At 37.9% G+C, this 144,179-nt stretch overlaps 5 protein-coding genes and 1 long non-coding RNA gene across 10 annotated transcripts; 3 read left to right on the forward strand and 3 right to left on the reverse strand.

Moving 5' to 3' along the window:
* The first annotated feature begins 16,388 nt into the window (after window positions 1-16,388).
* On the forward strand, window positions 16,389-25,815 carry LOC110920788 (probable LRR receptor-like serine/threonine-protein kinase At1g56130). 2 transcript variants are annotated; one of them, XM_022164987.2, is made up of 6 exons: window positions 16,389-16,534; window positions 17,449-17,526; window positions 23,139-24,017; window positions 24,099-24,329; window positions 24,891-25,343; window positions 25,416-25,815. In XM_022164987.2, the coding sequence occupies exons 2-6, from the start codon at window positions 17,503-17,505 to the stop codon at window positions 25,665-25,667; spliced, it is 1,839 nt and encodes a 612-aa protein (XP_022020679.1). In that variant the 5' UTR covers window positions 16,389-16,534; window positions 17,449-17,502; the 3' UTR covers window positions 25,668-25,815. The 2 variants fall into 2 exon arrangements, with proteins under 2 accessions (XP_022020679.1, XP_022020678.1); XM_022164986.2 differs by lacking the exons at window positions 16,389-16,534; window positions 17,449-17,526 and adding an exon at window positions 22,290-22,701 and having other exon boundaries at window positions 23,061-24,017.
* Window positions 25,816-31,014: 5,199 nt separating this feature from the next.
* Window positions 31,015-31,912, reverse strand: LOC110925150. Its single transcript, XM_022169121.1, has 2 exons — window positions 31,586-31,912; window positions 31,015-31,062 (listed from the first exon to the last, which is right to left on the reverse strand). Exons 1-2 carry the CDS (start codon window positions 31,910-31,912, stop codon window positions 31,015-31,017), a joined length of 375 nt encoding a protein of 124 aa, XP_022024813.1.
* Window positions 31,913-37,978: 6,066 nt separating this feature from the next.
* Window positions 37,979-47,155, forward strand: LOC110921329 (DExH-box ATP-dependent RNA helicase DExH16, mitochondrial). 4 transcript variants are annotated; one of them, XM_022165626.2, is made up of 16 exons: window positions 37,983-38,239; window positions 39,336-39,426; window positions 39,524-39,645; window positions 39,739-39,929; window positions 39,998-40,138; window positions 40,227-40,349; window positions 40,529-40,606; window positions 42,037-42,205; window positions 42,286-42,398; window positions 42,926-43,006; window positions 45,179-45,244; window positions 45,403-45,467; window positions 45,603-45,648; window positions 45,988-46,104; window positions 46,579-46,670; window positions 46,754-47,155. In XM_022165626.2, the coding sequence occupies exons 1-16, from the start codon at window positions 38,182-38,184 to the stop codon at window positions 46,830-46,832; spliced, it is 1,632 nt and encodes a 543-aa protein (XP_022021318.1). In that variant the 5' UTR covers window positions 37,983-38,181; the 3' UTR covers window positions 46,833-47,155. The 4 variants fall into 4 exon arrangements, with proteins under 4 accessions (XP_022021320.1, XP_035843078.1, XP_022021318.1 ...); XM_022165627.2 differs by lacking the exon at window positions 37,983-38,239 and adding an exon at window positions 38,713-38,852; XM_022165628.2 differs by lacking the exons at window positions 46,579-46,670; window positions 46,754-47,155 and adding an exon at window positions 46,247-46,545 and having other exon boundaries at window positions 37,979-38,239.
* On the reverse strand, window positions 43,734-44,806 carry LOC110921330. Its single transcript, XR_002582353.2, has 2 exons — window positions 44,768-44,806; window positions 43,734-43,898 (listed from the first exon to the last, which is right to left on the reverse strand). It is a non-coding gene; the product is annotated as an uncharacterized LOC110921330 (long non-coding RNA).
* Window positions 47,156-70,233: 23,078 nt separating the features above from the next.
* On the forward strand, window positions 70,234-70,818 carry LOC110925149 (CENP-B homolog protein 2-like). The gene has a single exon (XM_022169120.1). It carries the CDS (start codon window positions 70,234-70,236, stop codon window positions 70,816-70,818), a length of 585 nt encoding a protein of 194 aa, XP_022024812.1.
* Window positions 70,819-71,545: 727 nt separating this feature from the next.
* LOC110925713 (glucan endo-1,3-beta-glucosidase 11) lies at window positions 71,546-74,199 on the reverse strand. Its single transcript, XM_022169581.2, has 4 exons — window positions 73,952-74,199; window positions 73,384-73,662; window positions 72,453-73,213; window positions 71,546-71,973 (listed from the first exon to the last, which is right to left on the reverse strand). The coding sequence occupies exons 1-4, from the start codon at window positions 74,016-74,018 to the stop codon at window positions 71,902-71,904; spliced, it is 1,179 nt and encodes a 392-aa protein (XP_022025273.1). The 5' UTR covers window positions 74,019-74,199; the 3' UTR covers window positions 71,546-71,901.
* Between the last annotated feature and the right edge of the window lie 69,980 nt (window positions 74,200-144,179).

The following is a 144,179-nucleotide window of genomic DNA, read 5'->3' on the forward strand; positions in this document are numbered from 1 at the left end:
CTAGCGGACGAAACGGATTATATCCATTATGATGATATCGAGATGGATAATAGCCGGAATTATGCTAAGAGATTGGTGGAGATTTTAGGTCGAAAGGTCAAACTCTTGCGAAACAAACAAACCGATCAAGTCAAGGCCAAGTGGGAGCATAGGAAAGGTTTGGACACAAAGTGGGAATCCGAATAGGAGATGCGACGTCTCTACCCCACTTTATTTGGTACGTAATTCGGTTTCGGTGACGAAACCCTTTTAAGGGGGGTGGACTTGTAACACCCCGGAAATATAAAAACTTTATATTAGAATTATAAGGTTTAAATAAACAAGAATTTATTTAACTAGGAAATTATAACATAGTTAGCTACAAGTCTAGAAATAACTTGAAATGGGGTTAAAATAACCAAACTATGTGTTAGACAAAAGTGGAGGGGCCTAAGTTGTTAAAATGGAAACTAATATTAATAAAATAAAATAAATAAAAACACAAACACTCTTGTCTGAGTGTTGTGAAGATCGACCAGAGACATGAACGACCCAAGCTCCTCCTCAAAACCCTAGTTTAGCATAAAATTGATCAATTGAATGCCAAGTTCTATCCCAAATCAAAATCCGAATATAGATTAGTGATCCTCATCACAAGAGGGTTACAAGGTATGTAAAATTTGGTGTTAATTCTCTGTTTGAAATTTCTCATGAAATTGGAAAATCTGAATTTTATGGTTGCATGTTTGTTTTATGATGAACTAGGAACAATATGGAGTCTAGGGACAAACCCTAGACAAATACAAGTTGAAATCATGTGAAATTTTAGTAAAATCCATGAACACCATTGTAGGTGATAAGTGGGTTTTGTAGAACTTGATAAACACTAGGAAATTGGGTGTTGTTCTAGTGTAATTTGACAACGCTAAAGTGACATCAGGATTTTAGAAGTTAACAATTGTGTAAAAAGGGTTGATTGATGTGAAATTTGGGTTAGATGATAAGCTAGGGATTTGCTATATAATCATGTAAAATTCTGCCCTTAAAGTGTTTGTTGAAATGCCTCAAAGAAGGCTCAAAATTGAAATTTAAAGTTAGACGCATGATTGTGATGATTTGACAAAATTATGCGATATATGGTTGAAAAGGAGTTCTAAACAAGTCATGATTGAACTCTATAGGAAAAGATACCGGAGCGTCGAGTGGACAAGCCGGTGGCGATTCGCGTTGAAGGGCGTGCACTAAAGGTACGTAACCACGGTTTTGTTACGTTATAATTGTTATGTATTTTTACTAATAGACTTGAATTTAGAATAGAGTGTGAAATTGGATGTCTAGTTGAAGTGACGAAGATCACTAGATAAGTAAATGGGTTAAATGTTAATTAGAACAAATTTGGTATGTTGTAAAATGGTGGTTCCCATTAAATAACCAAACGGGTCAAGTAATGGTCGAATCTTGTAGTGTTGAAGTGATTGAAACATCACTCATTTAAATTGAGTTATAAAGGCGTAATCCATGGAATGAACGTGATACGCTAAGATTGACAAGCCCGGAAATGGGTGATTATGGTTAGAAACCAATGTCGATGAATTACGCAAGTACGTGACTTTAGTCCCGTTACATTATGCATAATTGTTTGGCATTAGTGTACAAATGGTGTCTTAGTGTAATATACACGTTTGATGTGTCATTGAAGTGACGAAGCTCACTCTACAATCAAACGGGTCAAAATAATGGTTGGAATTAGTTTGGCTTGTCAGTGAAGTGATGGTTATCACTCGACAACCAAACGGGACAAAACTATGCTTCTAAATGATCATGCGTGAAGAGACTCGAAAGTCTCATATTGCGTTAGTATTGGATAGCAACACGTTAATGAACAGGTTATGCTAATTTAAGCTTACGAATCCGAGATATCGGGTCGAACAATAGAAATCATCGGAAACTTTTGCTTGAAGTGGCAAACTTGAATTTTGAGAAATACAAGCATGAAATTCCAATGTAAGTGTAAAGCCATGGAATGGTGCGGATACGCCAAGAATATCAAGCCCGGGAATTTGGGTAATTATGACTAGTAAGTTTTAGAACAAAAAAATGGTATTATGCACGTTTAGCTAATGGGTTGAATTATTGAAACAAGGATTTTATAAACCGTTTGTTCATAATTCGGGATCGTAGTGTGAAATTTACATGGCTGGATCCGTAATTTTATTACGGACTCATAGGAAAAAGAATCGACTAAAACGGACAAACGAGTAAAAAGTTATGCTAGTTTAAAGTTAGAATTTTGACAAATCCGGATCTGGGCAGAAATGCAGGTTGCAAACCTGCACTTGCTGGAAAATCGGTTCCCCCGCGCCATGCGACAGGATCACCTTGATCCGCCGCGACAAGCGGAAGCTGCCGTGGCACACGACAGAATAAGCAGATCATGCCGCGACACGCGGCAGGACGAATTTTGAGATTTTGTTTTGTTTTTCATGTTTTGATGCTAGAACTTGTTTATACGCACTATATTAACGTCAAAACTAATACTTTAAGTGGTTTTGACCATTAGGCGACATTGGGGACTTTCCGCATAGCAATCAAGCACTTTTGAAGAACCGAACACGCACTTTTGAAGCTTCCGCATTAACTTATCTTGATAGACAATGTTGTGATATAAACAATTAACTAATTATGTTGGAATGTTCAAACTAGTTAGTAGTTAACTAATATGTGATCACTTTCAAACTTCCATTTTTGTACATTAAAAAAAAGTGAAGCACCCTTGCTACAAAAATATGCATCTTTTATTAAATTTAAATGGTAATTAGAAGGGTGTTACAGCACACAATGGACATACATAGCAAAAACATAATGAAGTCACGTACTAATAATGTACTATTGAACATAGCAAGTATATGATGTGAAAACAAGAAAGCACGAAAGTAACAAATAGGCACATGTGTTTCCCCAAAATGTTTGAAAAACAGTAAAAGAGGGGTCTATGTACTCACTTGAGGGTGCTTAGAAGTCTTGAACAACAACCAAGCAAAGCTAGAGGGATCACGGAATCAAACAGCACCCTATATAGATAACTACATAAATAACCGGACCTAAATCGGGAGATCGGATAGTATGAGGTTTCGTAAACCAAATGAGTATTGGAACTCATATGATATGGTTTAACAAAGCCTATATACTAAAATGAAACCTAACCTAAGTGCTTACGATCCATTACAACCCGTTTAGGTAGCTTATGCTACTTTAACGCGTCGTTCGCGTAAAACGCGTTCGGAATGCCTAACTAGCCCTATGACAAGGAAGATATGCCTTAACATGTTTAATATTGTTACCAAATCAGTTTATATGTCAGAAGTTATGTTACATAGGCTTAAAATGAATTTTGGCGACAAAAGGGTATTTTGGTAATTTTCTTAAGGCATAGGAACTACTTATCATACAACTACTTAAACGACGTGACCATAAGGTATAACCTCGGAAGGTTATTCCCTATACAACTATGGTCACCTAATGTGTTTGGTTGGATCCTAATGATCGACCAAATGGGTAGGGTTCGAAAGTATAAGCGATTGATTAGATCGCTTACCTTTACGACCCTAAACAAGCACAAATCTAAAAGTGACGAGCTAAACATGCTAGAACATGTTTAGTTAAGTTAGAAAACAGGTTTGGTATTAAAACAAACGGTTTTGATACCCTAGAGTAGTTTGGTTACAAAATACGTGAGAAAACGCATTTTGGCCGAAACTACGACTCGTAACTGAGCCTAGATAACGTGGTAATCAGTAGGTATAGTTACTAGGGACTATAACCATCGTGATTACGCTCACATTATGAAGTTCAACCGAACTTCGCGTTGACCATTGACTGGTCAAAGCAAAAAGTCAAACGCAGTTTGACTTTAACGCTAAAACGAAAGAAAAGCATGAAAGAATACTTACAGAAGGTCCCCGCAAGATTGATTTCCAAGTATTTCTCAGGTATAAAGTGATAACCACTCCAACTTAGAGAAAATCTCAGAAATCAAGTGGGTTGGAAGTGAATTCATGGAGGGTATTTATAGATTTCGTAGAACCGTTAGGATCGTTTCTTGAAATCCGAGCTTCGATCTCAACCCTCCATGTGTGCCCATTGTTTTATAAACCTAGGGGCATCCAAAACCAGCCCACAAGATGCAAGAAACCATGGGTAAAGGTGGGTAACAGCTGGAAATGGCTGGGAAGCACATTCTGCTTATCTGGGGGTGCTTTAAGGACTGTATGAGGTCCCTTACGGTCCGTAAGGACCCTGCAGACCAGCAAAGTTTCAGTTTTGGCAGTTTTGGTCCCTGTGCGCGTATGGTCGTGTTTTGGCACTTCTAACACCCGTAAAACCCATTTTAAGCTCTACAAGGATGTTAAAGTATAGGTAACATGAAACATGCTCAAAAATATGCCGGATGTCGGTTCGTTTGGCCGTACGATTGCGTTGTTCGGTTAATTACGACGGAAGTCGTAATGGATGCAAAAGCGGTCCCAATTGCGCGACGAATGGATTTTTGACAAGTCAATCACTAAAACATAATATTTTAATGATTAAATAAATTTTTGGACGTCCGGATGTATTCAGAACGTAAGTTATGCGCGAAAATGCAAACTTATGCACTTTTGACGCTTTTAGTCCCTGAATGAGCATAAAGTTTATTTTAGCACAACGAACCCCTCAAAGCCTATTTATAAGCTATGCAAAGGATATTTAGGGTGTGTTTAACTTATGATCATGTTCCGGAATGTTCGTTAAAGTTCAAATTGGCATACTTTCGCAGTTTGTCAATTTTAGTCCCTGTAAGTGAATTAACTTGATTTCGGCATACAAAACCATCCAAAACTTATTTCTAATTTATGTGGAGATTATTTAAGGTATGTTAAGCCTATGTCACTATTCCGGAGTGTTTGTTGCATTAAACTGGTTATATTTACGCATCAGTGCGCGTATAACCTTCAAGAAAGCGATTTAGCGCCCGAAATCGAACAAGAATTGATATGTGCAAATGATACACATATTTTTACAAATCCCAAGTATGAAATACAATATTTCATTGGTTTGGTATTTGTTTGATGGTTGAATGTGACACGGATGTCACAATAATACCGTAACCCAAGCCCGTATAGGGAAAATAAGTTAAAAGTATTTACCTGAGCAAGTATAAATCACAAACAGCAAGTGCAAGTAGCTTTTACCGGGCTCCTAATCTGGAACGAAGGTTTTTAATAATCTATTAGATTCCTAACGGGTCTGTTAAGCCTAGACTTAGACCGGTTAGTTTTAAAAAGAAGATACGGTTCAAAACGCAAGATTAAGCGAAGACCGGATTAGAATGTGGTTTAGACCCGACAAGCTGGTATACTTGTTTAATATGGTTAAACTAAACACATTTTGTATTTTAAGATAAAAATGATAAGGTTTGGCCCGTTTCGGCTAGTTTATGCAAACTAGTTACATAAACCGTACCGAACGTGAAAAGTGCGTTACGGTAACCAAATGAATCATGAACAGGTTTCCTAATTTAATATGCCTTAAATATGTTGTGATATCAGTACCTAATCTGGAACTAAGGCTTTTAATAATCTATTAGATTCCTAACGGGTCTTAATCAAGCCTAGACTTAGACCGGTTAGTTTTAAAAAGAAGATACGGTTCAAAACGCAAGATTAAGCGAAGACCGGATTAGAATGTGGTTTAGACCCGACAAGCTGGTATACTTGTTTAATACGGTTAAACTAAACACATTTTGTATTTTAAGATAAAAATGATAAGGTTTGGCCCGTTTCGGCTAGTTTATGCAAACTAGTTACATAAACCGTACCGAACGCGAAAAGTGCGTAACGGGTAACCAAATGAATCATGAACAGGTTTCCTAATTTAATATGCCATAAATATGTTGTGATATCAGTAGGATACCTTCCATTATGCCCAAAATGAATTTAAACTCAAATTATGCCCCGTAGGGGTATTTTGGTCATTTTAAAGCTTTAAAAGAGTTTAAATATAAATCTGAGTTCCAGGTCTGATATAATCACTAAAAATACTTACTTTAATAAGTTATATCAGTATGGTACTGCATATATGTGAAATTTATTAATTATAACCAAACTATGCACCGAAGGGGCATTTTGGTAATTTCACATAAGCTTTAAAGGGTCAAAATTAGAATTCTGAGTTTAAAACTTTTGCCTACTGTTTAATTATGAAAATTTACTTAAAACATCAGTAGGTATCAACCCTTATATGTTAAAAATAGTTTTAACTTATACTATGCGCTAAAAACGCGTAAAAAGGCGATTTTAAGCGATTTTCGGGTTTTATAAGAAAAGCTGATATTTTTATCATTCCAGAAAGCTTAAAACGTTTTATTTATCATATAAAATCAGTATCAAAAGGTTTGGTGTTAAAATGTTATGTAAAACTCATTTTATGCATGAAAAAGGTAAAACCGACAATTACCGAATTAAAGCTATAACCCTATGTTATGCTCAGCCTAAAAATAAATAAAAATCTTCAAAAATCCCAAAATATTATTTTATATCAGTAGGTAAAAAGTTTGGTATCAAAAATTGTGTTTAGATAGGCTATACGCTAATTATGCCGTTAAATTAATAAAAAGCTTTTCATTTACGCTAATGAGCATAACTCCTAATCTAGACCTCAAACTGATGTAAAAATTTAGGGACATGTTTATATTTCAGTAATAAAGGTTTCCATTCTTTCACATTTTCAAAAATATCATTTTAAGGTCAAAAGGGCATAACGGTCAACATTTAGGCATATAACGGAAACATGCATATGAATCAGATAACTAATGAACCAAGTTGTATAATCACGGAGGGTTATACTAACATGTAACCTGGTCCTAATAAAGCTCTAAGGCATTTCTAAACTATGCTTTAATGGGACAGAACTGAAAGTCAAAGCAAAAGTCCACTTATGCGACTTTCGGTTCCGAACCGAGCTTAAACTGAAAATTGTCGGGTTGAACATGTTTAGACATGTTCTTACATTAATTACCAAGTTATATTAATGATAAAACAGATTGCATGGCTTCCACATTGTTAATTATGTGTTTATTTGAAAATTAGCTTTCTGTTGACTTTTTATAATTAACTTTGACCTGACAATTGACCTACTTAGAGTGGGAATCAGAGAGTACCCTTTTAAGGGTTTATTATCCATATAATTACCAACTCAAAGCTACTCTTAATTCGAGAATTGACTGGACCATTAGTGATTAATCACTAAGTCAAACCTTAATTACGACGGTTTGACTTTTTGGTCTATAAGCTAATTAAAAGGACAAATCAGGGATTAAAACTCTTACTTAAGGTCCTTGCTATCTTTTCTACACTTCTCAATCTTCTCCAAAGGCCAGCTACCTCCAGAAATGAGTGCTTGAGTTGTTGCAAGTGAATGAGCACTTGAACAATTGAACTTATGGCCTTTATATAGGATTTCTAGAGCTCCAAGATCATTCCATATGTACCTAGGAGATGATTTAGATGATCCCAGGTGTCCCTAGGCCAATATAAACCATCAAACAAGCCCCTAGAATCGAAAACCAGGCTTTAAAGTCGGTTAAACCTGCATTAACAGGCAGCTGTCAAGAAAATGGAAGCTGGGCGTTTTTACGTGGCCCGCGTAAGACTTAAGGAAGTCTTACGCTGCCGGTATGAATGTTGGCTCCGGTCACAAGTTCCAAACTTTGCACTTTTGGCCCCTGGTCCAAACTTGATTTTTAGCTTGTTTTATTGCACTTTTAACCCTACAAATTAGCTTATAAGGACTCCAAGTCATAAACCAACTTTGTTACATCCTCGGTTATTCATACGATCACCGAAAAGTCTTAAATCTCAACGTTGACGCTTTTAACCCCTTGTATACGAATGTTATCATAACTTTCTCATACGATAATGAAACCTTGTGAAATTTTTATCACTTATTCTAGCGAGTATAATTAATCGTTACAAAGCTGCGGGTTTGCTAAAAGGTCACTCAGAGGTATAAATTAAACATGTTGACACATTTAACCCCTGTAGTTTGTAATCTCTCACTTTCTTCCACAATCGGCTTCGTATGATTCATAATTCATTCGTTTAAGGGTATAAACATCGTGTAGGGTTATTGAAAAGTGTATTTATCAAATGTTGACACTTGGAATCCTTTTACACATGTAGATTCTTTGTTTTTCAACTTTAGTCCCTCTAAATAAATTATTTACACGTTTAAAGTCCATGACACGTGTCGATATTATATTGGGCATGAATTTACGAGGTGTTACAATTTGAAACAATTATGTATGTTGAATATTATTTCATTTTTGTTTAATTATAATGTCATGACGTAAACATCTCTTGTGTGTTTAATGACTTGTCATGATTACTCTGATTTCACCTCCTGACATGGGGCCGATGTGACTGTCAACTGTCAATTCGATTGATGATTCTGATCCTTACATAAATATTATCAATGGAAACACCTGTTGACCATTTTGTAACTTCAGGTGTAACTTCCACCGTCGTCGTCGTGTGTCAGAGGTACTAGATGCCTGTGAGGCCTCCGAGGCCTTACTAAACCTTCATAGGATGCCTGAGAGCACGAGAACTCCCTCTTCCGGCCAATGTCTGTTGACCGAGACTGGTAGAGGTAAACCCTGGCTGAATCATGGTGGATTGCTCCCCGTTATGCCTGGATTGTTCCCTCCGTTTCCCAAAGGTCCACGAGGGAAACGTTGTGTGATGATGAGGAAAGCTGCCGGAGATCCTGAGGCTCATCATTGTGGTTTTTCCTATGTCTATTACTGGAGGGGTTCCTCTCTAGTGACAAAAGCATCGTTGGATGAGGAAGAAACTATGGCACATCCTGTTACTTTAGAGGATGGCATGGTTGTGTCTCCAGACCTAGTTGTATTAGACACTGGCATACTCCATACCCCTACAGAGGTGATGGAGATGCTATCGAGTGTCGATTAGCAAGTCTATGGAAGAGTTTGCGTTTGTTATTCCCTACTATATGTGGGTATGTACAAGTACTTTGTTTGTTTTGCAGACTATGATGAGAACGTATAAGTTCCATGTTAGTCTAATAGAAGATAGTTAATGTACCTATTACCAAGGCACCCATCTATTAGCACTGTAAAAAAAATTTTGGTCAGGAACGAGATGTTTATGTAAGTCGTTTGTTTTGACGTTGGTGTGTTGTATACTCCTTGTGACTTAATGTATTAAGTAAAAGGTTTAAATGTATTGTGCATGAATGTTTGTTACGATAACTTTAATCGAAGGATCGAACTTTTATTTCAAATAGAATAGAAGTGTCTGACAAAAATTGATCAAAAGATCGAAATTATGGATGAAATAAGGACATATTGTAAAAACGAGAAAAATTGAAATAATCTTTTCTGTCATGCCTAGTGAGTATCACATATAGCATTTCTTGAGCTGGGTAACGTTCCAGGACCGCAGGATTGATGTACCATCTAGGTGTTCCAATGTATACGCCCCTTTCCCTAGAACTTCCTTGATTCTGCAAGGCCCTTCCCAGGTGGGACCCATTTTTTCGGTATTCTCCGTCCTACTAGCTTCATTGTCCCTTAAAACGTAGTCACCCACCCGGAAGATGACAATGGTTGCCCTCTTGTTATAATAACTGGCCATTGCTTGTGTGTATCGTGCCTCGCTGATAGCCACTGCTTCACACCGTTCATCCAAGAGATCACGGTTTTCCCGGAGGCGTTGATCATTGCCATCTTGTGTTGTCAAGCGCCTTAAAGACGGGAGTCCGACCTCCGCTGAAATCATTGCTTCTATGCCATATGTTTGCTTGTGTGTATCGCGCCTCGCTGATAACCACTGCTTCACACTAATCATCCAAGAGATCACGGTTTTCCTGGAGGCGTTGATCATTGCCATCTTGTGTTGTCAAGCGCCTTAAAGACGGGAGTCCGACCTCCGCTGAAATCATTACTTCTATGCCATATGTTAGGCTGAACGGTGTCTCTTTGTTGCTGATTTCGACGATGTTCAATGAGCCCATAAGATTGTTGATAACTCGTCCACCAAGCATCCACCTTCCCGATCAACGCGTTTTTTGATTCCATCAAGAAAACTCCTATTAGCCCTCTCCACCTGACCATTGCCCTCGGGGTGGGCCACTGAGGTGAAAATTTGCGGTATGTCCAGGTCTTTGCACCATTCCTGGATTGTCTTATCCACGAACCGAGTTCCTTTATCACTGACCAAGTACAATGATTAGCCGAAACGAAAAACTATGTGTTCCCATAGAAACTTCTCTACGTTATCCGCCCCAATCTTTGTCAATGGTTTAGCATCAATCCACTTAGTGAAGTAATCTATTATAACGATGAGGAATTTGACTTTACCCGGGGCTGGGGGGAAAGCACCCACGATGACAACGGCCCATTTTTGGAAAGGCCATATACCGTTGTTACTGATATCATGTTATTCTTGGGGCGCAAGGTCTGTGGCGCGTAGCATTGGCAGCTCATGCATTTTCGTAGCTCCTTACCGCGTCTTCATGCATACCGGGCCAATAGTACTCAGCATTTGTTATCTTGGCCACTACCGAACGTGGCCCAGCGTGGATGCCACAGACTCCTACGTGTATTTCTTTAATAAAATATTCCGCCTCCGCTAGAGAAACACAACGTAAAAGCGGACCCATGTGTGATTTTTAATACAATATTCCTCCCTGCATTTCGTATTGTAGAGCTTTGGCCTGTATCTTCCTTGATGCACCTTTTGAAGCTGGCAATTCCCTTTTTGTCAGGTACTTTACAAGGGGTGTCATTCAGCATTCTTCTGCAATACTCGTAGCTGAAACCTCCCCTTTCGTTGTTGATGGGGTGTGCAACATCTCTATTCTTACCTCGTGCTCTATTCCTGATGTTGCTAGTTTACTAATCGCGTCAGCGATCTGGTTTTTTCCCCTATGAACATGTGTCAAGCTCACGTTATCAAATAAGGCGATAAGACCTTTTGATTTTGTTAGATATTAAGCCATTGTTTTGTCGCGCGCTTCGTAGGTCTCATTGATTTGGTTGTTTACCAACAGCGAATCCATGTATGCGTCAACCCGAGTAGCTCCCATGGCATGCGCCATTCGTAACCCCGCCAACAGCGCTTCATATTTTGACTCATTGTTTGAGCACTCAAATTCGAACTTTAAGGCATACATCAGCTTAACCCCTTCTGGGATTATGAGCATTAGGCCAGCCCCGCACCTATACTGCTGGAGGAACCATCTGTATACAACTTCCAAATTTCGTTGGTGGTACTTGTTTCTGGTTTCTAAGAATATGTTTCCAAATCTGCTCTCCCTCTGGGATTTCAGCAATGAAATCTTCCACCACCTGCCCTTTTACCATTGTTCTTTTATGGTACTCAATATCCAATGCACCTAATTCGATTGCCCATTTCGCGAGTCGGCCTGAGATTTCCGGTTTGTTCAAAACTTGTTGTAGGGAATAATTTGTCAAAACCTGAACTTTATCCCCGTGGAACTATCTTCAAAGTTGCTGAGAAGCGTGGACTAGTGCTAACACCAACTTTTCCAGTGTGGGAAACAGGGTTTCCAGATCCGCTAGTACTCTGCTGACGTAGTAAATCGGTGTTTGCACTCCACCACGTTCTACCATGAAAACCGCACTAACCGCGTGAAAAGTCGCGGATAGATACATCTTCAATGTTTCCTTTGGCTTCGGGGTTGTTAAGGTCGGCAAATATGCAAAAAAGCCTTTCGTCTCTTGCAATGCCTCTTATGCTTCCGTCGTCCACCGGAAGTTGTTTTTGTTTAGGCAAACCTTCAACATCTTTATAAAAGGTAGCGATCGTTCGGCGTGTTTGGCTAAAACCCTGTTAATGGGTAGCAACCTATTGTTCAAAGTTTGGGCTTCTTTTAGCGTGCGCGGTGAAGGCATGTTGGTGATGGCCATGACTTTCTCAGGATTTGCCTTAAAACCATCGTGTGTGACGATGATTCCTAGGAATTTGCACCCCTCAACCCCGAACGAGTACTTTTTAAAGTTCAATTTAATGTTATATTCCCTTAGCATTCGGAATGTTTCTTTGATATTTTGCAACATGATTTTTTCTTCCATACTTCTGATTACTAGATCGTTGACGTATACCTCTAAGTTACGCCCAATTTGATTTGAAAATGCCTTATCCATTAATCTCTGGTACGTTGCCCCTGTGTTCCGCAATCCGAAAGGCACCTTTGTGTAACAAAAGATGCCAATGTCTGTATAGAATGCCATTTTTTCTTCATCCTCTTCCGCCATCTGGATCTGATTGTATCCTTTGTTGGCGTCGAGCACGTACTTGAAGCAGAAAGGAACCAAGGAGTCGACTTTGAAGTCAATTTCAAGAAGTGGATACGCGTCTTTAGGGCATGCTTTGTTCAAATCTTTGTAATCCACGCACATCCTCTATGTGTCGTCCGTCTCTTTCACCATGACCGAGTTGGCTACCCAGGTATGATAATTTGTCTCCTTAAGGATTCCCACCTCTTTCAACTTTTGCACATCCATTACTATCGCCTCTTTCCTTTCTGGAGCCATGCTACGCCTTCTCTGGGCTATTGGTTTGATTCCGGGCAACGTAGACAGTCGATGTTCTGCCCTGTCACGAGGTATGCCCATCATGTCACCATGATCAAAGACGAAAACATCCATGTTGTTACGTAGTAACATTTTGAGCCTTTCCTTTACTTCTGGGGAAAGAGTGTCACCGATCATGACTATCTGGTCCGGGTGTTCAGTGCTCAGGACCCATCTCGCAGGTCCGATTACACCCGTTGGTCCGTGTCGGTATCTCTTCGCGTTTATTACTTCGCCAATGTGATCACGGTGCACTGTTTCCACCCCTCTCGGAGTTGGAAATTTCATGAACCCTCACGCCGTAGAGACAATTGCGTCCAATTTACCCACTGTATAACGCCCAATAATAATATTGTAGTGGGACCCAACCCTAACTACCAAGAATGGGATAACTAAAGTCCTCTCACACGGCGCTTCTCCAAAAGTTACCGGGAAAGTAATTTGCTCGATTGGGTTAACCTTTTCCCCAGTAAAACCCTTAATGGGGGCGTGGACTGGCTTGAGGAGGGCTCGATCTTCCCCGTGCATCCGGTTATAACAATGTTCGTAAATGATGTCTTTTGAGCTTCTTGTGTCTACCAGGATTCTTCTCATAATATAGTCACCTACCGCTGTACTGATTATGAGGGGATCCGTGCTAAGATGGGTATCCCACTGTCAAGAACCCGCGTTCATGTCGACCGACATCCACGGTTCAAAGATCTCAAATCCCCGCTTGGTTCCTCTCACGTCTTCGACATAAACCCTATTCATCTCGCGCTGTTTTTTACCCGCTTTACCATACTCATCCTTCACCGATGGAGGGCGTTTTACTCAGCACGGGAAAATCTGACTTGGCTCCACTTGAACAGTACTCACTCTTTGATGACGTGCTTCGTGGTCTGTCGTATCTCCCTTGGGATTCAGTGTGACTTCCCCTTGAAAACCTTTCGCTCTGACTTTTGATCTTACCCCCGCGGCAGTGGGTTTCTTCCGATACTCGATATGACTCTTTTTTCTGGTTTTCCGCATGGCTGGCTATGATAGATTTCTCTTGGCGTACTTAGACCTTGGCGATTCTCATAATTTCTTCATTGGTATCAGGAACCCAGATCCTGTCATGCAACTTTCTGAGGAGTTCATCATCATTCACAAGTTGTAAAAGGCGACATACGCCAAATCTTGGGTTAGGCCAGGAATCACGATGCTTTCTTTGTTGAGTCTCGTCAAGAAATTCCCTACTGTTTTGTTGTCTCGTCGGCGTATGTGCAACACTTCATTCCAATCCTTGGCGAGTCTCCGCTGCTAGCTTAACTGTTGTGAAAACCTTGTCACTAGTTCCACGAAGCTACCGATTCCTCCAACTTGGAGACTGTCCCACCATACACGAGTCGCCCCTACCAAAGTTTAAACAAACATCTTGCACCATAGGGGCATTGGCCACAACGCTACTTCCCCCGTGCTCCTAAACAGATTAATATGATCATCGGGATCACTAGTTCCATCATACTATTCAACAGTGGGCGGCATCTTCGGTTTTTCTTTAATATGAGCTTCCGTTATACGTCTAGAAAACTTTGATCTGAATGTGACCTCGGCCGACTTATATGGCCTGGTCAACTCATCTTCTTCATATATTGGGATTACCACAAGCGAGCCCTAGGTGATTGGGGGAGTTACTGTCTGGGTTACAAATGATGGACATGTCTGACCGTCGTTAAGCTGTTGTCCAGTATTAGTAGTATTTCCGCAAGGTGCGGACACCATAATAGTTTGGCTGGGCATAGCGTATGGATTGTGACCCCATGCCAAAACGGAGACTGTGGATACTAAAAATCCCACTAGGCCATCTGGCTCCCTTCATGTGGGTTCCCATACATCTGGGGAGGCGCATACCCGTATGGCGGATAGTAAGATAGAATATAAGCTTGGTTCCCGAAGGTAATTAGAGTGTTCAACACGGCCCTCAGCATTACCACCGGTTGATGAGGCAGCATGGACATTGCCGTGGTAAGCGCCGTTGAGTACAATGGAAGGAACTGGAAGTTGTCTGCCTGTGAGAAATACTGAGTCGCTACTCCAACTGTGGTCGTGTAAACGGGTTAGGCTGGCTGATAGTAGTAACTTCTTGAGCCTGAAGCTGGCGTAAACACCGGTGAACTGGTGCTTAGAGATGTCCCCTGGGTTGAGGCAAGTGGGATAGTTGTTGTTGTCACCGACACAATGAGAGGTTGTGTTGTACTCGTGCTAGGGAAAGAATATCCCGTTCCGGGGGTTGCAGTGCCGGCACGTCCGCTCTTGTACCCTGGAGGCAACTCGGCCTCAAACTCAAGTGCCAGAGACCTAGTTATTGTCGGAGCCGAAACTGTCATTGTAATACTAGCTGACGTTGTACTTCCTTCACCAATGGAAGTTGAAACGGTACTAGCTATTGTAGTACATACGTTAGAAGCACTCGTCGTGGTAACTGATTCCAAGTATTTTAGGTCCCATGGATGGCGCCAATATAGAAACGTCACCTGAGATATGTCTCTCGACTGGTTAATCCGATAAAGAGTAGTCCGATCTCCAATCTACAAAACAGAACACCGTTAGGACTCATTGCAGAAATGGGGTTATTCCTGTAACCACCCTCCAGCGTGAGAATAAGAATTCGTTTGTGGGAGTGAAAGAGAATGTAATGAGAGAGAATTGTGTCCCTTACCTTCACGATGTTATCTCCTATTTATACTTATGGGTGAATTAGGGTTTCCCTTTAAGTCGGGAAGTCGGTTTAACGACATCTCCTAACTTGTCGGAGATTCTTCCACACTTATATTTGCATGGGGATATCTTCCATATTTATTAATATAGTGATTGCTATCCGACGCGGAATGACCGGGCCGGGTCATTCCTCCACACCGGCGTCAATGTGAACCGCTGCGATGGGATACCTTTTTGTTTCGATTTACGTCATACGACAGCGGGGAATTGACGTCGTCTGATGTTTAAATTACCGTCGCCGCTTGGAACGAACACTTTGACAACCTGGTTCGAACCCGAGTTGTCGTTGCTATCTTCGGTCACGAATACCTCTCGTAAAAACCGAACCTGCTATATGAAACTGATTCGAACAGGAACCCGACTGGTACTGTTCAGCCGCTGCGCTAAGTTCGATCTCGACCTTCCTAATCACCGACCCGTTATTCCTTAGCCACTGATCAAGAACCCGAGCACCCGTTTGATATCGACGATTGAACTTGGCTCTGATACCAATTCAAGTCCCAGTCGATAATCAAACCAAGAACACGAATGAGTGGAATAACTCTCCAAGAACTTTTATTATAACCAAGAAAATACAACTCAAAAAACCTTGATTAGAATAACTCATAAACCAAAACTCGTTTTAACTCTTCTCTTGTCTCTTAAAAATCTCTAACCCTAGATGGTTTATATAGGCTAACTCTAACTTGATGATCTGGACATTATCAAATATCATTATAACATAATTAGAAAACTTAACCAATTTAACCTACTTGTTAAATTTGGTCCTTTAAGTTCACCGACTTATGATTTGAAGTCCGTAAATTACCAACAATTTAGTAAAATCTAAAAACCGTTGCTTTATGTGCACTTGCTGATGTAATTAGTCTCCCTCTCCCTATCACCGTCGCATGAATTCAAATTTGTACAATTAACTTTTATATATTTTATTGATAAGTTAAGTGCAACTTGTAAAATTTATATTATAATCAGTTAAGTGCAACTTGTTTTACTTAAAGCTATGTTTACATGTTGGGTGGTCCGTGTTTAAAAACCTATAGTTTCATGTACATATTCCCTCGTGAAAATCAATCTTCAAGAGGTTACTGCTGATCGATCTATAGTTTCTACAGTCTCAGTTTCGATCTAGAAAAGCGTCTAAAGCAAGCAAACGAGGTTTGAATGTTTCCTACCATGTTCTTTTATATAAACATAAATCTTGTTGTTGTAAGAAATTATTTGTGGGAAATTCGAATCTGACAAGCAAATGAGGTTTGGTCATTGGTGTCTAGCCTTTTTATTTCTCTTAAATATTTATACTAATTGGAAATTCGAATATGAAATCCTTTATCACAATACAAGGTAATAATAGCTTTGAATCCACATCCAAAATTGTTCCAACCATATTCTGAACTCAAACAACTCGTTCCAAAAGTCTTCTATGAATAAAGTTTATTTTATGGATAAATCCTATATAATTTGCTTTACTTTATGGTCGGTGGAGGTTGATTGAAGAGAGAAAGAGAGGGGTGAGGGGATAGTTGAGAGAAAGAAGATGACTAGCGCATTTTTGTGAATCGTATTTTTTTTTTTACTTTTTTAAAATTAAAAGAGTAAAATTACTGATTTACCCTCATGTGTAAGTCACATGATTAAACTTAACTGAAAATTTTAACCTGATTAGTGATAAAAAACGAAAGGTGTAATGGGTTTTGTGAATTATTCTTACACCTCAATGAAGGAATTATTTAATAAAGCCAAGCAACCTAGAGTTTTATATTTGTATTTTTGTGAATTAATTTATTAATTAATATATCCTCAAATAATTTTATTCTAGATAAGTTATTTTAGTCTGTCCATGTGGGTATATCTCATGGGAACATTGAATTATTTAATAAAGCCAAGCAACCTAGAGTTGTATATTTGTATTTTGTGAATTAAATTATTAATTTATATCCTCAAATAATTTTATTCTAGATAATTTATTTTAGTCAGTCCATATGGATATCTCTCATGGGAACATTGAAATTGGACAATAAAATTCCAGTTGATTCATTTGTTTGAACTTCGAACTTATTTAATGATTGCAGTGAATTAGCTAGCCCTAGTTGGATTTTCATTTTAGCTACAATAATATTGTCACCATGGAAAGAGTACAACACTTAAAAATTCCTCTCCAATTCGTTCCAAAAGTCTTCTATGAATATAAAGTTAATTTTATGGATAAATCCTATATAATTTGCTTGACTTTATGGTCAGATAAAGGGATTGCTTTATTAGATTAAGAGTTGTGAATTTTTATATCCTAATGTTTGATCAATTCCTTTAGTAAAACGTAATAGAAACTAGAAGATAGAACGTGAGTACTTGTTAATCCTAAGATCAAAGAGATAGAGGTAGACATGTCTTGATTCTAATTGAGTTTCCGTTTAGTGTGTACAGTTATGATGACTAAGGCTGTCCGGAGTGGCAGCGGTAAACTGGTTCGGCACCGAGCGGCAACCACTGCCAACTCCTTTGCCACTTGAGTTTTACCGAAAATGGGGAAGAGATCGGTGAGGGAACACCGATGCGGGGAGAGGGAGGGTATGAGAGAGAGAGAGAGGGTAGTGTGGGGTGGGGTTCATTCCAATCTCAACCAATTACATATTTTTTTTAATCGTTTACCACTTCACCAAATGTCTAACCATTGCCAACACTTTTGAGCATAGCTTACCACTTTGACATGACACACTCTCATTGGTTGATTTTTTAGTTTGCCACTCTCAAGTGTCTAACCACTCCTTATACCCTAAGGCTAGAGGGTATGGTGATGGTCCTCCAAGGTAGGATAATCCGTTACGTAGGCGCCACGTCATAGTCCTCCCAAGGATGGTCCATCCCACAAAACTAGAGAGTATGGAGGATGATCCTAGTCATAGTCCTCCCCACCACTTTTATGTTTTTTTTTAATCTTCTACTTTTTTTTAGCATTTAACAAATAAACTAACAAAATAATTTCATTAATATTAAAAAACATTACATAAACTTAAAAAAACATAAACTTAAAAAAAATAAACTTAAAAAAAACATAAACTTAAAAAAATAAACTTAAAAAAAACATAAACTTTAAAAAAAATAAACATAAAAAAAACATAAACTTAAAAAAAATCCTAATATATTAAAATAAGCTACTAGTCTTCATCTTCCATGTCGTGGTCGGGTTCGTTTTGAGCGTTGTTCCAAATGTACTCCACCAAGTCCGCTTGTAGGTTATGATGTGCGTACTCGTTACGTAGAGCGAACATGTTCAAATCATGTTGTTCCCCACTAACTGGAACATAATTTCTAGTAGACGCGTTTTCGCCATACTCGCATATCGCTCTACTTTCGTCTTCAATGATCATGTTATGAAAGATGATACAAGCATACATAATGTGTCGTAACCTCTTTGGTGTAGCCGAACGTGCTGGATGTTCAATGATTTGCCTTTTTTTTTTTTGTAGAACACCAAAAGCCCGTTCAATATCTTTTCTCGCACCCTCTTGATACTTCGCAATTTAATTTTCTTTTTTCGTCTGTCGGGTGCGGAATAGTTTTAACGATTGTCGAGTACGTTGGGTATATTCCATCGGCTAGGTAGTAACCTCGCCTGTATTCCACCCCCGAAACCGTAAAACTTGTGTCTGGACCTGTACCCGCTACTACATCCTCAAATATCTGTGACTGATATATGATGTTAAGGTCATTGAGCCAACCAGGTAGACCAAAAAAAGCATGCCAGATCCAGATATCCTGTGACGCAACAACCTCTAGAATAATAGTCAGATGTCCATGATCTCCCCTAGTATACTGACCTTGCCAGGAAACTGGGCAGTTCTGCCACGACCAGTGCATGTAATCAATGCTCCCGAGCATTCCTGGGAAACCATGTCTCTGTTCGTGTACTAGATATAAGTTTTGAACGTCGTTTGCGTTCGGTTTCCGCAGGTATCGCTTGCTATACAATTTGACAACCCATTCGCAAAACTTGTGCAAACATAGACGTGCGGTTCTTTCAGACATCCTTATATACTTGTCTAATGCATCGGGTGCGTAACCGTATGCCAGTTGGTGAATGGTCGACGTACGTTTTTGTAAATTACTGAAACCCTGTTGCCCCATAGCGTCGTTTCGCAGTGTAAAAAACGGATCAGACTGGGCAATGTCGCCTGCGATACGTAAAAAAGTGGACAACTCATGCGGAACCGACGTCGAAAAATCTCGGCTGGGTACACGGGTTCGTCGGCAAAATAATCGGCTACTAGTTTATCGTGGGCGGTTATAAATTTAAAACGAAACTTAAATGAAATTAATTATAAAATACATTTACAAATTTATATAAACATAAGGAAAATATAGTAAAGTACTTTATTGGTCTCGATTTAATATTGCTCGTCTAGTTAGCCGTTGGAACGACGCTTCATCACCTGCCATGAAGACCTGAGCCGCATTCATAATCATCTTGTGCATAATAGCATCCTCTTCCGAAGATGATGAATACCACATAGACGAAGAAGTCGACGATGAGGACGGGACGGGGGGCCAGGCATGGTGTGCCGGTGTTGCCGAACCAAGACGGGGTGGGGGACGGTCCCCATACCCCTTAGCCTAAGGTGATCTTGATAATCACGTTTTTAAAGAGACAAGGAGGGGACAAAATTGATGATGATGTTGTGGTTATGATCGTGTAACCTTTAACATCTCTATTAATCTCTCTTTCTTTACACACTAATTAAGAGGAAACCATATGTTTATTTTGTAAAGGTAAGTATGTCTATTGCGCAAATAATTACCAACTATAATATATGAATAATAACAATATCAATGATCATTTGTTAGACAAATGATAATCAAGACCATATAATATATTTATATTTAAATATATTATTACACCTCAATGAAGGAATTTTATATAATAACAATTCATGAATTGTATTAAGAACAGGAAAATACAATCCTTTGAAGCATATATGATTGTACAGTTTCTTAGAGCCATAACATTTTAAAAAGCTGTGTGATTTCTTTTTTTAATTACAAGTTAAAAGTGTTGCGGATAGCTTCACAGTCAATTAGTACTAGTTTTTTTTACGTTGTGCGTTACGGTGAAACCGAACAAATGATAATGTAAAACGTATATAACGAGTTAACACTAACCCGCGCGTTGCGGCGGGATATTTCCAAAATAGACAATGAACATTGGTGTAAGATTTTTTTTTTAAATTATCTCAGTTCCAAACATGTATACAGTCCGTGAGTCACAATGCTATTTTTTTTCAAAAATGCACGATATATTGGATTTATAAATTTATTCCTTATTGTCATATGAAAAGGGATAATTCAATTAGAAAATTGCGTTATGTTGAGAATAATGTGCAAAGATTTTGTTTTTAAAAGTATCTCAATTCCAAACATGTATATATTGATTTGATAATCCTTTTAATCCTATATATTTTTGGTTTAATAATCCTTTAATCCTTGGGGGTATGTGGTTCAATATAAAAAGGATAATTTAATTCAAAAACTTTATATTGAAAATAATTTGTAGAGTAAAACTAAAAAGAATAATTTAATACAAAAACTTTATGTTGAAAATTTTGTGTTCTTTATGCCACTTGACATCAACGATCAAGATTCAAGACAATAAAACATTATTCTAATTTTAATATAAAAAAAACTTAAAGAAAATTACAATTTACAAATAACAACAAAATATGGTATGAATTCTTATATACAAAAACATAAAAAAATCACAATTTACAAATAACAACAAAATATGGTATGGATTCCTAAGAATGAATGAAGTCATGTTCAACTATAAATAATGTAAAAAAAACACAGTGCAAATTATGTTATATATTCTTGAGGATGTAGGAGCGCATGTTCAAGAAGCTCCGTCGATGTCATGGCGATTGCAAAGGAAATAAAAAAAAATCATACACACAAAATAGATTGAATCGAAGGAACATAAATTGAATTATTACCTATGATGCGGTTGTGGGGTTGTTCTTGATTTAAGGAGAGAATTTGAGGGCTGTGAAAGAGATTTGGTGATGTGAAAAAATTGGGGGTATGAAAGAATTGCCAAAACGGAGGCGTTAGGAACAGTCTGCAAGAAATTGATTTGCTTGGTTATGTTAATATCATTTTAGGAAATAATATCATAAAATTTTCTTTTTGTTTAATGCAACGTAAGATTTCCAAGTTACAAAACAACTTTATTATATCGAATCGGCTTTAAAGTTCGTGTAATACATAATTTGAAAAGCTAGTATAATGTATAATTTAAAAGTAGTTTAAATGATTGCGGTTTTTTAAGGGGTATAATATATTTAGAAGGTGTGACTTTATATAAGGGGTGTGACTTTATATAAGTACTATGAAGGGTTGTGACCTTTTGTAAAATGTGTGATATATTCAATAATAGTTTGAAGGGTTATGACTTTTTGAAGGGGATATTTAAAAGTAGAATGGTAACCCTTCATCCAAACAATTGTGTCTTTATCCAAATCATTATGTCTTAAGGGTGTGAGTAAAATAAACTAAAGGGTATGACTTTTAAACAAATAGGACATACCCTAAGTTGCTAATTGTATAAGGGTATAATTTGAATATAAAACATATTGTTTAGAAAGACAAACCACTAGAACGGTTTAGTTTATCATCCTGCAGTTTTATGATACAAAATATATACTTATTTTGAGTAAAACTTCGATTTTAACAAAACTTATACTGGAATGTCAAGGGAAAAAATCAAACACAATTACGTACTTAAGATTTTAGAAAAAAGTTATAAATGTAATCTATTAAAAAAGTATCAAATTAATTGATAAATTAATATAGGTTCTAAATGAAAAAAAAATATTAAAAAAAATATAAAGAAAATATATGATTTAAAAAAGAAAAAAAACAAAAATATGTTATCAAAAACCTCCATGGGATCACTGCAAGTACCAAACCAAGACACTCCCAGTCTCCCACCGTCACCCAACCTGAAACCATTCAACCAAACCACATTATTTGAAATCATAATCATAATCAAATAATCAATTCAAAACGTAATCCCAAACACCCTTTAAACTGCCTCCCCTGATTCATCATCATATAAGTTAAAAGGACCAATTTACAAAATGAGGCAAAGATAAAGCCCTCACTTCACTTCACTTCACTTCATATAAGTTAATCGAATAACACCCCCATCCTCCATCTCCATCCCGCTCTCTGTTCATCTCTTTGTTTCAATTCATATTAATAGCGATGGCTGGCAGATTCTCTCACAACTCACAGATCAACTGCCGTACGATCTTTGTGGTTCCAATCCACAGGTTATAGTTCAATTCATACATTAAATTAATCACTTTTCATCTGGATTTTGTTTCAGTATTATGATTTTATAGCTGATTTGGTTACATCTTGTTTGAATCATGTTATAATTCAATTTATCAGAACCAGTAGTTGTTGTTTTCGTTTGGATTTATGATTTTACGTTGTTTTTTGCTCACATATGCGATTTTTGTTTTAGGTTTATAGTTTATACAGCCGATTAGATTAGGTTATATTTTGTTTGAATCGAATAGTGATTGTTTTGGATTTGATGGTTGGTTGGAGAGAGAGCATTGAAATTGCACAATAAAATTCCAGTTGATTCATTTGTTTGAATTTCGAACTTAATTAATGATTGCAGTGAATTAGCTAGCCCTAGTTGGATTTTCATTTTAGCTACAATAATATTGTCACCATGGAAAGAGTACAACACTTAAAAATTCCTCTCGAAGAGATCAAATCGGGAACCAACAACTTTAGTGATCAAAATCTTATTGCAAGAGGCGGGTTTGGAAATGTATATATAGGCAAACTCACCATATCTGGGCACCAAACTACCGTCGCTGTTAAGAGGCTTGACCGTACACATGGACAAGGGGTTCATGAGTTCTTGATGGAAATTCAAATGCTTACGTGTTATAAGCATGAAAACCTCATTACTCTTGTTGGTTTTTGTGAAGAAAGTGGAGAATGTATTCTTGTTTATGAGCATGCAAAACATGGAAGTCTAGACAAATATCTAAGCGACGATAAGCTCTCGTGGGTGCAACGTCTCAAAATAAGCATTGGCGCAGCTCGTGGTTTCAATTACCTTCATAATGATGTGGGACCCCAACACAGGGTCTTGCATCGGGACATAAAGAGCTCAAACATTCTACTAAACGAGAATTGGGAAGCAAAAGTATCTGATTTTGGATTGTCAAAAATTGGCCCTTCTAATGTTGAGTTCACATTTCTCGTGACTCGTGCTTGTGGTACTTTCGGCTATATTGATCCTGAGTATAGGAAAACCGGCATTCTTACCAAAGAATCAGACGTGTATTCGTTTGGGGTGGTCCTATTTGAAATATTGTGTGGAAGGCTTGCACTTGTTAATAAATATCAAGATGAACGTCGGTTTCTAGATTCACTTGCACCACGAGCTTGTGAACAACATAGTTTAGATGAGATAACCCTTCCTAGTATCCGGCATGATATGAAGGAATCTTCCTTTAACATTTACTCTATGGTAGCATATCAATGTTTGAAAGAAAACCGTGTTGAACGGCCAACGATGGCATGGATAGTTGAGAAACTCGAAGAGGCATTAAAGCTTCAAGTAAGTTTCATGACAAAAATTACCACCATTACATAATTTATATTCTTTTTCAAGCTTTCCTTTTATAACCTTTTTTTGAAGGTTGATAGCAAAGTTGCAGGATTCATTCGGGTAGGACCTTGGGGAAAACAAAGTGGAGATCCTATGAATAGCTGGTCTTTTGAACTTGGGCCAGGTCTTAGGATGCAAAAGATAGTTATTGATTATGGTAATGATGTGATACACTCTCTCATGTTCATTGCTGAATGTCAGGGTGTTTTGCACACGTCTAAGAAGCTTGGTGGTTTGGCTGGGGGACAAACAGTTTCCGAGGTGAGCATATAGAAATATCTTATCAATGTATGTATAGAAAAATTTTAACATAATCTTTCATGTTACAATATATATGGGAAAGTTCTTGTACAAATAATCTTAACATACTAAACATACAAATTGAAGGAAAACTCAAAAAGACAAGGTAGCATTTTTGTAATTATCAATAACTATCAAAGTTACTCTACAAATATACCTAAAAAATCTAACCCCCCCCCCCCCCCCCCCCCCAAGCTAAAATACTAAAAACTAAACCCCCAAAAAACCTAAAAAAAAAAACACACACACAAAATTATTTTATTTTATTTTTTTAACATTTTTTATTAAAAAAATCGCTACTTTTAGTAGCTTTTTTTTTGCTAACAAAATGTAGCGATTTTTTTATAAAAAAAATTGTGTTTTTTAGGTATTTTTGGTTAAGTTCACATTTGTATAGTAACTTTGATAGTTGGTGGTAATTACAAAAATGCCAGCTTGTCTTTTTGAGTTTTCCTTCAATTTGTATGTTTAGTATGTTAAGATTATTTGTATTTGATCTTTTGCCACAATATATATATTCAGGTCAAGTTTGATTTTGACGAGGAAATTATTGGTATGAATGGAAGCATTGGTGCTCAAGATAGTGACACAATAATTTCGTCACTTTCTTTTATAACGAACAAGAGAACCCATGGTCCTTTTGGTCGACCATCCAACTCCGTTTTCTCAATACCGTTGGAGAAAGGGTCATTAGTTGGATTCTACGGTTTTGCTGGTAATTATATTGATGGGATCGGTGTCTATGTGAAAGCCTATGATGAAATCACGAGGGTGGGAACATGGGGAGGGCGTTATGTTGAACCGCGGCCACCGAATACTTGGCACTTCCAACTACAGAGAAATCATCATTTGAAAAATATAACCATTGAACATGGCGATCTCATCTATTCTCTAATGTTCACCACACAATATAGAGGGTTAACGCACACTTCTGCAAAAGCCGGTGGTTGGAATGGCGGGGAAAAACTTTCTAAGGTATAGATATCCTAAAACAATTTAAAACCTACAAATTGGGATTGGTTAAATATAATCTTAATAATTGCTCAGGTAACACTCGACTGGAATGAAGAAATTATTGCTATTAGTGGAACAGTTGCAAAGTCAAGGGGAAAATATGCGGGTTACACGATCATTTCATCAATATCATTTGTGACGATCAAAGAAACCTATGGTCCATTTGGTACCATAAGAGGGACGCCTTTTACGGTACCATGGGAAGTTGGTTCATTTGCTGGTTTTTACGGCCTGTGTGGGTATTATATTGATGGGATTGGCGTCTATTTGAAGCCTAAAAACTAGAATACGGAAAAACAACTTTTTTCATATTCATTTTCGGATAATTGCTTTGTTGGTGGATCGTCTAAAAAAATTCATGTAACCATTGAACATGGTGATCTCATGTTTTGCTGGTAATTATATTGATGGGATCGGTGTCTGTGTAATCCTATGATGAATCATGAGGGTGGGAATATGTTGAACTGTGGCTGTTAAAAAAAAATTATATTGAACCGCTGTGGGCCAAGAAAAAAATAAGTTGAACCGCGGCCACGAATACTTGGCACTTCCAACTCGAGAGAAATCATGATTTGAAGAATATACCATTGATTCATTGAACATGGCGATCCCTTGTTGTTTAGCTCTTTTTATGCACTTAACCGTTATCAATGTGGTAGTATTTCAATAGCTGACTCCAATTCAGATCACCATATCATTTTTTGTGCTTATAATTGTGATATGGCCAATGAGGTAGCAAAGTTTTTAAGAGCATCTAAGGTAATAAAGTCATGGATTCAAGTCCCACAATAAGTAGAAAAGAAATTTATCGTTAAAAAAATTGTGATATAAAGACACTTGGGCTGGGTGGTATGGGGCGTTAATGCCATGCCGCCTCAGTCATTTTTCATCAATAGCCCCCCCCCCCCCACCCACCCACCCGTCCTGCGAACTATTTAAGGGCGCTATTAATTAGTCGCAAGTGCAATAGCGAGCAACCACGGATAGAAAGTGGTGGGCCATGTGAATTTAACCGTTGTCAAACAATAACTTAAAAAACTTAACACTTTTAAGTCCATGTCTATATAAACACACACACACTTATTCTATTTCACTCTCAACCTCTTTATACTCTCAAAAGATCTCTTTATTTTCAATGGCACGTCGTTGAAAATAGACTGCGGATATCGCGTTAGTCACGAATTGGGTCCACATTCTACGAATGTGTGGGTGATAATTTCCATGGAACAGATCAAATTTTAGGAAGGTTTATGCACCTACGCATAAAATGTACACATTTTGAGAGGTGCCATGTCACTGCGTTGAACCGTGAGAAGGGTGTAACCGAGGATGAAGCGCTTGTCGTGGCACGTACTAAGTTCGAAACACCGTACGTAAGGCCATCTGATTATGTTGCGGCTTGGAGGATTTTGCAAAACCGACTTGGATAACTTTGTTGTACCTTTAGTTTAGTAATTAAAATATTTATTTAGGTTTGCTTTAATTAAATGTTATCAGTTTATTTATATCTTATGTTTTTTTTAATTTATTTAATGTTATTTTTTATTTAAAATTTAAATGTTTTGTTTTTTTAAACAACAACGAAACCTTTATTTATCCACCAAATGCTATGTAGTCAAAGATTACATCTCAAGAAACCAAGATAAAATTCATTACATCTAGAATGTCGTCTGGGATTGTGGGGATGACCGGGCTCAGGGCCCTGATGGGTTCAATTTCAGATTTATCAAGTACTTCTGGGATGTTCTGCGCGTGGATATATTTAACCTGGTGCAACACTTTCATGAAACCGGTGTTATCAATCATGGATGTTCATCTTCCTTCATTACGTTAATCCCAAAGACAACCAACGCTTCAACCTTAAATGAGTTTCGTCCAATAAACCTCATTGGTAGCATCAGAAATCGACTTAAATTGGTAATACTTTCGATTATTTCTGAAGAGCAATGTACTTTCTTAACTAGCCGCAACATCCTCGACGGACCGATGATCATCAATGAAGTATTATCTTGGGTTAAGCAAGCGAAGACAAAAGCAATGCTACTAAAGGTCGATTTTCATAAAGCTTTTGATTCCATTTCTTGGCCCTTTATCGACTCGGTTTTGGAACAAATGTTATTCCTGACCAAATGATACGAAGAGGGTGTTTGGGATTCCTTATAAGAGTCCTTTTTGACTTGTCTAAAAATTTAGAAATTGTGAATTATTAAGTTCTTCCCGCAGGCCGGAGGGTGTGAGGGCGCCACCCCCGCCAACTCATCATCTATAGCGCCCCAGGGCGCTATGCCTCCACACCCTTGGATTTAAAGGGGTCGTTATAGGAGGGGCTCCATCATGGTAATGAGGGAGAATGGCTTTATCAGGTGGGGCCCACTTGATTTAAACCAATGAAGATTTTTTTTTGTTTAATAGGGGGTTCCATCCACACGATGCAAATTAAACAGGGTTTCATGGCTGAAGTGGATCCTAGGTGACGCTGACATGGCCTGATAAAGCCCATAGAGGACTCCAACCACACCCTCCAACCTCACAACAAAGCAATCCCAAACAAATTATAACTTTTTTTTTACTTTTCAATAAGTTAATCTATTATATATAATAAATGAAAGTTATTTGGGCCACGTGTCACTTAATTAGGGCATCCTCAGTTCTCTTTTCTCGCCCAACAGTACCACTGCCCTTTTCCTTATATAATCTCTCTTCTCACTTCTCTTATTTCTTTACAAATGCCCAGGGTTCCTTCTCTCTCTATATTCCGGCGATTCAAATTCAAATTTCACAAATCCTGCAAACCTTAATCTTCTTGCAGACCCCACCATAAAATCTTCTTTTGTTCATCGATTACTTCATCAAAAGGTTTGTTCTACTTTATTAGTTGAAATACTTTCATCATTTCCTCTTATTTACAATAATCCTAATTTCTAATCGTAATCTAATCATATGGTTCCAGGGTTATTGTCATCGATTGTCATTAAAGTTTAAATCAGCTTCGCTGCGTATAGATTCCTGCCATAAGCTAGTATGTTTGAATATGTTCAGAAATAAGCGTTTTTTTCTTAATGGTGATGATATGACTATAACATCTGTTGATTATTGATGTTTGAGTATGTTCAGCGATTATTCTTTCTGAAATTAGGGTTTCATTTCCAGTTCTCGAGGTATTATCTGTTTGTAACAGCAGTGGTTCAGCATCTACAGTGTATTCAACATCAGTTGTTTGCTATTATTGTTTGATGTTGTTTGCCATTATTGTTTGATGGTGTTTGATGTTGTTTTCTATTATATTGATCATCACATTATTGGTGAGTACTCGGGAATATTGGATGGTTTTATTAGTTTTATTTTTGGTATTTTTTGATGCAGTTGAAGGGATCATTTGAGAGGTGGCACTTTGGACTGTTATAACAGCTGATCATGCTAAGGACTGTTATAACTAACCACTGCTCCTTATATAATCATCGTTCCAGTATCATTGTTCCAACATCGTTGTTTCAATGAAGCTTCCCATCACACATCAATCTTTCAATATCGATGTTGCAATATAATTGTTGCAACATCGTTAAAGATTGTATGTGCTACCTTCTTTGATGGGAGAGTTGTGGTTTCCCTTGATAATGGTATTTGTTTTTGTTTTTTATTTTTACTGAAGTTTTGTTATATGAGTTGTGACTAAATTATCATTGTGAATGATCTGCTGCAGATGATGATGATGATGATGATGATGATGATGATGATTGTTCTACTGTTGTGAATGAAGTGGCACTTTGGACATCTGTTGTCTTTTAACTTCAAACTTCTTAGATAATAGTTGTTTGAAGAACAACATATGTCCAAAGTGCCGATTCTTTGGAAGCAGCCAGGAAGAATTATATGAGAATACCTTTAATTTATCAAACCTGTAGAATGAGATGCTCCACTGTTAGGTTAGCAGCTTTTTATGAACAAAGTTAACTATCAAGTATATGAGGACAGGGCTACTCTTCCACAGCTGTTTTTAAGTTAAACATCTGTTAAGTGTTAAACAGATGTTTGGCCTTTAACATCTGTTTATGGGCAAACATCTGTTTATGGCCAAACTCTGTTTATGAGCAATCATCTGTTTATGCTCAGACCTTTGTTTATGTTAACAGTGTTTATATGTAACAGTGTTTTTCACATTAGAGTTTTATAGTCTGTTTGGTTGATAAATGTTATCACCTCAGTGTTTTATATGTTACAATTTAGTCACAACAATATTTATATGTAACAGTGTATATCCCAACAGTGTTTATATGTAACAGTATTTATCAAATCCCTACATTGATTTGATCTGCAATATAAACTGAACAGTTGTTTCATTTTTATACTAATAAATAAAATTAAAGTATACTTGGATGATTATTAAGCTCCTGATTTTGATTGTTTGGGTATAGTATTCTTGAATTTGGGCTTTTTTTGCAAACCGATGTTTATGTGCAAAGATTTGTTTATGCTCGAAGATTTGTTTAAGGCCAAAAATCTGTTTATGGCTAAATTTCTGTTTATTGGCAATCATCTGTTTAAGTTCAAACTTTTGTCTAAGTCGATACAACTGATATATAAGGTGAAACATCTGTTTTAGCCCCAACATCTGTTTAAAAGCCTGTTACAACCGCTGTGTTGGTTGAAACAGTTGATTGTTAATGGTCACTTTTTATTCTTGACATCCATTGATATTGACCATCAACGGTATTCCTAAAACAGCCACTGCTCACATTTTTATAATTGATGCCTTGATGGTGTTAATTAGTGATATATTAAATTATCAAATAAAAACTAGAATTAAAATGAAATTACCATTTTATGTAATCGTTATATTGCAATGAGATAAGAGTTCCTCCAATATTGTTTTCCTAATGAAATTTAATGTTAAATTAAAAAATAAAAAAAATACTTGATGACTATTTATTGCAAATCAAATCACTAATTAATGGTAATTTCTTGATATTTGGACTTTTAAAATATGCAAAATATGAATTTCAAACTGACGGTTATTATCTCTTAATTAAAGTTAAAATAAAAATTAGAAATGTCATCATCACAATTGCTTTCAAATCAGATCACTGATAATATCAGTAATTTTGAAATTTTGAAATTAAAATTATGCAAGATGGTAATGTAGAATTGACGTTCTCTTTTTTTTTTTCCTACTTTGCATATCGTTACTAATATTTATTTACTTTGATAAGGAGGGATATAAAGATATACACTACTTACCTTTCAGTTCCCAATAAACATCAGTTCCCAATAAACATCATCACAATTTCTTTCAAATCAAATCATTAGTTATTAATAATATCAATAATTTTGAAATTCAAAATTCAAACCATATATAATTTTATCATATAAATAAGATATAATTATTTGGTTTCACATTCAAATCTCGCTCGCTCATATATGTGAGTGTATTTTTATCTCTCAACAGTCTTTATATGTAACAGTATTTATCAAATCCCTTCGTGTTGACCACTGACTTACCAAATGTCAGTGTTTAAAAAACTGTTCGGTATCCACTGGTAGGATAAAATAGCCACTGCTCACTTTTTTAGTGTTGACATCCATTGATATTGACCATCAACGTTTTCCTAGAATTAAAATGAAATTACCATTTTACCTAATTGTTATATTGCAATGTGATAAGAGTTCCTCCAATATTGTTTTCCTGATGAAATTTAATGTTAAATTAAAAAATAAAAAAAAAATACTTGATGACTATTTGTTGCAAATCAAATCACTAATTAATGGTAATTTCTTGAGCTTTGGACTTTTAAACTATGCAAAATATGAATTTCAAACTGACGGTTATTATCTCTTAATTAAAGTTAAAATAAAAATTAGAAATGTCATCATCACAGTTGCTTTCAAATCAGATCACTGATAATATCAGTAATTTTTAAATTTTGAAATTAAAATTATGCAAGATGGTAATTTAGAAATGACGTTCTCTTTTTTCTTTTTTTCCTACTTTCCATATCATTACTAATTATTAATATTTTTTTTTTTTTTGAACATTCAACTTCATTAAAAAGGACAACCAGTCCGCAAAACACGGACGGAAGCCAAGCCAATTACAACATGTACATCGGGTTTACATACCAATCACTCCATTCCAAACTATTACAGCCAAACCTATTTTTGTACCAAAAAAACGTTCTCGACTTTATTTGATGGATTATGTCCATTACCTTTACCTCCCTTTGGTTGAAACTCTTCTCGTTACGGGCTAACCAAATACACCACAGTGCTACAATGACAATTCCTTGGACTATTCTTTTACCTTGCTTACCTCCAGCGGCGTCTTTGAATAAGCATAATAAATCCCGAACGTCAAAAGCGAAGATCGGCGGGAGCCGACACCACGTCCCAATCCTATGCCAAACTTCCATAGCAAACTTACATTCTGTGAATAAGTGCAAAGTTGAATCCAATCCGTCTTCACAGAGATCGCACCATGCGTCCCCGACATCTATATCTCTTTTTTGCAATTCCAACTTGGTAGGTAACCGATGCATTTCCGCTCTCCAAGCATGAATATTTATTTACTTTAATAAGGAGGGATATAAAGATATACACTACTTACCTTTCAGTTCCCAATAAACATCATCACAATTGCTTTCAAATCAAATCATTAATTATTAATAATAGCAGTAATTTTGAAATTCAAAATTCAAACCATATATACTTTATCCTATAAATAAGATATAATTATCTGCTTTCACATTCAAATCTCGCTCGCTCATATATGTGAGTGTATTTTTCTCTCTCAACAGTCTTTATATGTAACAGTATTTATCAAATCCCTTCGTGTTGACCACTTACTTACCAAATGTCAGTGTTTAAAAAACTGCTCGGTATCCACTGATAGGATAAAATAGCCACTGGTCACTTTTTTAGTGTTGACATTCATTGATATTGACCATCAACGGTTTTCCTAGAATTAAAATGAAATTACCATTTTACCTAATTGTTATATTGCAATGTGATAAGAGTTCCTCCAGCATTATTTTCGTCATGAAATTTAATGTTAAATAAAAAATAAAAATAAAACTTTTTGACTATATGAATGCAAATCTAATCAATAATTAATGGTCATTTCTTGAGCTTTGGACTTTTAAAATATGCAAAATATGAATTTCAAACTGACGGTTATTATATCTTAGTTAAAGTTAAAGTAAAAATTAGAAAAGTCATCATGACAATTTCTTTCAAATCAGATCACTGATAACATCAGTAATTTTGAAAATTTTAAATAAAAACTATGTAATATGGTAATTTAAAATTGACGTTCTCTTTTTTTTTTCCTACTTTGCATATCAGTTCCCAAAAAACATCATCACAATTGCTTTCAAATCAAATCAGTAATTACTAATTAATATCAGTAATTTTTAAATTCAAATTTCAAACCATATATATTTTTATCCTATAAATAAGATACAATTATCTGATTTCACGTTCAAATCTCGCTCACTCATATATGTGAGCGTATCTTTCTCTCTCAAATGCATCTTTCTTGTGATTTAGCAGCTAATTTCCCATTACACTTCTTTGTTCGAATGTTTGTTAATAATGTTTACATGTTATGGTTCCTGTATCATTGTTCCAACATCGTTGTTTCAATGTAAATTCGCATCCCACATCAACCTTTCGATATCGATGCTGCAGTATCATTGTTGCAACATCATGAAAAGTTGCATGTGTTACCTTTTTTGATGGCAGAGATGCAACTTTAAAGTTACATGTGCCATTTTTTTTTTTGTTTCCGTTAAATCCAAAGTCACATTTTCTTGCGCCAGGAAGATTTTCTTTCTTTTAAAGAAAGTATAGATTTGTCCAATATCATGAAAACTCAGATGTGCAATACAAATGAAAAAGAAACGTTTGCATTTTATGTTGGTTTCTTATTCTTAGTTGTGTTGTCAGTAATATGGAGTGGGGTGATAGACAGGGGCGGATCTACGTGAGGGTCAGGAGTAGCCCGGGATACCCCTCAACTTTTTTTGGCGAAGTGTAATCTTCTTTTAAATCCTTGTTTTTAGTATCGTGGATACCCTTGAGCAAATATAAGGATACCCCTGAGTGTAGGTGAAGATGAGATGAATGAAAACTTCTGGTTGATGGGAACGAAAATTTCCGGCCAAAAAGAACATGCAACGACTGAACAGCTTATATGGTGGAGAAGATGGAGTTATTAATTAAGAATAAACATTGGAATCTTAAATGAAAAAGTAAAAGCAGAGTCAGAAGTTATATCAATAGTCAAACTTCAATAAATATTTATTCATTTACTATATTTCATTTGTTTTATTATTATATAAACATTATCTGTTGGTTTTAATATATTATGATTTATTTATTTATTATTTTATTATATCAGACCTACTTTATTATTAATGACCTTCGGTTCTTTTTTAGTAGGAAGATATTTTTCTTACAAACTTAATATTATTTATATTATTCTAAATAACGGAATTTTTAGTTTATTGTAGTTTAAGAAAAAAGTTTTAAGAACATAAAAAAATAGAGTTTATACTCAAATAAACAAACAATCTAATGTCAATTGAATTGGTGTTTACAAAGAAGCCAATTAACACTACAAGAAATACAGCTTTAGCGGTGACGTAAGTCGTCTAAAAAATCGTCGCTATAGGCATTAGCAGAGACATGTTTGCCGGTAATGAGACCATCGCTAATAAACATAATGTCGCCGTTAATACCCATGTCGCTGCTATTGGTTATGCCGCTGAGTTTGCTTGAACGTTTGCCGGAAATTGATTTCCAGATTTTACTTTATTTAATAACGCCGCTATCGTTTTCTTAGTATTGTATGATTGCGTGGGAAAAAAAATTGGGATACCCCTGATTTAGTGGGCTAGTTCCGCCACTGGTGATAGACACGTGCAGTTTATGGTGATGCTGAAGGACATACATCAAGAGGTTCAGCAATCGATGTAGTGGAAACTAAAGTTTATTAATTCTTGCTGTATTCTTAGATTTGAACTTTAATATTGTTCATTATGTCATGTAATTATTGGACTTTTAATTTTAAGGTCCTGAATAAATTTAATTTTATGAATCTTTGTTGTGTTCTATTTTTATTTATTATTTATTGTTTCAGTAATATTTAAATTATGTTGATGTTGATTTGTTTCTGAAGATTTGTTTGGTAAGTCAACAGAGGATTAATAGTGTCAAGGATTTGTTTAATGGCCAAACTCTCAAAGGGTTATGGTGTGGTTATAACAGCTGATCATGCTAAGGACTGTTATAATTAACTCCTGCTCCATATAAAGACTGATGGACTTATTGTCTCATGAGGCCTATGCACTGTTGAAGGCAAAGTCCTGTTAAAGACTAGCACTGTTGGTGTAGTTATAACAGCTTCTACAGCGGATTCAACTTTAGTATTTATGTATCAGTACTTCTTATGTAACGGTGCTTAGTGTAGCAGTGGTTATCTATACTTTATTTCTCGAGACAAACCTATACAAACTCAAAGATGAACCACTGCCCAACAACAAAAGTGGTTCATCATCAACAGTAGATATTCTATCTTTGTTTTTGTTAACAGTATTTATATGTCCAAACTGTAGATATTATATCTCTGTTTATGTTAACAGTATTTATTTTCAAACATCTGTTTATGTTCAAACAGATGTTTGAGGTCAAATATTTATTTAATTTCAAACATTTGTTTATGTCCAGATTAGATGTTTAACAATGTTTAATTTAAAACATTGTTTTAATGATAAAATTTAAAGTTAAATTACAAAATTAAAAAAATCCTTGATGACTATTTGTTGCAAATTAAATCAATAATTAATGCTATTAGAAAACTCATCATGACAATAGCTTTCAAATCAGATCAGCAAACTACTGCCCATAACCAAGAAAGTATAACTTAGCAGATATTTCCTTTGGCAAACATATAGCATAGCAGTGGTTTTGAAATTGCCGGTAAATTCAAATTCAAAATGCCTTGGGATATATACTTTGCAATTAATGCACGTTATGCAATCACTTCCGTCTTATGCTAAAGGCGTGTTATAGGTAAATGAATAGCTTAATTGTAATTATAATAACGTGTTTAATTTTATATTTTTCCCTTGTAAATGCATTAAAAGCATAATGAGCGTCGCTTGATATTCTTTCGTCTAACGATGTATTTAGTCATAGCCTTCTTCATTGGGTATATAAAATTCATTTGGCAGAGGTTTTGATCATTACCATTTCATCTATCTACTAAATCATATTCAAAAATTTTGTTGACGAGATTTTCACAAGGCTCTCTGCAGGATGGAAAAATTTGGGTTTCAAGTGATTGTTGACGAGGTTTTCTCAAAGCTCTCTGCAGAAGATATTTGCCGTTTCAAATCTCTTTCCAAGAATTTTTATACGGAATTGTCAAGTCATGCATTTCAGATGATGCATGCTCTCCGAAGTGGAGATTCAGTAGAAAAGAAACTATTATCCTTTAAAGACACGTCAATTGTCATTGACGACGTAGTTGGTGGTAAGTTGGATGTTGTTAATAGTAAAACCTTAAGTTTTCCTAACAATGTCCACTCTAGCTTCTTACGTATTCTATCTTCATTTAATGGGTTGTTGTTAGTTTCCAATGAAGGAATTTGCTGTCAGTTGATTCTTTGGAATCCTACTATTAGGCAGTATAAGGTTTTGTGTGATGACTACTTTAATTACAATCATCATCGAAACTCTGATACCGGTGGAATTTATTTTGATCAGTTCAATGATCTCAAAGTGCTCAACATCAGATGTTACCGTAATGTAACTGCTGCTCGTGTTTACTCACGACGTCGTGAGTCATGGACAACAATAAATTCCGGTATTGTAAACAATTATAGTTCAAGTCGTTATTCATGGTCTACAGGAGTTTATGCTGATAAAACCATATATTTTATGGTTTCAAATTATTGGTATCCACTAGGTGAGAGGAACATCGTTTGTTTTGATGTTGTTAGTGAGACTTTCAGAATGCTTCACTTTCCTGAGAGTATTGTAGTCAATCCTTGCCAAGGGCATTTTTTGACCATTGCAAAGAGGTTGCATTTGATTATTATTGGAAAGTCTGCTGAGCTAACTGCTGATTTGCTCAGATATGAAGAAGAAGGCTGGAAGAAGATGTTTGTTTTCAATAATCCTCGTGTAGTTGATTATGTTGATGCACGCTTAAGTACTAATATAATTGAAGACAACAAGTGGCTGATAACAAGCATCTGGGGGGATATGATTGAAGTTGATCTGACCAATGAACTTCTGAAATACGTCCAACATGTTGACAACTACAATGGTCCGAAAGGAGCTTTACTTATCGAAACTACTGTTTCACCAATAGATTAGGAATTAGGATCCTGTATTTTATTGAATGCTATTATCTGTTTTGACAATTGTATTTTTTTATATAATTAGTTGTGTTAAATTATTAATAATGTTTCTTATTAAAATTAAGTAAATGAATATTGATGTTTGAGAGTGTAAATACTTGTAATATTGGCAAAGCTCTGTTTAAATGATCAAAGCTCTGTTATTGAGAACAGATGTTTCAAAATTAAACAGTGGTTGATACATCTGTTGAATTGGGTCAACTGATGGATGAACTTTGTATGCTGTTTAACACTTGTACTTTTTATAAATATTTAGGTTTGATAGTGTAAAACCTTGTATTATTGGCAAATGTATGTTTAAATAATCAAAGCTCTGTTATTGGGAACAGATGTTTGAAAATAAAACAGTGGTTGATAAATCTGTTGACTTTGGTCAACAGATTGATGTCCACAGATGTTTGGAACTACTGTTCAGAAAACTGTTGTTGAAACCGCTGTTTGGTTAAAATGGTGGTTTAAAACCACTGTTGCGTTAAAACTGTGGTTTTAAACCGGTGTTTGGTTAAAACGCTGATTTGAAGACAGTGTTTTTAAATATCTTTCCATGTTAGGTTCAACAGTGTTTTGAAGAGGAAAACTGTGTGAGAAGACAGTAGATCTTAACAAGTTAAACATCTGTTAAGGCTTAACAAGTTAACTTTCCATGTTAGGTTAAACAGATGTTTTGCCTTAAACAGATGTTCTCCTTCTATATCAGATATTTGGACTTAAACAGATGTTTGGCCATAAACAGATGTTTGGCCTTAAACCAAACATCTGTTTAAGCTAAACATTTGTTTGACTATTTGTGAATATCTTATTGACTTTTGGTCAACATCTGTTTCAAATTTGGTGAACATCTTATTTTGTAAAAGAGGTAAAAAAACAAAGATTTTTTTCAAAATCCCAAATCACCCTATCATGTAAGTGCATTGAAGTAAAAGTGGAAATGATATTATTCATATGGTCCTGTTGTGCTTTTGTTTGTCCTCTAATATGAGTTCATGATCGAATCCGGTGATTTGAAGACATTGTTGTTTAATCGAATTAGATGGTTGATGTAATGTGGTCGTATTACAACCAAATAGTAATTAATTAATCTAAATAACTTTTCTGAGCCCGGGAACCAATCCCGGGTAAAAACCTAGTAAATTATAAAAGTAGATGAAAATAAGAATCCCAAACACCCACGAATCAAATTCTTGTAGCCCCTACTACTTTCGATAAAAGATCAATTTACCCCCCAAATTTAGGTATCGTCAAACTTTGGTTAATTTTGCGGTATTGGATCGTAGAGGCGCTACGTTGGCCCATGTTCTTGGTCAAACCGCCATTGCAATTCACAGGGGGTGTCTTCCCGTACAACACCCACCGGAAAACACACCATCAATTGAATAAAAATGGCCTCTTTTCTTCTTCTTCGCCGGTCAACCGTTTCTCATACCTTTTTCTCCAATGGTACCTTTCAAACCCTTATATATCTTTTCTTTTCAGGTTTCATTTCTTTATTGTTAAAGAAATCTTTAAAAACTGCTTCAAGTTTTTTCTTGTTTGGGGGGGGGGGTTAGAAATTTCTGTTACCCAGCAAAAAAGTAGTATAGTTTGGTATAAGATACTATACTGGTACTAAGTTTATCCTGTTTATGTGTTTTATGCTTGAATTAGCTTAGAATGTATTAGATATTGGTGTATCCTTGCTTGTTTTGATGTTTGTTGCTCGTTACGGATAAAAAATAAACCTTTTTACAAGAAATGATTGATGTAAAGAAAGTGAATGGTTACTTAAATTTGTGTTTAAACTAAGATACATATTATGATCATATGTGGAGGTTGAGTCATGCCAATCTTGATTTGTGAATTACAAAAAAAAAGCTATATAATTGTTGTCGCAAAGTTAGCGCCGATATTGAAGTTAGAAAGTAGTTTTTTTCTTTTTTGAACGGCAAAGAAACTCACGTGTAAAGCCACGCTGCTCGGGGCTATGTCCAAGGTCGACTCCTCGAAGCCGTGAGACCGTACCCCCTGATGCGCGGGAACCGGATGGAATCCGTAAACCCTCGCCCCTCGTCAGGTTCGAACCCCGGATTAAAAAGTTTACATAAAATTTGAAGTTAGAAAGTAGTCATTAGGACATGTGAAGCAGTAGTGTACGTCTTTCTTGGATTAGAGGTAGTGCCATTCGGCGGGTTTTACATATTTGGTTGTGTGTCGTTTGGCTCTTTCTTTTGTGATAACCAATGCCGATATAAGTGTATCAATAATACATGATATTGTTGGGATATAGAAAACAGGGTCAAGTAATGCCATGTACCTTGGTAGCTAACTCATGGCCCTAATAAGTAATGTGAACTTGTATTGTAGGGTGGAATATATAAAATTTTTATTTTCGCGTACCAATGTTATCATGTAACATTCTAACTGCTCACGCATAACAACAATGCTGTGGATCCATTGATATATCAATTGTCAGTTATCACATATACTTTACATGATCCTGAAATTTCATCTTCTTTCACTTGAGTTATCAAACGTTTTCTTTTTTCTATTTGGACAGCTAATTTTGCAGCATCAATTTGTATATACACTACCTCAAGGCAGTTTAGCAGTTCCACCGGTACAGTGAAGATTGATTTTACGGACCTCACGTAAGAACATCTTATGCCCGTTTTTATTGCCAAAATTAAATGTATTCTTACTATCTTTCTTGGAGGTAATTCATGCAACTTAATTCTTTCGTTACAGTCGTCCTCATACATGGTATCCAGCCGCCCGACGGAAGAAGCGAAATGTATTTCTTCATGTGGGCCCAACAAACAGTGGGAAGACATATAGTGCACTGAAGCGATTGGAACAAAGTTCATCGGGTATCAATATCACTTATCCATACTAGTTTAAGATTTTCGGTTTTCACACACGAATGACGATTCTAGCTAAATATTTTGTATATGTTTAATTAGGTGTCTATTGTGGTCCGTTGAGACTGTTAGCATGGGAAGTAGCAAAACGGCTAAATAAAGCGAACGTTCCTTGTGATTTAATTACCGGACAAGAAAAAGAGATTGTTGACGGTGCAAGGCATAAAGCCGTCACAGTCGAGATGGCTGATGTCAGCCATGATTACGACTGTGCAGTTATTGATGAAATTCAGGTCTGTTTAACCGTTTTAGTTACTAATAGGATTACGGAATAATTTTTTCTGTATTTTTATATATGCAGATGATAGGTTGCAGGTCTCGTGGATTTTCATTTACACGTGCCCTTTTAGGTATTCCAGCTGACGAGCTTCACCTCTGTGGAGATGCTGCTGCTGTCCCATTAATTCAGGAAATTTTAAGTGTGACTGGTGATAATATAGAGGTAGCGACTAGCGAGATTGATGTTTGTGGATCATATGATATTTTGTTATTTTTTTGTTAGCACTGATATGATCCATATTATTGTGTAGGTACAATACTATGACCGACTTTCGCCGTTAGTACCATCGAAAATCCCTCTTAGATCTTTTTCAGATATTAGAACGGGTGATTGTATTGTGACTTTTTCACGCCGTAATATATACAAACTAAAGGTGAGATCGGATTCTTAGCGTATTTCGTTTCCATTTTTCGAATTTTTGTACATGTTAGTTTTTATGTTAAGTTTAAGTATTAGCTGTAAGCCAGTAATAGGTGTTCTATTGCACAGAGTTGCACACGTATGTATACATACGCATATGTATGTATAAACCTGTTTCTTTTGTAATATTAGAAACGAATTGAAGATGACGGGAGACATCTGTGTTCTGTGGTTTATGGTTCATTGCCTCCAGAGACACGAACAAGGCAGGTATTTACATCTTTCTGTTCACAGTTGTTATTTTGCTTGTACGTGTTAAGAGTCTTTTTTTTTCTTTTTTTTAATTATACTTCTGATGTTGTGATTTTTTTTTTAAATTTGTTCTAACATTTCCATTTCACATGAGACCTTAATTTATCTACCTAATTTGTTCCAACATGTTTGGTGATTTTTCGTTATTAACTAATTGGATGTTTGCTTACCATATAGATATCAAGAAATGTTTTTTTTGGGGAGTGGACTAATTTATCTGTCAAATTTGTGCTAACATTATTTTCCCACACGAATTATATAAATTAAAATCAAATCATTATGACTTCTAATGCTCTTATGCTCAAAATTTGTAGCATATAAATGGCTAGCATGTCAATTGAAACAAACATTTAAATTCTAGGACAAACATGCACGTTGAAGAAGTGTTAGTTGTAACACTTGATGATTAATTTGGTGTTTAAAATGTTTTTTTTTTTACTTTATTTTTAGGGTGGTAATCTGATAATCTGTTTATTTGGTTCTTATATTTCATTTGGTATTGTGGAATGATATAATCTAAAAGGTGCATATTATAAATGTATGATAGGCTGGTAACAAATCATAGTATCATATTCGTGCCTCTTGTGTGTTTTACTTGTGGGCACATTTCTATTTAGGATTTATATGTTTATGTTTATGTTTATACAACTTAAAATCAACATGATGCTTACTGGAGTTACTTAAGAATGGGTGTCACCTTGATGATTGCACTATACATTCTCTTCTATATCAAAACTTGATCGCCTCAACTTACTTACAACACTTTTATTTTAATTGTCTTATGTTTGGTTTATTGTTTAAGCAAATCAAATCATCTGTGTATAGTATTTTAGAAGCCTGAACGGTTTAGGTTTGTTTGTTTAGTTTCTGTATAACTGTTGAGGATTCTTTTATTTAGTTGTTACCATGTATAAATGTGTGTATTATTATTATTATTATTATTATTATTATTATTATTATTATTTTATCAACGATTTTATAATGAATGGGTTGTCAGTTATCACATTGGTAATACTAATAATAGAAAATAAATAGAAGTGGCAATTTTAAATAAAAAAAATTAGTTGAAAAAGAGAACGGGTCAAATGCATCGAAAATCCCCCAACTTTTTAGGCATTTAGTTTATTATTGTGAACAGCTAGTGTTTTTTTTCGACACATCACTTACTTAACAAATGGACAAAAGTGTTAAGGGTCAACCTGACCCGCTCTAGTAAATTACTTGTTACTCATTCACCTCAAGAAAGCAACTACATGTTCTTAATCTGTATATATTTCGTATACGTTTTGTTGACAAATCTCATATCATGATTTATTAGCTTCTTGGTCCCCTATGTCAATTTGGTGGCATTATATGTTCTGAACCAATACAATTTGTTAAAACCGCAGGCAACGATGTTCAACGATGAAAGTAGCGAGTTTGACGTTCTTGTAGCAAGTGATGCTATTGGCATGGGCCTCAATCTCAACATTTCTAGAATTATATTTTCAGAAATGGAGAAATTCGATGGACTAGAAATGCGACCACTTTCTGTACCCGAAATAAAACAAATCGCTGGTAATTGTCACTTTTATAACACAACTTATATTCTATTTCTAACAATGCACTTTCAAGCATTACACATACATATATTGTAGGTAGAGCTGGCAGGTACGGATCTAAATTTCCAGTTGGTGAAGTGACTTGCTTGGATAAAAAAGATCTACCCTTAATTCACTCCTCACTAAATTGCCCGTCTCCGATTCTAGAGGTAATCTGGTATAAATTTCTATTGAGTAAAATGCCCTTTTTGTCCCTGAGGTTTGGTCAGTTTTGCGGCTTTCGTCCAATGGTTTGTTTTTTCGCATCTGGATCGTAAAGGTTTGAAATCTTGCCATTTTCATCTGGCTCGTTAACGATTCATTTTTCCCTCCGTTAAGTCAGGGTGTTTCGGTTTCTTTTGTTAACTTAAAGGGCAATTCGGTTTTTTTCAAGGGTATTCGGTCTTTTTACACAAAGTGAAAAAAACCGAATTGCCCTTTAAGTTAACAAAAAAGGCAGAAATACCCCTGTCTTAACGGAGAAAATGGATGGAGTTAATGAGCCGGATGAAAATGGCAAGATTTCAAACTTTTTGGATCCAAATGCGGCAAAACAAACCTTTGGACGGAAGTGGCAAAACTGGCCAAACCTCAGGGACGAAAATGGCATTTTACTCTAAATTTTATTAATTTCCATTTGATATGAGTGGTTTGGTTATTTTATAGCTATTTTAAAATATTTTGTTTTATGATGCAGAGTGCTGGATTATTTCCCACCTTCGACCTCCTATACATGTACTCTCGTTCACATGTAAATGTTGGTCTGTGCCAAATTCTGGTTCGTTATTGTCTACTTATTGTTTTATCCAAGAGTTCATTTTTTATAATGTCCCTCTCTAGTGCGTACAGCTAGACCTGGCAAACGGGTCGGGTCATGGGTCAAAACGGGTTCGGGTCAAAACAGGTCAATTATAAAAAAGGGTTGTTTTGGTTCGGGTCGAAACGGGTTCGGGTCGGAACGGGTCCGAGTCGGAACGGGTTTCAGGTCGGGTCGGGACAGGTTTTTTTTTTTAACACAAAATTAGATACACTAAATGATATAAAAGCCATCACGTCAGGTAGCAAGAAACCTCTTAATCCATATCAATACATCAGTTCACTAAAGTACTTTAAATGATGTAAAGATTTGTTAAATTTGGGTACTATTTCTTTCGATTAACATTTGGCAGCTATCAAACAGAAAGCATAGATTTATAATTACAAAAAATGGTGTATCAGTTTAACAAACATGTGCATCATAACAAAAAGTTACTGTATCATTGTTTTTGACTAGCCAACTCTATGACACAACGGATCGAATCAAAAAGATGCCAACATCAGGAAGGATTTCTTCAGTAACGTCCAACAATTCTTCCACTTCCACTTGTTCGGCTTCTTCAACATCACTTGCTTCTCTATCTCTCAGCATTTGTTCTTCGTGATCTCTCTTCCACTTATTTACCCACCTTTCCCATTCTTCCTTCAACCACTTCCTTTTTTCGTACTCCTCCTGCTCGCTTAAACACGACAGCTAAAATATGTTCTTCAACAGCTCATCGTCATCATATCTTTGTTTTATTTCTCAAATTGTTACTATCCCTCCATATTTCTCAGCAAAACATTTTGACAGCTAAAATATGTTCTTCGCCTAGCTTGCGTCCATTAGTATTTTCCTTAGCAAGCTCAGCTTCCTATATTAACAATCGTCATCAAAAGACAACAGGAGTTTTTGATAAAAACATGTAAATCCAAACAGTACTAGTATGCTATGCTTTCTTTTACATATAACATTTACTTATACAATACAGAAGCCTGATATACAATAATTTCTAACATGCAACCTCAAACGAGATAAAAGCTCAACTTGAGCTCGCTTTAATATCGCTTGAACGAGCCAAAGGTCGGCTAGAGTTCGGCTCACCAATGTTATCATCATTATTAATATATTATATAAAAAACAAAGAAATTTTTGTTTGGGTTTAGGGTTCCAAGCTCGAGCTCGGGCTCGATAACTAAACGAGCTCTAATTCAGGCTCGAGCTCGGGCTCGTTAAAGCTCGGCTCGTTCGAGCTTTTAACCGAGCCGATAACGAGTAACTCTTGAGCCTCTGGGCTTGTTTACACCCCTAGCAAGAATATAGAAAGAAAAATGGACCTGAGGAGTGTTGTACTCGATAAAGCAATAACCTCGAGTTTTCCTGGTGTCTTTCTCTATAGGCATCCAAAGGCCATTCTCCTTGATTACACCGAATCAGCTGAAACACCCAATAGTGAAATCAGCAAAATACCCAAATCAACAAAACTAGACAATGGTAAGAACAGAGGAAACCCTAGGCAACAAAACTTCATATTTCTTATTATATCACAACTGCCTCAAATCAACAAACTTTCGTTAGCAATTTACAGTAAAATAACGCACCATTCTAATTCAATTCCATACATTTTATGCTGATATAAACGAGTTATTAAACCCTAAGGCGCTCGAACAACAGGAATTACTTAAGTAAGATTAAATTCAGATGAACAAACAATCAATAGAAAGAGAAGGATAGAGAAATTACGGAGGTTTCTTGTTGAATTCGTCACCGTCTCCACCGTCGGAGAACGGTCGCTGAACTATTGTCGGTTGTTTGATGGATCACTGGAGAAAAGCTTGCAGAGTCTTTGATTCTCTGAAAGTGAGAATGGAGAAGAAACCCTAGATTCTAACCCGTTCCTTTTTCTTCTAAACTTGATAACCCGTTCAACCCGTCCCTTTTTCCTTCTAAACCCAAATTGACCCGTTAACTTATTTCCCCAGTTTAGAATGACCCAATTGGACCCGCGAATTATTACAAGGAAACCCAATTTAACCCATAATAATTAAATTAGGGTCCAAAACGACCCATGTTTATGCATTTGGGTCAGAATTGCCCCCCTCTAGCGTACACTGTTAGATTTGTTAATTATGGTATTCAATTCTCTTTTTCCAGGAAGAATTTGTGGAGAATGCAAAGTTATCGGAAAACTATTTTATTACTAATTGTGAAGAAATGTTGGTATGTTTTTCTTTTCAAACCTTTGAGATTCATATAATTGCTTACATAAATAAAGGATGCTTTAATAATGAACCAAACTATTTAAATGCTGGTTGTTTATATACAAGTTATTAGTTACATAATTATTTTGTTATATGTTTCTTTTCAAATTACAACAGAAAGTTGCTGCAGTACTTGATGAGTTGCCAATTTCTCTGCATGATAAGTATCTTTTTTGTCTTAGGTACGTCTCTTTTTTTTTTTCTGGGTTTAATGTGTTTTTTACTTTATTGTATTAATATGCTATTAAATATCAGTTTATTATCGTTCTTTTATCAACTCTTAATATGAATATATCATTGACAATTCGTTTTTGCAGTCCAGCTGACATGAATGATGAAATATTATCTCAGGGACTCACTCAGGTAAAATCTGCTACGATATGTTGTAGAGGTGGCAAAAGGGTCAAGTGGGTTAAGCTAAACGGGTCAAATTAAAGTCAACCGAATATTCAAATGTATACAAACTGCCTAATAAATGGTTGGATTACTTGTAATCATATATAGCACATAATTTACTTATAAAATTCAAAAAAGAGTAAAAATGTGTTATGGGTTTACTTTGGCGGACAATTTAAAATTGCATGTTTGACCTGATCCTGTTTTGACCCGTTACCCAACACTCCCTTTTTGCCACCTTCAATATCTGGTTTCCTCGTGATGAAATTGTTTCGGATGATAACAAATTATTTTTTTGTTAATTAGTTTGCCTGTCAATATGCAAAGAATCGGATTGTTCGACTTAAAGAAATATTTACTCCAGGCACACTTAAGGTGCCAAAGACCCAAGCTGAACTCAAGGAACTTGAATCAATTCATAAGGTAAGATTTCTTGTGATATAAATATATAAAATGTGCATCACTTGGAATTTTTTTTGTTGTATAAGTATATATTTTTTCTCGACATAATTTTTCAAGAGTTTTCTAATTCACACCCTTATTATAATTTTCCCATCATTTGTAGTTGCAACTTAAAAACCTCCTCCTATGGGTGTGAATTTATGACACGACAGGAACCTAAAACGAAATTCGCGGGTTTGGATGTATACTAAATGGGTTCGAGTTGGTTTCTGGTCGAACCTGCGGACACACTTAGCTAAGCAGGTCATTTCGGATCAACAAGACCCATTTAACATCCCTAGTTGACATGACGCATTACTTCGAAAAAATCAATCATTTTGTAATCAAATGCTTTTTATTTAAAAAAAGAAATCTATTTGACTTCAGACTCAGTAGTCAACTGCACAAAGGTTCAAATTTCTTATTAGTCTTATATTTGAACATGTTAATATCAAGGTTCTGGAGTTATACGTGTGGTTAAGTTTCCGGCTTGATGATTCCTTCCCTGATCGAGACCTTGCGGCATCACAAAAATCAATTTGTGGCATGTAAGTGATGTTAAGATCAAGCCCCCTATTTTATGCCATTTATCAAACAATTATTTTTTATTTTTATATATGTCCTATTTCAGGCTGATTGAAGATTTCTTGGAAAGACTAGGGTTTCAGAAACCAATACCGATACCGAAGAGATTAAAACAGATTCGATAGTCTCCGATTACATTACACCTATAATCACTAATCTCGCGTAAAAAAGACTCACTTTTGTTTCATTTTATTACATCAAAGAGAACAGATTATGTTGTGGTTACCGAACACAACCACTTTCGTGTATTATGCCGAAGTGTATAAACTATATATTGTACATGCTCATTTACTTAACACACTCCCTGCGGTTTGAGCTGTAGGTTCTTGAATGCTTAGATTGGACCGTAACTCGAAAATAACCCTTGGTGTATGTATTTGTTGAGGGAACATGCAACACATTAACCTATTTAATTTAATTCATAACAAAGTGTAAATCTATTTTATCATGTTTGGTTATTTGGTGTTGTAGCTGGGTAGAAATGTAGAGTTGTGGTGCAAAACATTTATATTATCAGTTGGCTTAGGTTGTAAAAGAATTTGTGTTGAAAACTTAAACAATAAGTTTTAGCCTACAAATGATTATTAATTATGTTGTGAAAGCTAATTGGTGCAAATTGTGATTCTTGTCTTAATTACTCAAATTGTACAAATTATACAAGTATTTGCAAAACTGCAAAATGCCTCTAATTTGTGTCAAATTGGCTACATATTGAATTAGGTTAATTGTTTGTAGGCCTGGTAATCATATACTAGCTACATGATTGGCTAATGAATAGACCAAATTATGATGATGAGCGATAGTTTTAGACTACATGGAGTCATGGGCAAGGCAAGGGGCAAAGCCCTGCCACATAGGTGTCATGTAGACCTTTAGGGCTTTGCCCTCCGCATCACAAAACAGAAGGGGCAATGCCGAGGCAAGGAGGGGACGAGGCGGTGTGGTGGGCGTGGAGGGGCTTGCCCTCCTCTCTCCTCCCCTCTGCACGCCACCATTCCATGTGTTCTTGTATAGTAATTTTTTTTTTTTGTTTCACAGCTAGTATGATAAGGACCAAGGGCATTTTTTTATTATAATAACGTTAAGCTGTGAAACATGTTGCTAGATGAGAAGCACGTGATTTATGACTACTATCCACAGAGGGTAGAACAAAACAACATAAGCCACATGATGGTTATTTATTTGGGATCAAATCCTTAGCCTAGAGGTGAGCATCTCTTAAAGTATAGACAATTGACAAGTAAGGATCTTGGATCTAAGTAATTGTTTAAGTATTTCGTGTGTTAAATTGTACTTTTACTTATTTGTTTATTAAGTACACTATTTAGCTTTCTACAATGGTGGAAATCTCATGTAATAAACATGTACAAACTTGTGATAAGTTCAAAATTCTCTCTTATTTTTTATGACTAGAACGTCGTGAATCCGGGACCTTAAAGCATTTTGTTCACGACAAATGATGATTTACTTTATACATAAGATGCTATGGACCATAGGTCTGTGATACGTATTCTGACAACTCTTTTAATTCAATAGCTCTATGAAATAAGTTATTGGAACGAGGAGCCACAATGGCAAATCTTGCACTGTATTAACAAATCTATAAAAAAAAGGGTAAATGCACGGTACCCCTGACCGCGGGAGGGATCCCCCTCCCCAGTTTGCTACCCGACCAAGCGCCCTGGCGGTGAATTCCCCAGTCTGCTCAGGGTAAGAATCGAACTTGCGACCTCCCCCTTGCAGGTTTTTAAGATGGGTGTCGGTGGCCACTGGGCTGACACCCAGTGGTTTATTAACAAATCTATATGTTCATGTTAAAACATAAAGATTATATCTTGAATCATATCCAAAGAAAATAGTGATTTCTCTTGAATAATCTTGAATATTGAATCTTTGTAGTTTAGTGACTTTTTTTTTTCTTTTCTAATAAGGGTCCTCCCCTTCTTTACAATTAAATCCCATCGACAAAGGCATGTGTATCTTTATGACATCTATCTTAAGGCCCCCCCTCATATATATCCTTGTTGCAAAAGAGAATTTAAAATCTGGGTTGAACATGTAATCAAGAAAGCTATATCTATCTTTAATGTTTCATGTATGCTTTCAAAACGACATCATTTTAGTTACTTTTTAAGTGCTTAATGTTATACCACTTCCGTTGTGTCCCTACTCTTAGAACAAGTGTATCATAGTCCATATAATCCAACCTTTTTCGTATCTTCGACTCTATTATTGGGACATATCATCTGGCCAAGGCAATCAAGAAGACTTTCTATACAAGACATCATGATTCACTATTAGGTACCACTCAATCGGGATCAAACCAAGGGTCCCTATTCACATCACAAGTGGGCTACATCATATGGTGTTAATGGTCACACCCTTAGAAAATAATTGATTTGATCTCACTTATGGTATAAGACGAGTCAAACAACTTTCTATCAATAATTGGAACCTTCAAGCGAGTTTTAAAGAGGAAATATAAAGTTATACAAGGATTTAGCAGCTATAGCGCGCTTAATTACTCCCCTTTTAATCCCTCTATTTTTTATGGTACTTTATGCTTTAAAATGTTACGCTTTAACACTTAACATCGATTAAAGTCGAGGACTGCTAAATAAGCTCTAATGAATAACACAAAAAAAAAAAAAAAATCCTATTAAACAATGGTGGATAACTTTTGGGCCGTTTTGTTGCTTTATTTGAACATGCTTTGACGTAAATAGACCCAATTAAGACCCCATCACCATGTGCACACATGCACTTCCACATACTATTAACTAATTCTTGTATTACTTAAATGTTACTTTCAAAAAGACTTTTGATTCTCAAACTTTCTTCGACATGAACAAATAATGTCTTATTGAAACTAAAAGAAAAGATTTATTGCATAATAAAAGTATTTTATATGAGCAAATGAATCTTTAAAGTTTATGCTATTTATTGATTAAGTGTCCTCAAATCTGTGCATATATATTATATACTTGTTTGACCTAACGAATGCATTTTAAGTAATAACTCAATCACAACGTTTGAAAACTTAACTGTTACGTATGTGCAGGTACTTGCGTATTTCTATCTAGAACTAAACGTTAAAAATGAAAAAAAAAAAAAAAAACAATAAAAGGTAAGAAAGTTATGAAATCTCTCATTCGAGGTGACCACCATTGCTCAATTAAGTGAAGGTAACTACTTTAAAAAGTGTAACTTCAAAGTTTTATACTTTGGATAGTGACTAACAATATAATACATAGGAGTTAAAAAGAGAATATTTAAGTGGTTCTTCTAGTTCTTTATTTTTAATGGATTTTGTGTTGAATGACCACATACACATATGGTGACATTTATTACAGAACCACTTTTAATTAAAGAACTGCGTGACTCACCTAAGTAGCAGTAGATAATCACATGCACTGGAACATAGTAGGATTTTCACTAGCAGACAGATTGGTTGGTGATCAATTGGTAAAGGGTAGTATTGGTTGGTAACACATCGATGAATGTTCGTGGTTAAAACCAGACGTGCGTAAGGATTTTACCAACGAACCATCGAGAATTATTAATAATTTATTGATAGATTGGCATTTCACCGTCAGAACACTGCATATATTACACTATTAGGCCACCATGACAATAAACTGACAGATTAACGATAGTTGTAGATTACCGATGAATCATTCACCGACAAAGCATCAAGATTCAAGAGTATTTAAAAAAACGTTTTCTACTTTTTTTTTTGGATTTTTGATCTATTTGACGGAGACATATCCATTGTTAGTGATGTTTTCATCAGTGTAAGTCATTTTTTAGTAGTGAGATTGAAAGGCTACAAAAAAACAACTTATATATCACAGTTATAATAATATTCGTAATTATTTATACGATTCTTATAGTTGTTATCCACTTGAAATCAATTATGTACGTAGTTAACATCTATCCCATTATATATTTATGACAATCCAAAGCCACAAGTGTGGAGTACTCTTTGAGGTGGTCCTAGATTGACATATACAAACCATCCCTTATCCCTAGCTAGTTGGGATGCTTTGTGTTGTCCCAACTATATAAAGTGCCCTATTGCCCAATGCAGTTATTCTTAATTCACATAATAATCTAACACCAATACACCATGATGAACTCAATGGCGGATCTAAGCACTTTTTTCACTGGATTCCTTTTGTTAGATTCTCACTATTTTTTTTCAAATCATACGAGGTTCTCACTAATTTTTCTCATTTTTTTTTAACCGAATGGGTTACTGGGAACCCACAAAAGTGGTCTAGATCCAGCCCTGGATGAACCCATGTCGGTGAATAGAATATGAAAGAGTATATGCCATGAATATGCAATTGATGATAATTAAGGTCCCGCTTGATTTAAAGATATAAATTAAATTGCTAAAAGAATTTAATTGTATAATATAGTTTAAAGTTGTAATAAAAAAACTGAAAGCTGTCATTTTCTTTTATCTCCTTTATGACAAAAAAATACATGCATGCAAACCTCAAAAGTAAGGAAGATTTGAAAGGTGGTCTGAGAAAAGGATGGTAGTGATGAATGCTGACGGTTATTTGTGTCGGAGAGAATAAAGCTGGAAGATTCAAAATACAACCGTAACAAAAGTTATTTGATGGCTCACTTTTTATTTATGAAACTAATACATTTGATGTTTTGTGTTTTTTAGGGAGGGGAGTTTGGATTATTCATAGATTTTGCTTTATCGGATATAGCCTAAAAGTCTTAATAAGTCATTTCTTTTTCTAAAGATTTCTTAACTGATGAATTATGATGAGCCTGGAGTCAGCGAACCTCTTGACTTAGTTGGTTTCGCTCGTGCATGTTTTATGATGTTTTACGGTAAATATATTCATAGCCGGCTGTTGAATGCTGCTAAACCACTTTCATTTGAACTAGTCGGCTACGGCAGCAATCGGTTGAACATGTGAGCTAGATCGATTTGGATCAGTATTGGCAAATCTTAATTTTATCTATTTTTCTTTCAAAATCTCATTTACAACTTCAAACTTACTATTTTGTTATTTCAAGCTCGATATCTTGTCAACACTTCAGTCCATACCAAAATATAAGGTGCTTTTAAGTTGTCTGTACCAAAATAAAAGGAAATTTCATATTTTGCTTTTAAGTGTCAGTGATGTGGCGGGGAATACACCTATATAGGGATGTGCATGGGTTGGTTTGGGTCGGTTTTGATCAAAAACCATAACCATAATCGCGATATCGGTTATTAGATAACCATAACAATAACCGATCGGTTATGGTGGTTATGGTTATTCGGTTCTGATGGTTATAGCGGGTCGGTTATGGGTGGTTAACCGTGTATTTAGCTTAGCTAAAAATAGCTTAATTTTTTTAACATGGACTAAATTGTTATTGCATATTTGTATATTAAATAGTATTAAAAAATACATATAATCTATAATATTAATACCAATTATTATCGAATATTCAAATAAAGTGATATGATACATTTCATAAATTCAAATAAACATTCAACCAAAACCAAAAAATGATATGAAAAACCCATAAGTACTAAAAAATCTTCAGTCAAAAACATCAAATATTAAAAATATGGTGAAAAGTCCTAAATCCTACAAAGATTTATTACATGTCGGTTCGGTTCGGTTATGGTGGGTATGGAAAAAATGATAACCATAACCGACCCGCTACTTTCGGTTTTCAAAAAAACCATTAACCGACCCACTGGTTTTTTATTTGGTTCGGTTTTTTCGGTTCGGTTTTATCGGTTAATTAGGTTATGGTTCGGTAAATTTGGTTTTTTGCACACCCCTACACCTATATAATCACGTAGTAACATGTTATTTTCTTAAATTATAAAAAATTATAGCAATATTGTTCATACTCAAGTTAAGTTAAAGATAATTAAATGCTTGCTTTATAATGTATTTTTTTAGAAAAAAATTATGATCGATTAAAAATTAAGAGGGTAGTTAGTTTAAATGTTAATAATATTTTTTAAATATTCATGGCCGGCTCTGAAGGTGGGCAGGGAGGACCACCGGCCAGGGCCCGATATTTCGAAAGACACGTTATTTTTTAAAAAACTCCGATATGTATATGTTAAAATAAATAAATTAATAGGGTATACACATACAAACACCAAAATAGGCCCACTTACAAAACTATTTTATGGTTTAGACTTTAGTGAGCTCAATACCGATTTTTGTTAAGGCCTATGATGACGGGGGTAGCCCAAGATCAAATAAAATGACTTAAGTACACACACGCCCGAAAGGTTAAATGGTTCAAAGGTTAAAAAGCTGTGAGGTGGGGAAAAGCAATACGGGAACAGTAACCAGTCACATCCCTGGATTGCTTCACCAACCCACCAGCCGTAAAAGCAATGCAGGTCAGCAGAACACATGCTATTATCCGGGGGACAAAAGGCTTCAACCCCCGAAAGGGTAAGCCCCTCACTGCAAGTGAGGTCACTAGTCAAAAGCACTCTTCTTTGGGAGACATCTTCTCCTATATAATTGACACTTCATTTACTGAGTTGAGACATTCCGATCAGACTTGTTTCCTTAAACTCTGGTCCTTCACATCGTGTACTTGCTTCATGCAAGTTGCTCTCATTCACATCCAACTCACGCTTATTCTCTTTGTTTCTTCATCCTTTTCTGAACACACTTCAGAATAGGATCTTCAAACAACAAAAACAAACTAGTGAACCTCCTTCCACGTCTTGCAAACGTGGGGGGACCCCACGACCTGCGTTAGGCAAGGTTAAACCCTTTAACCCTTCTGTCTAACCACCCTCGCTACTACGTTTGGTCTATTATTTGTTGCATCAACAAGTTGGCGCCCACCGTGGGGCTACGCCGCTATTTCTCTTCAAAAAGACCTAGTAGTGTAGCTCTTCTCTCTTGAAATCACCATGTCTGAAAGTGGATCCCGGGTGAAGTAAATCAGGTTCCAAACACTTCAACCCCGGGTAGCAGCCAAGCTCATGTGGCTATACCAACCTCTTTCTCAGCTCCGGGGAGCACACCCGAGTTTCTTACCTTCAACACTCCAACTCCTTCCAGATCCGGAGTTCCTTACCCCAATGTTGGCATCTCTGACACTCCGACGCGTATTGAGCTTACCCCCGAGGGGGTTGCCAACAATTTCCTTGAGTTGAGGTCTCTCCTCAACCAGTATGTGAACAAAGAGAAGGATAAGGGAGTGAGGATTCGTCTAGACTATGATGAACCTGAACCAACGCTGTCTCCCGGACCTCCCATTCCACCTTTTACAACCAGGAATGAAGCTGGTCCCAGTAATCCACCAAACCCTGTTCCATATTTGTCTACAATGGCAAACCCCACAACACGTCCTTTCTTTTCATCTCAGTCGGTCATGAGTGGTGCTCCTCTGGGTCATGAGCTGACCTTAGATCAGCTCCTACAGTCCCCGGTAACAAGCTTTATAACTTCTACAGCAACCTCATGGGAACAAGCCCTGTCCGTGCTTCCATTGGCACGGAGTGCAGTTATGAGCACCCACCTTGGAGTTATCTGCCTAGTTGTACCTGGAAGCCTTCAAGGCTTCAACCCTATGTCCCAGATGATGACCCAGATGATGGCCAGCTTCCCGTGGCAGAACTTCATCAATCAAGTGCTATCCACTCAAGGGAACAACAATGGTAATAACAATGTGGGTACAAGGGTCGAAGAAGACTTGGCCAAACCCTATAAGCCAAGTAACCTCTTGTGCTTTTCACAACAGATAGCCGATTATGACTTCCAAATGAAAATCAAGATGCCAGCCCACATTAGAACATATGATGGGATGGAAGATCCTGAAGACCATCTTCAGATATTTACCGGTGCAGCAAGAATTGAGAAGTGGTCAAATGCTGAATGTTGTCTAATGTTCATGCAAACCCTTGTGGTGTCAGCCAGAATCTGGTTCAATGACTTACCTGCTCGAAGCATTCGAAGCTTCGATGATCTTAGCAAGGGTTTTCTGGCCAATTTCTCCCAGCAAAGACGATATGTCAAAGATGCGACAGTCATTTTTCAAATAAAACAACGTGACAATGAAAGTCTTCGCGAGTTTATTGAACGATACAAGAAGGAAGGTCTGACCTATGTAGGGGCAGATGAAAAAATGAGGGTAGCCGGTTTCATGAACGCTATCACCTCGAAATATCTCACAAGAGATTTCAACAAGTCCCTGCCCAAGACCTTGGAAGAAGCTCTCGAAAGGGCAGAAGCCCATATTCGGGGAGAGGAGGCGGTTGACATTAAAGAACAAAGGAAAAGAGGGTCTAGCTGGCGAAGTAATAGCCCAGTCAGAAAAAGAGGGAACTGTAACTCTTATGACAGACGACAGAAGGGTTCAGACCATCGAAGGTCTGAAGGCCGGAACCCTCCAACCAGGGAAAAAGGCATGAGCTTCACACCCCTCACAAAGACTCCTAAAGAAATCCTTGCAACTGAAGAAGTTAAGAAGAACTTTAGGCCTCCTAGGCCTCTCCCCAAAAGCAGGAAAAATGAGAACTCCACACAGTACTGTGAGTTCCATGAAGAAAAGGGTCACCATACCAACGATTGCTTCCAGCTCAAGAAAAGAATCGAAGAGGCTGTTAAGTCCGGGGAACTCGCTCATTTGGTAAAAGGGGTTCGAGACAAAATGGCTGAAGGAAAGGGAAAGTAAGTCAATATGGTGGACTCTGATGAAAGGGTTCCTCATAAAAGACAGCGGTTGGAAGCTTGGGAGCTTCAGTGTGTTTGCTTTCCCCCAACAGAAAAAGACCCTCTTTCAAGCCCTCTTGTTGTAGAAGCTACTGTGGGAACATTGAAAACATATAGGGCATACATAGACACTGGGGCGGCCACTGAAATCATGTTCGAGAAGTTTCTTCAACCGCTTGAGTAATGAAGAACGTTCAAGGCTTCAACCCTCTGGAACCTCCATAAAAGGTATTACTGATATTCCCCTCAAGCCTTTAGGGCAGCTGACACTAAATGTCCGTTTTAACGAAGGTCAGAAGGAAAGGATCCAGCCACTCACCTTTGTGGTTATCAACATACCTTCAAACTATGATGTGATCATAGAAAGACCAGGACAGTGTGCCTTTTACATGGCCGTGTCTGTTGGACATGGCACAGTAAAATTTCCAACTGAGAGAGGGATAACAACCCTTCAACCCTCCCAAGAGGCCTACCTGGTTGAAGGTGAAAGCTCCAGAAGTGAAGAAGACAAGCAAAGGCTAATCATAAATCCTAAGTACCCTGAACAAAGAATAAGGGTCAATCCAGGCCTTTCACAGGAAACTCTCTCTTATCTGGAAAAGTTGTTGACACATTACAGCGATGTCTTCGCTTGGTGTCCAGAAGACATGACAGGAATCCCCCGAAACATTGCTAAGCATGAGTTAAAGATACCACCCGATGTTAAGCCCGTGGTCCAAAAGAAAAGAAGCTTAGCACCCGAAAGAAGCCTTGCTGCTTGCCAGGAGGTTGAAAAGCTCGTATCAGCCGGCATTCTCCCAGAAGTCAAGTACCAATCATGGGTTGCAAACCCGGTTATCGTCAAGAAGCCAGACAACTCTTGGAGGATGTGCATAGACTTCAAGGATCTCAACAAGGCTTGTCCAAAGGACTGTTATCCACTACCGGAGATCGATCTCAAGGTTGACTCGCTCACCGGTTACCCTTTCAAATGCTTTCTTGATGCTTACAAAGGGTATCATCAAATACTTATGAAAGAAGAAGACGAAAAAAAGACGGCGTTCCACACTGATAAAGGAATCTTCTGCTACAAGAAGATGCCCTTTGGACTCAAGAACGCTGGAGCAACCTACCAACGTCTGGTAGACAAAGCTTTTGCAAGTCAAATTGGTAAAAACATGGAAGCTTACGTCGATGAATTGGTAGTCAAAAGCAAGACGGAATATCAAATGCTTCACGACATCCAAGAAATCAAAAATCTCAGAAAGGTTAACATGAAACTTAACCCTGAAAAATGCTCATTTGGATTCGAAGAAGGAAAATTCCTAGGCCACATTGTCGGAAAACAAAGCATCAAGGCCAACCCAAACAAAGTAAAAGCTGTCCTTGAAACCAAGCCACCAAAAACCAAGAAGGATGTTGAAAGTGTAAACGGGAAACTTGCTGCCTTGAAGCGTTTCACCTCCAAGTTGGCTGAAAGGTCCCTACCCTTCTACAAAACGCTCAAAAATTGTTCTGACAAGAAGGATTTCAAGTGGACTGGTGAAGCTGAGGAAGCCTTCAACCAGATGAAACAACATCTTGCTTCCTTGCCAAACATTGCAGCTCCAGAGACGGGAGAGTTAATTTCAGTCTATCTATCGGTTGCTGAAGAGGCTATAAGTGCAGTCCTCACCATCGAACGAAACACGACTTAGGTACCTGTTTACTTCTTCAGCAAAACTTTAAAATTGGCTGAGACCAAATATGCTCCCCTTGAAAAGCTTGCCCTAGCCCTAGTTCAAACAGCTAGAAGGCTTCGGAGGTATTTCCAAGCACATCCTATACAAGTGGTCACTGACCAACCCATTAAGAATGTGCTTGAAAAACCAGAGAACTCAGGAAGGTTGGCAAAATGGGCAGTGGAACTAGGTGAACACAACATCACCTACATCCCACGAAAAGCTATCAAAGCCCAAGTCTTGGCTGACTTCACTGTGGAAGTCCCGAACCAAATAATTAACGAAGTAAACACTACCACCACTGAACCCTTCAACCCTGAAGCCTGGAAGCTCTTTACCGATGGAGCTTCAAGCGTTGAAGGGTCAGGGGCTGGGCTAATTTTAATCAACCCAGAAGGGTTAGAATTCACATATGCTCTTCGTTTTGATTTTCAGACCACCAATAACGAGGCCGAATACGAGGCACTGATCGCCGGGTTAAGGCTGGCCAAAGAGATGAAAGTCCAAAAGCTTGAAGTGTTCACATATTCCTTGCTAGTCTCAAGCCAAGTAAACGATAGCTATGTTGCCAAAGAACCCAACATGAGAAGATATAAGGAAAAATCCAAGGAATTGATGAATACCTTCCAAACATGCTGCATCAAACAAATTCCCAGATCCCAAAATAAAAAGGCCGATGCCTTAAGTAAGCTAGCATCTCTCACTTTTGCCCACCTCACCAAGAAGGTGTTGGTAGAAGTGTTGAAGGCTCCATCGATTGATGAATTGGAGGTTCAAGACGTAGTCACCGAGGAGGATCCAAACTGGATGACTCCCATCAAAAAATTCCTTCAAAATGGTGAACTACCCAATGATCAAGTAGAAGCTGAAAGGGTTAAAATCAAAGCAAGGCAATATGTGTTACAGGGAGAAACCCTTTACAAAAAGAGATACCTTGCCCCCTTGCTAAGATGTGTTGGTCCCGAGCAAAGTAAGTATTTGATCAAAGAAATTCACGAAGGCATATGTGGAGCACATTTTGGAGCTAGGTCGGTGGTTGCAAAACTCATGAACCTGGGATACTTCTGGCCCTCGATGCTTCGTGACACCACTGAGCAATTGAAGAAATGTGATCCTTGTCAAATTCATGCACCAATCCCAAAAAATCCGAAGCATGATCTTGTCCCAATAACCTCGGGATGGCCATTCCATAAGTGGGGAATGGACATTGTTGGACCATTCCCTCCAAGCAAAGGTGGGGTAAAATTCTTGCTAGTGGCAATAGATTATTTTACCAAGTGGCCCGAGGTTAAACCACTCGCTAAGATCACAGGCAAACGGGTCATTGACTTCGTTTGGGAAAACATCATCTGCTGTTATGGATTGCCGGGAGTGATTGTCACTGACAACGGGAAGCAATTTGCTGAAAAGCCTTTCAGCGTTTGGTGTAAAGAGTACAGGATCAACCAGATCTTCAGCTCAGTAGCTTACCCACAATCAAATGGCCAGGTTGAAAGGGCAAATCGAAGCATAGTGGAAGGTATCAAGACAAGATTAGGAAGATACGAAAGCAACTGGCTTGAAGAATTGCCTAGTGTTCTATGGGCAATTAGAACAACCGAAAAAAAGCCACAAGAAAACACCTTATAGCTTGGTATTTGGATCCGAGGCTGTAATCCCTGCTGAAATAGGAGTTGTAACCCAACGAATTGTCAACATGGATCCCGAAACAAACCAAAAAGAGACCATGTTGAATTTACAACTCCTAGAGGAAGCTCGAGATCAAGCCGCAATTCAAGAAGCCAAATATAAGCAACAAATGGAAGCCTACTACAACAAGAAAGTCAAGAATGAACGATTCAAGCCAGGGGACCTAGTCCTTAGAAACAATGAAGCTACCAAAAAAGAAAATCAGGGAAAGCTTGGCCCAAAATGGGAAGGTCCATATACCATCCTTGAAGCACACAAGGGTAGATCCTACAAGCTAGCAGATTCAGAAGTCATAAGGCTTCCAAGGCATTGGAATGGCAAAACCCTGAGAAGGCTCCATGTTTAGACAGGAAAGTTTGGTTTGTATTAAAATGTATTTCGAACAACACTATGAATACCTTTTGTAAAAAGCAAGTATTGCTTGAATAAATGAAGTTGTTTTATCAAACTTGTCTTTCTATCCTAAGGTCAGGTTGAGAACCTAGCAAAAACTCCATGGCAAGGGCCATGTAAGGGGATGAGCTCACAGGCCACATCGCTCAATAGGTTCAAGGGTTGAATGAACCTATATAAGGGGTGAGTTCCTAAATCAATACAACTCCATGAGACTTATTAAGCCAAAGCAAAATTGTCTCATAGACAGGCCTGAACAACCTACACCAACTGTTCCTTAAGCCTTAGAAATATAACCAACAAACAGGCCTACAAAGTCAAATAAATCACAAAGAAATAATAAAAAGGATAGGTGCTATGTCTTCTTGTTAAAAAACACCAAGGCTAAGTGTCTGCAGCACTGAACCCTTTAAGGTGTAAAAAACATAAAGGCAACACAAACTCGACAAAGACAAAGTTACAAGAAAATGAAAATTATCTAAGGAAAAATACAAGTAAAAAGAAAAATTCTTTGGCAAAAAATACAAACCAAATCAAGTCATAAAGAGTCGTCAAGGCTTCAAGCCACCTACGTGACAGCTCGAAACCTTGAAGGCTTCAACCCACCTACGAGTAGCCAAAAGGCTTGAAGGGTTAAAGCCAACCAAACTAACTCAACAAAACACACATAAGTATAAAAACATAACAAGTAAATAATTAAACATCATACCATAGCAAAGAAAGCCATGAAAGACTTTCAAATAAGAGTTAAGGCAAGTCCTAGTAACTTGCAAGTTTAACTATTGTTCAAACGGCCATACAGGCCTAACACACAACCAACAGGAACCTTAAGGGTTCCTGGAAACCTAATATTGTTCAAAGTAACATTACAAACCATGAATTGTTTTGCTAAGAAGGCTATAAATAACCATTAAACAGCGGCAGAAGGCTTGGAGACCCCAGAACCTTTAGCTTTGGCCTTCTTTGCCTTCTTGGACTTCTTAGCCTTTGCACCACCATCACCACCCACCGCTGAAGCCTCCAAGCTCGCATCCTTCGAAACATCCGGCACACTTGAAAGAGTGTCATCACTATCTCCTGAATAGGATCTTTTCTTCGAAAGTGAGCCCAATATCTCAGCACAGACCTTTTCATTAAGGCCTTCCGGCTTCAAGTCCTGCAACATAGCAAGAGGCTTACCAAAACAAGCAGAAAATTTATGAATGTAAGGGTAGGTCTGCTTCTCCATCTGCTCAACGGAGCCTTTGAAAACATCGGAAGCCTCGGGACGGAACAAAGGAGACTTCTCTAAAGGTTGGCCGGATTCATGAAGCTTGTAACCAACGATGAGGCCTTGGTGTTTCCCCAGGTTGAGCAACTTAGTATAAACTTCACCAAGGGCAGAATTAAACTCCTTGGAATGAAGAAGGTATGTAACAACCTGTTGGAAACCCTGCTCAATTAACCACTGATTATCAAGGGTAGACCGAGCAACCAAAGCCTTCAACCCCTCCTTTTCCTCATCAAAAACCCGTTGCTGAACAAATAAGGCTTCCCTATCAGCCTTAAGCTTCAACCGATCAGCCTCGAAGCTTTTCTTCAAGTTACCCATCTCAATCTCATGCTGCTTCGACAAATCTTCAACCTTTTTCGACCAAGCTTCTTCCTTCTCAGCAAAACCAGCTATCTCCTTTTTCATCATAGCCATGGAAGATTTCATTTTATCCTTCTTCTTAAAAATTCCTCATATTCCTGCATTCTCTTATGAAAACGAGCAATCCCTTGAGGAAGCATAGAAGCAAGGTTACAGGTGCTCAAAATCATACGAGATAACATTACGTCATCATCCATCCCAGCAATAGTATTGTGAACCGAAGGAGGAGCAAGATGACTCAGAGCATCTTCACAAACAACAACATCTTTAAAGCTGTCATCATTCTTCACCGACCAACCAGGCACATAAACCTCTTCGGGATCCAACCCTTCAACATCCCTGATCGAAGAACCCTGGACAGGAGTCACAACAACCTTTTTGCCTAAAGCTTTCTTGCCATGAACAACTAATCCCTTCTCCTTTTCAACACCTGCCTTAACACCTTGATCCTCAGAAATCTCAACATCATCACTCAATTCCACTGGTTCAGTAGAAGTGGATTGAGGAGCAGCCTTCAACAAACGGCGGGTAGATCGACCGGTGGAGGACTTGGGAGCACTAGGTTTAGAAAACCCTTTAACATTGGAAGCACTAACATAACCAGAGCCGTCAAACCTTTGCTCAGCAGTTCTAACAACAACATTTTAACCCGGAACGGAGGGAGCATCCCCAAACACAACATCAGAGGTGTCGTCACTCTTAATGAAACCCAGGGCAGACATAACTGCAAATAACAAAACAAAAACGCATAAGGCATAAGTCAAGAAAAAGCAAAAGAGGGCAAAAAAGGAAAATGCATACCCATGCCACCTCTCATTAGAACCGGATCCCGATCGGCATTTCCCCAGATTTTACTAACACCTAAATGAACTAGTAAATGTTCAGGAAAGGGACGAACCCTCGAAGGGCACTCCCGGATTGCTTTGAGAAAAACATCATTCAACTCCGATTCAGAGGGCTCCGGATCATTGAGAACGGCATCTGGGTGCCTCCACACCATTTTAAATGGAACAATAGTATCGGAAACCCAGAAAAAACGATCCTTCCAAGTCCCAAGTGTTGTAACCATAGACGAAATAAGGCAAGAATCAACCTTGGAAGTTTCAAAGGTAAACCAATCGCCATTTTTGGGCAAACGGAAAAAACAGCGAAAAAGCAATAATGAAGGATCATATCCGAGGGCACGGCACAAAACCTCAGAATGTAAAACCCTAGCCATGCCCTTCGGATGAACCTGCCCAAAGGAAACCAGATAATACTCCAACAAATTCAAAACAAAGAGAGAAAAGGGATAACGAAGGTTCGAAAACTCAAAGTGGCGATAATAAAGAGCAATCGAACCAGAAGTCGGTTTATCAACGGGAACATCACAAGCAGGAGCAGTAGGTTTAAATTTTCTATCGATACTATATTCCATACAAAATAAGTCTACCTCCTCTTGTGTTAATCGGGAAAAGGATTTTGCCAAATCCTTACGAGCACCCATTTTTGCAAAGAAATACGAAGAATGTAAGGAAATACAAAGGAAACCGAGACTAACCTTGGAAAAAAGGAAGGGAATTGCAGAGAGGAACTTGATGAAGTTATGAGGAAAGTAAATGAGAAAATGTAAATATAAAAAAGAAAACAACCTAATGTAGGGGTAATAATGGTAAAACAGTAACTCCTGCAAAAACCGCCACCCTATAAACTGCCATATATCAATCAAATCAGTTGTCAGTTATTCAAAATTCAAACATTAACTGCCGACAACCTTCCAAGCCTTCAAACATTGAACCCTTAAAACCTTCAGGCAACAAAATAGATGTATAAAAGTCAGAAGTCTTTGAGCTCATTCCCCAAAAACCTCTGACTTGGGGGGCTGATGACGGGGGTAGCCCAAGATCAAATAAAATGAATTAAGTACACACACGTCCGAAAGGTTAAATGGTTCAAAGGTTAAAAAGCTGTGAGGTGGGGAAAAGCAATACGGGAACAGTAACCAGTCACATCCCTGGATTGCTTCACCAACTCACCAGCCGTTAAAGCAATGCAGGTCAGCAGAACACATGCTATTATCCGGGGGACAAAAGGCTTCAACCCCCGAAAGGGTAAGCCCCTCACTGCAAGTGAGGTCACTAGTCAAAAGCACTCTTCTTTGGGAGACATCTTCTCCTATATAATTGACACTTCATTTACTGAGTTGAGACATTCCGATCAGACTTGTTTCCTTAAACTCTGGTCCTTCACATCGTGTACTTGCTTCATGCAAGTTGCTCTCATTCACATCCAACTCACGCTTGTTCTCTTTGTTTCTTCATCCTTTTCTGAACACACTTCAGAATAGGATCTTCAAACAACAAAAAACAAACTAGTGAACCTCCTTCCACGTCTTGCAAACGTGGGGGGACCCCACGACCTACGTTAGGCAAGGTTAAACCCTTTAACCCTTCTGTCTAACCACCCTCGCTACTACGTTTGGTCTATTATTTGTTGCATCAACAGCCTATGAGCATGTTTTTTCGAGCTCGAACATGGTAGATGAATTCTATTTTACTGTATGTTTTAAAAGTTGTAATAGTTAAAGTTTTAAAATTATGTAAAACCTTAATTTATTTCCTAGAGCGTTTTCGGTTCTTAAAAATGATCTATAACAAGACAGTTTATTTGTTGACTAATATGGATATGGAACATCGGATAGTAGTTAAGAAAGACATGGCATGCTGGTTGACTATTGCGTTATCCTTGGTAAAGATTTGATTAATGATTGAAAGTGTGAGGTGGTTTGACCTTATAGAGAATATAAGGGAATAACTCATCTCAATCAAGCGGTCAATGATTGGAATATGGAGGAGGTTTGACCTTGTGGATCAACTTTTATAAACAGTAAAACATCAAAGCATCTTCGTCTGCTAGACATGCTCCAATGCTTGGTACCATAAAACTCAAAGTAGAGAGTGTGAGTATAACTAATTAAACGGTTTTAACTGACCATATCATAAAAAAATTAATTTCACATGAACGAAATATCAATTTAATCTATATAATGTCATAAAGTATATAACTTTTTTATAAAATAGTTAATTTTGTGTTATATTAATTTGAGTTTCTATGAGTACAACTTTTGTAAACTCGATCTACAAAATATCAAATATCACTACTTAAGAAAAGAAAAAAGCCCGGAAGTCCTTTTCACTTTTCTTTGTTTCCCATTTATAACATTATCTCTGATACACTTTGTAAACATACTATATATAACTAATTTTATAACCTAACATGCTTTTTCAAACATACTATATATAACTAAATTTATAACCTAACATGCTATTTCGTAAATATTATTTATTTTACCCATATGGGATCGAGCTCATCTAGGCTTAATTGAGGAGTACTTTTATACATGCCAAATACACTTAAACAGCCTTGGTGATATTTGAGACCAAACAATTCTTCGACCTAATATCTCTTTCATATATGAACAGTGATGTCTCTGAGAATTCATATACCCTGTCTGAGCTCGAAAAAAATATCCTTAACGATAAACAATGCAATTACGAAAATGACAAAATCATAATATTCAATAAACAATGCTTTATTATTATTATTATTATTATTATTATTATTATTATTATTATTATTATTATTTAAAATAAAATTAGTATTGTCAAGTGGACTAAATTATAAACCATAAAAATTGATTTCTAAATAAGCTTATATTGAAATTAGTATGAGTATACTATATTTAGAAAAGTTAAAATATATATATTGGATTTTTTAAATGAAACATGTGTCCCTCGAAATCACGGGCTGTGTGGTAGTTTTCCCCACACACTCTGATCACCACCACCATTGTATACGAACGATGAGTGATTTGCCGGCTAAGATGCCACGTCCTCGATTAGGTTTTCTTAACCATCCCAAGAGTGATACCATTTTCAATATCCAACCCTCATACAAATTAATTTTTTTTTGTTTGTCCACTAGCACTTAGCTTTGCTCTTGGTTTACCCAAAGGGAAACTTTTCATGGGGCTATCTATCCAAAAATTTTGTTTGTTTTTGCACGCTTAAACGTGTAGTTATACTCTCATTTATAGCCACGACGTGCAAAAAGACGTAGTACTATTTGAGGTCATGTAACAATAGGGTGGTGATTAATTGGCAAATGCAAAACTTTTAAACACCTTGTAAGGGGGAGGTCTTGGGTTCAAGTCTCACAAACAGTGACAATAAAAGAAACTTTCCCGTTAAAAAAAATTGAGGGCATCTATTCATTATAATATAATATTTTTCATGTTGACGAACCATTTTATCTAAGATGTCATATGATAGTAAAATATAAGAGTGTAAGGGGCACTCCTCTAAGTGGGGAGTGACCTCTCTTACCCATAGCCAATTAGCACGCGCCACGTCAACTCCCCACTTAATTCCTCTCACACCCTCAATTTGATGGCGGCACTCCTCTCTTGGGGGACTTGCTTTTTTTTGTTTTCTTATTTGTTGTAATTATGCATGTATTATAAATTAAACAAATATTAATAAAAATTAAATAAAATTTAAGAAAAGACATTTCATTAAATTAAAAATAAAAATTACATTCAAACTAGAAAAATAAAAAAACAAACTACTCGTCGTCGGAATTCGCTTCAAGGTGAGGTAGATCTAAATAGGGGTGTGCAAAAAACCGAATTAACCGAACCATAACCGAATTAACTAACAAAACCGAACCGAAAAAACCGAACCAAATAAAAAACCGGTGGGTCGGTTAATGGTTTTTTTGAAAACCGAAAGTAGCGGGTCGGTTATGGTTATCATTTTTTCCATACCCACCATAACCGAACCGAACCGACATGTAATAACTCTTTGTAGGATTTAGGACTTTTCACCATATTTTTAATATTTGATGTTTTTGTCTGAAGATTTTTAGTACTTATGGGGTTTTCATATCATTTTGTGGTTTTGGTTGATTGTTTATTGAATTTATGGAATGTATCATATCATTTTATTTGAATATTCGATAATAATTAGTATTAATATTATAGATTATATGTATTACTTAATACTATATAATATACACAAATATGCAATAACAATTTATTCTATGTTAAAAAAAATTAAGCTATTTTTAGCTAAGCTAAATACACGGTTAACCACCCATAACCGACCCGCTATAACCATCAAAACCGAATAACCATAACCATCATAACCGATCGGTTATGGTTTTGGTTATCGAATAACCGACATCGCGGTTATGGTTATGGTTTTTGGTCAAAACCGACCAATGCACACCCCTAGATCTAAACGTCCGAGATGCTCAACGAGATCGTGTTTTAGTCTCCAATGCGTTTCCTCGTCAATGAGCTCGCTAAAAGCAGTATCATCGAAGACGGGTTCGACTGGAGGATATCGAATGTGTACCAGTGCTATCACCCTTCCGTCGTCTTTTATAATCATGTTATGTAAAATAATGCACGTATACACGATGGACCTTATCTTTTTCACCATTTTAGAACGCATTGGACGATTTAGTATTCCCCACTTCGCCTTTAACACACCAAACACCCGTTCCACATCTTTTCTTGCGGCCTCGTGTTGCCTCTTGAACTTTTTTTCATTCGGGATGTAAGGATATGGAAAAGACTTCACAAACACGGACCAGCTAGGGTAGATCCCATCAGTAAGATAATACCCGCGTTTGTATAAGTGGTCGTTCACCTGAAATGGACAATTTGGCGCTGTTTCGTTTCGTTGAGTAAGAAATAACGGAGATTGTTGGAGCACGTTGATGTCGTTTTGTGAACCCGTCGGGCCACAAAAAGCATGCCAAACCCACAAATCTTGAGACGCCACCGCCTCTAACATAACTGTCGGGTATTGATGATCGCCTCTCATATATTGTCCACGCAATTCTGTGGGGCACATTCTCCAGACGAAGTGTGTACAATCTAGACTACCCAACATACCAGGTAGGTGATGTCTCTCCTCATGAGCCTGATACAATAGCTCAACGTCGTGGCTCATTGGTCTACGTAAGAATTCACCAGCATACATTCTACAGACCGTCTCGCTGAAATAATCAAGGCACTCACGAGAGGTCCTTTCAGCCATATTTAAATACTCGTCGTTTTCGTCTGGTGGGTTACCGGTTGCAAGTTGTTTAATCGCAGAAGTAACCTTTTGCAACGGCGTGAAACTTTTCTTCATTCTCTCGTCCAAGCCCTCTTGTGTAACGCCCTGCGTTTTCAAACTTCCTACATTTAGAAACCTTACGTGAAATTCTAACTTTGGAAATCTTGTGTTCTTATAACCATTCTTTCATTGTAATCGTTGTAAAATACGGAACTTGCTACGTAAATAAAACTTGTACATTACACTTTTTACCTAGTTAAATCATGTTTTATTTCATATTTCACCTTGTTACAAGTTAGGGGAAGCATTGTTGCATATTATTACACAACTTAATTAACAAAATTACTCATTATAATGTTTTAAAAAATAAAAAAAATAAAGAAATATGGCAGCCCAATTCAGCAAAATTCAGCCCCATATAGTTGGATTTTGTGGGCTAGTTTCAAGGTGTAACCCCTTCTAAACACTTCCAAAGCCCAACCCATTGAAACCCTAATCCTCCCCCCTATAAATACCACTTATAACCAGCCTCCCTACCACTTTTGCAACCCTAAAAACTCACAAAACATCCACCAAACCGTAGCTGAAAGCAAGGGTTCGAGTAGATTGACACCCCTTCACGAAAATGAGCATAACTCACTCAATTCTTATCCGATTCACTCGATTCTTTTTCCTACTTGCTTGTATAATCATGGGGTTCGATTCCTAGACTTCTCCTTGGAGAAATCAGACCTGGAAATGCCCCGAAATAGTCCATAAACTTTCTGTTTGTTTTTGTGTTCATCAAAAACTTGTTTAAACCTATGCAACTTGTGTCTAACACATCTCATACCTATGTCCTAATGCTTACAACTTATCCCATGGTTGGTTAAGCTTAAAAATAAGGTTGAGACATTTAAAATCAGAGGATTAAACCTCATAAACTTGGTGTTTTGTTTAGGGTTTTTAACCCACAAGTCATGTCAAACTTTGTCTTTGATACATGAGTGATTATGGAACAACTTGGGTTGTCCAAACATACAATCCTCACATGATTTGATGATTTCTCTTAGTTAGTGTGTATATTTCTTATTCTTTATTGTATGTTCATGACCCTCCTTGGTTGTTTTTTTTACATCAAGTGTAGTGGTGAACACATAGAGGTGCCTAAATGGAAGACTTGATCTTCCTACCTCCTACATGACTTCTATGACATTTAGAGGTACCAAAATGAAGATTTTAATCTTCTACCTCATGCTTGAACTATTAGACATATATTATATAACCTAAATATATTATTCGAATAATCGAATCTTTGATGATGAACTAGTGTTCATATGTCGGGGTACTAGATTACATCATCCTAGACTATGATAACTTGTCACGATTCTAATGGAACCTTGTTCCATGAAAACATCTAAACTCCTTCGAGTTTCCTAGTGTCAAGAACAAGCATCATATGTATTAAATGATTATTTTCCATGTTATTCTCATATCTTATTTTTATGTTGTTTTAAACACCGAATCTCGACTCTAAACATACTTGAACCTTAACCCTTATACATTCGGACTCTAAATCTCTACTCGTCAACAATTGGATAATCGGAAAACATATGCAAACTTTGTGAGTATACTCGTACTTTTCCCCTTTTTACTTTTACTACTTTTGGGGTGTAACATGTTTACCTATTGAAACTTACACATGAACTTTTGTCTAAACACATGAACATTCCTATAACATGCTTGTATATGTGATGACTTGATACTTTAAATTTGGGTGATTCTTATGTGTTGAACTTATCATTAACTTCGTACGAGCCAAACCTTGACATATGTAGCGCTATAGGATTAACGACCCGCCTCTACTGAAACTTTGGTTATGTCATGAGCAAGTTGCGTTTTCTTGGTTTGATATGTTAGACACATGCCATGTTTAAATGTTTATCTTGAATCACATGCTTGCTATGAGGAATTGTTCAAACTTATCTTTTGCTATGTACGTATCAAACTTGTATACTCGCCTTTGCTTTTGCATTGAACTTTATTTTAAACATGTTACAGGTTGATGGGGACGATGCTAAGAAAAGAAGTAGCGTTGATGCCTAGATACACATATAGACGTTAGGGTTTAATATGTTGTATCAAATTTTGTTATGTTATCATGTTGTTATGTTAAACTTGTTGTATTTGAATTTCTTGTAATGTTGACTATTTGAAGTTATGAAATGAAATGAAATTTGGAATTTCTAAATATTGTCACAAATAGCGTTATGATGTCTCTAGCAATCTTCACACTTCGTCTCATCCCGATGTTTCCGCCATTGGTTGGGGTGTGACATCTTGAAACCACTCGTTATTCGCTTCCACGTCACTAACAATTTTTAGGAACAAAGACTTAGACATACGAAACCTCTGACGAAAAATATCGGCATTAAATTTTGGATTATCGACAAAATAATCGGCCATGAGTGTTTCGTGGCCTCTCACACGATCTCGACGGACAACTTTTTTTACTAGACGATGTCGTGTCTAGTAGCTCTGCTTGTTGGATGAGATTTTGGAAGAAAATTAAACTACTATCGCTTGACGATGAATCTTCATCGTCAGGAAAGTCGGGCAGGAGAGAAAAAACGGGAACTCGGAATCCATTTTTTTTAAAGATTGGGTAAAAAGTTAGATGAGTTGAAGGGTTTAGGAGAGTAATGTAGTGGGAGTTGTTTTGGGTTTGAAAAATAAAAAGATTGAAGTGGGTTAGTATTTATAGGGTTTAGGAGAATTTTTTTTTAATATATAACGGCTATATAGCCGTTTTAATATAAAAAAAACGGTCAAAAATTACAAATCTCAATCGGTGAACACAACCCGCTCGCCACACCCCGATTTGGGTCACCGAGAGGATGGCGACGATGTTCTCGAGCGGGGTTCACACTCACCGCCCCCCTCCCCAAGGACGCCCCGTTCACCCTAAAGAGAAAACATACAAATGGATTTATTCCTATGTTGTAGGTGAGTGAAAAGACGTTTATATATTCACTATTAACAATGAAATCCATTAATTATATATTTAGTATAGTAGAAACTCTATAAAATAATACACTTGGGATCACCAAAATTTATTAATTAAAAGAGTTATTAATTAATCGATAAATTAATATTTTATTAATTTATAGTAGAATACTTAGTTTACAAACACTTTTCAAGCTTCCACTTAATTATTGTATACAATGCATGTATATCAAATGAACTACCCAATTTGAAAGAAACCTTCAATCTCCCACCTTATTATGCTTCTTGTGGATAAAAAAATGGTTGGAAGAAAAATTCTCTTGATTGTGGATAATTGCCCTACTCATCCAAAAATTATTGAAGGAAATGTTGAATTATTTTTTTTGCCACCAAACACAACTTCAAAAATTCAACCTGGTGACGCGGGGATCATACGAGCTTTTAAGATGCATTATCGTCGTCGATTTTATAGAAGTCTTTTGGAGGGTTATGAATTAGGGGTTTCAAATCCAGCAAAAATAAATGTATTAGATGCAATGAATCTTGCAATTTCAGCATGGACTATGGATGTTCGTGCAAATACAATTGCGAACTGCTTTCGTCATTGTAAACTTCGATCAACAGATAACATGAGTTTTGAGAACTCAGATGAAGGTGGTGAAACCACTCAAGAACTCCAGAATTTGATCAAAGAGTTGGGTTATCGCAATGCAATGGATGTCGAAGATGTTCTGACTCACCCAGAAGAAAATGTAGTTGCACAGTTGTTGACTGATGACGAAATTATTGAAAGCGTTATTGGAATTAATAAAGATGATATCGATGAAGAAGATGATGAAAGTTCTACAATGAAGCCCCCTTCGAATTCACGAAAAAAGCGGTAATCACATTGAACAATTTCTTGTTGAGCTATGAGAAAACAACACCAGAAGTTCTTACCATGCTAAGGAAAATTAGAGACGAGATTCAAGGGGAAATTGATTTCATCAAAAACAAAAGACAATTGAGTCATTTTTCAAGAAACCTTCATAAATCATTCATGTAATATCTATATATAAGGAATTATTAATTTATATTTTATATGGGGTCTAAAGAAATTATCAAAAATGTATTATCTTATCATTTTAGCGAATTATTAATTTAGCATCCTATCCTCGAGTCGGGACCGACAAAAAATATTATCTTAGAGAGTTTATTAAATAATCGAGTATTAATTTATCGAGTTTATACTGTATTTAGGATCCTTGACTACTTATTTTTATAAATATAATAATGAATTTAGTAATGTATTTATTCGTAAATATAATAGCTAGCTTCCACATATACTCACTATTTCTTATTTGAACCAACTCTTATATATGATTCGTGTTTAGTGTTTATCAAGCTCCTTGTTTGGTAATATTGACAGGAATCTAATATTTGGAATGGGTTAGGATTAATAAATAAAAAGATAAGTTAAAGGTACTGTAACTACTTGATAGTATTTGAGTTAACCTTCTGTCAGCATAAACCTTTGTGTGATTTATGAATTATATATGCAAACAATCATGGATTCCACCTCCAAAAGTATATACTTTACTTAATTTGTACCCAATCACAATAACCATATCATTTATAATAATTTTTCATTCAATATATTAAAAAGTAAAAACTAATTAAGTACTAAAATACATATACACACATACGTTAATCATATACTAATACTAATTATGTCCCTTTCTCACTAGCGAATTTGCTAACAATTCTTAACTACTAATTAATTAGTTCTCTATGACAACATATAACCGTCACGAAAAGAATAATTAGTTTATAAGAAGATGAATTGATCAAGACATGTACTCCAGTTAAACCAGGACCGACGCTTTTGCCACATATCAATGGTGTTGATGATCTTGAAGCTTAGAGGGCGAAAGAGCGTTTAGTGTATGTACATAATAGGCTTTCAAGCCGACTAGCAATGTCAGCGTCTATATGGCCATTGCCAGCAAGCAGACGGAAATCCAGTACACTAGGAGTTGGTGATGACCCGATCTTCCTTTCTGTAACAATTAATGATATTAGATTATAAACCACAAATAAGATGTATCTTGATATATTTTATTTGCAACTATAACGAATCACCATATCAAGAAAGTTGTATTATAAAACTATATCGTGTGATGGGCTCACATGCATACCAGATTCAATAAAGCACCAACAAAAGCACAAAGCTTAAAGTATGACACCCTCTCTCAATAAACAAATAAACTAATAGTAGCATTTTACTAGTAAATATACAATATTGAAATAATACATGAGCATATTTAGATGAGATCCATTAAAACAATTTACTCATTAATAATAGGCACACCACCTTTGCATGATAATTTAAAAAACTGTACTAGAATCAAATACACAACTAGAAAACTGGATAACTGTGATCCAAATTTAACTCATACATAATTTAATTTAGTAGCATTTCTTTAGTAGTGGTAACTATAATATAAAGTTTGTGATCATATGATATCTAAGTACTAACCTTGGTAGCCATGGAAGTAAGCGAGATCGAAGGCGAAGATGTTGTACTTGTTGATAAAGCCGTCAGCCCAACATTATAAACCATCGTTCCGTCAGGTTTATAGAACCCGTAGTTCCTCTCGGATGTTGGGCCGGGCTTCATATCCTCGTTAAACAAAGCAAACACGTAAATCTCGAGCTTCATTTTCGGCCTCAGCGGAGTCCCTTCACCACTCATCTGTCTTTTTAACAAATTCCTATTGTAAATAGCAGCATTTTGTGGTGTTGCCCCAACTTCATTCGGGTCACCTTTTGATGGCCACCCAGTCTCCGAGACCCGAACCTCAATCCCACCAAACCCTAACTGAGCCATTGCGAATATAACCGCGTCTACTTGAGCATATAACATGTTGTCGTAATGCATATTAGTATGTGGGTCTATCATGCCCGAATTCGGGTTGAAAAGAGCATAATCTAAAGAAATTTTGTCAGGGCTATCTTTGTAAGCAAAATAAGGGTATGCATTGATCCAGAATGGCGCTTTCGTCATCGAAAGAAACTGTAACAGTTGTGTCATTATCGTTGTGAGCTCGGGTGCAAACATCCCTTCCGATGGTGGGTACGAATTCGCAAGAACCGCTAATGAAGATGGGGTGGACACTTGAATATATTGTTGCAACCCTAATTGAGTCAAAGCTTGTTGTATACTAACCATTGCTGGGACCAAATTATCCAACAGGGTCATGTCATCTCCAGTGAACACCTCGTTTCCAACTGCAATTCCTGTTATTAGATAAAATATATTAGTTATGATCTAATGTAATTATCTATATTATAATTTAAAGGATATATCATTTGTTTAATTTCTTTTGTAATTCTTGTGTTGTAACTAATATACTCATTGTATCCTTATATATAACTTATACCTTACGCGGTTTTCATTATTCTATTACCTGTAATTTTAGTCGCGGGAAGATATGGTTTTATATGCGTAGTCACCCATTGTAACGCTTGTTGCGGGTCCATTAATGTCGCGAGCATCTCGTTCTCCACTGTTACGATCAGCTCAACCCCGGAACCAGCAAATGCGTTTAAGACGTCGGGATTCGTGTCATAGATTCGAGTTTTTGTGACCTTTAGTGATTTCAGAAGCTGGAGAACTTTGCTTGGTGGTGGCAAATCGTTGCCAACTTGACCGTAGTTAATACCCAGTGATTCAACGAATGTAATCCCTATGAAAAAAAAAAAAAAACATTTTAACAAGTAGTTTCAAACAATGCCTAGAAACACTTAACATTCTCTAAACCATATATATAGAAATCTAAATAATTCTGAATATAATGACCAAAAAGTAATACCAATAAGGCTAATGCTAATCAAAGCTCTTAATTACGACTATGACATCAAGCGCTACATAATTTTTTTTTATTATATGTTCAAACATATTATTAATTATAATATAATTATAATGATCAATATATGGGCTCTGATTAATGGATCCCATAATAAAACTAAACAAACCTGATAAAGAAAGAACAACTCCAAGAACACATTGCACAGTGAAAACTGTTCTAAGACAAAGTTCCATATGTTTAGAGAGAGAAACAAAACTTAGAGAGAGAGAGAGAGAGAGGAGGGAAAATGAAGGTGGTGCTTAATTGCTTATATATATGTCTATGTAATGTATATATGGTTTTTGCAGTGGGTGAATTCTTTACTTGTTAGAAATTTGAAGGGTGATGAAGAGTTGAAGGAGGCTGAGACTTGAATTTGAGGTTGGGGGACTCTGTTTCCTCTTTAAGTACTTGTCCCAAAACATAAGCTAGATCACTTTATGGCCTTTACCAAAGTGTTTGGTGAATTGACAAATGTATCCACATACATCAGTTTCTTCACGTAAAAGTAATCGTAAATGGTGCTACTTTCTACACCCCCTATTTACTTTTTTCACCCCCCTCCTCTCACATACTTACAGGTGGGGCCTGCGTGGGACCGACAGTTTTCCTCTCACAAGGGGGGGGGGGGTGTAATCAGGAAGGAGGGGGGTGTATAGAATGGGCCAATTGTAAAATGTCATAATTAGTTACATATATATATTTTTTGGATATTATTTCAAAAGAGTGAAATAAATACAAGTAATGAATCAAATAATAAAAGTTACAGTACTACAAGATACATTTGGATTGAAAACTTACTTGAGAAGAAACATTAGGTTTTCTTGGTTAAAATGAAAAAAAAAGTTTCTTATATGGACAAAACTAGAAATAATTCGAATGTTGTTGTCTGATTAATTTTCTTTTTACGTATGATTTCAAGCACCACAAAACCTCAAATGTTTTAAAGGGTCGGAAGCTCCTAAACCAGCTCCATCTTCACGCCCTCTACCTGTCTACTTTGTATTGTTTCCTAAACAATTCATCCATCTCTTAAGCATCCAGAGCCGTGATATGTGGGTTTTAATAAGAGAGGGGTCTGTTTTGTAATATTTTGTAATAGAGGGACTATAGTTGTAAGTGGTTGGGCAGTTGTTAGTTAGGCAGTTAATGACTGTTATATACCGTTGTAATCAGTTGTAAGGATATCGAATAATTGAGCTAAAACTTCTGATTATTTCTTCCTCTCTTTTCTTCTCTGATTTCGTTCTTCAATTCCACCATGTATTATTGGTATCAGAGCCATCGATTCTCATCGGAGCTCTCATTCTTCCTTCCATTCTTCCGACGACTCTTTTCTTGCTCGTTGATTGATCATTCTCCGATCATTCAATTTTTGTACTCTGATCTTTTCAAACCCTGGGTTGATTATTGTTGATCAATCCAATCCAGCGATTATACTTTCATTTGATCTCTGCATAACAACAAATCATGACTACTACTAGAAGTCAAGCTGAAATCGAGAAAACAATTCAAAATCGTACAACTTCTTTACTGAAATTTGAAGCATTCATGGAGAAAACTGACAAGTCCTTTAATGATTTGAAACAATTAATGGATAAAATTGTCTTGAATCAAACAAATTATGGCCGACAATCAGCAGGTAATACACAATCTGAGACTTCAGGGTCTGTTAATACCAGAACAGAAAGACTGTATAGGATTGGAAAGATTGAATTCCCTAAGTCTGATGGTCAAGAAGTAGAAGACTGGATCTGCAAGTGCGAACACTTCTTTGATGTTGGTGAGACACGAGAAACCTTCAAGGTCAGGTATGCAGCCATTAATTTGGAAGGCAAGGCCATGAAATGGCACTCTTCATTCGTTAACAATTAACTAAACCCAAACAGAAGTAACATGGGCTGAATATTCAGGGAATGTGTTAGAAAGGTTTTCTACACATCAATATGGGGATGCAATGGGGGTTCTTACATCTACTGTTCAAACAGGGGATTTAGAGGAATATTGTGAGAGGTTTGATGAAAACTTGTTGAGGGTAAGCATTTGTGAAGAGTATGCTGTTAGCATATTTCTTAATGGGTTGAAGCCTGAATTGGCAGGCCCAGTAAGAATGTTTGAACCCAAGAACATGAAAGAAGCGTATAAGTTCTCTAAAAAGCAAGATTTGGCCAATAAGATTTTGTTACCAAAAAACAGACCTTATTCTAATCAAAATGGTAAATTCTATCCAAACCCAACACCTGTTTCTTCTTACAAACCTAACCCAGTTCTTAAACCACCAGTTAGCACTAATCATTTACCATTACTACCCTCACCCCCTTGAATCAAAGAATTTATCCTAACAAAAACAGATTGAACCTACCAAATAAAGAAATGGAAGCTAAAAGACTTAGAGGTGAATGCTTTTGGTGCACTGAAAAGTTTACATCAACCCATAAGTGTCCCAATAAACAACTTTATGTTTTGGAGATTGAGGATGATGAGGAAGGGGATATTGGTATTCAACAGGATTCTGAATCTGTTATTGATACCACCACCAATGATCCATTGATTTCAATCCATGCACTAACAGGAGTACCTTCTTTTTCAACTATGCAAGTGGTGGGCAATATTGGAACTAAAACCTTAAGAATCCTCACTGATTCAGGTTCCACACATAACTTTTTGGATGAAAAGTTGGCCATTAAGCTTAATTGCCAATTAGAAGACATCAATCCTATGAAGGTTGGGGTTGCCAATGGAATACCATTAATGTGTAAGAAGATATGCAGGAATTTTGAATGGCAGATGCAGGGTCTGTGGTTTAAAGCTGATGTGCTAGTCATATCATTGGCAAACTATGATATGGTTTTGGGTGTACAATGGCTTCTCCCACTTGGAGACATTGTATGGAACTTTAAGGATCTCACTATGCAGTTTAGAGTGGGAAATAAGTCCTATAAACTAAAGGGCAGTCACAGCAATAAGTTGTCCATATTTTCAATGGAAGTTATGAATCAATGGTTAACAAATGAGGATAGTTTTATTCAGGGTCATGTGTACAGTTTGAAAATGGAGACTCCTGATAGACAATTTCAGCATGAAACTTTGGTGTCTAATCCTGTAAGTCCTGAAGTTTTTGATAAACTTTTGAAAGAGTTTGATGATGTGTTTCAAACACCTACTAGTCTGCCACCTCATAGGGCTTTTGATCATAGAATTGTTTTGAAAGATGAATCTGTAACTATAAATCAAAAGCCTTATAGATACCAGTTGGCCCAAAAGGATGTTATTGAGAAAATGACTAAGGAATTAATGGACACTGGGGGTGATCAGGAACAGTGTCAGTTGTAGGATCGTTTTCAGACCTATTTGAATCGATCAGAAGAGTTCTTTGACAAAACAAGAGGCGGAAACTCATGTTTTGGTGCAATCTCAGCCATATTCACTTTTAACTGTTGTTTTATTGATCACTGAATCGATTACAAACTCTGACAACACTTCGGCAGCACTTCGTGGCAACCAGAATGACTTTGACCTAACAACTATTACTGATTTCGCTCCTAAGATCCTTATATATAGGTGTTCTGATTTCGCTCCAAAGACACACACACATTACGAGCGAAATCACCTAATACACTTTCGGGCGAAATCAGGTCTTAAGTACTTCGGGCGGAATCTAGAAGTTAAGGGGTTTCGCTCCAAATGACAAAATGTCATTTGGAGCGGAATCACCTCCAATGACAGAATCTTGGATTCCGAGCCCAGTTCTATCATATTTTATGCTAGACTCGATACAAGAGGTAGGCGATAGACGGATGCACCAATAAACTCCCCCTCGGATGTTGACGGAGTCTTCAGTGTCAAGTCTTCGGTTGTCAACCCTCAGTCTTTATCACCAACAAACTCCTCTCTCTCGAATGTTGAATCTTTAAACTTGATCAGCATCAGCAATTCCAGAATCAGCACTGGCTCTAGCTGCTTCCTCAACTTTGTCTTCAGACTCCCCCTCTCAATTTGCTGGGATCGTAGTCTGGAATTCACATATTCATTCTAAGATCGTGACCTGGCTCTCTTCCAGCTCAGGTTACCTGCATAATCTCTACCCAACACATAAGTTTCTCAAAGATTAATTCTTTAAACTTTAGAAACTATTTCAGACAATATACAAAATGATTTGTTCTTTGAGAACCACTTGTAAACATTCCATCTTAATACACACTCTTCCAAATCTGTTCTTCATGTTTAGCACTTGGAATTTTGAAAATCAGCTTTTCAACACCAGTTGTCGAAAATCTTTTTGGATTTTTTTAATAAAAGAAAATGTATAAACGAAATATTTACAGACAATATTTTTGTGAGTTTGTGCAAGAGGATCATATCAGTTTTTGAGACACATCACCAACACCGTTAAGCTAGATTTCATTTTAAGTTCTAAACAATTCACCTAGATTGTCAGTATGTTTGTCCACTTAAATTTTCACACAAAGTTCAACTGTTTCGAGATACACTATTAGTGTCTTAATTACTTAAACTTATTCGCGTGTCCCACCACTTGAATATACTCCCGTATCCAGATCCCAATATTCAGTCTTACAGGTGAGTATACCACAGATGATATCTGTAAAAGGGTTAAAATGCGAGGGCCGTGAGAGCTCAGGTCGATACTTCCGTATACGCAGAGAGATGACGGCTTCGACTTTTGGTGTGTCCCCTTTAGAGGATCTTTTCTTCAACAGCAATGATTATCAATTTTATTGTTTAATCATAATTGCTGAGGGCTTTTGCTGTATTTCAAGCATTTCGCAGAAAGTATTATACAAGGACTAGGTCAGTATTTCCATACAACAGAAGTCCTGGTATAATACCCCAGATATCATTGAGCATAAAGACCTAGTATCTCAGAATAAGGGACCTTTCAAACATGATTTCAGGGGTTACCTATATATCCAAGAAATTGTTACCCACAGAATAAGCAAGTTCGAATTTTTAGGTTTATATCTCGTCACAGTCTACTAAATGTGTAAAAACCTACTGACACATCCGCAGTGAGATTGTTTATCACATTTTGACTTTACATTTCTTTAGCGTGTCGTGATAGTCCACTGATGTACTATCATTTCCTCTTTTATGCAACAAAAACTCATTTTTCATTTTATCATGTTTTTGGCTTTTTCGAATTTTCTAATGTTTTTGAATTTTCTGAAAATTTCTTACTCCCCCTAAAATTTAAAAACATTTAAAGAAATTGAAAACAAACTATACAGAACATGACAACTGAAATGAATCACCTCAAATCTCCATCCGCTTGGCATAAACAATCAGAACTCCCCCTCAGAACAAACTATTTTCCCATTAAGATTTCAAAACACTTAAGTTTGTTTTAATCAGAATGGTTTTTCCGGAAAATAAGTTCGTTTATCAACCATTTGTAGGTTATGGGGTCATTTCATCACATTGTTTACCAATCTTTTAAATGATAGTTAAATTAAGTTCAACTTAATGACCTTGATTAACCACTTGTAAAATCGATGATTGAACCATTTGAAGGATCAAAAACCAAACATTTCAAACCTGTTTTTCAACCAATTACCCTCTTGTCGGTTGAATTCTCAAGGTGCCGATTCCTACTCCACACTTACCAACCTGGAAGTTCCGGCAATTCATACTTCTCAAAACAAATTTTAACAAACATTTTCAAGAAAGATGCCGATACATGCTCCACGATTACCAACTTGGGAGCTCCGACAATTCACATTTCTATTCAACGAAAAATATATCCACCCAAGCCTGACCAACCTTGGGTGTAACCTTTTCAGTCGCACTTGGGGTTACATCTTTCCTTTTAGCTTGATAAAATTCTTTTACCCCTTTAGCCTTCCCCTGAATCATTTTACCAAAAATGTTTTTTACAGCAGGGTTAAAGGCTTTTTCAACATCTAATTCTTTCTTTTTAGGAAAGAATTGATTTGAAATTTCAACTTTTCCGATTTTAGATTTGAAGTTTTTAGCACTCAGTGGTGGAAAATTCACATCATCCACTATCGGAACTTTCTTCTCATCTTTCTCAACAACCTTCGGCTCCTCTGTCTTTATGGAGACAGATTCATCACCAGAACTGTTTCCTGAACCCTTAATAACCCATTTTGGATTTTTCAAATTATCTGTTCTTTTTACAACATTCTTTGAACATTCTCCCATTTCAAAGGTTGAATTTTCAAAGCCTGTAAACTTTTTGGTTGTAAGTTCAGTTTTCTCAACAATTTTCTCTTTCAGTTTACCAGAGACTTCCTATTTTGGTTTGAATATTTTCGGACAGTTTCTAGCAATGTGACCAGCAGATTTGCATTGGAAGCAGGTTCTTGTTTCAATCTTCTTTTGAACAACATTCTTCTTCAGCTCTTCTTGCTTCTTGGCAAGGAATTCTTGATTCATCTGCTTCCTGAAAGCTTGCTCTTTCTCAGCCTCTGTCGTTTTCCCTGAAACAAACACAGTTTTTGGTTTACAAACTTTTTCATTTTTATAATTTTTTGTTTGATTAAATCCAAAACCTTTCTTTTTGAAATTACGATTATGGTTTGGTTTACAAGTCCTTTTGCAGCTCTTGTAGTCTTAGTTAAGAAAAAAAATGGTAGTTGGAGGATGTGCATAGACTATAGGAAACTTAATGATGTAACCATAAAAAATGGCTTCCCTATTCCTTTAATAGAAGATTTGATGGATGAATTGGGAGGATCAACTGTTTTTTCTAAACTGGATTTGTGATAAGGGTATCATCAAATCAGGATGTACCCTGATGATATTCCAAAGATAGCTTTCAGAACTCATGAAGGGCACTTTGAATTCATGGTTATGCCATTTGGCCTGACAAATGCTCCAACAACATTTCAGGCCCTCATGAATCATACCTTCAAACCACTGTTAAGAAAATCAGTTCTAGTCTTCTTTGATAACATACTAGTCTATAGCAAAACGGTGGAAGAGCATATGGGCCATTTGAGAGAAGGTTTACAGATTTTAAGGGCCAATAAATTGTATGCAAAGCTATCTAAATGTTCTTTTGGTGGGAGATCTGTTGAATCTTTAGGGCATATTATCAGCAAGGATGGAATTGCTACTGACCCAAAGAAAATTGAGGCTATTCAATCTTGGCCTGTTCCTAGCAATATCAAACAATTCAGGGGTTTCTTGGGCTTATCAGGATATTATAGAAGATTTATAAGATCTTATGGGATTTTAGCTAAACCTCTGACTTCTCTTTTGAAGAAAAACAGTTTTGTATGGACTGATGATGCAACCACTGCTTTTAATGCCCTGAAACATGCCTTGTGTTCTCCTCCTGTGTTGGCTCTTCCTAACTTTCCTAAACCTTTTGTCTTAGATGTTGATGCAGATTTTGTGTCCGATGCTTGTCAAATAGATTAGATTTATTTTATGCTGAATATGTAATAGTTAGTGAAACAGTAAAACAAATGTGTATTGACCCGCTCGTTTGAAGTGGTCAAACGAGAGGGTTATGTGTTTGACCGTGTGTGTTTGCTAGACAAGTGGGTGTGGGTATAAATACCAACCCCTTGTTATTTGCAAACTAGAGAGAGTTAGAGAAAGGGTTAGCTCATTATGAGAGTTCCCTCTGAGCTTTATTGTGTGGGGGAGAGATCACCACTTGGTCTCTCCCCAGATGTATACTCCTTTGGTATTAGTTCGGTTATCTTGTAATCGGGATGACTTGTAATGTTTTACTACCGATTAATACAAAGAAGTTGTGTTTATCCATCTCTAATCTCTCCCGTCTTGAACTAATCTCACACTAATCACGGTTTCGGTCCCGAAACACAGTCCTACAATTGCTGTAGACGACGAAACTTATACGAAATATCCTCAGGTCGACGAAATATCATGTCTGACGAAACAAGGGGTTTCGTCATCTAGGGGGAGTTTCGTCAGGAGTGATTATGTGCCCGGGGTTTCGTCATGTGCAGGGGTTTCGTATAAGTTTCGTGTATGATGATGGTGGCAGCTGCAATTTTCTTTTGGGGTTTGGATGAACTTCATCGCAGAGAAGAAGAAGATGGATCAGTGGATGTTTGGTATCGCAAGAGAAAGAAGTTTTGCTGGAGGTATGTATCGCAGAGATGAATATATGCTGTAGAGGTTGTTTTTGTTTATCAGGCAGATGATGTTAGATTGGTTTTGCTGGAGATATGTATCGCAGAGATGAATATATGCTGTAGAGGTTGTTTTTGTTTATCAGGCAGATGATGTTAGATTGATTAGCGGCTGGGAAAATTTTTAGGGTTTATTGTGTTCACATGATGTCTTATCCACTAAATGATGTTTGTCGGCTGATGAGCATTTGGCAGCTAGGGTTTGGCAGTTCATGTTACATAGGCCTATTACATTGTGAGCTTAATATTTATTGCAATCAGTGGGCCAGCTTCGTTTATTGTTTTCAGCAAGATAAAGATAATGATTAATCTTTTTTATGGACCCACTCATACAATGATGACATGTAGTGACTTGGGCTATTTACTTACTTCATTTTATTCCATCTGATGTAATATGGTGGGGCCCAAAATGTTTATGATGAAATGTCTCTACGTCTGATGTTGGAATGATTTGTTGTTGGACCTAGTTTTATTGGGCTTATACTAAGAAATCATGGTTAAGAATTTTTTTTAGGGGCCACCAACGCATCAACAGGTGTTTTGGTTGCAAGGATTTATCGGGTATGAATTCTAAAATGTTTGTGGACTGCTCTATTTCACTTTAATGTTTGGGCCTAGAAAGTGAAAACGTTGGAAGATGGTCGTTTAGTTGTTGTTGGGTCCACTACACTACAACATGATTGGGTTCACGCATACATCATATTTGTTTCAAGTTTCTAAGATGAAACATGGAGTCGTGGACCTGTTTCTATTCGTGATTTGCAAAGTGGGGACAAGTGTTCGCAAAGTTTATGTGAATCAAGATTTTTCAACGTCAAATTTGTACGGGTTCGGGAGTGCGCGAGATGAGGAGGCATGATGAAAACTTGATTTTTGTTAAATGTGGGGTAGTCACGGTTACCGATGCAAACGCCAAATTTTGGTGACTTGACTACTATGGGCCAAAAACCAAGAACGGTATGTTTACTTCCGCACGTCAATGTTTATGATTGTTATCGGTTATTCATAAATGTTTGAAAGCATTTTGTTTATTGTCATATTCTCGCATTTGGAAATGAACGTATGAACCTGGAATGTCAATACCGGTCCTAACGAGTTCACAAAGTCTTTGGAGGGATACCAGTCGGATCCTACAGGGTACTAGGCGAAATTTCTTTATTAACTAGAATATGCAAAGATGAAAGCTTTTTGTTTATTGTCATATTCTCGCATTTGGTAACGAATGAATGAACCTGGAATGTCAATACCAGTCCTAACGAGTTCACAAAGTCTTTGGAGGGATACAAGTCGGATCCTACAGGGTACTAGGGGATGTTCTTATTCAACTAGAATATGCAAAGAAGAAAGTCGTTTTCGTGATTTTTCGAATAACCGAGAACATTCAGTGAAGATTGACGACAGTTCCACTCAGTGGAGGGAATTGGTGAACATTTGAAGAGAAATTCTATCAGTGGAGAGAATTTGTTCTGTGAAATTGATGACAGTTTCTTTGAAGTGGAGAGAATCTGTGAAGGTTTAGAGATCTTACCAAAGAAATGGGGGGATAAAAAATTTTCATATATTGAATTTCTTCGGTAAATTTCTAAACGCAATCACAGGTGGTAGAGTTTGTCTTATGACATATCAAGACATGATGCAGTTTTTAAAGAATGAAACCCTTATCAAATGCCGGTTGGAGTATTGGAAGATCAGCGGAAGATCGGTCAATTGAGCCTTGTGAGGAAATTGCACAACACCCAACACGGATACGCGTACTTTGAGGGGGAACTATTATACAAGGAGCGTCAAGATACTACTTACCTGGATCATCGGTCAAGGGGGAATTTGTTAACACAGAGAAGATAAATACTTGATTGAAGATTGATTGCAGTTGCATTTTCAGCATTCGACAGCAACGGACAAGGGGGAATTTGGTGATGCAGATTTTGTGTCCGATGCTTGTCGAATAGATTAGATTTATTTTATGCTGAATATGTAATAGTTAGTGAAACGGTAAAACAAATGTGTATTGATCCGCTCATTTGAAGTGGTCAAACGAGAGAGTTATGTGTTTGACCGTGTGTGTTTGCTAGACAAGTGGGTGTGGGTATAAATACCAACCCCTTGTTATTTGCAAACTAGAGAGAGTTAGAGAAAGGGTGAGCTCATTGTGAGAGTTCCCTGTGAGCTTTATTGTGTGGGGGAGAGATCATCACTTGGTCTCTCCCTGGATGTATACTCCTTTGGTATTAGTTCGGTTAGCTTGTAATCGGGCCGATTTGTAATGTTTTACTACCAATTAATACAAAGAAGTTGTGTTTATCCATCTCTAATCTCTCCCATCTTGAACTAATCTCACACTTATCACGGTTTCGGTCCCGAAACATGGTCCAACATTAGAGACAAATGCTTCTGTATTAGGTTTTGGGGTTGTATTGATGCAAGATGGCCACCCTCCTTCTTTTATTAGCAGGGCTCTATCACCAAGACAACAATCTTGTTCTGTGTATGAGAAAGAACTCTTAGCCATCATTTTTGTAGTCAAACATTGGCAGCATTATCTGTCTAATGGCCATTTTATCATTAAAACTGATCAAAAAAGTCTTAAACATCTATTGGAACAGAAGTTGACCACTCCTTTACAACATGTTTGGCTCTCAAAGCTTATGGGATTTGATTATGAATTTTTGTATAATAAAAGGGTGGAAAATAAGGTAGCTGATGCACTTTCAGGGGTTCAAGGTCCTACGCTGTGTATGATTTCATTGTCTACTTTGGATGATACCTTATTTCAAAGGATCACCAAATCCTGGGAAAGTGATGCTCAAATTCAACAGAAAATGCAGAAGTTACTTAAAGGAGAACAAGTTCCAAAGTATCACTGGAATGGCACTGTTTTAACTAAGAATTCTAAGATTGTGGTGGGAAAAGATGAAGCATTACAGGCATACATTGTGAATTTGTGCCACAATTCAGCAGTGGGGGGTCATTCTGGGGTCCATGCCACTGTTCAAAGGATCCAGTCCATGTTTACATGGAAAGGCCTTCATAAGCAAGTAAGACAGATGATCAGGTGTTGTGATGTATGCTAGAGGACTAAGCATGAGAATGTTGCTTCACCAGGCTTATTGCAACCACTGCCCATTCCAAGGTATGTCTTTTCAGACATTTCCATGGATTTTGTGGAGGATTTCCCAAAATACAAGGAAAAGACTCTATTGTTGGACCGGTTTCCGACCCTAAACAGTCAGTATAAGGCAGTTCATCTCCAAATACAAAGGCGGAATCAATGTAGATGAAGTAACACAGCTGTTCCTTTCAATTCCTTCTCTTTTTATGCTTTCTGGATTGATTTTGACAGAGTTTCGTTACAAAGCAATGACTAGGTTTCGCTCCAACGTACACAACTGAATGACCTGGTTTCGCTCATGGCTGCTATATATAGTTCCTGTGGTTTCGCTCATATGACTTGACACAAAAGCGAAACCCCCTTAAAACCCTATAAGCGAAACCTCTATTGTACAAATAAGCGAACCCTCTCACTAATTGTCCTAATGAGCGAAAACTCTAACATTACACCTAAATTTGACTTTCAAGCTCCTATTTTGACCTATCTTGACCTAAGACTTAATATACACGTAGTCAATAGACATTCCGTGCATCAACAGACTCCCCCTTGGATGTTGACGAAGTCTTCAGCTCCGAGTCTTCAGTCTTGATCTTTTCTCCAACTCTCTGTCTTCACATCATAAGCATTCTATCTTCACAGGTTCACAATTTTGTCCTGGCTCCATCTTCAGACTTCCCTTTGACCGTTGATCCAGACTCCCCCTTTCACAGACTCCCCCTCTCAATATGCTAGAATCTGAGGTATTGATCTGGTTCAAGCTTTGACAATTAGCTTCCATGGGAATGATGAAGTCCACAACCTGTGTCTCAAACATCAAACATTACAATTCTATCTATTCAACAATAAATCACAAACTCAATCAGCTTTAAAAACCCACTCAAGTATTCAGGTCCAAGTTAATGACCCTGATTACTCAATTAATCTACCAAGTTCAACTTAATGACCTTGGATGATCATTTGACGAATCAAACTGATTTTAAAACAACAATTTCAAACATTTTCTGAAAATAACAAGTATCAAGTTAATGAATTTGTTTTTGACTTTTCTATAATACAAACTTCAACAAGATAAGCTCTCCTCATTCTTCAGTCCAGAATCTCCTGCATCTGCTACAACATCTTAGAATCCAACAATCAACTCTCTACTTTGGTTTGTCAAAAATAAAGCAGAAATAAAATCTTTTTGGATTTTATAATATGTTCTAAACTAAGAAATGAAATGCAGAAAACTTAAATTGCAGAAAGTAAACAAAGTAAACTATTTACAAACTTATTTTTGGCGAGCGTGTCAGGGAATCATATCAGCTTTTCAGACAAATTACTAGTACCGTTAAGCTTCATTTCATACTCAGACTTAAACAATTCACCTCGATTGTCGATATACTGATCCATCTTAAATTCTCACACAAATTTCAATTTACTCAGGATATGATTTAGATGTTTTATGAACTTAGCTCATTCATGTGTCCCACCTCTTGAATATACTCCCGTATCCAGAATCCCAATATTCAGTCTTACAGGTGAGAATACTACAATGATATCTGTACATAAATTAGGTAATGCGAGGGCCGAGGGATCTCAGGTCGATACTTCCGTATGCGCAGAGAGATATCAGCTTCGACTTTTCAGTATGTCCCCTTTAGAGGATCTTTTAGTTACAACAGCAACGACTATCAATTTTATTGTTTCATCTGCATGCTGAGGGTTTATGCTATGTTTCAAGCATTTGAGGAAAGTATTATCCAAGAACTAGGTCAGAACTTCCATTCAGCAGAAGTCCCGGAATAATACCCCAGACATCATTGAGTATAAAAACCTAGTATATCAGAATACGAGACCTTTCAAACGAGATTTCAGGGGTTACCTATATATCCAAGTAGTGTTCCCCACAAATTTCGCAAGTTTGAAATTTTAGGTTTATATCCCGAAAAAAATCTACTAAATGTGCGAAAACCTATCGACACATCATTAGTGAGACTATTTAACTCATTTTATCTTTTCAATTCTTTAGCATACTGTAATTGTCTAGCCGATGAACTATCATTTTCCCTTTATACACAAGCTCTTTTTCAGATTTTATATTGTTTTTGTATTTTGAAATTTATCATGTTTTTGTATTTTTGCATTTTTTACTGTTTTTGTATTTTAAAAAAAATATATCTATATACATCTACTATCTACTCCCCCTAAATACCAAAACAGGTAAAAAAATCGACAAACCATTGCAGATTGTTTCTCGTCTTCATCCGCAACAGTACTCTCATCAACGCCCACAATTCCATCCGACACCGAAAGAAGCTTCATACCATTCAATTTTAACAAATATTGAAGCCGATTTTTATCAAAAGCTTTGGTATGTAAATCAGCTTTCTGTTCGCCAGTGTGGATTTTCTCAATTCGTATAAACTTTTTCTCGAAACAATCGCGAATAAAGTGATGACGAATTTCTATGTGTTTAGTTTTAGCGTGATGTACTGGATTCTTTGTTATATTTATAGCAGCCTCATTATTAACAAAAAGAGGTGTGTTAAGAAACTGCAAACCGTAGTCGCGCATCTGTTGCTGTATCCACAGGATCTGAGAGCAGCAACTGCTAGCAGAAACATACTTCGCTTCACATGTAGATAACGCCACAGACGTTTGTTTCTTACACTGCCAGGTAACCAATCTAGGTCCAAAGAACTGGCATCCTGCAGTTGTTGATTTTGAATTTACTTTGCAGCATCCGAAATGCGAATCAGAATACCCTTCGAGCGTAAAGTCGCCTTTTCTAAGATACCACAACCCCAATGAAGGAGTTCCTTTCAGGTAGCGTAATATCCTCTTCACAATAATCATATGCGAAGCTCTCGGGTTAGATTGATATCTTGCTGCGAGGCACGTTGGGTACATGATATCAGGACGTGAAGCAGTTAGGTACATCAAAGAACCTATCATGGAACGGTAAAACATTTCATCAGCCCTGTCTCCGGTGAGATCTGGGTGAATCCCATGATTTGTTGCCAGTGGGGTAGCAGCTGGAGTAGAACTTGACATCCCAAATTTCTCTAGAATATCACGAACGTACTTCATCTGATGAATGAAAATTCCCTCAGGTAGTTGTTCAACTTGTAGGCCCAGAAAGAATTTCATCTCCCCCATTGATGACATTTCGAATTTTTGCTTCATCACCTGTTCAAAATCTTTGCATAGATTCTCATTTGTCGACCCAAAGATTACATCATCCACATAAATCTGAACTATCAGAAGATGTCCCTCGACCTCTTTAGTGAAGAGAGTGGCATCCACTTTTCCACGAATGAACTTGTTGGCTAATAGGTGTTGAGACAAAGTCTCGTACCAAGCTCTCGGGGCCTGGTGTAAACCATACAGCGCTTTGTCCAATAAGTAGACCTTGTTTTTGTAGATTGGATCAGTAAAGCCCGGCGACTGACCGACATAAACCTCCTCTTTGACCTTCCCATAAAGAAACGCCGATTTTACATCTAACTGATATACTTTGAAGTTCTTTCAAGACGCAAATGCAAGGAAAATTCTGATAGCTTCTAGTCGTGCCACAGGAGCATAGACTTCAGTAAAATCAATCCCTTCCTGTTGACTAAAGCCCTGAACAACGAGTCGAGCTTTGTTCCTTACAACAACTCCTCTGTCGTCTCTCTTACACTTAAATACCCATTTAGTATTGATTTTTCTATGACCATCCGGCAAATCCACTAACTTCCACGCTCCCAACTTTTCAAACTGACTTAACTCTTCTTGCATCGCAATGACCCAAGAGTCTTCAGTAAGCGCCTCTTTGTAAGTTCGCGGTTCGATCTGCGAAATGAAACAACTTAATGAAAATTCAGTTTGTAAAGGTGCTACTGTAGAATAAAAACATGTAAGGACCTGGTCAATTTGACGTCTCGTGCGAACGCCTGCTTGCAATTCTCCTATGATCAACTCCTCTGGATGATATGAAAGAGTTCGTGGCATCACTTCACTTGGAACATCTATATTTCCCTCCAGATTAGTAACATTCTGATCTGCATCTTGTTCACCAACTTGGTTTGTTTGACTTGAAATCTGGATCTGCTCCCCCTCAGAATCTGAATCACCATGATCAAATACTGGCATGTTCTCAGCTTCTTGATCATCATTCACTGCCGACTGACTACCAGGAGCAACTTCATCTTCATGTTCACCAGCATTGCTAGGACCTGCTTCATCATCATTTGAAGTTTCCCGAGATCTTCTAGAATACTCAGCTGGGAACCTTTACTGCGACTCATACTCTCGCAAAATATCCAGCTCATCAAAGAAATCTTCATCATCCTCTGATTCTTCTCTCATGTCAAACGAATCCCACAGTTTGTCATAATGATAACGCCATGAATCTCCAGGATTCTGCGGCGGCATAGTATAACCTTGAAATTCAACATTTCCAGCTTCAATAATTTGCTTCTCACTTGGAACGAAGACACGTTGCATTGGATTTGCATAACCAACAAATATTCCCTCAATGCACTTCGGACCAAACTTTCCATGAGGCTCTATAACTGTACAGGGTGACCCGAACAGTTCTAGATACTTCAAATTCGGTTTGCGATTATTGATTAGCTCAAAGCATGTTTTGTTGAACTTCTTGACAGTGAGAACCCTGTTGAGCGTATAGCATGTGGCAGAAACAGCTTCAGCCCAAAAATTAATCGGTAACTTTGAATCTGCGAGCATAGTTCTAGCCGTCTCGATTAGCGTCTGATTTTTGCGTTCTGCGACTCCATTCTGCTGCGGAGTGTACGGAGCACTAAACTCATGCAATATACCTCTTTCATTACAAAATTCTTCCATCTTGCTGTTCTTGAATTCAGTACCATTATCACTTCGAATTCTTTTGTTACGCCTTTGGTACAGATTCTCAATTCTTTTGAACAACGCCATCAAACTGTCAAATGTTTCGTCTTTCGTCTTCAAGAAAGAAACCCACGAAAATCTGGAGTAATCATCAGTAACGACCAAACAGTAGTAATCTCCTGTAATACTTTTGACATTCACAGGACCAAATAAATCCATGTGAAGTCTTTCTAGAGGTCTCGAAACTGAATTGACTTGCTTTGTAGGGTGTGACTTTTTCTTTTGCTTGCCTTTAACACAGCTAATGCACTCCCCTTCCAGATGAAAACCTTTGACATGAACTCCTGTAACCAAATCGTTGTGCACCAAGTGATTCATCTTCCTTAGGTGAATATGCCCCATCTTGCGGTGCCACAATCTCGATTCTTTCTCAGTTGCTCTGGACACAAAACAATGAGCCTGACCCGTGGTTGTAGTAGCTACGCTCATGTCCAACACGTACAGATCATTAACTCTCGGTGCCCTCATGATAATCCATTCCTCAGGAATTACAAATCCTGGTTTCAAGATCAAATATTCTTTGTCAGTGAAATGAGTAGTATACATCCTGTCACAGATCTGGGAGATACTCATCAGATTATTCTCTAGCTCAGCAATGTAGTTAACTCTCTCAAACGTCACAATCCCGTTGGACAACGTTCCTTTACCAATAATCCTTCCTCCTTGATTACCCGCAAAACCTACGTACGCTCCATTTATGTTTCTCACATCATACAGCAACACAGTCTTCCCTGTCATATGTCTTGAAGCTCCACTATCCATGATCCATCTGGATACAAGTTTTGGAAGATCCTGCACATAACAAACTTTGACTTAACCAACTTCAATGAAGATGCCGATTCATGCTTCGCGATCCAGGAAGCTCCGACAATTTAAACTGCTTAGTCAAACTTGGTGTCCACCCAGGCCTCATCAGCCTTGGGTGTAACCTTGACAGTTTTAACTCTCACAACTTGAATTTTAAAGTTTTCAGCCTTCAGAGGTGGAAAATTCGCATCATAATCAACTTGAATTGAATCCTCAGAAGGTGAAATCTTTTTCTCAGTTTTAGGTTTCCAAACTTGTTGAGATAATGCAACCCGTTTGTAAAACTTGTCATTTTTAGTTACCGACTTCTTTACGGGTTCATTTTTCACTTTGATGTTGTAATTTTTCACACTCTTTTTCTCAACAACGATTGGTGCTTTACCCTTCTCGGCAACTTTCTTCTTTTGAGTCTTCACAATTTCAGTCTTAGGCTTCACATTGGTACATTTTCGTGCAATATGACCAACTTGATTACATCTGAAGCATGTTCGAGTATCAGCCACTCGACTTGTGCCTTCAGACTGAGCATGTGAAGCTCTTTTCTCTGCATCAGCAAGTGAACTCGAACTGTTCACAAACACCTTCTTCTCAACAAACCTTTTGTTTGGAACATTTCTTTTCTGATACGGCTTACCCCCCTGATAACCACCCGACCAATTGTTTCGATTCTTGTTGTTATTATAAAAATGCGGTGTATTAACAGATTTCTTGTTGTAAACGTTTTCTTTCTCAAAACTCATTTTTCTCTTCGTTTGACTCAGATTGCTCACTTCTGACAATTCAACTTCGACTAATTTGAAAACATTTGTCAATTTGTTCACATTAACATTCTCAATCGGAAACTCTGAATCCCAAAACAACTTATCTGAACCCAACATCTTGTACATGACAAGATTTGATTCTTCATTTAAGTTGTTCTTGGACTTTTGTTTCGGAATGTATTTTTCCAAGAAACACCCATCTTCCTCAGTAGTGTCAGTGTCACTATCCGTTTTTAGCACATTTTCAACAACACCTTTTACAATATCATTTTGGACACTATCGTCATTGGAAGATGTGAACATGACATCAATTGAATCAGGAAGTTTCATTTCACTTTCTTCTTCAATTTCAACCAACCCAGATCGCTTTTTCGTGTAATTATCCAAAATCGGCGGTGGAACTCTATGAAAACCCACCCCGGTTCCATCAGAATAAACATCTTCGCCAGCTTTGTTTTTCCTGATGGGTTTGGGAACAATGTGTTGCAAAACAAAGCTTGCGGAGCTGTAACTTTTAAGCTTCAACTGGATTCGCTCGTTTTCGATTTCCGCCTCTTGAAATTTAAGTTTCAGTTTAGCGATTTCATCCAGTTGTTGGTTGATTGATTCTTCTTTTACTCTCAGCACTGCTTTTAGTTGAACGTTTTCTTTATAAGTTTTACCATTCCGATCATCATTATCTTTCATTGTACTTTTGAGTTTTTCAAACTTCTCAGAAATCTGACGGTTTTCAAGAATTAACTTTTCATTTTCTTTTTTAACTCTTTCATGATCAATTTTATCATTTTCAATTTGATTAGTTAATTCTTTTATCCGTTCAGTTGAAGCTTTAACTCTTTTGTCACGATCAAGAATTTGATTCTCAACGCTTCTGACTTTTGCTGTCAGATCTTCAACTTTCTTACCGTTGAGATACGTGACTGTGTTACAAAATTTGCATTCTTTGATGCAATTTTTGCAATCAGCATTTCCATCAATCTTCTTACCTGACACATTTGTCGACAAGTTTGAACTGACCTGGCTTTTTGACTCAGACACGGAGTTAGAGTCTACCTCATGTGCCTTAGCAGCCAGCAGTTTGTCAGCCATTTTTCCGAGGTTTTCAGCAGTTAACTCCTGCGTTGTGTCAATAATCCCAGTGTCAACTTTCTTTGACTTCTCTATCTCTTCTTTCTCCTTCTTTTCTTTTTCTTCTTTCTGTTTCTCGTCTCCAGTTCCCCACCATTTATTTTGCCAATAATCTTCCTCATCTTTGAACTCCTTGATTATGGCTTCCAGATCAAGAGTTTTGTCATCGACTGTAATATTTCCATATGGATCAAGATAACACTCCCTGTCCGGATCCCATCTTCTCGCTCTCTTCGCTTCCAAATAGATACCAGATATTCGAATTATTCTGTTTTCAGCCAACATTTTTCTGTGTTTATACTTCTGCTCTTCAGTTCGGTTATCTTTCCAAGGAATAGGTTCGTTTTTCGCCATGAATGCGTAACCAACCGCATCTTTCTCCGGTAAAACCTCTTTACTCCAATCATACCCCTCATCATCATAAATCACCGCAAGAGCTCTAGATTTCTCTTTGTTGTCTTCAACCTGCTTCAATCTAGGCGGCTCAGATTTATTCTGGTGATAAATTGCCTTCTTGTAGTAATCTTCTCTGAATGGGTTCTCCGACTCATCAGCATATGCGTTTCTGCATTCTCGCTTGAAGTGACCTTTCTGCTTACACTTGAAGCACGTCACCTTGGATTTATCGAACCCCAGCTTCGTAGATGGACCACCAATTGTTTTCCTGCCGGTAATTTCCATGAAACGCTGTGCTCGACGAACAGCACTGGCCATACACCAACGAATATCAATCAGCTCCATTTCTTCAGGATCTATCTGATCATAATCTTCATTCGTCAGGTTGGTGTTGCCTATCTTCCCAGCTACTAACCCTTCATACGATTCCAGTACCGATGCCAGGAAGATCATCTGCTATGTAGCCGACTCCTCATCAAAATTCTGAGCATTCTTTAAGTCTATTGCGATGTTGCATTGAAACCGATTCTTTGCATCAGAATGACTCGTAGATGATGAAGATCCACTGTGATAACCACTTTGATTTCCACTGCTTTGACCACTTTGACTATCTTTGCTTGCTGTGGACACATTCTCAGCAGAAAAAGCAGTTTTGGGAGAAGTTGCTTTTGGCATCATGCTTTTTGGATAATACAAATCCAAATTCTGCTGGTAGGATGAGTGATTGACTTTGTATGTCTTCTTCAGTTCCAGCTCGTGACTTTCAAGTCTCTCAATCAACAAATCCATAGTCAACTTTTCAGGCTCGATAGTGTTCTTCAGCATCAGCGCATAATATCTCCAATCCATCTCGTCTGGTAATGAATCGAACAACTTGTCTACTAGCTCATCGTTAGAATACGTAATTTCATGTCTAGCTAGTTCCAGTTTCAAATGTCCAAACCTCTCGATCATCTTTGATACTGACTCATTCTTTAAACAGCTAAATAAATCAAATTCTTTCCTAAGAAGTTTCTTTTTACTTTTCACGATTTCAGCACTTCCTAGACATTTTGTTTCTAGCTTTTTCCAGAGATCTTTTGCATTTGAATAATCGATGAATGAGATTATGTCTTCCCGGACGGATTGAAATAACAATGCCACACATTTTTGCTCAGCCACAAATGATTCAATCTCCTCAGCTGATGTTAAAGTTTCACCATTTTTGTTTCCATCTTGATAACCGGTTTTCAGACTCCTCCAGCTGGGAAATGCAAATGCCATCAACCAATCTTCAAACTTTCTTGACCACTGACTGTATTCCTCGATAGCCATTAGCTTTGGAGGTTTATTGAACGTTTCAAAGGTACTTTCAGATTCCCAAGCTTCCTTTTTCTTTGCATTCGGCGGATTTTCATTCTTATTGCTTGACGAGGTATCATCATTTACAGAATTTCCAGAGAATGCGTACATATCGCTAAACGGGTTCAAGAATATGTCATCCATCTTGAATGTACCTGCAAAATCATCAAACACTTAGAAAAATTTTCGAAATTTTTAATAACAGTGACAAAAGAGAGAAATATCAACTTTGTGACAAATAAGCGAAATCAGGTATGTCATAAAAGCGAAACCATTAGTGTCCGTATGAGCCAAAGTAGAAATGTCCGTATAAGCGAAACTATATTGCTCGTATGAGCAAAATACCTTCGATGTCCGAATAAGCGAAATATGGTTTTTAGCTGATTTTTACCATTTTTAAGCCGTGTTTTACCCTGATTCTTTCTAGGGTTTGTTATTACTGTGTTTCACACGTTATATTTAAAATTCAGGCCATTTCAACCGTAGGAACCAGTTCAAATCGAAAAGGTATGAAAGAAAGTGAATAGAAATAAGAGAATCTGGTAGAATCAAGCTGTAGTAGTATGAACTCCTCGTCCTGAGCTCTGATACCACTTGTTGGACTGGTTTCCGACCCTAAACAGTCAGTATAAGGCAGTTCATCTCCAAATACAAAGGTGGAATCAATGTAGATGAAGTAACACAACTGAATGACCTGGTTCCTTTCAATTCCTTCTCTTTTTATGCTTTCTGGAATGATTTTGACAGAGTTTCATTACAAAGCAATGACTAGGTTTCGCTCCAACGTACACAACTGAATGACCTGGTTTCGCTCATGGCTGCTATATATAGTTCCTGTGGTTTCGCTCATATGACTTAACACAAAAGCGAAACCCCCTTAAAACCCTATAAGCGAAACCTCTATTGTACAAATAAGTAAACCCTCTCACTAATTGTCCTAATGAGCGAAACCTCTAACATTACACCTAAATTTGACTTTCAAGCTCCTATTTTGACCTATCTTGACCTAAGACTTAATATACACGTAGTCAACAGACATTCCGTGCATCAACATCTATCTTGGTGGTAGTCGATAGACTAACAAAGTATGGGCATTTCATTCCATTGGGCCATCCTTATTCAGCTGAGACAGTTGCTCGTATGTTCTTAGACTATGTGTTTAAACTTCATGGTTGGCCCCAAACAATTGTTTCAGATAGAGACCCTGTATTCCTTAGCCAATTTTGGAGAGAGTTTACTAAATTGCAAGGTATACAATTGTCAATGTCTACTGCCTATCATCCTCAGTCTGATGGCCAAACTGAGGTAATGAACAGATGTATTGAGGCCTATTTGAGAATTATGACATTGGCTACAAAATCTAATTGGTTGAAATGGTTATCATTGGCTGAATGGTGGTATAATTCTAATTACCATACTGCCTTGAAAATGACACCTTTTCAGGCCTTGTATGGTTATCCACCACCTATCTTCATACCCTATGTTCCTAAAGACTGTCCTATAGAAACAATGGATCAGCTGTTGACTGAAAGGGAATTGATGATTCAACAGTTGAGGCACTCTCTACTGTTAGCCCGGAATTGGATGAAACAAATGGCAGATAAGAAGAGGACAGAAAGGGAGTTTAAGGAAGGTGATTTTGTTTTCCTAAAATTGCATCCGTATAAGCAACCGTCAATCAAGCCTAATAAGCAATCCAAATTGAGCCCTAAGTATTATGGCCCTTTCATGATTGTGGAAAAAGTGGGAAAAGTAGCATATAGATTAGACTTATCGGAGGAGTCGCAAATTCATCCAACCTTCCATGTTTCCTTATTGAAATTGGCTCAGGGAGATCATTCAAAGATTATACCTTTACCGAATCAACCTCATTTCAACTATTATCCAGCTGCAGTAATTGAAAAGAAGATGGTGAAGAAACGTAATAGGGCTGGTGTTCAAGTTCTGATTAAGTGGGAGGGATTACCTTTAGCTGAGGCATCATGGGAGGATTTGGAAGAGATGTAGTTGAGGTTTCCGCATTTCAAATTTTGAAATTTTGGGGCAAAATTTCTTTAAGGGAGGGGTATTGATACGTGGTTTTAATAAGAGAGGGGTCTATTTTGTAATATTTTGTAATAGAGGGACTATAGTTGTAAGTGGTTGGGCAGTTGTTAGTTAGGCAGTTAATGACTGTTATATACCGTTGTAATCAGTTGTAAGGGTATCGAATAATTGAGCTAAAACTTCTGATTGTTTCTTCCTCTCCTTTCTTCTCTGATTTCGTTGTTCAATTCCACCACGTATCAAGCCGTCCCCGAGAACTTAAAAAATTTTTAGGCCTCGGGCGAAAGAAAAAATTGGGCCCAAAAATTGTGGTTATGGAGAAATGATTTAAAAAAATAAAACGTTGACAGTGGAGCCAAGACTTGAACTTAAGACCTTTCCTTTATCTATGATGGCTTTTCCACTCAACCACCAACATTTTTTTACATAATAAATGGATACATATATTAAATATGTAATTTAGTATATATATATAAAAGCTTATAAAAACCTTTTGGACCCTTTAAAATTTTGGGCCTCGATCGATGCGGCCTAAGAGCCGGCCCTGTAAGCATCTTTACCATTTCCATATCATTGCCACTTTTTACATGTATTTTCCATAACCAAGTTATTTATCATAATCTAATATTTAGTTATTTTGTTTGGATAAATAAATATATTGGGTTACATTTAAACATCGTTACCTATATATTAAATTTTGAAGACAATGAACAGTAATATCATCAAGGGGATTAGCAAATGGTATCGGGTACTTGTACCAGTATCAAATTTACAAACCAGGTATATTTTTCGGTACCGAATCGGTACCTACTTTTGACATTTTCAGTAGCGGTTTGGCACCGGTATTCACCGTTTTTTACCCTCAAATACCGGTATCATACCAGTACTGTAACACCTCGGAAATTCCTGTCCAATAAAATAAAGACACGTGTCATGAGGGACAAATGTGTCAGAAACCCGGACCAAATAAAGATGTATGGTAGGATTTAAAAAGGGCATCATGTTATTAAAATACCTCTGAACGACCTAAGGGCGACATGTTATTAAAATACCTCTGAGCAACCCAAATCATAAATCCCAAGATCCTTAAATCGTTCTGATAAACATCTGATATATAGCCGGTCATTCTAAATAAAACTCCATTTTTATAAGGACAATGAATTATAAATCATGCTACTACAATAATCAGGAAGCTATACTCTTGATTTAAAGAGAATTAAAAACTTGAAATTATTCAAGTCCAAAGTGATTCTATGATACTTCCGTCAATTTCAAATCTTCCCACAAGATCCAAAAACATGTAAGGGGCATGCAAGCATGCAATGGCAGAGCAAAAGGTCTCACAACTGAAAAGGATGTCATGACATCGGAGTTTCAAAGTTGCATGGTCAAGATTTGAAAGTTTGTAAAATTTTTGGCTTCTGGCCATCGGTTACGGACCGTATGGCTTTAAGCTTACGGTCCGTAAGGTGCATACCTGGGCGATTTCAGCAAGGGTCGGTTACGGACCGCAACAGTTCAAGCATACGGTCCGCAATGGGAGCATACGGACTGCAAGAGCTTAGGCTTACGGTCCGTAAGACTGTCGCTGGCAGCAGAAAATGGACAGCTGCCTGTTCAGCCAGTTCCACCGCCTTTCATGAATGGTTTTCGAAATCAGGGACTCACTAGGCGGTATTTAGCCACATAGGGACACCTGGGATCATCTCTCAACACTTGTAGACCTCCTTGGCTTGATCTTGTGGCATCTTGGTCACTATATAAAGGAGTGAAGGTTGTAACATTTGATCATTCATTTTGCAACTCACTTGGAGCATCCTTGGAGCTTCTCTGGACAACAATCAAAATTCCCTTAGGTCCCTAATTTCTTTTAGGACTCTTGTAAGTGTCCTTAATCCTCTACATTTCAACTTAGGTTAGTTAATTAGCTAAAAGTCAAACCGTCGTAATTAAGGTTTGACTTCGAGATTAGTCAATAATTACTCAGTCAAATCTCGAATTAAAAATACCTATAAGTAGGTAATTATGTGGGTAACAAACCCTTGAAAGGGTGTTTCCAGATTCCCACTCTAACCATGATAATTGTCGAGTCAAAGCTTACTTAAAAAAGTCAACAGAATGCTTAAATCCAACTTAACGCATAATTAGCAATGTAGGATACATACAACCTGTTTGATCATTAATATAACTTGGTAACTAATGTAAGAACATGTCCCAACATGTTCAACTCGATAATTTTCTGTTTAGACCCGGTTTGGAATCGAAAGTCGCATAGTTTGACTTTCGCTTTGACTTTCAGTTCTGACCCGTTTTAGCCAAGTTTAGGATTGCCTTAGAGCTTCTTTTGGACCTAGTTACATGTTAGTATAACCCTCTGTGATTATACGGCTTGGTTCACTAGTTGTCTAATTATTATGCAAGTTTCCGTTAAATGCCTATATGTTGACCATTATGCCCAAATGACCAAAATGTGATTTTTGAAAATATAAAAGGGTAGACATCATAGTTACTAAAGTATAATCTTGTACCTAAAATTTGACATCAGTTTGAGGTCTAGATTAAGAGTTATGCTCATTAGTGTAATTAGAAGCTTTCTTAGTAATTAATTAGCATATAGCCTATCTAAACCCAAATTTTCATATCAAACTTTATACCCACTGATATATAATAATATTTTGGGATTTTTAGAGATTTTTATTTATTTTTAGGCTGAGCATAACTAAGAGTTCTAAGCTTATTTCGGTTATTGCCGGTTATGCCCTTTTAGGCTATAAAATGAGTTTTATAAATCCTTTTGACCTCAAACCTTTTTCTACTGATTTATTATGTTAAATATGTTATTTTGAGCCTTCTGGAATTATAAAAATATCAACTTTTCTTTCAAAACCCGGAAATGGCTTCAAATCGCCTTTTTAGGCATTTTTACGACATAGTATGTATCAAAACTAGTTTATATGTATAAGGGTTCATACCTAATGATATATTCAGTAAATTTTTATATTATAACAGTAAACTAAAGTTTCAAACTCAGGTTTCCAGTTTTGACCTTTTAGGCTTATGTGAAATGACCAAAATGCCCTTATGAGGCTTAGTTTGAGTTTAAAATTATTTTGGGCATAATAGGACATATCTTACTGATATCACAACATATGTAGTGCATATAATCTCAGGAAACTTGTATATGATTTATATGGTTACCCGTTACGCACTTTCGCGTTCGGATCGGCTTATGTAACTAGTTTACACATTCTAGCCGAAACGGGTCAAACCATGTCTTTATAGTCTCAAAATCCAGAATGTGATTATGTTACCCATATTAAACAAGCATGCAAGCTTGTCGGGTCAAAAACCACATTCTAAACCGGTCTTCGCCTTCCATGCGATTGAACCGTATTCATCCTTGAAAACTAACCGGTCTAAGCTTAGGCTAAATTAAAGACCCGTTAGGATTCTAATAGGTTATTATAAACCTTCGTTCCAGAATAGGAGATCCGGTAAAAGAAGCTTGCACTTGCTTGTTGTGATTTGTACTTGCTCAGGTAAATATTTTTAACTTATTTTCCCTTATACGGGCTTGGGGTACGGTATATAAAATACCGCTTGGTCGGGCATTTGACCTTAATCGATTAGTGGTTAAGTATTATCAAGATGACCCGTTTGAAAATTTGTTTTGTTTGTTTTACGCCTTTGGGAGTTTAATGACCATGTCCCGGATATCCTTGGCATCATTCATGAAATGGTCACGACCTTGACACGCGGGTGTAGGCGTACACCCGACAATGTGTCCATATTTATTAAGGTATAAACCGTTGGTTTCCCGCCGCGGATTTATACTATGTGGTGTGTCTATTAATCTTAAACCCGGCACGAACCGGGCGACTAAACGCATAACAAACATGTAATTCTTTTACAAGATTAAATTGATTAATTACCCCAAGTTATAAAAAAGTTTTGTGCCATGTGTATTCAAATCAATTTTTAAAACCTTTTTAAAAATGAGTCAGTTAAATTGTATTTACCAGTGTAAACTGACGTATTTTCCCCAAAAAGATTAAGTGCAGGTTCTACACGTAATAGGCTAGCTACTCCTTAGCATCGTTAGAGTCTCGCAAGCTTAGATGTCATTTATCTGTTGAACAGTTCTCCTTTTTATTTTGATCCGCCTGTGGATCTATTTCAGCTACATTGTGATACTTGGATATTACAGTTTGTTTGGTTGAAATAAATCTATCTTTTTGCTTCCGCTGTGCATTATAATTTGTTTTGTTTGACTATGATGATATCAACTACGTCACGATACTCCCCCACCATGCCCACCGGTGACACGTGGAAATTAGGGGTGTGACAGGTTGGTATCAGAGCCAACACTGAGTGAATTAAACACTAGCCTTTTGTGTTTAATCTCAGTGCACAAATTGCACATTCCTCGAGTTCCGAGTCTAGACAAAGAACATAGGACAAATTCTGTTTTGTTTCATTTTGCGTGGTCTTTTATTTTATATTTCTTGTTGTTATTATAATCATGTATGCAGGTCGACAATGCCACCAAGGTTTTTGAGAGGACGAGGCAAGGGCCCAGTTACGGGTCACGACCATAAAGCCGGGCCTTCGCACCGGCGTACCCCTTCTATCACAATGAGCACTAGCCCTCAGGAGCCGTGGAGGGTTTATGTTGAACCCGGGTGGCAATCAGTCTCCTTAAGTTCCTCACCGTCTTACTTGCATTCTTTCGGGCCGCAATCCGAAAACGAGCACGACCATCCTCCGCCTTCATTCATACCATTGCAGCAGTCGAACTCGCACCATTCTTTTGGTGACCCTACCCCTGCTTTCCAAAGCCGGTTCAACCCGGCTAATTTTATTCAAGAACCCGTGGGTTTTAACCCACTAGGACCCGAGGATCACTTCTCGGGTGAAAATGACATGGACGAGGATACGGATCCCGTGGAGCCTGCTACCGGGACCCCGAACCACCCCATCGAAATCTCCGATGGGTCATCTTTTCATGGATCACCTTACCATGGTCCTGACAGCTACCAGGCGAGGTTCAACCAGTGGGACTGGTATTTTACCCCATCTGAACACTCGTCCCCATACCAGCAGCAACAACAGCAGCAGGATCCTTCCGAGGATCCTCGATTTGTGGCAGTCACTCCGCCACCACCATCTCCAGTGGAACAGCAACCGCCTCCGGAGCCACCGAGGCGGAGAAGGTCAAACGCACGGATGTCCGTGCGAGGGGGAGTCCGCATCAGCACCCCCAGCCATCGAGTGGCAGTCACTATCCGCCACTCCAAGAAGAAGAAGATCCGCAGATAGGGGGTCCATCAAACCCTGTTCCAGAGATCAACTCTGCGCCTATGGCGCCACCAGTGGGTTTTGATAACCCAATCCCTGCCTACGCCGGTTCAGCGACGTATAACCCTTTTGAGCAGCCAGCTCATACCCATTACGACTATGCTAATGTGGACCCATACCAGGAGGCATGGGACTACAATGCTCGTCACCCAGAAGGACCCTATGGTGGTCTTTGGACCACTAGTTACCCAACTTATGGGTACCAGGGTCCGCCACCTCCTCAACCTCTGTATCAGCCGCCGCAGCCACAGCTGATCCCGCCGGAGCGCCAGCAAGAGGTCCTCGATAGATTGGACCACTGTGAAGAGGAAATTCGAACGGTACGGAAGAGCAACCGAGGCTTCTTTAAGGGTTTGTCGGACCTACTCAAAGGGAAGTCCAAGAGAAGGGGTCATTAAAGACCTTTGTTGTTTATTTGTTTAGTTGTAATCAGTCCCTGCGCAGACTTTTTGTTTCTGTACTCAGCCCCTGCGTGGGCTTGTCTTTTAGTATTCTGCCCCTGCGTGGGCATGCCTTTTAGTTGACCCCTGCGTGGGTTTATTTTGTTTCCGCCCCTGCGTGGGCATGTTATTTTCGTAGAAGTGCCGTTTAGGGCAAAAGATGTACTTGTTTAAACTATTTATGAGATGTTTTAGTTTAAATTTTCATTTTTATTTTATTATTATTAATTATGTGCATAAAACATGAAATAAATGAAAATAATTAAAAAGATCTGCCAGTATATTAAAATGGTAAAATCTAAAAAGGACAAAGACCTAGCCATATGTTATCATAAAACAAGGCCAAGATGGTAGTTCCATAATTAGATTGAGATCCAATCTAACATCTCAAATTAGGATTGCTCTTTGTTAATTATTAAAAGAATCTTGGGGGTAAAACCTAGCCACGTGTCATTGTAGACATGGCCAAGATGGTAGAACCTGTCCAAAGGATTCCAAATTTTGTTAACATCTCTGAGTATGTTAACATTCTTGGCAAACTGTGAATCAGTAAAGTCACACATGCCATCTCTTAGAAAGGGTTAAATTAAAATTACCTTAATTATATAACCGCCCCTCTTGTGGACAAAGTGCCTGCGAGCAATAATTAAATGTCCTCTGGGACTAAGGACAGTGGTAGCTTACGACTCCCTGTCAAGAAAAGGTGATGAACTGTGGTTCAAACCTAAATACCTGGATACTGTAAAATCCTGGTTTATAGTTAGATTAAAATTGTCCTTGTGACTACGCCTTATGTGCTGTTATTAATTTAAAATTTAGGGTAATGATAAAGATCCTAAAATTTTAGCAAATTAACCTAAAATGGCAATTTAAAACCATGGTTAATAAAATATAAATTACTGTAAAAGCTTATAAATAAAACGTTGCCCATTATTTTTACATGTAGCAATTGAAGCTACATGGCCGGGTCGGATGAAGCGAATAGTCATCCGGTGGAAAACCACGATAACTCTAGAATCCAGTTAACGAGCACTAGTGGACAACGCCGTTACAAAAGCTTTGGAGAGGCAGAACAGTGAGTCCTCTGGGACCCAAAGTAGAACCCTGTCTACACCTCTTTCCAAGCCAAAAACCTATTCTGAGGCTCATAGCAAACCACCTTCTGTCCAGCCTAAACCTTAGAAGGATGATGATCGACACTCATCAAATGAGAACAGTGTTCACCCTAAGAAGATAGTGTTCGATGATGCACCCCGCGCCAAGGTTGCACATACAAGTACTTTGTTTCGTGCAAACCCCGAGACTTTACTGGGGAAAAGGGCGCTGTTGATTGCATGACCTGGCTGGATGAAACGGACACGGTTGTGGACATTAGTGGTTGTGCTGAAAGGGACATAGTAAAGTTTGTATCCCAGTCATTTAAGGATGAAGCCCTAACATGGTGGAGATCATTAATTCAAGCTTCGGGAAAAGTTCCATTGTACAACATGTCATGGGAGCAATTTGTTGCTCTTATCAAAGAAAATTACTGCCCTCAGCATGAGGTTGAAAAGATAGAGTCTGATTTTCTATCTCTGGTCATGAAGAACCTGGATTGCCAGGCTTATCTCACAAGCTTCAACACCATGTCAAGATTGGTTCCGTACCTTGTGACCCCGGAACCCAAAAGAATCGCTCGTTTCATTGGGGGTTTGGCCCCAGAAATAAAAGCAAGCGTGAAGGCCTCTCGGCCCGCTACATTTAGATCCGCAGCTGATATATCTCTGTCCCTCACACTGGATGCAGTGAGACAGAGATCACTGAGAAATACTGACGCGGAGAAAAGGAAACGTGAAGATGATAATTCACGTCGGTCGAGCAAGAAGCACAAAGGAAACCATGACCGCAAGAAGGGGTCCGAATCAAAGAAGGGTGATCAGCAATCGGGTGATAGGCCCAAGTGCAAGATTTGCAAGAAGCACCATTTCGGGAAGTGCAGGTATGAGCAGAAGTCCCAATCCCAGCCGAAGGCATGTGGGATTTGCAAGTCCTTTGAGCACAAGACCCTTGAGTGCAAAAAGCTGAAGGATGCAACTTGCTATAGTTGCATTGAAAAGGGGCATATCAAGACCAACTGCCCAAAACTGGCAAAGAAAGCTGAGGAAGGAAAAAAGACCAACGCCAGGGTCTTTCAAATGAATGCTCAGGAGGCCATCTAGAACGATAACGTCATAACTGGTACGTTTCTCATTAATGATGTTTTCCCAAGAGTATTGTTTGATTCTGGAGCAGATAAATCCTTTGTAGATAACAAGTTTTGTGAGTTATTAAGATTACCTGTTAAAACCTTAAGTGTGAACTATGAGGTGGAATTAGCTGATGGAACCATGGAAACAGTTTCGACTGTGTTATATGGATGTGTCATATCCATTAGGAACCACTCTTTTCCTTTGTCCTTGTTACCCTTTAAGTTAGCCGGTTTCGATGTAGTGATAGGTATGGATTGGTTATCGCATAACCAAGCCCAGATTGTGTGCAACAAGAGGCAAGTGGTGATCAAGACCCCGTCTGGTGAACCACTTACCATTCAAGGAGATACTCAACATGGATTGCCTGAGCAAGTGACTATGCTAAAGGCATCCAGATGTTTGAAGAAGGGCTGTGTCATTTATATGGCACAGGTGACCATTGATGAGGAGAAACCAAAGATTGAAGATATTCCGGTTATCTCTGACTACCCCGAAGTTTTCCCGGAAGAACTACTTGGTTTGCCACCAGATAGACAAGTAGAGTTCAGAATCGACATCATTCCAGGAGCAGCACCTATTGCAAGAGCTCCATATAGACTAGCACCAACAGAGATGCAGGAATTGAGGAAGCAGCTAGATGATCTGCTAGCCAAAGGTTTTATTAGACCTAGTTCGTCTCCATGGGGAGCACCAATCTTATTTGTCAAGAAGAAAGATGGTTCGATGCGCTTGTGCATCGACTACCATGAGCTTAACAAGGTAACTATCAAGAATAGGTATCCGTTGCCCAGGATCGACGATCTGTTCGACCAGCTTCAAGGAGCGAGCTACTTTTCCAAGATTGATCTAAGGTCAGGCTACCATCAATTGAAGGTCAAGGATGAAGATGTACACAAAACTGCGTTTAGGACTCGTTATGGTCATTACGAGTTCCTAGTGATGCCTTTTGGGCTCACTAACGCACCTGCCGCATTCATGGATCTCATGAATCGCGTGTGCAAATCTTATCTGGATAAAATTGTCATCGTCTTTATCGACGACATTCTGATCTACTCGAAGAATCAAGCTGACCACGAGAAGCATCTCCGTGGCATTCTGAAACTGCTTCGACAAGAAAAGCTCTATGCCAAATTTTCTAAGTGTGAGTTCTGGCTTAGAGAAGTCCAATTTCTTGGACATGTTGTGAGTGAGCGTGGTATCCAAGTAGATCCCGCTAAGGTTGAAGCTATCATGAACTAGCAAAAGCCGAAGACACCTACGGAGATTCGCAGTTTCTTAGGATTGGCAGGATACTACAGACGCTTTATTGAAAACTTCTCAAGAATTGCAGCACCCCTCACTCTTCTCACTCGCAAGTATAGCAAGTTCAATTGGGGGCCTAAGCAGCAAGAATCCTTCGATATTTTGAAGCAAAAGTTGAGCAATGCTCCTGTATTGACATTGCCTGATGGGATTGAAGAGTTTGTAGTTTACTGTGATGCATCACACACCGGAATGGGTTGTGTGTTAATGCAAAAAGGCAAGGTCATTGCCTATGCTTCGCGACAGTTAAAAGTGCATGAGAAGAACTACGCCACCCACGATTTGGAACTGGGTGCTGTTGTATTTGCACTTAAGCTATGGAGGCATTACTTGTATGGAACCAAGTGTGTGATCTATTCTAATCACAAGAGCCTTCAGCATCTGTTCAATCAGAAGGATTTGAACATGAGGCAGCGACGCTGGATGGAAACTCTGAACGATTATGACTGTGAAATAAGATACCATCCAGGCAAGGCTAATGTAGTCGCAGATGCCTTGAGCAGAAAAGAAAGAGTAAAGCCAATAAGCATTAATGCCAAGAGCATTGAAATCAAGAATAGCTTGAATAAAAGGTTGTTAGCTGCACAGAAGGAAGCTGTGTCAGAAGCTAACTATCCTAATGAAAAGCTAGGAGTAACTGAAGAACAGTTATCCTATGGCAAGGACGGAATCCTGAGATTAAATGGAAGAATATGGGTTCCTGTTTATGGAAGACTTCGAGACATCATCCTTCAGGAAGCCCACAGTTCCAGATATTCCGTTCATCCTGGAGCGGATAAGATGTACCAGGATGTGAAGGCAAATTATTGGTGGATAGGCTTGAAGAAGTCTATAGCTACCCATGTAGCTAAATGTCTGACATGTGCTCAAGTCAAGGCTGAGCATCAGAAGCCGTCAGGTTTGCTACAACAGCAAGAAATTCCCACTTGGAAATGGGAAATGGTGACGATGGATTTCATCACCAAGTTGCCAAAGACGCAGAAAGGAAATGATACTATTTGGGTCATAGTTGACAGACTGACTAAGGCAGCACATTTCCTACCCATTAAGGAAACTCACAGTTTGGACATGTTGGCCCAACTGTATGTTGACAAAATCGTATCCCTGCATGGGGTACCAGTGTCTATTATCTCTGATAGGGATACTAGATACACTTCGCATTTTTGGAAAAGTTTCCAACAGTCTCTGGGCACGCAATTAAATTTTAGTACGGCTTACCATCCTCAGACGGATAGGCAGAGTGAGCGTACCATCCAGACCTTGGAAGACATGCTGCGTGCGTGTGTGATTGATTTAGGAGGAAGCTGGGATAAGCACCTTCCCTTGGTCGAGTTCTCCTACAACAATAGCTACCATACCAGCATTCAGGCTGCGCCTTTTGAGGCATTATATGGTAGAAAGTGCAGGACGCCCATCTGTTGGGCAGAAGTAGGAGACACTCAATTATCAGGTCCTGATATAGTCTTCGAGACAACGGACAAGATTGTCCAGATTCGTGACCGCCTAAAAGCTGCCCGGGATAGGCAGAAGAGCTATGCTGATGAAAGGCTAAAACCTCTCAAGTTTGAGGTTGGCGATAAAGTTTTGCTCAAAGTATCACCTTGGAAAGGAGTGATGCGATTTGGCAAGAAGGATAAGTTAAGCCTGAGGTATATAGGACTGTAACACCTCGAAATTTTGTGTCCAATAATGTGTTAACACGTGTCATAAGTTTACACGTGGCATTAACTATTAAATAAAGGATTAAAGTTGACAAACCTTGAAAGTATGTAAATTCGAGGGTTATAAATGTCAACGAAGGGTAAATATACTGTATAGTAACCCTAATGATGCTCGTACCTTCAAACGAATAAATAATGGATCATACGGAGCGAAACGCGGGAGAAAGTGAGAGATTACAAGCTACAGGGGTTAATTGTGTCAACATGTTTAATTTATACCTTTGAGTGACCCTTTGACGAACCCGAGGCTTTGTAACAGTAAAATACGCTCACTAGAATATACTATATAAATTTCATGAAGTTCCGTTTTAAAACGAGAAAGTTATGATCAAATTCGTATGAGAGGGGTTAAAAGCGTCAACAATAAAAGTTAAGGCTTTTCGGATAGTAATTAAACTAACCGGGGACTTAACAATGCGGGTAAAGGTCACGAGGCCCCTAATGGTAAATAATCGAGGGCTGAATCGCAAAGTTACCCCTTCGAAACCGAAAGGTCAGGTTAATGATTACAAAAGATTTGAAAATCTTGGAAATCAGACCTCAGGCGGGACGCGTTGATGAAATAAGCAAGCTAATGCGGGCCGCGAGCCACCTGTTGATTCGTTTACTGACATGAAGATTCAGGCGGCTCGCGTCCATGTTGCATGATCCTAATGCGGGCCGCGTAAGGACCCCAGATGCAGAAACTTTGGACACATGCATTGTTTGAGCTTGTGAACGATCATTGAGGCAATTAATGAAGCATGGGCGCCCTCTACATGACCCCTAGCACCCAGGGCCACCTGCTGATCATCCATGATCCATTGTAGGGTGAGTTGTAATGATCCTAAGCCCAATTTTTCACTATAAAAGGCACTACATTGCACACAATTGAATCACACCTCAAACCTGCATTCTAATTCATTTCTGGAGCTTCAAAGCACTCTTGTATCATCCTTAGTCGTGCACCAAGCTTCTGTAAGTATGCCAACCCTTTTATGGCTTAGTTTTTGCTTAGTTTAGCTTAAAAGTCAATCCGTCGTAATTAACGATTGACTTTGCGATAAATCACAAATGGTCCAGTGGTTTATCGAATCAAAGATAGTTATATGATGGTAATCATGTGGGCTTTAAACCCCTAAAAGGGCACCCTCTGATTCCCACTCTAAGTAGTCCAAATGTCGAGTCAAACGTGCTTAGAAAAAGTCAACAGAAATGCTATTTTGCGATTTCTTGCATAATCGGTAATGTTGATGATATGTAACCTGTTTAAACACTCATAAAACATAATAATAAGTATATTAACTAGTCTAAGCTTGTTTGATCCGACCATTTACTGTTTTGACCCGGTTCGGAGCCGAAAGTCGCAAAAGCTTTGACTTTTGTTTCGACTTCAGTTCTGACCCGTTAAAGTATGATATAGATATGCCTTAGGACTCTCTTAGGACCAGGTTACATGATGGTATAACCCTCTGTGACCGGTTCGTTGTTTGTCCGAGTCTTTTACACATTTCCGCTAAATGCTTAAAAGTTGACCGTAACGCCCTTTTTAAATTAAAACGAGAATTTCGGACATGTGGAAGAATCATAACCTTAGTTGCTGATTTCTAAGCATGTCCCTAAAAAATTTCACGTCAATCCGAGGTCCAGAATAGGAGTTAAGCTAAATAGCGCAAATTACGGAAACTTTAGTAATTTAATAGCGCAATTAGCATAACGCCTATCTAAACCCGGATTTCGACACCAAACCTTTTTACTCACTGATGTAAAATAATATTTTGAGATTTTTAAAGATTTTTAATTATTTCTAACCTGCTCATAACCTGCGGTTATGGCAACGGTTCGGTAAATACCGAATATACCCTTTCGGCCATAGCTTGAGTTCTACAAGGTCTTTTGACCCGATTCCAGTTGCTACTAATTTTAAATAATAAATAAATTATTTTAGACTTTATAAACTGTTCGGGAAACTCAGATTTTCTGTAGAACTCAGAAACCTCTTTTATAATCTTTAAAAAGACCGAAATACCCCTACGGGGCATAATATGAACTTAAACTCGTTACGGGCATTATGGAAGGTATCCTACTGATACCACAACCTCTTTAAAGTATATTAACTTAGGAAAACAGTGTAGGACTCTTACGGTTACCCGTTACGCCTTTTGCGCGCACGGTTCGGCTTATGTAACTAGTTTACATAAACTAGCCGAAACAGGTCAAACCATATTGTTTTGACCCCAAAATCCAGAGTGTGATTATTATACCCATATAAGACAAGTATTCAAACTTGTTGGGTCAAAATCATATTCCATTCCCGGTTTTCGCCTTTCACGCGATTAAACCGTAACTATCCGTTGAAACTGACCGGTCTAAGCTACGACTAAATTAAAGACCCGTTAGGATTCTAATAGGTTATATTTAAACCTTCGTTCCAGATTAGGAGACCAGTAAAAGCTATCTGCAATTTATTTCGATTAAGGATTTATACTTGCAAAGGTAAATACTTTTAACTTATTTTCCGTTATACGGGCTTGGGTTACGGTATATAGTATACCGCTTGATCGGGCATCAAATTCTCCACCGCTTGAGTGGGTAATTGAATAAATTTGATCGGCTCGTTTAAACAGTCTTGTTACTTAAAAGCCTTTGGGGGGTTAATGACCATGTCCCGGATATCCCTGGCATCATTTTACGAAATGGCCACGACCTAAGCGCGGAGTGTAGGCGTACACTCGTCAGTGCATAAATAGATCGCTGTGGTGTGTCTATTGATCTTTAACCCGGACTTGATCCGGGCTACTGAACGCATAAGGAACATGTAATTCGTTCACAAGATTATATATTTAAATAATTCTCCCAAGTTATAAAAGAGTTTGTGCCTTGTGCATTCAAATCAATTTTAATAAACATTTTTCAAAAGTGTCGGTTGAATGTATTTACCAGTGTAAACTAACGTATTTTCCCAAAAAGATTAAATGCAGGTACTAAACGTAATTGGCTGGCTATATCTCCTTAGCATCTTAAAAGAGTCTCGCAAGCTTAAGGATGCCTTCGTTTGTTGAACAATACTTTTGTTATTATTATCGATCCCCTGTGGATTTTATTTCAACAATGGTGATACTTTGATATTACAGTAAATGTTGAAATATATTTACCTTTATGCTTCCGTTGTGCATTCATATATTGTGTGGTTTGACTATATTGTTGCCAACTACGTCATGATAATCCCCCACCGGGCCCACCGGTGAGACACGTGGAAATCGGGGTGTGACAGGTTGGTATCAGAGCCAACGCTGAGTGAATTAAACACTAGCCTTTGTGTTTAATCTCAGTTACACAATTGCACATACTTGAGTCTAGACAAGAACATAGGACAAATTCGAATTTGTTATTCCAGTTTGTCTTTTTATTGTTTATTGTTATTTAAAGTTTTGAAAGCAGGAAATATGCCACCTGCAATCAGACGAGGAAGAGGAGGAAGAGGAAAAGGGACGATCATTACTCACAATGATCACGAGGCTGGACCTTCGAACATGCGAGCTCCTTCCAGTACAAGGAGTGAAGAACCACAGAGACAAAGAAGAAACCTCTTTGAACCTGCGAGACATTCTACCTCGCATATCTCAACACCCTCATACCGTCATTTGTTTGGACCAGATTCGGAAACAATCCCAATAACCCTCAACCATCCTTTATACCTCTTCAGCGATCTGCTTCACACCGTTCTTATGGCGATCCTTCACCTTTCTTCGTAGGACAGTTTAACCAGGCGGATTATGTCCAAGAGCCAATAGGGTATAACCCTTTAGGATCAGAGGATCATTTTTCTGAAGATAATGCAGTGGATATGGACGAGGATACAGACCCCGTCGAGCCTGCAAGAGGTACTCCCAATCATCCAATCGAGATCTCCGATGGGTCATCCTTCCATGGAACACCCTATCAAGGTCTCGACAGCTACCAGGCGAGGTTTGACCAATGTAATTGGTACTTTACACCTTCACATCATTTCTCGCCTCACGACCAACGGCATCAACAGGATCCTTCTGAGGATTCGCGGTTCGTGGTAGTTACGCCACCACCGCCACCGGTTCAACCAGTAATTCCAGATCCGCCAAGGCGTAGAAGATCAGGCGCATGGATGTCTACCCGAGGAGGGGAATTTCATTTCAGCACCCCTCGCCACTCGAGTGCTAGTCACTTTCCGTCAGTACCTGAAGAAGAACCACAATTAGGGGAACCTTCTGGTCACCATGCAGAGGTGAATTCTGCACCAGTTGCACCACCTCCGCCACCATTCGGATATGACAATCCGATACCAGCGTACGGCGCTTCCACGGCATACAATCGGTTTGAGCAGCCGACTCACACGCACTACAACTATAACTATGATGCCGATCCATATGTGGTAGCGGCTAATTACAATGCCCTCCATGGAACCTCTTGGAGACCAGATTACTCAGCTCATGGGTATCCAATACCTCCTAGACCTCCGGTTCAGCAACCGTCGCAGCAGCCACGTTTTTCTCCACCGGAGCAAGAAGAAATACTCCACCGTTTAAACCGTGTGGAACGAGACTTCGAACAAGAACGAAAGAGTAATCGTGGATTTCTCAAGGGCCTAGCAAATCTACCAAAAGGGAGGAAGAAATGAGATCATTAGTCTCTTTATGTATTATTGTATTTACAATTTAGTCCCTGCGTGGACATTTATCGTATTTCAGTCCCTACGTGGACTTATCTTTTAGTCCCTGCGCGGACATCTATCTTGTATTTGGTCCCTGCGTGGATATGTTTTGCTATAAACCTCTGCGTAGGTAATTATTTATTTAAAAAGTCCCGTTTAGGGCAACGTGTAATCATATTTGAAGTTTATGGAATGTTATGTTACAAATTTCATTTTTGTTATTGCTATATATGAAATAAATCAAAAATCGTTCCTTTTAAATATTAAATCTGCCTAAATAAAGAATCTTAAGAGTGAAACCTAGCCAGGTGTCTTTATAAGGCCCGGCCAAGATGGTAAGACCTGATTAAAAGATTCAAATTCCAAGTTAACCTCTGTAATCATGTTAACGTTCATGGCAGATGTGATTCGTTAAAATCGCACGCGTCATTCTTGTATAAGAATCCTTCTAAGGATTCCAAAGCCCAAATTAATGATTTATAAATCATGGGTTAAATCATCAATAAAGATGATCATTTATTAAACATCCATTAGCGATGTAGTGCCTACGGGCCAAACTTATTAAACATCCATTAGCGATGTAGTGCCTATGGGCCAAATTATAAAACATCCATTAGTGATGTCGTGCCTACGGGCCATAATTATTGTCATATAAGATAAAAGACAGTGGTAGTCTATGACTCCCTGTCAGTAAAGGTAAAAGGACTATGGTTCAAACCTTCATGCCTTGATTCTCTGTAATCCCGGCTAATATTATAAAAACGTCCTAGTGACTAAGCTATTATGCCACTAACAGTATTGTTTGTAATTAGGATAGGTTATGTTCAAAACCTAAATAAAAGTGAGTAACAAATCAACCAGATATGGTCTCTGTTTACCATGGTTAATGAATTGCCATAAAAGACAATTCCATAATAAACTCCTAAACAAAATTTTTCGTTATCTTCTGTAGCAGATTCAAGTTACCATGGCTGATCCTAGTGGGGAGAATAGTCATTCGAAAGAAGACGAATACGATAACGCCCAGGTCCATTTCACGGGCGCAGAATTGAAAGCTCTTGTCGACAATGCTGTTAAGGCAGCCCTGGATCGACAATACGAGGAGTATACTGAATCTCGGAGCAGAACCATATCCAAACCACACTCAAAGCCGAAAACCCACTCAAAATCTCACAGCAAACCACTGTCCAAGCCGAAAAAGGACGATGATAATCACTCATCTAATGAAAACAGTGTCCGTCCAGAAAAGGTGTATACTGATGCATCTCGCGCTAGAGGCTGCACCTACAAGTATTTCGTATCATGCAAACCCCGAGACTTCACTGGGGAGAAAGGCGTGGTTGATTGTATGACGTGGCTAGACGAGATGGACACCGTGGTGGACATCAGTGGCTGTGCAGAAAGAGACGTGGTAAAGTTTGTTTCATAATCATTCAAGGGCGAGGCCCTGGCTTGGTGGAGATCTCTGGTTCAGGCCTCGGGGAAGTCTGTTTTATACAGCATGACATGGGAGGAATTCATTTCTCTCATCAAAGAGAATTACTGCCCTCAACATGAGGTTGGAAAGATAGAGACCGACTTCCTGTCATTGGTTATGACGAACCTTGACTGTCAAGCTTACCTCACGAGCTTCAACACGATGTCCCGGTTGGTTCCGTATCTGGTAACCCCGGAGCCAAAGAGGATAGCTCGTTTTATCGGTGGTTTAGCCCCCGAGATAAAGGCAAGCGTAAAGGCCTCTCGGCCAGCGACCTTTAGATCTGTAGCTGACATTTCTTTGTCCCTCACTCTGGATGCGGTCCGACAAAGATCGCTGAGGAACAAAGAAGCTGAGAAGAGAAAGCGTGAAGATGATACTTCACGGAGGTCGGGCAAGAAGCACCGTGGAAACGGTGACAACAAGAGAGGGTCTGAGTCAAGGAAGGATGGGCAACAGTCTTGTGAGAAGCCCAAGTGCAAGAATTGCAAGAGACATCACTTTGGAAAGTGTAGACTCGAATCAAACTCGCAGACTCAGTCGAAGTCGTATGCTTGCGGGTTATGCAAGTCCAAGGACCACAAGACCGTGGATTGCAAAAAGATAAAGGATGCAACCTGCTACGGCTACAACGAGAAAGGGCACATTAAAAGCAACTGCCCTAAATATGCCAAGAAGCCTGAAGAAGCCAAGAAGACCAATGCAAGAGTCTTCAGGATGGAGGCGAAAGAAGCAGTGCTAGACGATAACGTGATCACAGGTACTTTCCTCGTAAATGATATCTTTGCAAGAGTACTTTTTGATTCGGGTGCTGATAAGTCTTTCGTAGATCATAAATTTTGCAAATTGCTGAATATGCCTGTCAAAACCTTAAATGTGAATTATGAGGTAGAGCTAGCAAATGGCACCATAGAAACCGTCTCCACTGTGTTAGATGGATGTGTGATGTGATATCCATTAAGAACCACTCTTTTCCTCTATCTCTACTTCCCTTTAAATTGGCCGGTTTTGACCTAGTATTGGGTATGGACTGGTTATCTCACAACCAGGCCCAAATCGTCTGCAACAGAAAGCAAGTGGTGATAAAGACTCCGTCTGGTGAATCGCTTATCATTCGGGGGGATACCCAGTAAGGATTGCCTGAGCAAGTGACTATGCTCAAGGCTTCAAAATGTCTAAAGAAGGGTTGTGTCATCTACATGGCACATGTGATTTTTGATGAGCCTAAACCGAAGATAGAAGACATTCCTGTCATTTCGGAATATCCAGAAGTTTTTCCTGAAGATCTACCTGGTCTGCCACCGGATAGGAACGTGGAATTCAGGATTGATATCATCCCTGGAGCAGCACCTATTGCTAGAACACCTTACAGGCTAGCACCAATCGAAATGAAGGAGTTGAGGACCCAGCTGGATGAACTGCTTGCTAAAGGTTTCATCAAGCCTAGCTCGTCTCCCTGGGGAGCGCCAGTCCTGTTTGTCAAGAAGAAGGACGGATCGATGCGTCTGTGCATCGATTATCGCGAGCTTAATAAGGTCACAATAAAGAATAGATATCCCTTGCCGAGGATCGACGATTTGTTCGATCAGTTACAAGGGGCAAGTTATTTTTCGAAGATTGATTTGAGGTCAGGCTACCATCAACTGAAGGTCAGAGATGAAGACGTTCATAAAACCGCATTTAGGACTCGTTACGGTCACTACGAGTTCCTAGTGATGCCTTTTGGGCTCACTAATGCACCGGCTGCGTTCATGGATCTCATGAATCGCGTCTGCAAGCCGTACTTAGACAAATTTGTCATCGTTTTCATCGACGACATTCTTATCTACTCTAAGAACCAAGCTGACCATGAGAAACACCTTCGTTGTATTCTCAAACTCCTGCATCACGAGAAACTCTATGCCAAATTCTCTAAGTGCGAATTCTGGCTTCGAGAAGTCCAATTCCTAGGACATGTTGTCAGCGAGCGTGGTATTCAAGTAGATCCCGCTAAAGTTGAAGCTGTCATGAATTGGCAAGAGCCAAAAACTCCTACAGAGATTCGTAGTTTCCTGGGGTTAGCAGGATATTACAGGCGATTCATTGAAAATTTTTCAAGGATTGCTGCGCCCTTAACTTCCTTGACCAAGAAGAAAGTAAAGTTCGTGTGGGACCCTAAGCAGCAAGAGTCCTTTGATATTCTGAAGCAAAAGCTGAGCAACGCTCCTGTGCTGACATTACCTGAAGGTACCGAAGAGTTCGTAGTTTACTGCGACGCATCACACACTGGCATGGGATGTGTGCTCATGCAGAAAGGCAAGGTTATTGCCTATGCTTCGAGACAGTTAAAGGTGCACGAAAAGAATTACACCACCCATGACTTGGAGCTGGGAGTCGTTGTGTTCGCACTAAAGCTGTGGAGGCATTATCTGTATGGTATCAAATTTGTGATCTATTCTGATCACAAGAGCCTTCAACATCTGTTTAATCAGAAGGAGTTAAACATGAGGCAACGCCGTTGGATGGAGACTTTAAATGATTATGATTGTGAAATCAGATATCATCCCGGCAAGGCGAATGTAGTCGCTGATGCCCTGAGTAAAAAGGAAAGGGTAAAACCCATCCGAATCAATGCCAAGAGCATTGAAGTGAAGAATAATTTGATTGAAAGGTTGTTAGCTGCACAGAGAGAAGCTGTGTTGGAAGCTAACTATCCTAAAGAAAAGCTAGGAGTAACTGAGGAGCAGTTAACTCTTAGCAAGGACGGAATTTTACGATTAAATGGACGAATATGGGTTCCGATTTATGGAGGACTACGAGATGTTATCCTCCAGGAAGCCCATAGTTCCAAATATTCTGTTCACCCAGGAGCTGATAAGATGTATCAGGATCTAAAGGCAAATTATTGGTGGATAGGCTTGAAAAAGTCTGTAGCCGCTTATGTAGCCAAATGCTTGACTTGTGCGCAAGTCAAAGCTGAGCATCAAAAGCCATCAGGCTTGCTACAACAGCCTGAACTCCCCGAATGGAAGTGGGAATGTGTAACTATGGATTTTATTACCAAGTTACCCAAGACAAGGAAAGGAAATGACACAATATGGGTTATAGTCGATAGACTGACTAAGTCAGCTCATTTCTTACCCATCAAGGAGACTTATAGCTCCGACATGTTAGCCCAGTTATACGTTGATAAGATTGTAGCCTTACGTGGCATACCTGTGTCTATTATCTCCGACAGAGATACTAGATACACGTCTCATTTCTGGAAAAGCTTCCAGCAATCTTTGGGCACACGTTTGAATTTTAGTACGGCTTACCATCCTCAGACAGACGGTCAGAGTGAGCGTACTATTCAAACATTGGAAGACATGCTACGTGCATGTGCTATCGATTTGGGTGGGAGTTGGGATAAGAACCTACCATTAATCGAATTCTCCTACAACAATAGCTACCATACCAGCATAAAGGCTGCGCCTTTCGAGGCATTATACGGTAGAAAGTATAGATCGCCTGTTTGTTGGGCGGAAGTTGAAGATGTCCAATTATCAGGACCAGAGATAGTCTTCGAGACGACGGACAAGATTGTCCAGATTCGAGACCGTCTCAAAGCTGCCCGAGATAGGCATAAGAGTTACGCGGATCCAAAGCGTAAGGATTTTCACTTCGAAGTAGGTGAAAAAGTGTTACTTAAAGTATCACCCTGGAAGGGGGTGATGCGTTTCGGTAAGAAAGGCAAACTAAGCCCGAGATACATAGGACCTTTCGAGGTTATCAAACGTGTCGGGTCAGTTGCCTATAAGTTAAACTTACCAGAGGAGCTCAATGGAATTCACAATCTGTTCCACATCTGCAATCTGAAAAAGTGCTTCGCCGACGAATCACTGATAATACCCCATACAGATGTGCATATAGATGAGAGCTTAAAATTTGTGGAAAACCTTTGTCGATTGAAGATCGACATGTAAAGAAGCTTCGAAGGAAGCATGTACCGATTGTAAAAGTCAAATGGGATGCCCGTAAAGGTCCCGAATTCATGTGGGAGGTTGAATCCACGATGAAAGAGAAATACCCTTATTTATTTCAGTAAATCTCAGGTCGAGATTTATTTTAAGGGGGTGAGGATGTAACACCTCGAAATTTTGTGTCCAATAATGTGTTAACACGTGTCATAAGTTTACACGTGGCATTAACTATTAAATAAAGGACTAAAGTTGACAAACCTTGAAAGTATGTAAATTCGAGGGTTATAAATGTCAATGAAGGGTAAATATACTGTATAGTAACCCTAATGATGCTCGTACCTTCAAACGAATAAATCATGGATCGTACGGAGCGAAACGCGGGAGAAAGTGAGAGATTACAAGTTACAGGGGTTAATTGTGTTAACATGTTTAATTTATACCTCTGAGTGACCCTTTGACGAACCCGAGAACAGTAAAATACGCTCACTAGAATATACTATATAAATTTCGCGAAGTTCCGTTTTAAAACGAGAAAGTTATGATCAAATTCGTATGAGAGGGTTTAAAAGCGTCAACAATAAAAGTTAAGGCTTTTCGGATAGTAATTAAACTAACCGGGGACTTAACAATGCAGGTAAAGGTCACGAGGCCCCTAATGGTAAATAATCGAGGGCCAAATCGCAAAGTTACCCCTTCGAAACCGAAAGGTCAGGTTAATGATTGCAAAAGATTTGAAAATCTTGGAAATCAGACCTCAGGCGGGCCGCGTTGATGAAATAAGCAAGCTAATGCGGGCCCGAGCCACCTGTTGATTCATTTACTGACATGAAGATTCAGGCGGCCCGCGTCCATGTTGCATGATCCTAATGCGGGCCGCGTAAGGACCCCAGATGCAGAAACTTTGGACAGATGCATTGTTTGAGCTTGTGAACGATCATTGAGGCAATTAATGAAGCATGGGCGCCCTCTACATGACCCCTAGCACCCAGGGCCACCTGCTGATCATCCATGATCCATTGTAGGGTGAGTTGTAATGATCCTAAGCCCAAGTTTTCACTATAAAAGACACTACATTGCACACAATTGAATCACACCTCAAACCTGCATTCTAATTCACTTCTAGAGCTTCAAAGCACTCTTCTATCATCCTTAGTCGTGCACCAAGCTTCTGTAAGTATGCCAACCCTTTTATGGCTTAGTTTTTGCTTAGTTTAGCTTAAAAGTCAATCCGTCGTAATTAACGATTGACTTTGCGGTAAATCACAAATGGTCCAGTGGTTTGTCGAATCAAAGATAGTTTATGATGGTAATCATGTGGGCTTTAAACCCCTAAAAGGGCACCCTCTGATTCCCACTCTAACTAGTCCAAATGTCGAGTCAAACGTGCTTAGAAAAAGTCAACAGAAATGCTATTTTGCGATTTCTTGCATAATCGGTAATGTAGATGATATGTAACCTGTTTAAACACTCATAAAACATAATAATAAGTATATTAACTAGTCTAAGTTTGTTTGATCCGACCATTTACTGTTTTGACCCAGTTCGGAGCCGAAATTCGCAAAAGCTTTGACTTTTGTTTTGACTTCAGTTCTGACCCGTTAAAGTATGATATAGATATGCCTTAGGACTCTCTTAGGACCAGGTTACATGATGGTATAACCCTCTGTGACCGGTTCGTTATTTGTCCGAGTCTTTTACACATTTCCGTTAAATGCTTAAAAGTTGACCGTAACGCCCTTTTTAAATTAAAACGAGAATTTCGGACATGTGGAAGAATCATAATCTTAGTTGCTGATTTCTAAGCATGTCCCTAAAAAATTTCACGTCAATCCGAGGTCCAGAATAGGAGTTAAGCTAAATAGCGCAAATTACAGAAACTTTAGTAATTTAATAGCGCAATTAGCATAACGCCTATCTAAACCTGGATTTCGACACCAAACCTTTTTACTCACTGATGTAAAATAATATTTTGGGATTTTTAAAGATTTTTAATTATTTCTAACCTGCTCATAACCTGCGGTTATGGCAACGGTTCGGTAAATACCGAATATACCCTTTCGGCCATAGCTTGAGTTCTACAAGGTCTTTTGACCCGATTCCAGTTGCTACTAATTTTAAATAATAAATAAAGTATTTTAGACTTTGTAAACTGTTCGGGAAGCTCAGATTTCCAGTAGAACTCAGAAACCTCTTTTATAATCTTTAAAAAGACCGAAATACCCCTACGGGGCATAATATGAACTTAAACTCGTTACGGGCATTATGGAAGGTATCCTACTGATACCACAACCTCTTTAAAGTATATTAACTTAGGAAAACTGTGTAGGACTCTTACGGTTACCCGTTACGCCTTTTGCGCGCACGGTTCGGCTTATGTAACTAGTTTACATAAACTAGCCGAAACAGGTCAAACCATATTGTTTTGACCCCAAAATCCAGAGTGTGATTATTGTTGATGCACGGAATGTCTGTTGACTGCGTCTACGAAAAGTCCAAAGTCAAGATTGGTCAATAGGGGGTCAATGTGTAAATATTGTGTGAAATAGGTTTAGAATCGCTTATATGTCATTGTAATGTTCTGGACCGCTTATTTGTCACTTATATGGATCGCTTATGTGTCAAGGGATCTGGATCGCTTATATGACCTGTCACATAAGCGACCCAGGAACTCTATATATAGGGGTGAGCGGTTCATCACTTGTAGAGGTGTATGTGTGTGCTACGGTGTTGAAACTCTGACAAATTTTTATCAGAAAGCAATAGAAACGATCGGAATTGAAAGGATATGCTGTTGTAACTTCATATATGTTGATTCTGCCTTCATACATGAAGATGAACTACCTTGACTGACTTTTCGGGTCATAAGATCGGTCCAACAAGTGGTATCAGAGCTCAGGACGAGGAGTTCATACTACTACAGCATAGATCTGCATAAATCTCTCTTTTCTACTCACTTTCTCTCATACTTTTTCAGTTTCTAGTGGTTCCAACGGTCAAAATTGTCTGAAATTCGAGTATAACGTGTAAAACACACTAATTACAAACCCTAGAAAGAATCAGGTGAAAATACAGACTAAAATTGGTAAAAACAGGCTAAAAACAATGGATCGTGTTTTCGAACATTCAGGACCGCTTATCTGTACATAATCTGTGTGGATCGCTCGAAATTTAGCTTTTGGATCGCTCTTTTAGACAATTTTACCATCAGGATCGCTCGAACGGACACTACTTGAACCGCTCGAACGATCATATCCGGACCGCTCGAAAGAATTGGTCTGAACCGCTCGAACGAACACATACTAGTTCGCTCGAACGATCATAGTCTGGTCCGCTCGAACGAACACAATTGGATTGCTTTTCTGACATAATTGTGGACCGCTCGAGAGGACACATTTGATATTGTCTGGTCCGCGTATTTGAACATCTCTTGATTTGCTTATCTGTCATCAGTATAGACAGGATCGCTTTTGTGGTTCTGTTATTTTTCAAAATTAAAAAATTGTTCTAAGTGTTGTTTGATTTTGCAGGTACGATCAAGATGGATGATATTTTCATGAATCCGTTCAGCGATATGTATGCATTCACGGGTAGTTCGGGAAACAACGACACGACATCGAACAATACGAACGAGAATCAATCAAAGGAGAAAAAGAAGGAAGCTTGGGAGTCTGAGAGTGCATTCGGTACATTCAACAAACCTCTGAAGCTTATGGCAATCGAGGAATATAGCCGTTGGTCGAGAAAAATTGAGGATTGGTTGAAGGCTTCGCATATGCAAGTTGGAAGAGTTTGAAAACTGGATATGTTCATGAAGACAAAAGTGGAGAAACTTTATCATCAGCTGACGAAATTGAATCCTTTGTGGCAGAGCAAAAGTGTGTGGCATTATTGTTTCAATCAGTGCGAGAGGATATCATTTCACTGATAGATTACACCAATGCTAAAGATTTGTGGAAAAAGCTCGAAACGAAGTGTATTGGAAGTAAAGAGATTGTAAAAAATAAAACGAAACTTCTTAGAAAAGAATTTGATATGTTTGGCTGTCTTAAAAATGAATCGGTTAGTAAAATGATTGAAAGGTTCGGCCATCTGAAGCTGGAACTGGCACGACATGATATTAAGTATTCTCCGGAAGAACTTGTTGATAAACTGTTCGATTCCTTACCAGATGAAGTGGATTGGAGATATTACGCATTAATGTTGAAGAACACTATTTCTCCTGAAAAGTTGACTCTAGATTTAGTGATTGAGAAACTCGAAAGTCATGAGCTTGAATTGAAGAAAACTTACAAAGTCAATCACTCATCCTATCAGCAAAACTTGGATCTTTATTATCCGAAAAGCTTGATGCCGAAAGCTACTTCTCCGAAAACTGCATTTTCTGCTGAGAATGTTTCTTCAGCTAACAAATAAAGTCAAAGCAGTTCAAGCAGTGGAAACCACAGTGGTTATCACAGTGGATCTACGTCTTCTACAAATCGTTCTGATGCGAAGTTTTCGTGCAACATCGCTATAGATCTGAAGAACGCACAGAATTTTGATGAAGAGTCGGCCAAGCAACAAATGGTTTTTCTGGCATCTGTGTTGGAGTCCTATGAAGGTTTGGTAGCCGGAAAGATAGGGAACACAAATCTGATGAAAGAAGATTACGATCAGATAGACCCTGAAGAAATGGAGCTGATCGACATCCGTTGGGCAATGGCAAGTGCAGTTCGACGTGCACAACGCTTTATGGAGATTACTGGGAGAAAAACGATCGGTGGTCCGTCTACAAAGTTGGGGTTTGATAAATCAAAGGTGACGTGTTTCAAGTGTAAGCAGAAGGGTCACTTCAAGCGAGAATGCAGAAATGCGTACGCTGATGAGTCAGAGAATCCGTTTCGAGATGACTATTACAAGAAGGCAATTTACCATCAGAATAAATCTGAGCCGCCCAGATTGAAGCAGCAGGAAGAGAACAGAGACAAATCGAGGGCTTTAGCTGTGATTTATGATGATGAGGGTTACGATTGGAGCAAAGAGGTTTTTACCGGAAGATGATGCTGTTGGTTATGCTTTTATGGCAAAGAATGAGCCTATTCCATGGAAAGATAATCGAACAGAGGTGTATGTGTGTGCTACGGTGCTGAAACTCTGACAAATTTTTATCAGAAAGCAATAGAAACGATCGGAATTGAAAGGATATGCTGTTGTAACTTCATATATGTTGATTCCGCCTTCATACATGAAGATGAACTACCTTGACTGACTTTTCGGGTCATAAGATCGAGAACTGAGGGATCTCAGGTCAGAACTACCGTTCAGCAAAGAGATATCAGCTTCGACTTTGCAGTGTGTCCCCTTTAGAGGATCTTTTCAGCTACAACAACTGATTATCAATTTTATTGTCTAATCAGCTGAGGGCTTTATGCTATATTTCAAGCATTTTGGATAAAGTATTAGCCACGGACTAGGTCAGAACTACCGTTCAGCAGAAGTCCTGGAATAATACCCCAGACATCATAGAGTATTCTTGCCTGTAAGACTGAATATTGGGATTCTGGATACGGGAGTATATTCAAGAGGTGGGACACATGAATTGATCTAAGTTCTTAAAACACTTAAAACAGTATCCTGAATAGATTGAAGCTTGTGTGAGAATTTAAGATGGATCAGTATATCGACAATCGAGGTGAATTGTTTAAGTCTGAGTATGTAATGTAGCTTAACGGTACTTGTAATATGTCTGAAAAGCTGATATGATTCCCGGACACGCTCACCAAAAATAATTTTTGTAAATAGTTTACTTTCTGCAATTTAAGTTTTCTGTTATTTCATTTCTTAGTTTAGATCATCTTAAAATCCAAAAAGATTTTATTTCTGCTTTATTTTAGACAAACCAGAGTGGAAAGTTGATTGTCGGATTCTAGAAAGATGAAGCAGATGCAGGAGATTCTGAGCTGAAGATTGAGGAGAGCTTATATTGTTGGAAATATGTTTGTTTTTCAAAGTCAAAACAAGTTCATTAAGTTGATACTTGTTATTTTCAGAAAGAAAATTGGAAAATTGTTTTACTAAATCAGTGTGATTCGTCAAAAAGTTCAACCAGGGTCATTAAATTGAACTTGGTAGATTAATCAAGTATTCAGGGTCATTAACTTGAACTTGAAAACTTAAGTGGATTTCTAAAGCTGATTGAATTAGTGTTTATTGCTAGAAAAAGATTAGATTGTAATGATTATTGGTTGAGAAACAGGTTTGGATTTTATTTCCCAAACGGAGGCAAACTGTCAAAGCTTGAGTCAGATACCTTAGATCCCAGCAAACTGAGAGGGGGAGTCTGTGAAAGGGGGAGTCTGAATTAACAGCTATTGGGAAGATAGAAGATAGAGACAGGTGTTAAGTCTGAAACCTGTGAAGAATGCTTGTGAAGATAGACAGAGTTGGTGAAAAGACTAAGACTGAAGACTAAGGATCTGAAGATGCTAAAAGACTACGTCAACATCCAAGGGGGAGTCTGTTGATGCACGGAATGTCTGTTGACTGCGTCTACAAAAAGTCCAAAGTCAAGATTGGTCAATAGGGGGTCAATGTGTAAATATTGTGTGAAATAGGTTTAGAATCGCTTATATGTCATTGTAATGTTCTGGACCGCTTATTTGTCACTTATATGGATCGCTTATGTGTCAAGGGATCTGGATCGCTTATATGACCTGTCACATAAGCGACCCAGGAACTCTATATATAGGGGTGAGCGGTTCATCATTTGTAGAGGTGTATGTGTGTGCTACGGTGCTGAAACTCTGACAAATTTTTATCAGAAAGCAATAGAAACGATCGGAATTGAAAGGATATGCTGTTGTAACTTCATTTATGTTGATTCCGCCTTCATACATGAAGATGAACTACCTTGACTGACTTTTCGGGTCATAAGATCGGTCCAACAATTACTATACCCATATAAGACAAGTCTTCAAACTTGTTGGGTCAAAATCACATTCCATTCCCGGTTTTCGCCTTTCACGCGATTAAACCGTAACTATCCGTTGAAACTGACCGGTCTAAGCTACGGCTAAATTAAAGACCCGTTAGGATTCTAATAGGTTATATTTAAACCTTCGTTCCAGATTAGGAGACCAGTAAAAGCTATCTGCAATTTATTTCGATTAAGGATTTATACTTGCAAAGGTAATACTTTTAACTTATTTTCCGTTATACGGGCTTGGGTTACGGTATAGTATACCGCTTGATCGGGCATCAAATTCTCCACCGCTTGAGTGGGTAATTGAATAAATTTGATCGGCTCGTTTAAACAGTCTTCTTACTTAAAAGCCTTTGGGGGGTTAATGACCATGTCCCGGATATCCCTGGCATCATTTTACGAAATGGCCACGACCTAAGCGCGGAGTGTAGGCGTACACTCGTCAGTGCATAAATAGATTGCTGTGGTGTGTCTATTGATCTTTAACCCGGACTTGATCCGGGCTACTGAACGCATAAGGAACATGTAATTCGTTCACAAGATTATATATTTAAATAATTCTCCCAAGTTATAAGAGAGTTTGTGCCTTGTGCATTCAAATCAATTTTAATAAACATTTTTCAAAAGTGTCGGTTGAATGTATTTACCAGTGTAAACTGACGTATTTTCCCAAAAAGATTAAATGCAGGTACTAAACGTAATTGGCTGGCTATATCTCCTTAGCATCTTAAAAGAGTCGCGCAAGCTTAAGGATGCCTTCGTCTGTTGAACAATACTTTTGTTATTATTATTGATCCCCTGTGGATTTTATTTCAACAATGGTGATACTTTGATATTACAGTAAATGTTGAAATATATTTACCTTTATGCTTCCGCTGTGCATTCATATATTGTGTGGTTTGACTATATTGTTGCCAACTACGTCACGATAATCCCCCACCGGGCCCACCGGTGAGACACGTGGAAATCGGGGTGTGACAAGGACCATTCGAGATCATCGAATGTGTAGGATCAGTGGCTTATAAGTTAAACTTACCTGAAGAGCTCAGTGGTATTCATAATGTATTCCACGTCTGCAATCTGAAGAAATGCCTAGCTGATGAATCGCTAGTCATACCACATACAGATGTGCACATAGACGAGAGCTTGAAGTTTGTGGAAAAACCTGTGTCGGTTGAGGATCGACAGGTAAAGAAGCTTCGAAGGAAGCATGTGCCTATTGTCAGGGTCAAATGGGATACCCGCAGAGGTCCCGATTATACGTGGGAGTTAGAGTCCACAATGAAAGAAAAATATCCTCAATTATTTCAGTAAATCTCGAGGTCGAGATTTCTTTTAAGGGGGTGAGGATGTAACACCTCGGAAAATCCTGTCCAATAAAATAAAGACACGTGTCATGAGGGACAAACGTGTCAGAAACCCGGACCAAATAAAGATGTATGGTAGGATTTAAAAAGGGCGTCATGTTATTAAAATACCTCTAAACGACCCATGGGCGACATGTTATTAAAATACCTCTGAGCGACCCAAATCATAAATCCCAAGATCCTTAAATCGTTCTGATAAACATCTGATATATAGCCGGTCATTCTAAATAAAACTCCATTTTTATAAGGACAATGAATTCTAAATCATGCTACTACAATAATCAGGAAGCTATACTCTTGATTTAAAGAGAATTAAAAACTTGAAATTATTCAAGTCCAAAGTGATTCTTTGATACTTCCGTCAATTTTAAATCTTCCCAGAAGATCCAAAAACATGTAAGGGGCATGCAAGCATGCAATGGCTGAGCAAAAGGTCCCACAACTGAAAAGGATGTCCTGACATTCGGAGTTTCAAATTTGCATGGTCAAGATTTGGAAGTTTGTAAAAATTTTGGCTTCTGGCCATCGGTTACGGACCGTATGGCTTTAAGATTACGGTCCGTAAGGTGCATACCTGGGCGATTTCAGCAAGGGTCGGTTACGGACTGCAACAGTTCAAGCATACGGTCCGCAAGAGGAGCATACGGACCGCAAGAGCTTAGGCTTACGGTCCGTAAGTGTCACACCCCGACCACGTAAAACAACAAAACGTGGCAGAAACGTCGGGGAGTGTTGTAACAGAATCATTGTTTCACAACCATGGATCGAATAGTTTTGTTTTATTGAATTATTGAACTAAATGTTTTGATACAAATTAGATAAATACAACAATTATCCTCCAAGTTTCAAAGTCGCTAAGGCCTTGTCCATTCCTATGTGAGAATACACCAATATCATCATCAAGCATCATCAACTATTGTACCTGAAACACATGTGAAAATAGGTACGTCCGCATAAAAATGCCGGCGAGTACATAGGTTTTGTATGAGTTTCAGATTCATGGCTCGTTTTACATATTGCAATACTTATTTAAAAACCTTGTTTTGAAAAGTATAGTATTGCAACATAAATAACCAACTCAAATCAAATTGGTTATAATTTATAAAAAAAAAACTCGTAGCCATGATTCCTAACCCCCAAACATTTGTTTAATTAAATCCAGATTTGTAAATCGTTTTTGGAATAAAAACTCGAATAGTATAATATATTGTTGGAAAAACCTTGTATTACAACTTTGTTTTGTTTACCATTGCCCAAGTGATCTAGATAACGCAACGATATATAATGTGATAAAAGCACTTATATATAGGAAGTACCAGCGGCGTATCCACCATGCTTTTAACACATTACACCCACTCCGTTACCTAATCACTTCCCTAACCCAATAGTTCAAACAGATTTCAAACGGTTTATGTCAATCAATGGTTACAAACGGTTCACATAGTCAAGTAGTCACAAACGGTTCACATTGTCCAACGGTTCATCTAGTCAACGATTACAAACGGTTCACATAAGCAACGGTTACTAACGGTTCACATAGTCAAATGGTTACAAACGGTTCACATGATCACACGGTTACAACGGTTCAAAATGTAAAACAATGTGTCCATATGCTGGATGAGCATATGCGACAAAATGTAGTATATGGAAATCAATGTGCTAGCATGTTAAGTGAACATACATAGCAAAACATAATGAAATCGTGTACTAATAGTGTACTATTGAACATAGTAAGTATATGATATAAAAACATGGGAAACATGAAAATATCAAGTAGGCACATGTGTTCCACCCCAAAACAGTTTGAAAACAGTAAAAGAGGGGACTATGTACTCACCTGAGGGTGCTTAGAAGTCTTTAAACAACAACCAAGCAAAGCTAGAGTGATCGGGGAATCAAACGGCACCCTATATAGGTAACTATGTAAATAACCGGACCTAAATCGGGAGATAGGATAGAATGAGGTTCTATAAATCAAACGAGTAATTAAACTCATATGGTATGATTGAATAGACTTTACATTCTGATTGGAAAGTCTACCTAAGTGCTTTTGACCCGTTTCGACACATTATGGTAACATAAGCTACTATAAGGCGTCGTTAGCGTAAAACTATGTTCGGATGGTTAACTATGTGCTATGCCAAGTCTTAGATGCCCAATTATCCCTAAACATGTTGCTAAATCAGATTATATGTCAAAAATAACTTCACATAGGCAAAATACAGATTTTAGCTTCAAAAGGGTATTTTGGTCATTTCCTATGGGCATACAAGCTAACTAGCAAATGACTAACCAATCCTATGTGATCATAAGGTATAACCTCAGTGGTTATTCCCTAAGCAACTATGATCACTAACTAAGCTTGGTCGGATCCTAAAGATCGACCAACCGGGTCGGGTTCGAAAGTCTAAGCGGTTGTTTAGACCGCTTACCTTACGACCCTAAACAAGCACTAAACTAATAGTGTCGAGTTAAACATGTCAAAACATGTTTAACCTACTGATTTGGTATCAAAACAAAGTGTTTTGATACACTAAAGTAGTTCCGTTGCAAAATGCGGTGCTAAAACGCATTTTGACCGAAACTTTGACTCAACACTACACCTAGCGAACGTGGTAATCAGCGGGTATAATCACTAAGGATTATAACCAACGTGATTACAATCACGTTGCAAAGTTCAACCGAACTTTGTGTTGACCAAAGGCTGGTCAACTGATAGTCAAACACTTGTTTGACTATTCAGACTAGAAAGCAAATAAAAGAATGAAAGAAGGCTCACCCAAGTCCTTGCTATCTTTTCTACAAAGAAGACAAGTCCCAATTTAGATTGAGAGAGCTCCAAAGCAGAAGTAGAGGAGAAATGAGAGGAATGAGCAAAGAATTGAGGAGGTTGGCTTGCTATTTATAGTTGTGTTGATGCTCTAGGATCATCACAAGTGTTTTGCTTGGCCATTAAGCAATAAATCACAACCATACATGTGTTAAAGCCAGCTAATATTACTTGGGAAGGTGTTAACTTGGCCACCACACAAAGAAATTGCCAAAAACAGCCCCTGAAGTATCAACAGTTTGCTAAAATCAACTTTCTGGTCGCTGGGCACCTGAGGTAGCCCACATAAGAAATGGGGAAGGGCTTACGCGCCCCGCCTGAGGAAACTTTGACAGAAATGTCAAAACAGGTCTCTGCACTTCAGAAACTTGGATTTCGGCTGATTTTTGTCACGTTTAAGCCCTGTTAACCTCATTTCAAGGCTCCAAAATGAAGTTAAAGTATTGGGAACTCAAAACATGCTCAAAAATATCTCGGATGTCGGTTCGTTTGGTCGTACGGTTGCGTTGTTTGGTTAATTACGACGGAAGTCGTAACGAACACCAAAACGATCCAAATTGAGCGACGAATGGAATTTTATCATGTCAATCACTAAAATATAATATTTTAATGATAACATAAATTTTTTGGGTGTCCGGATATATTCAGAACGTAAGATATGCGCGAAAATGCAAACTTGTGCATTTTTTGACGCTTTTAGTCCCTGAATGAGCATAAAGTTTATTTTAGCACACCGAACCCCTCAAAGCCTATTTCTAAGCTATTGAAAGGATATTTAAGGTGTGTTTAACTTATGGTCAAGTTCCGGATTGTTCATTACAGTACAAATCGGCATACTTTCGCAGTTTGTCGAATTTAGTCCCTGTAAGCGAATAAACTTGATTTCGGCATAGCAAACCATCCAAAACTTAATTCTAAGTTATGTAAAGGTTATTTAAGGTATGTTAAGCCTATGTCACTATTCTGGAGCGTTTGTTGCATTAAACTGGTTATATTTACGCATTAGATCGCGTATAACCTTCCGGAAAGCGATTTAAAGCCCGAAATAGAACAAGAATTGATATGTGCAAATGATACACATATTTTCACAAATCCCAAGTATGAAACACAAAATTTCATTGGTTTGGAATTTGTTTGACGGTCACAGTGACACAGGTGTCACAGTCTCCCCTACTTTAGGAAATTTCGTCCCGAAATTTATTCGTAGGAGTCTGTCTGTGACTTTGTGTCAAATAACCATTAGAGATATGCAAAGCATAATCCTATCATTTCCTTAACAGACATTCTTCAGAAATGAAAATGAATGGACGGAGTCATTTTCAACAGATGCTTCCTCAGAAACGGAAATGAAAAGGATAATCAAACGGATATTCATTTCCTTCAATGGATATTCTTCAGAAACGAAAATGAACAAACGGACTCATTTTCAACAGATGCTTCCTCAGAAACGGAAATGAAAAGGATAATCAAACGGATATTCATTTCCTTCAATGGATATTCTTCAGAAATGAAAATGAACAAACGGAGTCATTTTCAACAGATGCTTCCTCAGAATCGGAAATGAAAAGGATAATCAAACGGACATTCATTTCCTTCAACGGATATTCTTCAGAAATGAAAATGAACAAACGGAGTCATTTTCAACAGATGCTCCATCAGAATCAGAAATGAAAAGGATAATCAAATGGATATTCATTTCCTTCAACAGATATTCTTCAGAAGCGAAAATGAATGGATGATCCATTTTCCTCAACGGATTCTTCATCAGAACGGAAATGAAGGATTAAACAAACGGATATTCATTTCCCATCAACGGATATTCTTCAGAAGCGAAAATGAATGGATGATCCATTTTCCTCAACGGATTCTTCATCAGAACGGAAATGAAGGATTAAACAAACGGATATTCATTTCTATCAACGGATATTCTTCAGAAGCGAAAATGAATGGATGATCCATTTTCCTCAACGGATTCTTCATCAGAACGGAAATGAAGGATTAAACAAACGGATATTCATTTTCATCAACGGATTATTCTTCAGAAGCGAAAATGAATGGATGATCCATTTTCCTCAACGGATTCTTCATCAGAACGGAAATGAAGGATTAAACAAACGGATATTCATTTCCATCAACGGATATTCTTCAGAAGCGAAAATGAATGGATGATCCATTTTCCTCAACGGATTCTTCATCAGAACGGAAATGAAGGATTAAACAAACGGATATTCATTTCCATCAACGGATATTCTTCAGAAGCGAAAATGAATGGATGATCCATTTTCCTCAACGGATTCTTCATCAGAATGGAAATGAAGGATTAAACAAACGGATATTCATTTCCATCAACGGATATTCTTTCAGAAGTGAAAAATGAATAGCTAGTTCATTTTTCTTCAACGGGTGCTTCATCAGAATTGGAAATGAACAGGGTTCACTCTAGACACATGACAAAACTTGCTGTGGTTTCTGTGCACTAAATTCCATAATTATGTAGGCCTCCATAATTACGTAATTCCTTGCACAGTCCGCACAGTTCATTTCATAATGTGTAGGGGAAGAAGATCAAACCTGTGATGAGTGTAGCTAGACTACCATATGGTCCTGTTAATTAGATCGACAGATGATCTCTTTAATTAGACCACCAAGGAGTCTTTTCAGCTATATCATCACATGATATTCCTAACCAGATTTTTGGATAAATCTGTTTAACTAGACCACTCAAGGGGTCTAATTATGGAATAGTACTTCATAACCCAAGGGACTTAACTACAATGTAGAAGTCCATTAAGGATTTAAGATAGTACCTTTGGATATCCTACTATGAATCCCTTATACGAAGATATGGAAGATTCTATGAGGATTTGGATAACAAAAATTTGGATCACACAAAACATAAAAGGGAACACATAAGCATATAATCACATAATTGATTAACTTGACCTTTAATTTGTTATCTTTGGACACGGATATTTAAAGCGTACCAGGAATCCAATCCGTGGATTTCATTTGGCACTTTAATCATAAGAATCTAACTATGGAGATAGAAAGATCTTAATAGGAATTTGGATTTATCCTTATTGAATCGTAATATACGTATTAAGGCATACGAATAATTCAATTTAGGTCTCCGATTTGATTGATAATCATCCATAAGGATCTAATTATGAGGATGGAAAGATCCTATTTTGGAATTTGGAATTTTGTGTAACGAGAGGTGTTCCGACACCTAGCACTAGGCGTGCTTAAGTCGATACACAAAGTAGAAAGTTCATGAGGTTGAGGCGCTAGATATGCCAAGGAGACATATGAAGCAGGATTTGAAGAATTGAACAACAGCATGGTTTATAACAGCTTTGCTTTGGATTGCAAAGCGGCACATATTAACCAAATGTCCCCATCGTCTACCGTGGGTACACTTGAAACAGGGTATTTGATTCGGATGATGACGGCTATATTGATTGCACCAAGGAGCAGTTCCCTTATACGGTTTCATCCCTGAGGCGAGTCATGGTGATAGCTAAAACAACGGTCCTCTGGAGTACGACGCCTATTTGCTGGGTAACTGCAGCACCTGGTTCGGACATTTAAGTGTTGTTGCGATGAAGAGGCATCTTGAAGACAATGGAAGGCATAGGAAGAAACAAGCGAAAGATAGCCAAAAGAGAATGACAACGCATGAAGATTGTGACCATTTGTTTGTTACCAAAGGCAAACAAATGAGACAGTGACTAATCAAAGTAAGCGGGTCAATATAATGTATTGCGAAGACATGCTCTCCTATAAGTGGACACTCACCCCAAGAGTTCCCAGGTAAGAGTGACTGGTCCGATACTGCGGATTTGTACGAACACTCTAGCCTTAGACAAAAGACCCAGGGTACAGGCATCCACCCTTCCAGTTCGCACGTGTTCACATTATAAGACCCAAACTTTGACGGGATCTTTGAAAACTTAAAGGGTTCGAAACCTTATATTAAAGGGTTCAAAACCTAGTAATCAATCATCCTAGAACAAATGATTAGTTTTCAAAGCGGATTCGAATTTTGTGTTCTCGTTGTGGTTATCACCTAAGGATAGGTGACGGTATTGTTTTATGACTAAACGCAAGTAAACTCGCGTTAGGGTCCTAGGAAGGTTATAGTCTAGGTCAAAGCATTACTAATAACCTAATTCCTTATAACCATTGGCTCTGATACCAACTTTTCTGTCACACCCCGACCATGTAAAACAACAAAACGTGGCGGAAACGTCGGGGAGTGTTGTAACAGAATCATTGTTTCACAACCATGGATCGAATAGTTTTGTTTTATTGAATTATTGAACTAAATGTTTTGATACAAATTAGATAAATACAACTATTATCCTCCAAGTTTCAAAGTCGCTAAGGCCTTATCCATTCCTATGTGAGAATACACCAATATCATCATCAAGCATCATCAACTATTGTACCTGAAACACATGTGAAAATAGGTACGTCAGCATAAAAATGCCGGCGAGTACATAGGTTTTGTATGAGTTTCAGATTCATGGCTCGTTTTACATATTGCAATACTTATTTAAAAACCTTGTTTTGAAAAGTATAGTATTGCGACATAAATAACCAACTCAAATCAAATTGGTTATAATTTATAAAAAAAAAATCTCGTAGCCATGATTCCTAACCCCCAAACATTTGTTTAATTAAATCCAGATTTGTAAATCGTTTTTGGAATAAAAACTCGAATAGTATAATATATTGTTGGAAAAACCTTGTATTACAACTTTGTTTTGTTTACCATTGCCCAAGTGATCTAGATAACGCAACGATATATAATGTGATAAAAGCACTTATATATAGGAAGTACCAGCGGCGTATCCACCATGCTTTTAACACATTACACCCACCCCGTTACCTAATCACTTCCCTAACCCAATAGTTTAAACAGATTTCAAACGGTTTATGTCAATCAATGGTTACAAACGGTTCACATAGTCAAGTAGTCACAAACGGTTCACATTTTCCAACGGTTCATCTAGTCAACGGTTACAAACGGTTCACATAAGCAACGGTTACTAACGGTTCACATAGTCAAATGGTTACAAACGATTCACATGATCAAACGGTTACAATGGTTCAAAATGTAAAACAATGTGTCCATATGCTGGATGAGCATATGCGACAAAATGTAGTATATGGAAATCAATGTGCTAGCATGTTAAGTGAACATACATAGCAAAACATAATGAAATCGTGTACTAATAGTGTACTATTGAACATAGTAAGTATATGATATAAAAACATGGGAAACATGAAAGTATCAAGTAGGCACATGTGTTCCACCCCAAAACAGTTTGAAAACATTAAAAGAGGGGACTATGTACTCACCTGAGGGTGCTTAGAAGTCTTTGAACAACAACCAAGCAAAGCTAGAGTGATTAGGGAATCAAACGGCACCCTATATAGGTAACTATGTAAATAACCGGACCTAAATCGGGAGATAGGATAGAATGAGGTTCTATAAATCAAACGAGTAATTAAACTCATATGGTATGATTTAATAGACCTTACATTCTGATTGGAAAGTCTACCTAAGTGCTTTTGACCCGTTTCAACACATTATGGTAACATAAGCTACTATAAGGCGTCGTTAGCGTAAAACTATGTTCGGATGGTTAACTATGTGCTATGCCAAGTCTTACATGCCCAATTATCCCTAAACATGTTGCTAAATCAGATTATATGTCAAAAATAAGTTAACATAGGCAAAATACGGATTTTAGCTTCAAAAGGGTATTTTGGTCATTTCCTATGGGCATACAAGCTAACTAGCAAATGACTAACCAATCCTATGTGATCATAAGGTATAACATCAGTGGTTATTCCCTAAGCAACTATGATCACTAACTAAGCTTGGTCGGATCCTAAAGATCGACCAACCGGGTCGGGTTCGAAAGTCTAAGCGGTTGTTTAGACCGCTTACCTTACGACCCTAAACAAGCACTAAACTAATAGTGTCGAGTTAAACATGTCAAAACATGTTTAACCTACTGATTTGGTATCAAAACAAAGTGTTTTGATACACTAAAGTAGTTCCGTTGCAAAATGCGGTGCTAAAACGCATTTTGACCGAAACTTTGACTCGACACTACACCTAGCGAACGTGGTAATCAGCGGGTATAATCACTAAGGATTATAACCAACGTGATTACAATCACGTTGCAAAGTTCACCGAACTTTGCGTTGACCAAAGGCTGGTCAAACTGATAGTCAAACACTTGTTTGACTATTTAGACTAGAAAGCAAATAAAAGAATGAAAGAAGACTCACCCAAGTCCTTGCTATCTTTTCTACAAAGAAGACAAGTCCCAATTCAGATTGAGAGAGCTCCAAAGCAGAAGTAGAGGAGAAATGAGAGGAATGAGCAAAGAATTGAGGAGGTTGGCTTGCTATTTATAGTTGTGTTGATGCTCTAGGATCATCACAAGTGTTTTGCTTGGCCATTAAGCAATAAATCACAACCATACATGTGTTAAAGCCAGCTAATATTACTTGGGAAGGTGTTAACTTGGCCACCACACAAAGAAATTGCCAAAAACAGCCCCTGAAGTATCAACAGTTTGCTAAAATCAACTTTCTGGTCGCTGGGCACCTGAGGCGGCCCGCATAAGAAATGGGGAAGGGCTTACGCGCCCCGCCTGAGGAAACTTTGACAGAAATGTCAAAACAGGTCCCTGCACTTCAGAAACTTGGATTTCGGCTGATTTTTGACACGTTTAAGCCCCGTTAACCTCATTTCAAGGCTCCAAAATGAAGTCATAGTATTGGGAACTCAAAACATGCTCAAAAATATCTCGGATGTCGGTTCGTTTGGTCGTACGGTTGCGTTGTTTGGTTAATTACGACGGAAGTCGTAACGAACGCAAAAACGATCCAAATTGAGCGACGAATGGAATTTTATCATGTCAATCACTAAAATATAATATTTTAATGATAACATAAATTTTTTGGGTGTCCGGATATATTCAGAACGTAAGATATGCGCGAAAATGCAAACTTGTGCATTTTTTGACGCTTTTAGTCCCTGAATGAGCATAAAGTTTATTTTAGCACACCGAACCCCTCAAAGCCTATTTCTAAGCTATAGAAAGGATATTTAAGGTGTGTTTAACTTATGGTCAAGTTCCAGATTGTTCATTACAGTACAAATCGGCATACTTTCGCAGTTTGTCGAATTTAGTCCCTGTAAGCGAATAAACTTGATTTCGGCATACCAAACCATCCAAAACTTAATTCTAAGTTATGTAAAGGTTATTTAAGGTATGTTAAGCCTATTTCACTATTCCGGAGCGTTTGTTGCATTAAACTGGTTATATTTACGCATTAGATCGCGTATAACCTTTCAGAAAGCGATTTAAAGCCCGAAATAGAACAAGAATTGATATGTGCAAATGATACACATATTTTCACAAATCCCAAGTATGAAACACAAAATTTCATTGGTTTGGAATTTGTTTGACGGTCACAGTGACACAGGTGTCATAGTAAGACTGTCGCTGGCAGCAGAAAATGGACAGCTGCCTGTTCAGCCAGTTCCACCGCCTTTCATGAATGGTTTTCGAAATCAGGGACTCACTAGGCAGTATTTAGCCACATAGGGACACCTGGGATCATCTCTCAACACTTGTAGACCTCCTTGGCTTGATCTTGTGGCATCTTGGTCACTATATAAAGGAGTGAAGGTTGTAACATTTGATCATTCATTTTGCAACTCACTTGGAGCATCCTTGGAGCTTCTCTGGACAGCAATCAAAATTCCCTTAGGTCCCGAATTTATTTTAGGACTCTTGTAAGTGTCCTTAATCCTCTACATTTCAGTTTAGCTTAGTTAATTAGCTAAAAGTCAAACCGTCGTAATTAAGGTTTGACTTCGAGATTAGTCAATAATTACTCAGTCAAATCTCGAATTAAAAATACCTATAAGTAGGTAATTATGTGGGTAACAAACCCTTGAAAGGGTGTTTCCAGATTCCCACTCTAACCATGATAATTGTCGAGTCAAAGCTTTCTTTAAAAAGTCAACAGAATGCTTAAATCCAACTTAACGCATAATTAGCAATGTAGGATACATACAACCTGTTTGATCATTAATATAACTTGGTAACTAATGTAAGAACATGTCCCAACATGTTCAACTCGACAATTTTCTGTTTAGACCCGGTTTGGAATCAAAAGTCGCATAGTTTGACTTTCTCTTTGACTTTCAGTTCTGACCCGTTTTAGCCAAGTTTAGGATTGCCTTAGAGCTTTTTTTGGACCTAGTTACATGTTAGTATAACCGGCTGTGATTATACGGCTTGGTTCACTAGTTGTCTAATTATTATGCAAGTTTCCGTTAAATGCCCATATGTTAACCATTATGCCCAAATGACCAAAATGTGATTTTTGAAAATATAAAAGGGTAGACATTATAGTTACTAAAGTATAATCTTGTACCTAAAATTTGACATCAGTTTGAGGTTTAGATTAAGAGTTATGTTCATTAGTGTAATTAGAAGCTTTCTTAGTAATTAATTAGCATAATTAGCATATAGCCTATTTAAACCCAAATTTTTATATCAAACTTTATACCCACTGATATATAATAATATTTTGGGATTTTTAGAGATTTTTATTTATTTTTAGGCTAAGCATAACTAAGAGTTCTAAGCTTATTTCGGTTATTGTCGGTTATGCCCTTTTAGGCTATAAAATGAGTTTTATAAATCCTTTTGACCTCAAACCTTTTTCTACTGATTTATTATGTTAAATATGTTATTTTGAGCCTTCTGGAATTATAAAAATATCACCTTTTCTTTCAAAACCCGGAAATGGCTACAAATCGCCTTTTTAGGCATTTTTACGACATAGTATGTATCAAAACTAGTTTATATGTATAAGGGTTGATACCTACTGATATATTCAGTAAATTTTTATATTATAATAGTAAACTAAAGTTTCAAACTCAGGTTTCCAGTTTTGACCTTTTAGGCTTATGTGAAATGACCAAAATGCCCTTATGAGGCATAGTTTGAGTTTAAAATTATTTTGGGCATAATAGGACATATCTTACTGATATCACAACATATGTAGTGCATATAATCTCAGAAAACTTGTATATGATTTATATGGTTACCCGTTACGCACTTTCGTGTTCGGATCGGCTAATGTAACTAGTTTACACATTCTAGCCGAAACAGGTCAAACCATGTCTTTATAGTCTCAAAATCCAGAATGTGATTATGTTACCCATATTAAACAAGCATGCAAGCTTGTCGGGTCAAAAACCACATTCTAAATCGGTCTTCGCCTTCCATGCGATTGAACCGTATTCATCCTTGAAAACTAACCGGTCTAAGCTTAGGCTAAATTAAAGACCCGTTAGGATTCTAATAGGTTATTATAACCTTCGTTCCAGAATAGGAGATCCAGTAAAAGAAACTTGCACTTTCTTGTTGTGATTTGTACTTGCTCAGGTTAATACTTTTAACTTATTTTCCCTTATACGGGCTTGGGGTACGGTATATCCAGAAGGGACCCCGATACCGATATTACATATCCTGTATCCTGCAACGGATCCTCAGCATAAGGAAGTAGCAAGTATTCAAAATCCTGGAGTGGTGTATCCTGAAGAGGATCCTAAATCCTGGGCAACTCCAATTATGAGATATCTCAAGGAAGGACATATCCCCGAAGATGAAAATCCTAACGCATTTAGGATGAAGGTATCACGATTCACTATTATAAATAATATTTTATATAAGAAATCTCTTGAAGGACCATACTTGAGATGCTTGGAGGATACTGAAGCCAAAGAAGTACTTCGGGATATACATGAAGGGGATTGTGGTAACCATACTGGGGGCAGGTTATTATTTTCGAAAGTATTAAGGACAGGATATTATTGGCCAACAATGAGAAAAGATACTGCTTGGTCGGGCATCTGACCTTAATCGATTAGTGGTTAAGTATTATCAAGATGACCCGTTTGAAAATTTGTTTTGTTTGTTTTACGCCTTTGGGAGTTTAATGGCCATGTCTCGGATATCCTTGGCATCATTCATGAAATGGCCACGACCTTGACACGCGGGTGTAGGCGTACACCCGACAATGTGTCCATATTTATTAAGGTATAAACCGTTGGTTTCCCGCCGCGGATTTATATTATGTGGTTTGTCTATTAATCTTAAACCCGGCACGAACCGGGCGACTAAATGCATAACAAACATGTAATTCTTTTACAAGATTAAATTGATTAATTACCCCCAAGTTATAAAAAGTTTTGTGCCATGTGCATTCAAATCAATTTTTAAAACCTTTTTAAAAATGAGTCAGTTAAATTGTATTTACCAGTGTAAACTGACGTATTTTCCCCAAAAAGATTAAGTGCAGGTTCTACACGTAATAGGCTGGCTACTCCTTAGCATCGTTAGAGTCTCGCAAGCTTGGATGCCATTTATCTGTTGAACAATTCTCCTTTTTATTTTGATCCGCCTATGGATCTATTTCAGCTACATTGTGATACTTGGATATTACAGTTTGTTTGGTTGAAATAAATCTATCTTTTTGCTTCCGCTGTGCATTATAATTTGTGTCGTTTGACTATGATGAGATCAACTACGTCACGATACTCCCCCACCGGGCCCACCAGTGACACGTGGAAATTAGGGGTGTGACAAGTACTGACCGATACCGTACCAGTACCGACCGGTACCGAATCAGTACCGATCGGTACCGAATCGTACCGTGCCAGGTATATTCGATACCGGTACCCACTTTTAGGGATTTTTGGTAACGGTATTTTCTGTATCGGTTGGTACCGAGCTCATCAAATCCTGTAACAACGTAGCAACGTAAATAATTGCACTGTTTAGATTACTTTTCATACACAACCCAATGAATAGTAACATCATCAGGGGGATGAGCAAATGGTATCGGGTACCGGTACTGATATCAAATTTACCAATCCGGTTATATTTTCAGTACCGAATGGTACCGACTTTTGACATTTTCGGTATCGGTTCGGCACTGGTATTCACCAGTTTTTACCCTCAACTACCATACCATATGGTACCGAGCATTTTTCGTGCCGGTACCTAATTTCGATGATTTTCCGGATTGGTACTTTTGGTGCCGTTACCTGTACCGAGCTAATCCATATTTTACCGTGTCAGTACCATAATAACTAAACTGAAAACAACCGAATTTCCAACGTATAGGACGTGTGGGTCTTACTATTATATATTAGATTATTTAAAATCGTTTTTTAGGACGAAGTGACTATCGTTACCACGCCATTTTTATTTATGTTTTGATATTCGGTATCTGCTTGTTGTTGCCGACACGCGTTTCACAGACATTAGGTCCCCGCCGCAACGCGCAGGCGGAAAATCAACTAGTATTATTAAAAATAGAAGATATAATACAAAAATAAAAATATGTGGAACTTTCAAATTTTGAAATATTGGGGGGAGAATTTATAAAAGGTTTATCTAACGTTAAAAAAAAGCTTAGGGTTAGGAGGGACGGTATGCATACGGGGACTGATTCGGTGAATGGAGTTTGCCGATTGGTAAGGTTATGCCGCCCCTAAATCGGTGAGCGGTGAGTGTGGAGGGCGGTGAGTAGTCACCGATTGATTGAGTGTGATTGTTTGTTGAATATAGTCGTTAACTAGCTGTTGGGAACTAGCCGTTTATTAAAAAAAATCATCTTTTCTTTATAAAAACAATACCATTCAACACTATTTTTCACCATTTTCTTCTCCATCCAACTCAAATTTTCATTTCCTCCATTTTTCACTTCTATTTTCTAAATAATGGATGATATACCACCGCTATTCATTTCATTTGATATTAGTGAAGACGATGATTCTTCCTCAAGCGATAGTAGTTTAATTTTTTTTCCAAAATCTTATTACCGAAGCAGCCGAACTGGAAGACACGGGTACTTCTAGAAAAAGGAAATCTGTCTGTCAAGATCGAGAGAAATGTCACGAAACCCTTATGAGAGATTATTTTGCCGAGGAGCCCAAATTCAATTTAGAGGTTTTTTTCGTCATAGGTTTCGTATGTCGAAAAGGTTGTTTTTAAAAATTCTGAGTGACGTGCAAGCGAATAACTCGTGGTTTCAAGAGACCCTGGATGCGAGAATGAAGAAGAGTTTTACACCGATGCAAAAAGTTACGTTGGCGATTAAGCAACTTGTAACTGGTACCTCTCCAGACGAGCACGACGAGTATTTAAATATGGCTGAAAGGACTTCCCGTGATTGTTTAGAAAATTTTTGCGAAACGGTTTGTAATTTATCAGCTTTCGAGTTCTTACGTAGACCTACTAGCCACGATGTTTCGCTCTTGTACCAAGCTCATGAGAATATACATCACCTTCCTGGGATGTTGGGTAGTCTTGATTGTACACATTTTGTTTGGAGAATGTGTCCAACAGAGTTGAAGGGACAATATATGAGGGGGATCACAGTTACCCGACAGTTATGCTCGAAGCGGTGGCCTCTCAAGATTTGTGGATTTGGCATACTTTTTGTGGTCCACCAGGTTCACAAAACGACATCAATGTGCTCCAACAATCTCCGTTATTTCTTACTCAACGAAATGGTACTGCACCAAAATGCCCATTTTACGTGAACAACCACTTGTACAAGCGTGGATACTATCTTACCGATCAGTGGCGAAACCATGTACTAAGTATGATAAGTAAACATACATAGTAGAAATGTTCATGTAAAACAATGTGCTAGCATGCTCAGTAAACATACATAGCAGAAATGTCATGTAAAAACAATGTGTCCATATGCTAAGTAAACATATGCAACAAATGTGTAATGAATCAATGTGCTAGCATGCTTAACATACATAGCAAAACATAATTGAAAACATGTACTAGATATGTACTAGGTGAAACTAGCATGTTTATGTCATAAAAGCATGAAAAGTTCTAAAATAACAAGTATGCACATGTGTATCACCCCAAAGTAATTGAGAACGGTAAAAGAGGGGAAACTATGTTCTCACTTGGGTTTGCTTATTAGTCTTGTGAATAAGACCAACTAAAGCTCCAAGGATCACGAATCAAACGACACCTCATATAGGTAACTATGTTAATAATCGGATCCTAAATCGGTAGATAGGATAGAATGATGTTTTATAAATCAAACGAGTATTTGAACTCATATGGTATGATTTAATAGAGCTAACATTCTGATTTGGAAGTCTACCTAAGTGCTTTTGACCCGTTTCGACCTATTATGGTAGTATAAGCTACTATAATGCGTCGTTTGCGTAAAACTATGGTCAGATGGTTAACTATGAGCTATGTCAAGTCTTACATGCCCAATTATCCCTAAGCATGTTACTAAATCAGATTATATGTCAAAAATATGTTCTCATAGGCAAAATACGGATTTATGCTTCAAAAGGGCATTTTGGTTATTTCCTATGGGTATACAAGTTACTTAACAAATAACTAACCAATCCAATGTGATCATAAGGTATAACCTCAGAGGTTATTCCTTATGCAACTATAATCACTAAACATGCTTGGTTGGATCCTAATGATCGACCAAACGGGTCGGGTTCGAAAGTCTAAGCGGTTGTTTAGACCGCTTAACTTACGACCCTAAACAAGCACAAAACTAATAGTGACGAGTTAAACATGTCAAAACATGTTTAACTAAATTAGAAAACTGATTTGGTATCAAAACAAAGTGTTTTGATACCTAAAAGTAGTTTCATTGAAAAATGCGTGCTAAAACGCATTTGACCGAAACTTTGACTTGTCACTACGACTAGTCAACGTGGTAATCAGTAGGTATAATCGCTAAGGATTATAACAATCGTGATTAAAATCACGTTGCAATGTTCAAACGAACTTTGCATTGACCATTGACTGGTCAAAACTGAAAGCCAAACACTGTTTGACTTTTAAGCTAGGAAAGCGATAAAAGAACGAAGGAAGCTTACAAAGGGTCCTTGCTAGGGAGAACTTGATCTAAATAATCTCAGGTATGAAGTAAATGACTTCAACTTAGAGAAATTCAGATCAAGGGTGGATGAAACAATGAAATGGCCATGTTATTTATACTTGTCATGAGTTCACAAGATCACTCCAAGTGTTTGTGTAACTTCTTGTAGGATCGAGTTTGCCCTTCCTATGAGACAATCTGAGCTAGTACCAACCAGACATGTAGCGGAAATACAAGTATGGCTTGAATCAAAGCAAATTAGATGAAGAAATGAGTAGAAAACAGATAGAAATCACTTTAAACTTGCTTTCACATTAAATCTTCAAGAAAAACACGGTCAGCAGTTCGGCCTTCTGATGATATGAAAGTTACAAATGTGAAAGATTTGAAGGGGTATATATACTAGTGATAGTTTCGCTTGAAATGACAAGACCATACAATCGAAACCTTATCAATTAGTTTCGCTTGTATGGCATATGATCATTCAAGCGAAACCTTTACATGAAATCCATACATTTACATCTATAACCCCTGTAAAATACATAATTAACCAAAACAGACCCTATACATTGATTAACTACAACTAAGACGCAGGCTTTGGACATTATGCACCAACAAACTCCCCCTTGGATAAAGCCAAAGTCTTCGTCTAGTCTTCGGGTCTTCAAACTGCTCTATACGTCTCTTCCCTTGATTTTGGCTTCCTACTCAGCGCAACACTGATTTTTTCATTCTCTTTCTTCCTTGCTTTCTCTTCTTCAGCTTGCATCTTCATAAACATTCCTTTCTTTTCAGCAAGCTTTTGGCTTTCACGTTTAGCTTTCCTTTTCATTGTCTCGTCCAGCGACCACCAAGATGATTTCCATTTACTTTCAGAATTTATGCTTTTCTGAAAGCAAAGATGTGACAACTCGTACTTTACCGTCTCGTACATTACGTGTAACCATTGAACTAGTGTGATTACGTGATTACATTTATTGAATGAATGTTGTGTTATGTGCTTGATGTTTACTATTTGTACATGTATGAATCGGACCGCACAACACACCCACACTCGCACAAGCCCATTCGGGTCTTATGCTTTGCACACGGGTTACTAGGGCAGCCCATGTGGGTTCGGCCCACTCCCCACTCGCAACAACAAAACCGAGTTAGGGGTTTTGTTTTACCACTTTTGCAAATCACACACACAAACCCTAGAAGCTTTGCTCTCCATCTCTCTCGGCTGGATTAGGAACCGAAGCACAAGGCCACCCGATCACCCTATTGTTCGGATCACATCTCGTTACTTGTAATCGGTTAGTATGATGTTTATGCTTTTGTGGTAAATGATGTTTTGATTACATGCTTAGATCGAACCGATTGGAATTTGCATGATGATGAACTAGGACCAGTTAGATTATGTGGTTATGTTTAGTCCTCGAATTGATTTGTATAT

This window comes from Helianthus annuus, chromosome 17 (assembly GCF_002127325.2).
Source record: "Helianthus annuus cultivar XRQ/B chromosome 17, HanXRQr2.0-SUNRISE, whole genome shotgun sequence".
In the NCBI taxonomy this organism is placed as follows: domain Eukaryota; kingdom Viridiplantae; phylum Streptophyta; class Magnoliopsida; order Asterales; family Asteraceae; genus Helianthus; species Helianthus annuus.

Excerpts from the sequence above, each read along its gene's own strand:
- LOC110920788 (XM_022164987.2), top strand. The coding sequence starts at position 17,503 with ATGGAAAGAGTACAACACTTAAAA. Across the intron at positions 17,527-23,138 it reads AAAGAGTACAACACTTAAAA|ATTCCTCTCGAAGAGATCAA; the intron begins ATTCCTCTCCAA and ends CAACACTTAAAA. Across the intron at positions 24,018-24,098 it reads AAGAGGCATTAAAGCTTCAA|GTTGATAGCAAAGTTGCAGG; the intron begins GTAAGTTTCATG and ends CTTTTTTTGAAG.
- LOC110925150 (XM_022169121.1), bottom strand. The coding sequence starts at position 31,912 with ATGCATCGGTTACCTACCAAGTTGGAATTGCAAAAAAGAGATATAGAT. Across the intron at positions 31,063-31,585 it reads TCAACCAAAGGGAGGTAAAG|GAAAACAATATTGGAGGAAC; the intron begins GTAATGGACATA and ends AAATTTCATCAG.
- LOC110921329 (XM_022165626.2), top strand. The coding sequence starts at position 38,182 with ATGGCCTCTTTTCTTCTTCTTCGCCGGTCAACCGTTTCTCATACCTTT. Across the intron at positions 40,139-40,226 it reads TGACTGGTGATAATATAGAG|GTACAATACTATGACCGACT; the intron begins GTAGCGACTAGC and ends ATTATTGTGTAG. Across the intron at positions 42,399-42,925 it reads GCCCGTCTCCGATTCTAGAG|AGTGCTGGATTATTTCCCAC; the intron begins GTAATCTGGTAT and ends TTTATGATGCAG.
- LOC110925149 (XM_022169120.1), top strand. The coding sequence starts at position 70,234 with ATGGTTGGAAGAAAAATTCTCTTGATTGTGGATAATTGCCCTACTCAT.
- LOC110925713 (XM_022169581.2), bottom strand. The coding sequence starts at position 74,018 with ATGGAACTTTGTCTTAGAACAGTTTTCACTGTGCAATGTGTTCTTGGA. Across the intron at positions 73,663-73,951 it reads AGTTGTTCTTTCTTTATCAG|GGATTACATTCGTTGAATCA; the intron begins GTTTGTTTAGTT and ends TTTTTTTCATAG. Across the intron at positions 71,974-72,452 it reads TTACTTCCATGGCTACCAAG|AAAGGAAGATCGGGTCATCA; the intron begins GTTAGTACTTAG and ends TAATTGTTACAG.